Source organism: Trichosurus vulpecula, chromosome 5, assembly GCF_011100635.1.
Source record: "Trichosurus vulpecula isolate mTriVul1 chromosome 5, mTriVul1.pri, whole genome shotgun sequence".
Taxonomy (NCBI): Eukaryota; Metazoa; Chordata; class Mammalia; order Diprotodontia; family Phalangeridae; genus Trichosurus; species Trichosurus vulpecula.
The window spans coordinates 213,974,590-214,110,987 of record NC_050577.1 but is presented as its reverse complement, the minus strand read 5'-3'; the positions used below and the strand labels follow the sequence as shown (position 1 = coordinate 214,110,987).

The window sequence follows — 136,398 nt, the reverse complement described above, 5'->3', positions numbered from 1 at the left end:
CATGTGTAGAAGAGTCCTGATAGATATCAGTGGAGGAGATACCCACATTAAGGACATCACAGCTCTCCTCATCAAAAAATGTACAAAAAATGAAATGAGGACCACGTGAGCAAGAGCAAATGTGTGTGTGTGTGTGTGTGTGTGTGTGTGTGTGTGTGTGTGTGTGTGTAAAGACTGGCCTGAATCTGATAGGATGATGCCAGAAAGTCTAAGATCCAAAATTAACTAAGAGTTGTGAAAAAAGTTAAGAACAATAAAATAGGCTCAAACACATGTCTAGACTAAATGGAACAAAGAACCTATAGACTCGTTCTTGGGGGCAGATGGCACAGTATTGGCACATACCAGAAACCAAGCAGACCAATTTAATCATTAGCAAATGGATCCTTTCATTTCCTATACCAAGAATAATAATCTCCAAACCAGAAAGAGGAGGATGAATATGGTTGGGAGATAATTGAAACCCAAAATAAAGGCAATGAGGATGAGAGCACTTAGCTTGTTTAAATGAGTTCAGATATCTCGACTCAGAAGAATGTAATTTGGATTTACTGAAAGTTTGTAAAGAATTTGTAAATATGATGACATGGCTATTGGATCCTCTTTAAGAAATCAGGGAGACAACCAGAAGACTGAAAGTGAATTCTGGGAAATGTTAATGACCAAGCCTGCCCATGAGAAAGAAAAGCTATAAGAAGGCATCTTCCCTGTCCCCACCTTCAGTTTTTTGCAAAAGTGGGGGGCTATGGCTACGCAACTCAGCAATATGCTAAGTAATTTTGCTGAATATTTTTTTATTTTTCTTTTTTTGGCTTTCTGGGAAGGTGGGAAGGAGACATATTTTGTTTTGACATCATCTTCACTTCCCAACACATCCTTCTCCTTCCCCTATACAGAAAGCCGGCCTCTAAAAAAAAGAATAAAAAAGGGAGAAAAATACATTAGCCAGTGAAGGCCCCTCAAATCTGTAAATGAGGAAAGGAGGTGAAGTCTCATATCTCAATAATTCATTTTAAATGAAATCATCTAATGATCACTGATTCCCAGAATCACAGATTTTTAGGAGGAGCCAAGTCTTATAATTTTACAGATAAGAACATGAGGCCCAATGAGGCTAAATAACTCTTGTGGGTCATAGAGCTAGTAAATGTCTGAGTGGCATTTGAACCCTAGACTTCAAGTCCAACAATCCCATTTTGCAATCTTTTCTAGAATTTTTCTAAGGATTGGTATCAGGTTAATGCCCATTTACTTGATCTTGTTCAATAATAAGAATCAGGCACTGGTGAACTCACGCTCACCCAGGTAGTCATATGATCTATATTAGAGGGTTCTCTAGGGAAGTGCCAAGCTTTCTGTGACTCCAAAACAGCTGGCTACCTCTAACCCCTAGCTCCAATGCTGTCATGCCTCTCCCCCTCTCTAATCCATCCTTTATACATGTACCAAAATCATCTTCCTAAGGTACAGATCTGAGAATGTTGCTCCCTTCCTCCAGAATCTTCAGTGGCTCTTTATTACCCCAAACATAAAATACAAACTCTTCCCCCTTAGTATTTAATGTCTACCATAATCTGGCTTCAATTTCTTTTCTTGCCAGACTAGAATACTAGCTCTTCCTTAATCTCATCTTTCTTTTCCCTTCTCTGTGATTCCCATAACCTTTCCATGCCTGGAATACATTTTCTCCTCCAGTCTGTCTTTCAGAACTCATGTCTTGGAGGGCTGGGCCAAGACGATGGAGAAAAGACAGCAACTCACTTGAGCTCCCCTTAAAACTCCTCAGAACTACTTTAAATAATGCCATAAAACAATTCTTGGGGCAGCAGAACCCACAAAAGGATGGGGTGAAATAATTTTCCAGCCAAAGACAACTTAGAAGGAAAAGTCTATTGTGCCAGGGTGAGAGTGGAGCATAGTCTAGTGCTGGCTGTGCCAGCACAGAAAAAGCCCCAACAAACCAGGAGCAGGTCTTAGGAGCCACTGAATCAGCTGTGGCAGCAGCTACTTCCAGAGCTCTCAACCCACAGTTAGAGGGTCAAACAGCTAGTCAGAAGGAGATTACAGGAGTCCCTGTGCTACCACTGAGGCAGGATTCTGTTGCTTTGCCCATGCTCATATCTGGGTCACAGTCCTATGTGGCATTCCCAGGGCAAGGAGGAGCACTAGCACACCAGAGCTTATGGCTACAGTGGAGCAGGGACCCTTTTCACAGTTCCAGGGCACAAAAGAGTGCTTGTGGTCACTCACACAGTGACAGACCACAGGCTAGGAGAGTAGTAAACACCTCTCCCTAGATCATACCACCTTGGAAGAACTGAAAACTTACAGGTCCCTAGAAGTATCTCTGAAAAAAAAGCTGCACAAAAACCCTGAAGCTTAGGACAGTGCACCCTCCACCCTGGAAGCAGAGCTCTACTTTAACGAAGAGTTAAAAGTCAAGTAATAGGCTGGGAAAATGAGCAAGCAACAGAAAAAATTTTGACCATAGAAAGCTACTATGGTGACAAGACCAAAAGACATACTCAGAAGAAGATTTGTAGTCAAAGATCCTATATCCAAAGCCTCTAAGAAAAATATGAATTGATCTCAGGCCATGGAAGAGCTCGAAAACGTTTTGAAAATCAAGTAAGGGAGGTAGAGGAAAAACTGGGAAAAGAAATGAGAGGGATGCAAGAAAATCATGAAAAAAGAGTCAGCAACTTGGTATAGAAGGAAAAAATCCTGAAGAAAATAACACCTTAAAAAGCAGACTAGGTCAAATGGTAAAAGAGGTTCAAAAAGCCAATGAGGAGAAGAATGCCTTAAAAAAGCAGAATTGGCCAAATGGAAAAAGAGGCACAGAAATTCACCAAAGAAAAAAACTCTTTAAAAAATAGAACTGGCCAAATGGAAAAGGAGGCACAAAAGCTCGCTGAAGAAAATAATTCTTTAAAAAATTAGAATTGAGCAAATGGAAGCTAATGACTTCTAGCGAAATCAAAAAACAACAAAAACCAAAAGAATGAAAAAAAATAGAAGACAATGTGAAATATCTCATTGGAAAAACAAACTGACCTGGAAAATAGATACAGGAGAGATAATTTAAAAATTATTACCTGAAAGCCATGATCAAAAAAAAAGAACCTTAACGTTATCTTTCAAGAAATTATCAATGAAAACTGCTCTGATACTCTAGAACGGAAGGGTAAACTAGAAATCAAAAAAAATCCACTGACTAACTCCTGAAAGAGATCCCAAAATGAAAACTCCCAGGAATGTTATAGCCAGATTCCAGAGCTCCCAGGTCAAGGATGAAATATGACAAGCAGCCAGAAACAAGCAATTCAAGTGTCATGGAGCCACAGTCGCAAAAGACTTAGCAGCTTCTGCATTAAAGGATCAGAGAACTTAGAATATGATATTCCAGGGGGCAAAGGAGCTAGGATTACAAGCAAGAAGCACCTACCCAGCAAAATTGAGTATAATCTTTCAGAGGGGAAAATGGACATTCAATGAAATAGAAGACTTTCAAGCATTCTTGATGAAAAGACCAGAGCTGAATAGAAAATTTGACTTTCAAATAAAAGACTCAAGAGAAGTATAAGAATTTAAACAGGAAAGGGAAGTCAGAAAGGACTTAATAAGGTCAAATTGCTTGCATTCCTACATGGGAAGATGATACTTGTAACTCATAAGAACTTTCTCATTATTAGGGCAGTTAGAAGGAGTATATATCAACAGATGTCACAGTTGTGAATTGAATATGAAGGGATGATATCTAAAACAAATTAAGGGATGAGAGAGGAACATACTGGAAGAAAGGGAAAGGGAGAAGTAGAATGGGGTAAATTATCTCACACAAAAGAGTCAAGAAAAAAGCTTTTACAGTGGAGGGAGGGAAGTGAGGGGAAGTGAGTGAACCTTACTCTAATCAGAATTGGCTCAACGAGGAAATAGCATATGCACTCAATTGGGTATAAAAATCTATCTTACCTTACAGGAAAGTAGGTGGTAAAGAGACAAGAGAAGGGCAAGGGGTGATAGAAGGGAGGGCAGAATGAGGGGGTAGTCAGAAACAAAACACTTTTGAGGAGTGATGGGGTGAAAGGAGAGAGAAAATAGAATAAAGAGGGGGGAAATAGGATGGAGGGAAATACAATTGGCAATAGTAACTGTGAAAAAAATTGAAACTAGTTTCTCTGATAAAGGCCTCATTTCTCAAACATATAGAGAACTGAGTCAAATTTATAAAAAGAGCCATTACCCAATTGATAAGTGATCAAAAGATATGAACAGTTTTCAGATGAAGCAATAAAAACTATCTATAGCCATATGAAAAAAAGCTCTAACTTACTATTGATTAGAGAAATGCAAATTAAAAACAATTCCAAGGTACTACGTCATACCTATTTAGATTGGCTAATAGGACAGAAAAGGAAAATGACAAATGTTGGAGGGGATGTGGGAAAAATGAGACATTAATGTAGTGCTGGTAGAGTTGTGAACTGATTCAACCATTCTGCAGAGCAATTTGGAACTATGCCTAAAGGGCTATAAAAACCACGCATACCCTTTGACCTACCAATACCACTACCAGGTCTGTATTCCAAAAGAAATTTAAAAAACAAAAAGGAAAAGGATCTATATGTACAAAAATATTTATAGCAGCTGTTTTCTGATGGCAAAGAATTGGAAACTGAGGGCATATCCATCAATTGGGAAAAGGCTGAACAAATTGTGGTATGTGATTATGATGGAATTCTACTGCACTCTAAGAAATGATGAGCAGGATGCCCTCAGAAAAACCTGGGAAGACTTATATGAGCTGATGCAAAATTAAATGTACTATGTACAAAGTAACAACAATATTGTAAGATGATCAGCTGTGAATAATTTAGCTATTCTCAGCAATGCAATGATCCAAGACAACTCTGAAGGATTTAGGATGAAAAATGCCATCTATCCTCAGAGAAAGAACTAATGGTGTCTGAAAAAAGATTGAAGCACACTTTTTTTACTCTATTTTTCTTGAGGATTTTTTTGGTTTGTTTTCTTTCACAATGTGACTATTATGAAAATAAACTATATCAAATTGCTTGCTTTCTCAATGGGGGAGAAAAGAGTGGGGAGGAGTTAGAATCAATAGGACTCATCAACTGCTCAGATATGAGGGGCTAGAAAGATGAGTCTAAACTATAGCCAAAGTTATGAACATGGAAAACATGGAGAAGAATGGTGTTTCAGACAGGAAGAAGAAAGGAAGTCAGAAGGGGAGAAATAGGACCTAGAGGAAGAAATGACAGATGAGGAAACTGACACCCAGCAGAGAAGTTAAATGACTTTCCCAAGGAGCTATAGATAGCAAATGACATTTATTAAATACTTCTAAAGTTTTCAAAGCACTTTACATACATTATCTCACTTGAGTTTATCAACAAGCACATCAAATAATTCCTAGAGCTATTATTGTCCCACTTTTACAGATGAATAAACTGAGGTTGAGGGTCCAAAAACTAGTGTGTATCTGAGAAAGGATTTGAACACAGGTCTTTCAGATATTGGTTCTACAATGCTCTGGAACTCTGAGGGTCTTCCCCTCCCAGATTGATTCTTTGGTGAAGGCAAACTAGGCCATCTTTTGCCTCCATTCTTCACACAAAATAAGACCTGGGAAAGACCTTAGCTTTAAAAAGCCAAAGTCTCCCACTACATCCAGGGCCACCAGTCGTCCTGACCTATGTCTTGCCAGTGGACTCCGAGGACTCCAGAGGAAAAAGTGAGGCTAACGACTTTGGACAGCCCTGCTTCACCTAAATCCAACTCACTTACACGTCAATACATAACCTTCTTGATGTCATTGGTCCTCTTCAAGAATGAAGGACCAACGACAACCACGTCAACAATCTACAATGCTCTTTCTACTATGCTAGGCTAGCTTTCTAGGTGATGGCAGCACCAAGTTTTAAGCCAAGACCCTTGTGACTCCCAAGCCAGTGTTGTTTCCCTTGGCTCAGTAATGACATGCTGAGCATGAGGCACCACTGGGCATCTAGGTCAAAATGTCCTATAGGAAACTAGGGATACAGGTCTGGAGCTAAGAGAAGTCAAGGCTAGATATACAGAGTTAAGAGTCTTCTGCATAGAAATGATAGCTGCAACTATGGGGAAGAATGGGATGGCCAAGGACAAGAAAGTAGAGGGAGAAGAGGGCCAATGACAGAACCTTAGGCAGCAAAGAGACTGGAAAAGAATGAGGAGAAAGTAAAGGAGAAAGAGAAAGACTGATTGCAAGCATGGGAAATGAACCAAGAAATCATGGTAGCTCCGAATCAGTCAATCAACAAGAATTTAATGTGATAGCCCAAAGTGTACCAGGGAGGCAAGGACAAAAGTGAAACACTGACTGCCCTCAAGGAGCTTACATTCTAATGTGAGGGCACAATATTACATATGCAAGTATATGCATAATAGATAAAAAATAAATATAGAGAGTGGGGGAGTGGGGCTAGCAACTGAGGAAATAAGAAAGATCTTGCGTAGAAGGTGTCAAATGTTATGAGTTCTGAAGGAAATCAGAGGATTCCAAGAGGCAAAGATGAAGAGTGAGTGCATTCTAGCCATAAGGGATATCTGATGGTGAAGACACAGAATGGGACTTGGCATAGAAAGTGAAAGGAATAATTTGGTTTTATCATAGAGTTCTTGAGGGGAATGATGCATGACAAGGTTATAAAAGTGGATTAGGGCCTAGTTTTGATCAACTTTAAACACCAAAAAGTTAAGTGATATATTTGATCATAGAGGCAACAAGGAACCACAGGAATTTCCTGGGTGAGGAAGAATATGCTGATAGAAGGAGGAGCTCATGGCATCATTTGCTACAGAGAGGTCAAGAAGTATAAGGCCATTGGATCTGGCAATTAGGAAGTGAGTGATGACCTTTCACAAACCCACAGAATTAAGAGTTGGGAGGACTCTCGGTAACTATCTAGTCCAACCCACAGCTAGGGAAGGAATCCCTACAAATCCCTACTCCACAGGTGGTCATCCAACCTCTTCTTAGAGACATCCATGGAGGGGGAGCTCAAAACTTACTTCCATTTTACAGAAGTCATTAGATAGTTGGGGACAAAAGGCAACTTACACAGTACTGACAAAGGAGTGGAAGTAATGGGAATCAATAGACAACTTCAAGAAATTTGTAATTGACAGAGAGGTAAAAATGGTACAGTAATTGTATGAGAATAAGGGCGAAAGGAAGGTTTCATGAAGATTGGGGTGACCTGAGCACATTTAATAGAACAAGAGAATCCAGAACAAGAATATCCCAGCACAGGCCAAAGATGATCACAAGAACAAACTTGGCCCCAAAGTAGAGAATAAGATTATACCTCCCCACTTCTTTGAAGAGGTGGGGGTTCAAGGCTGTGGAATATTTCACATATTACCAAATTCTTTCAATGTGTCAGTTGATCTTGTTGAATTTTTTTCTGTTTTTCCTCTTTTTCTTTTTAAAAAACTTTTTTATTGAAAGGATGGGTCACTGGGAGGAAAGGATGGGATAAAAATCAAAGATAGCAATAAAAATCTACTTTTAAAAAGTTATTTAAAATGGCCGAGTTCTTGAAAGATTCTTCTCACTGGAAGTAGCCAAGGAGAAGCTGGATGACCTCCCTTGGTGCATACTGAAGGAGGGATATATCAGAGATTGAGTTGGGCTAGATGGCCTCTCAGGACCTTTCTACCAGTAAGACTCCAAGATTCCACAATCGGCTTCCCAGACTGAAGTTCATTCCCACTACATGAGGCAGATGATTAATTCCCAGGGCCACATTCTTGGTAATTAGATTCTTCAGAAATGGAGAGCCAGGTGTTTTTCCTGAAATCTGGAATGACTTCGCCTGAGTATAAGCTCCCAGGTCTGTTCTATGTTACTGTGCTGAGACTGAGCTCACTTGGGTAATTAAATGACCACAACCTCGGCTGACCTACTTCCTCAAACACTGTTGCTACCGTTGTGTAATAGCTCCAGGCTTCTCAAACCCCTCTTTGGAAAATGCACTGTCACAGACACATACTTCAGCTCCCAGTCATGTGGCTCTTGCACACTTAATTGGTACAAGGCAATCAACAGTATCTTTGGAAAAGTCCTACATTGGCTAGCTTTTCCAAGAATACCCAGGGGAATTAGCAACAAGGGAAAGCTGGTATTTAGCCAAAATAAATTGAAGAAGTGGAGAAAAATTAAATGAATAGCCAGCAATAAAGATGAAGATGAAGGTCATTTAAAAATAAATAGGTTCCTAATTTAACTTATTTGTGATTTAATATCTCCAAGCAATTAAAAATAAGAATCATACAGAAGGCTATGGAGAAGGACATGGGGGGCAGGAGTACAACTTATAAGCAAGGAATATAACCAATGGGGGAATTTATATTATTTAACCATATCTATTTGTTAGAGTTTTCAAAGTTTTAAAAACAGATGTTCAAAAAAAAGTTTTTGCATGCAACTAGGAAATAGGATACACAGGCAATGGGGCATGGAAATTTATCTTGCCCTAAAAGAAAGTAAGGGAAAAGGGGATGGGAGAGGAATGGGGTGACAGAAGGGAAGGCTGACTGGGAAATGGGGCAACCAGAATATATGCCATCTTGGAGTGGGTGGGAGGGTAGAAATGGGGAGAAAATTTGTAATTCAAACTCTTGTGAAAATCAATGCTGAAAACTATATATATTAAATAAATTAAATTTTAAAAAACAAAAGAAAAAGAAAAGAGTTTTGTTTTTCTTTGGGAGAAGAGGCAGAGGGGAGATGTCATTTTGTTATTTTAAAAATTAAATTAAATTTTAAAATAGGCTCAAAAATACATATATATATACATATACACCCAAAGAGGAACTTCAAAGAGAAGGATCACATCAAGGAAGTGCATGAACAAAAAAGGGTCAGGTCAACACATGGATATGGCGTAAGGGAAAATGCTCCACACTTGGCAAGGTGCCACAAATACCATCCTTGAAATGGCAGGAGAAATCTAAATGAACTTCTAGCATCTTGGATGGATCCTCTGGAAAAGTTATGGAAGAACATGGATGAGTCAGGCAGGATAGGCAGCCAAGGATGAGCTGTAATCTGTATCACTGAAGGGAATGAGCTCACAGATCCACTGGAGCATTTTGAATGAATAATAATAATTCACATTTCCTCAGCTGCTCGTAGGATCATAGATTTAGAGAAAGAATCCTCGAGATCATCTGATATAAGAAACGGGATGCTATAACAAGAGGCAGTTTGGTATCACAGGTGGGACACTGGATTTGGACTCAGGAAAGCCTGGGATCAGATTCTACCTCAAACACTAGCCATGTGGTTCTGACTCTAAGTGGTCCTGGTCCAAGTCCCTAGGCCTCAGAGGGTGGCCTCTAGGGTTCCTTCCCACTCTGAAGCTATGGTTCTAAGCTCAATCCTTACGTATCAGATGAGGAAACCGAGGCACAGAGAGATTAAGTAATTTGCCCAGGGTTCAAACAGCTAATAAGTATTTGAGGCAATATTCAAACCCAAGTCTTACTGATGCCAGATCCAACACTATATTGACTGCACCAAGCTGCCTCCAAATATGGAGTTTAAGATGGCTGAGTGCTTTCCTCCCAGCAACCCTACAGAGCAGGTAATTGGCGTACTGTTTGACAGATAAGAAAACTGAAGAAGTAAGATGACTTGCCTGAGGTCACCTAGCCATTAAATACCAAAGATAGGACTCAAATCCAGGTCTCTGATAACTCTTGGTCCAAGTGTTTTCCATTCTCCCCATGCCACCTCTCATTTCTAACTTAGAAGCACAGACCTAGAGCTTTCAGAGGCCTTAGAGATTACTAATCTAAGGATTCCCAAAGAGCCAGGGGACAGATTTCAGGGAGATAGATTAAATGGGGAGGGGAGGGAATTACATATTTATTTTCACTCACCTCTAACTGAAAGCTAGCATTTTCTTTGGTTATTTAAAACCATTATTCTTCAGATGCTTCATTAGAGTACCAGAGGAGACCATTTCAAAAAAAATGTTAAAAACCCTTGATCTAATCTAACTCATTGAGGGAGTTTGGGGAAACAGATGACCAGGGGTTAAGTGAATTAGGATCACATGATCTAGAATGACCTGAGATATCATCTAGCCCAAACCCTCATTTTACAAATAAACATAGAATTCTGGAATGAGGAGGGACCGCCTTGACTGACACTCTCATTTTGTTGCTGTTCAGTTCTTTTCAGTTATATCTGACACTTTGTGACCCCATTCTGGGGTTTTCTTGGCAAAAGTACTAGAGTATTTGCCATTTCCTCCTCCAGGTCATTATACAGATGAGGAAACTGAGGCAAAAAGAGTTAAGTGATTTGCCCAGGGTCACACAGTTAATAAGTGTCCTCTTGACTCCAGGGCCCAGCACTCTGTCCATTTTGCCACCTAGCTGCCTCTCATTTTACAGATGAAAAAATTGAGATCCACTGAGGGAAAGTTCCTAGAATGAAGTAATAAAGCCAAGATTAGAACCCAGGTCTCCAGATGCCCAATCTAGTGTCATTTTCATTGTGCCACATATATGACCCAGCTCACAAATGAAAGGCCTCATCTGTTTGATAAGTTATACTGAGACACACAAACTTCAAAGTCTTGTGCAAATTACATTTCATGAGTAATTAGATTTGATTCATCAGAAAAAAATGAACCAATTTTCTATTACCCTATAACTAAATTCCTCTAAAAGTGAGCCATTTGTTAAAGTGATAATAGAATGATGAGAATTACATGCCATTTTTGAGTTTTCATCTTGTCCCCAGAAATACCTACTTCCAAGCCTGCCTTTCCATAGTGAGTTTTCTCAAGGGCAGAGCATCAAATTTTGTATAAAAGAGATCAAAATCAAAATCAGAAAGAACTGAGGAGGAAAGGAATTTTTTTTCACAATTCCTTTTTAGGAGTTTTTCTTTATAACTGGCTTGTTTGGGGTATTTTTTTGAGGAATAAAAAAAAACTCTACCACTTATGACAAAGCCATATTTTTCCAAACCAAAGAAATCATTTTCAAGTCAAACACACTATTTTATTTTTCAAATTTGCCTTACATTTAGTGTGTAATGATCATCAAGGACTGGGTGTGCTTATTTCAAAAACTGACCATCCTTAGCATCATAAATTGAGAACTAGAGGGAACATTAAAGGAGATCTAATCCAACCTCCTCCTCCAGCCCTTCCTTTTCTCAAAGCAGTGAAATTGGGGGGAGGGATATTTTCAATTGCCTCCAAAAATCATGACCCATATACCCCAAGGATATCCAAGGCAGAGAGCCAGCTTCCACAGATGGCACCAAATTCATAGCAGCAAAAACTTGAAACAAAGATAGTGTTTATTGACTGGGAGAAAACTGAACAAATTATAACATACAATGTAATAGGACAGTATAGGGCAATATGAAAAAGCCAAAAGTAAGGAACTCAAGGAAATTCAGAAAGATATCTTGCATTGATGCAGTTAAGTAAGCAGAACCATGAGAATAATATATTCAATGACTGCAGTAGTGTAAAAGAAAGGAATTCAGCTTATGCCTTTTACTTCAGAGAAATATGAGAAGATTTGTTTGAAGTATTCTAGAGTGAAGTAAGAAGAACCAAGAGAACCTCATACACACTGGCCACAATAATGTAAAGGAAAAATTTCAGGTAAACGCCATAACTAATCCGATCTCCGGAGGGCTAAGGATGAAACCTATCTCTCAACTTGTGGTAGGTGCACTACAGGTATGGAAAGAGGAATATGTCATTAGGCACAGTGAACAGATTGATTTGTCTTGCTAAATTGTACTTAGTTATAAGGAAAAGTTGGGGACTTGAGGGGTACTGGAAATTAATGGCAATTTTTAGAAGAGCGTCCATAAGACTTTTTAAAACAACAAAAAAGAATTATCACAAATATGCCTACTGTAAAGCATCATTCATCACAGTAAAATTAAGTTCCTACTGTATGCAAAGCATTAATAAAGTCTTAATCAGGTCTTTCTTTGTCCTTGTCCCCTCTTCACTTGTCTCTATTGTGCCCTTACCCCTGCCCTGGGAATCAGTTATTATCAAAGTCCATGGCCATGATCCTATCTATTACTGCCTATAAACTCAGATGAGAGGGCTGGTTTTACCTCTCATCAGGTACATATAAACAGGCCACTATTATGGCTGGAGACAAGTAGAAGTATATGCTACATATAAAAACTGTGCCTGCCTAAGAACATTCACTGGACTTGTAACAAGATAGAAATATCTGAGGGGTTTATGACTCTCCCACTCATACTTAACAGCGAAATTGTGTCATTTACAAAGATGTCCAGGAACCACCAGCTCTTTGTAAAACTACATGGAAATACCCCGTGATTATTCTGTACATTGAATTTTAATTAAGTCTTACTGTCACAAAGAAATTTGGTCCCTCCCCTCTTTTTTTGTTTTGCTATATCCATTTGATTTTTTTAAATCATTCAATCAAGAGTAAATTTTTTAGTGCCTAGTATGTGCTAGACACTGTGCTAAGTGCTAGGGATACAAAGAAAGACAAAAGATAGTCTCTACCCTCCAAGAGCTTATAGTCTAATGAAGAACTATGTACAAACAAGATACAGACTCAATAAACTTAAGATAATCTCAGAGGAAGGCACTAGCTTTAGTAACATATTTCATTCTAGTGAGACCTATGATTTCATTAGTATGGGAAACTATCCATACCAATGAAGAACACAGCCTATCACTTTAGCAGATAAATCTTCAACAGTTGCTGGAAGCTCAGAGAGGTTCAGTGATTTACCCAAGGTCACACAGCAAGTAAAAGTCAGAGATCAAATCTAAATCCTGGTCCTCCTGACTCTGAGCAAAGTATTCTTCATACTACACCATCCTGCCCCTCCTTTCTGGTAGAAATATACACATAGGAAAGCATTTTCATTTTTCTCCCACATGCAAGCAATTAGAAACTTATCTGCACTGACCACTATGACAGAAGTAAACTTTAGCTAAGAATAGCCAAGCAATTTGTACCAAGCACCTGCTGGGAGCCAACAAAGAAGTTTTAAGAACATATTTTTCTTCTAAATGAAGTACAGTGCCTATAACATGGTTGGGGTGGCAAATACACACACACACACATATAGAGAGAGAGATACACATATGTGTATACACACACACACACACACATATATATATAGAGAGAGAGAGGGGGGGGGAGGGAGGGAGGGAGAGAGAGAATAAATGAAGTAGATGGGCCTTTAAAAGAATAAATCATTAGGTTACTGAATGCCACATATGTCCACCCTAGATCTAGAGATGGAAGGGACCCTAAAGGCCATGTAATCCAAGCCCTGTATCTTACAGATGAGAAAGGTAGAGCCCAGACTCCCATAACAACTCACCCAAGGGCAACTATGTGCCTCAGTGGATGGAGTGTTGGGCCTGGAGACAGGAAGACCTCATACTTACTAACTGTGTGACAATGGGCAAGTCACTTAACCTCTGTGAGCCTCAGCTTCCTCAAGTGGAAAATGGGGATAATAACAGCACCAACCTTGAAGAGTTGCTGTGAGGACCAAATGAGATAATATTTGTAAATCACAGAGCCTTGAATGTAGTAGGTGGTATAGAAATGCTTATTCCCTTCCCTTTCTCAAGGTCACCCAGGTAGCAAGTGACAAACTTGGGATTTGAACCCAGGTGTTCTGACTCCAGAATTCGGTACTCTGTGCCACACCATGCTGCCTCTTGCTTTCTTGACTCTGACCCAGTACTCGGTATTTCCCTGCTTCAAGTCCGATCAGCCTCTTCCCCATAAATACATTTGCCCACTAGTTCAACTCCTATTGAGTCCATCATTTCTAAATTATGCTACCCCATCCTACTTCTAGCTGCATCCAGACCCTCACAATCTTTTTCAGAAGTAATGCAAGAATATCCGTCTCCTGCACTAAGTCTACGTCAAATGCCTCTACAATCTGCTGCCTTTGGTCTTCTCCTCCAAACCCGGATTCTTTCAGTTGAATACATATTTGTAATAACTGAGTTGCACTCAGCTGTGTCCAGAAAAGGCAAAGCCTCCTGGCTGCCTAACCTGCTCCATCAAGTTTCACACACTCTCAGGACCAGTGACATCTCTTGCCAAGGTTCACTTTCTTCCTTTTGTGGAATCGTGACCCAGAGCCCAGCTCACGCCTCCCGCAAGTGGGGAGAGCAGCCCCGGGCTGAGGCTTTTGCCAAGGAAGTGCAAGCGTGCGACTCCCTGTCAATTTCATTTAAATGGGAGGGAATGGGAGGGGGAGCCTAGGCTAGAAACAGCTACTATAATAAGCACGATTTATGGAAATACCCAAGAAAAGCACCCTAATTCTTATCCAGCGATGCCATAAAGATGCAAGACTTCTGCACACTGCATCCCGGGGGGGGGGGGGTGGTTTGGGGGGTGGGGTTGGAGTAGCAACCGATGCACAGATGAGAGGAACATTTAAAATTTCTCCGAGTATCTAAGAGATACATTTACCTGGAAGACAAACATAGATCTCCCCTCCTCCCATCCAAACACATCCTGTTTTAAGAAAACACTCTGGAAGCTACCAAGCACAAGGAGCAACAGAAGGGTGATTATTTATCCCACGGCATAATGTTGAGTGAGGTCGGGGGAGTTGGGAGAGAAGGGGAGGGAAGGGGGCACGTCCTTACCTTAGCAGGCTGGAGAGTGGCAGAGCCCCGGAACCACTGCCTAGGATCCCTCCTCTCCTCCCAGACAGGAGTTTCTCCACCAGAGCCACATTTCCAGTTCGAGCCGCTTCCAATAGCTCCTGGTCCTTCCCCATAATCATTCACACCGCACCGGGAAGGGGGGTGGGGTGGGAGTCCTTTCCCCACCTTATGCTCCTACTTCCCGCCCCGCCCCTCCCCCCAAAAAAATCCAGCGCCCCTCCCCACCCCACCCTAGAAATAAGGAGAAAGCTTGTCAAGGAGAGATTCCTGCAGCCAGACGGGAGAGCCACCAGCACCTCTCTACCTTCTCCTCCTCCTCCTCTTCCTCCTCTTCCTCTTCAGGGCGCAGCTTTTACTGAGGGGAATTCAACCATCTCTGAGGAGGGGGGCTGTGCTAGCTCAGAGGAGGAAGAACCACCACTCCCTGCCTAAAACCCTGGGGCCTTTTTCTTTTCCTGTGGGGTGGTAGGGGGACAGGTTGCTTTTTAGAGATGGGGGTGGGGGAGATAGGTAAGGATCAGGGAGAGGTGGGCAGTGAGGAAGCGAGAAGGAAGCGAGAAGGAAGCGAGAGCCAGAGAGTCTTTGCTGGCGTCGGGAGAGAGCAGAGAGCGAATGACCAGGGAAGGAGGCAGGGATGCCGCCCCAGGCCCGTTGCTGGGAGACCAGAGCTAGCATCGGAGGTGCTGGACAGCTCCGAGCTCTCTGGAGCTTGGGCAGCCCTTCGCTGCTCCTCCCTGCTCCCAGTCCCAGGCCGAGCTCTCTCGCTTGCTTGCACGCTGCCCGGCGGCAGCGACGGCGGCCTGGGCTGGGGATGCAGCTGTATGGAAGCGGGGCTGCTGCTGTTGCTGCTGCTGCTGCTGCTGTTGCTGCTGCTGGTGATGCTGGTGATGCTGGCGGTGGTGGCCGGATTGCAGCCGGGGCCGCTGCTCCGCTTAAGGAAGGTTGGGGGAGATGAGGCGCTGCGCGTGCAGCAGGGAGGGAAGGGGGGGTGGGGGGTTGTGGTGGGGGCGGGGATCTGGGGTGGGGCAGGGAGGGATTTGGGGGAGGCGGGGAGCTGGGAAAGGAGGGCGGGGAGATGTAGGTGGCTCCAATTCTCTCTCACCGGAGAGCAGGTTGAGACGGAGGGGACACAGTTTTGCTTTCCTAGAGCTGAGCCCAGCAGGCTGCCAGGGGAGCAAAGCATTGTGTAGCCAGGGGCAGGTATCTCCCAGTCAGGTCTGTCCGGAATTGGGGGTGGGGGGGAGGGGAACTCGAAGAGAGGAGACGAAGGAAAGGAGGTGGGGAGGGGAAGAGGGCATAATCTTGGGATTCAGGGGCAGGGAGCCTTTTTCCAGTCTCCTTGGGAGGCGATTTAACTGGGTGAGGACAGGAACCGTCCTTCCTTGCCCGTGTGGATGCTGCCGGAGCTCCTGCTCGAGCTCTGGCCCATAAGGATGCTGAGGAGCCTCCTTCAACATGACGATAGGCATGGGGATGGGGACGAAGGTGAACATGGAGATGGGGATGAAGGTGAAAATGGGGATGGGGACGAAGGTGAAGATGAGGATGAAGAGAGAGATGAGGAAAGAGATGGAGATGAGACTCAATATTTGTCTTCCAACTGTGTTCAGGCAATCAGATCAATGACTTCTCTCAGCCACTCTGACTCTCTGAGGTGTATGTGCGCTCTATTCACCCGTGGTCTTAGAATTCCTAGTTTCCTAAACTCAATTCAAGCACCACTTACCACATTTTCCTCATTCTACAGATGATAGAGCCTACGGCCTGCCACAACCAAATTGCCTGATATTTATTTTGTATGTACTTATATGTGCAGATGTTCTCTTGATAGAATACAAGCTCTTTCAGGGCAGCTCTCATGTTTGTCTTTGTATCCTTAGCGTCGATTACAGCGCCTGAAAATCGTGTTTAATAAATGCTTGTTGAATGCTCGATTGGGCTGAGGCAGGAATGCCTGCATAAAGCATGGTTTTATGTCCTTCCCGTGTCATTGGTCACAGTTTGAGACCTCTTTTTTTAATTTTCAAGGGTCATCAAATAGCTATAGTTTTGTTTTGTTTGCATATCTGCTAAAATAAATCAGGGTCAGGGGACTTGCTGAATATAAAATACAATGTCAGTGACAGATATACTTGATTTTCTGTTACATGCGTAGTGCAGGACAAAGAGCATGTTTTGGGCAAGAGTAAGACCACCATGATTTCTGACTTTGGGCAAGCAATTTACTTTTTTTCTCAGGTGTTTCCTCATTGGCAAAATGGAGTTAAAATAATCATAGCTAGAAGAAACCTCATAAGTTATCTGGGCCAACTTCCTCATATTACAGAGAAGAAAACTGAGAACCAAGAAAATGAAGTGACTTACCCAAGGTCACATACACATCAAGTGGCAGAGTTGGGATTCAAACCAAGATCATATGATTCCAGTTCCATCTCTCTACCGAACTACCGTTCTCACCCAGATTACTACAATGACCTCCTAAATGGCCTCTCTGTATCAGGTGTCTCCCCACTCCAATTCCTCCTACACACTGCTGCCAAGATAATTTTCTTTATGCACAGATCTGTGTCATTTCATACTCAATCCAAATGGTACCCTAATGCCTCTAAGAGTAATATAAATTCTGCTTAGCTTTCGAAGCCCTTCCCAACCTTGCCCAACCTACCTGTCCAGCCTCATGGTATCTTACTCCCTCTCCCACACACCATTCTGTGATCTTCTCTCTGTTCTTCACACACAGTGAACTCTTCTATCTCCTCCATTCCTTTGCACTGGCCATTCTCCACATCTGGAATGCTTTCCCTCCTTACCCACCCATTCCTCCAGCCCCCGCCCCCACTTCATAGAATTCCTCTCTTCCATCAAGATAAAACTGGAGCATTTTTGTGATCTTGCATTTCTTTTTTATTAAACTCTTTATATTTATTCTGTATATACTTACATGCCTATGATATCTCTGTTGATAGAATGTTAACGCCTTAAGAGTAATGATTGTTTCACAATTCTCCTTTATATCCCTACTGCCTAGCACAGTGCCTAGCACATATAGGTGCTGAATAAACGCTGGCTTACTTGAATGGTTGACTTCCATTGTATCAAGCTGTGGTGCCTCAGAGGGCTGTAAGGGAGGTTACTTACAGGTATGTGAAAGCATTTTGCAAATTGTAAAACACTGTGCATACATAAGTATATGATTATGGAGGGTCATGAAGGGCAGGCAGAATAACATTATTATTGACAGATACGTAGAGATGAAGGGTCTAAAGAGATTTAATGTTTTGCCAAAGGTCACACAGATAGCAATCATCACAACTGGAATTTGAACCCAGGTCCCCTGACTCTTTGTACCACACTACCTAGAACCAGGCCATCTCCCTTGGTAGCTGCTTCAAGAACATTTGTTCTTTGTACTTATATCCTCAGCACCTAGCATAGCTCTCATCATGTTACCATGATTCTTGTTGCATAGTTTAGGGATGGATGTGATTTTTGCTATTGCAGTAGTTGAAATTGTTTAAACTCATCTATGTTTCAGGCTATGAATATTATTTCCTTTGCAATAATGATTGATATTTATATATTGCTGTACACAATTGAGCTCATCTGGGCCTCACAATCACCCTGTGGGTACTATTATTCCCATTTTACAGAAATGAAAGCTGAGACTAAGAAATTGACTGAAATGTCCATGGGTACACAGCTTGGAAATACCAGAAAAGCATTTCCCCTGACTCTAGGACTTATACATTCTCCATGAAACCTATCAACTTCCTGTGCTTTGTGCACAATACAGGTTTAATCAGGATTAATTTCCTAATAGTGTGGTATGAAAATTTAAGATAGGAATAGAAATTGCAATCAATTTCTCCTCTTCTTCATCTTTCAACTCCCTTGTATGTATTATCTTTTCCAATGAGAATGTAACTCCTTGAGGACAAGACTTGTCTTTTTTTTTGCTTATATTTGTATCCCCAGCACTTAGCACAGTGCCTGGCACATCCTGAGCACTTAATAAATGCTTGTTGACTGACTGCTTTTTTTGGTACAGGGAATTCCTGAATAAGTAGACTTCATACTAGTGTGAACTGGTACCTTCTCTACAATTTATAATATTCCAGAGTTGACACTGAAAAGTCAGGTGACTTGACCACGTCACAGAATCAGTACAAGGCAGAACTAAGTCTTGAACCCACTCTCTTCCTGACCCCAAGGCCAGATCCATATCCACTAAACCACCGTCTCTCCTGGAGAACAAGGGGGATAAACATAAATTGTAAATCGATTGGATTGTAAAGTTAAATAATACATGTGTTCTAAAATGTATAAAGAAGTGAAGGTCAGTTGGATGCATTTTACGATATAGAAAAGTAGATAAATTTGTGTTAACATTAGGAGAGATGGATTTTGAGCTAAAAGCAATGTTAGGAATCATATAAAATCACCTGATGACATACCATCTTCCAACCCAGCACCTTTGCAGTGAGGTCTCCATGCCTGAAATGCTCCTTTCTCAACTCCACCTCTTGGAAATCCTAGTCCCTTCCAAGGCTTACCTCAAGGACTACCTCATACAAGAGGCCTTTCCTGATTCCCCCTGATATTAGCTCCTTGTACCACTCCCCATTCCCCTCCCCAGTTGCTTTGTATTCACATTTTAACCTAGTTTGTATTCATTTGTTTGTGTATATGTTGTTTCCTTCTTGGCAGAACATAAGCTCCTGGAGGGCAGGATCCAACTCACATTTGTCTTTGTGTCTCCAGTACCTACCACAGTGCCTGGCCTATAGAAGGCTCTTAGCAAAGGCTTGTTCAACTGAATTTCATTGAATGTATCCCTGACAAACCGGTCCCATCAGATCAGTAAGTAGATGGAAGGTGAGGAGATGGCAAATTCAATTTGAAAATGACATGAGGCAATCCATTCACCAGTTGAACAAGATGTCCCTCTCTCAGAAAGAACCACCAAGCAAATGTTCTAGTGGCCTCGTCTGAAAATTGAACCCAGTCACCACGCCCCACAAGCTATTGACGGCAAGTATTAGTCATCAGTGAGCTAAGGGGAGATCCAGTGACCTGGGGCCCCTGAGTCATCGGCATTATCATCCAAGCCACCCAACTGCTAATGGGAAAGACATTAGTAAGGTTTTATCCCTAGAGTCAGTTCCTGGCACTCTGGTGTCCATTTCTTTAATGATATTTTCATATCCATCAAAATTTCTAGTTGTCAAGTGGACTTCGTAGAAGTTAACTTACAGATGAAAAGGAAAAAAAGTTTTGTTTTGCTAGCCTGTCTGTGATTTACCATTGTTACACTGACTCATACGAAGGTAGCCCAGGGGCCCATTAGTCCATATCCTTTATTTTACAGAGATGGAAACTGAGACCCTGATAGGCTAAGTGAAGTGACAAAGTCGCATAAGTAGTAACTGTCAGAGGTGGGATTTGAATGCAGGTCCAGGGGCTCTAGAGCCAGTACTTCTCATCAATGTTGGGGAACTCCTGGCATGGAAATTCCCTCCACTGATGCAGATTGGTGACTCATCTGTAATTCTATCTGCCTGGATATCCAAGAGATCAAGTGATGTGTCAGAGGCAGGCTTGAATACAAGTCTTCCCAACTTCCTGACTTCAAGAAAAGAGTGTGTTCCTCACTATACCACACAGGAATGCTACATTTATGAAAATATAAAAGATCTATATTTTTGTTGGTGTGAGAACCTCTTCCAGCTCTGCAGACTATAGTCCATCTAGGGTTGCCTGAGGCTCAGAGAGCTTATATTTGCCAGGGTCAAACAGCTATTAAATGTCAGAGGTAGGATTTGAACCTGACTCTAAGTCTAGAACTTTATTCATAAAACCAGTGATATCAAGCTCAAATAGAAACAGAGGCCACTAAGCCACACATAAGGATCCCTGTGGGTCACGTATTGGCTTTAGAAAATCACAGATTAACATTGTCTATGTTTTGTTGTATTTTTACTTGTTTTATTAAGTCTTTCTCAATTACATTTGAATGCAGTTCAACAGTAGTCATTCAAGTGTTGTGGACTGCATGTGGCTAGACTTCTCAACCCACAAATGCCACAGACAACAGAGCAGGTCAGTGGAAAATACTTCTGAGACAGAGTGAAAGGAGTTCGAGGTAGGCCACCGCCCTGGGGTGGCGAGGGGGGGGGAGGGGCCATGGCAGTAGAGGTGGTACAGCTCTGAGGCTGCTTCCAGAGCTACAGCTGCAGTTGCTTCCAATCCCAGGCCCACCTGGTGGGAGGAAATAAGTGGCAGATCTGAGCAGGAGTGCAGAGCCTGCTTTGCCCTTCGTGGATCTGGGCTGCAATGCTGGTTGGCAGTTCTTGGGGGAGAAGGAGCGCTGGTGTGGCAGAGCTTGCTGTGTAGAAGTAGCTCTGAAAACAGCATCGCAGCCCCTCAAGCTTGGGACAAAGTACTTTCTACTCTACAAGCAGTCATACCCCAACAAAAAGCTCAAGGGTCAAGTAGTTGGCTGGGAACATGAACAGGCAGCAAAAAATGGACTCAGATTCAGACTCAGATTTTGGAAACTTTTTTTGGTAACAAAGAAGACCAAAACATACAGCCAGAAGAGGTCAACAAAGTCAAAGAGCCTACATCAAAAGCCTCTAAGAAAAATACGAATTGGTCTCAGGCCATGGAAGAGCTCAAAAAGAATTTGGAAAAGCAAGTAAAAGAAGTAGAGGAAAAATTGGGAAGAGAAATGAGAGTGATGAGGGAAAACCATGAAAAACAAGTCAATGACTTGCTAAAGGAGACCCAAAAAAATACTGAAGAAAATAATACCTTAAAAAAATAAATTCAAATGGTAAAAGAGCTCCAAAAAGCCAATGAGGAGAAGAATGCCTTGAAGGGCAGAATTACCCAAATGGAAAAGGAGGTCTAAAAGACCACTGAAGAAAATACTACCTTAAAAGTTAGATTGGAGCAAGTGGAAGCTAGCGACTTTATGAGAAATTAAGATATTATAAAACAGAACCAAAGGAATGAAAAAATGGAAGACAATGTGAAATATCTTGTTGGAAAAACCACTGACCTGGAAAATAGGTCCAGGACAGATAATTTAAAAATTATTGGACTGCATGTGGCTTTTGGGTCACCATGTCTGACACTCCTGCATTAAACAATGCTGCCTCATAAATGCCACATAACCAAATGAAAAATGGAAACCCAACACTTGGATGTTTTCCAGGATTGGGTTCACATTCCAGTTCAGATACTTATGGGCTGTGTGAGCCTCGGTGAATCAGTTAAAGCCTCTGAATTTGAGATCTGTAAAATGGGCTTTAAAAATAGCTCTTATCTCGAAGGTTTTTGGGAGTACCAAATGTGAACATATATCTTAAGGTGGTATGCTGTCTAAATTATGTTTAAAAATCAAAATATTTTGAGGTAATAAGAAATGACAAAGGTGAGGGATTCAGAGAAAAATGGGAAGATTTCTCTGAACTTATGTAGAGTTGAGTGAGCAGATTCGCTACTTTTTTATTTACATGTCAGCTATTGTGATTGTTTTTGTTGTTCTTGTTATTTAGACTCAAACGTAATGCAGAAAGTTTACATTCTGAATCTAAACATAAACATGAAGGTTCAAGGTTTGTTTGAGCTAAATCATGGTTCAATTTTGAATTAAGATGATAAAAAACTGTCCCTGTTCTCTAGGCTTGTAAAAATGATTCCACTACCATATAAATCCATCTTCCGTATTCTAAACAGGAGGCAGGATGGTGTATTAGAAAATACACTAGAGTGAGAGCCAGGAAACATAGGCTCTGATCCCAGTTCTCCACAAACTAGCCAAGTGGCCTTGGGCAGCCTCTCTGGGCCTCAGCTTCCTCATCTCTAAAACAAGTAGGTTGAACTGTACACATTAGGCCCCCTCCAGTTCTAAAATTCTATGAGTCCAAGGAAAAGCAGTGACCAATGAGATTCAAAGTAAATTTGGAAACATTGTACTTAGTAATGTGATTCTAAAGCATGAAACCTTTAAAAAGTATTTTAACCTTATGGAGCAGAATATATTATTTTATTAATGCCCTAGATTTCCATGACATTGGAGAACATGTCCTGAACTTTTTCTCAATCATTTGTGACCTTTTCTCTCTGAATCAAATCTTTTGTTTGTATTTAGTTGTTCACTTCACCTCCTTCATCACACCGTGAGTTCCTTGAAAAAAGGGATTGTCTTTTGCTTTTCTTGTATTCCCAGAGTTTACCACAGTGTCTGGCACACAGTAGGTGCCAAATAAATGCTTCTTCATCAACTGACTTTTAGAGTGCTCACTTCAAGGCAGGTGGAAAGAGCCATTAATTAGCATCTCTTCACCATTGGGCCATCATTTTGGGAGAAAAATGTCTAGTGAAGAGCTGGGTATCTTTTGACTACTTTTAAAAATACTCTTCCTTTTAATCTCACCCAACTTGTTTTTCAAGAAAAGGAAGGGATTCAATTAAAATTGCTAATACAGCCAGGAAATTTTGAGAATATCTTGAGTATTGTTAATAGTTCTATTGTATAGACCAATTAGGCCAAAATGGGATATCATCTCTCAGAAGCAGGTCCCTGACATCTCCCACATGACTGCCTTTATCTTGGGTGATCTGGACAAGCACCAAGGACTCATTATACTCTCTAGAATATGCATTTTAATATTCCTATTTGTATTACATCAAGTATATACCATAGCATATACAGAGTGCTACATCTGATATTTTAATAAATGCATACATAAGTGGGTCTAGTTTCCTTAGAAGATGGTGCTTATTCCAATATTCCATCATTGCTTAAAACACTTTTTAAATTTATCCTCTGGAATTGCTTTGAAGCATGTGGGACATTTCCATGAAAACATGGCATAGCTTTCTTTTTGACAAAGTTAAAGAAAATTAAAGTTGAATGTGCTGGATTTAGAGTCCAGAGGCCTGGGTTTGAATCTCAGTTCTGCCATTTACTAGCTGTATGGCTTTGAAGGTCATATTCGACCTCTCTGAACGTTAGCTTTCTCCTTTGTAAAATGAGGGGGTTGGATTCAATCATCTTTAAGGTCTCTTCCAGTTCTAAATCTAGTTTTAACACTTGGGTTAGAAAAAAGTCAGCTTCCGAAACACAAGATCAAAGGTTGGACATTTTCTAAAAAAGATCTGGGTGTCTGAGTGGACTGCAAGCTCAATATGAGTCAGCATAACAGTGCCAAGAAAGCAAATGAGATGTCTCTGAACAAATAAATGGAAATCTTGTTCTACTCCGCCATGATTAGCCCACATCTGAGGAGCTATGTTGATTTTGTTCAGTTGTTTTCAGTCATGTCAGATTTCTTTATTACCCATTTGGAATTTTCTTGGAAAAAAATACTGGAGTAGTTTGTCATTTCCTTCTCCATCTCAGTTTTCAGATGAAGAAACTGAGGCAAACAGGATTAAGTGACTTGCCCAGGGTCACACAGTTACTAAGTGTCTGAGGCTAGATTTTAATCCGGGCAGATGAGTCTTCCTGAATCCAGGCCACATACTCTATCCCATGGCGTGCCACCTAGTGGCTATGTTGGTTAAAGGGCATCAAATTTTAGGAAGGACATTGACAAACTAAAGAGTATCTAGAAGATGGCAGCTGGGATGGCAAAAGGCTTGGAGAACCTGGCACATGAGAATCCCTTAAAATGGAGACATTAGGGGAGAAATGATTGCTGTCTTCAAGTATTTGAAAGACTCTCATGTGGAAAAAAAGATTTAATTTGTTCTTCTTGACTCAAGAGGGAAGAACAGGGAATAATGGGTAGATATGGGAGAGAGACAGATTTAGACTAGATGTTCGAAGAAAAACTTTTTAACGATTCAATCTATCCAAAAAATGAAATGGAGTGCCTAAGAGGTAGTGAGTTCCCTCTTACTCAAAATCATTAAGTGAAGGCTAAAGAGCAAATGACCAGAGATGTAACAGAAAGGATTTTTGTTCAGTAGTGCCTGGCACATAGTAAGTCCTTAATAAATACTTGCTTGTTGATTGGCTACTGAAAATCATGAGCTATATAATGTGAAAAAGCAATAATCATTTATTAAGCACTTACTGTTTGTCAGGCATTGGGTTAGGACTCAGAGGTGGGGAACCTGCATGTGACCTCAAGGCCACAGATTCTCCAGCCCTGGCTAGGTTCTAGAGATGAAAATACAAGTTAAATAGCCCCTGTCCGCAAAGTGTTTATATTCTACTAAGGTGAAACAATCTATACCAGTAAACATTGAATAAATACAAAATAAATATACCTGTACTAGGGGAAAAAACAAGTAATTTTAAGAATTGCTTTCTTTGCTCATGAATTCTCATTGGGGTTAATAAGATGTCAGTTATGTATCAATCTCTGCTAAATAAGAGAGTTAAAAGAGAAGAAATTATGTTAAAATGAAAGGGAAAAAGGAGCCAGAGTATATAGACTCTTTGGCATTAGACTTATCTTGTGACTTAGCATCATGCCATGCTCTATTTGCTGGTGGTTTGGGATGAAAACTCACCAGAGGTAAGTATTATAGGATTTAAAAAGAAACTCACTGTGACTCTGATGAAAAAACTCTTCCCTTGCTGTTAGTGGAAACTGTCCATAATACTATATATCCAAAATAAATCTTTGTGATATTGTACAATGGGATTCTAGAAGGAATTGCTCCCATGGGGGGAGGGCACTAGGGCAATGAACCATCAAAATGAGACCTAGAGACAGAGCCATAATTGGAAATTGTCCTATGCGGAGCAAGGAGAGCTTCATGCAAGTTCAAATAAACTCCACTGAAGGGAGATCTAGAGGACACCCCTGGGGTAGGGGAAGGGGGGATTTCCACTTAGGGAAGAGCAGGGCACAATGAGGATTTCATCTATTATAAAAAAAATTATACTCGCATTTTCAGTGCCGTGTGTAATAGAATCCTTAGTCCTGCCCTAAATATAGTCCTGCCTCAGGGTATCATAGGATTGTAGAGTAAGATCTTGAAAAACTTTATGAGATCATCAAACCCATCTTCATTTGTCAGATCAAGAGACTGAAGCAAACAGAGATGAACTAATTTGTCTGATTGCTGAGTTAATAAGTCAGAGGAACCACATTTGAATATAGGTCCTCTGACTGGGAAGTGGAAGGGAAAGGGGAAAGGGAAAGAGGAAGAGGGGAAGAGAAGGGAATAAAAGGGGAGGGGAAGGAAAGAGGAAGGGAAGGGAATAAGAGAAGAAAGGAGGGAAGGAAAGGGGAGAGAAGAAGGGAAAGGCAGAGAAGAAAGGAAGGGAATGAGACAGGGAAGAGAAGGGAAGAGGAGGGATGGAGGGAAAGAGAGGGAAGAAGGGGGGAGGGGAGGGGAGAAGACAGAAAGGAAGAGAAGAAGCAAGCCATATAAGTTCTTCAGGATTCAATTTATATTGTGACAGTGTGACATGCTCAATTTACTTGTGGTTAGCTGGGAAAATCTGTGGAGTTTTCAATTCCAACCAGGGTTTCTGTTCTAGGAGATAGAGAGTTCATCCCTCATCTCATCCTACAACGCTAAAGGGGAGGCAGTTATGTCAGACTAGGACAGATAATGAGTAGAACTAATAAGGTGAGCTGAGCAAAGTGTTATCATTTATTGGGTCCACCATATGCTTCTTATCTCAGTTCAACAAATAGAGTGAGCGCTGGATCAGGCAGAAGTCCAGCTCAGAGGAGTTGATTTGTATCCTGAAGCATCAGTCCAGAGGTAAGAACTAGAACCAATAAACATGAATTGCAAAGAGGCAAAGTTGGGCTTCATACAAAAAAAAGAAACTTCCTAACAATATGAGTTATCCCAGAGCAGAATATATTGCCTTGAGAAGCAGAAGGTCCCCCTGCATCAGAGGTCTCTGGGCAGAGGCTTGATGACCTACCCTCTTCTGAGTATGTTTTAATAGGAACTCTTATTCCGATATGGGTTGGCCCTAGGTGGACTCTGGGGTCCCTCTCAACTGTCAGATTCTATGATTCTGTGAAAAAGAAAATTGTTTCTAGGTCCAACAGAGTCTGGAGCTGGGAAAGAAAACCATTTTGCTTTTGGGACCCTTCAGTGAGGTCATGTTTAAGGCTAGTAGATGATCATGTAGACCAGGTACCAATTGGTGGTGACTGGGAAAAGTGTGTATGTATGTATGTACATATATATTGATATGGATGTACACACACATATACATACACACATTCAACTGTCAGATTCTATGATTCTGCTAAGTGTCAGGCTCAAGAACTAAAGTTGTTGACACCTCTCAAATTAGTGTGAGAGTAGAGGTGGTTTCTCCCCCAACGCAATCACTGGAGTGAGTCATTGAGTCCAACCCTGCCCCGTCCTATGCTACTTTAATTCTGATACTTTACTTAGGTGAGATCGCTTGATCCTTACAAGAGGTAGCAGGTAGGTGCTATTACTTTTCCTATTTTACAGCTGAGGAAACTGAAGCTGATGGAGATCAGGTGACTTTTCCAAGGTCACACAACTAGTAAATGTCTAAGGCCATGTTTGAACTCAAGATTTCCAGGATCCAGGCCCAGTGCCCTATCCAATGCATCACCTAGCCGCCTTCTCAATTTTTTATGGGAGGTCAAACAGGAAGACCTCTGAGGCCTCTTCTAATGCTACCATTTATTCTTGAATTCTATCCTACGAATCTTTGATAGGCATAGCAATACCAATTATATAACTCGGGACACATGCATGTCTATTATTCATTTTTCAATTCCTAAAAACGGGTGTGTGGCCAAAGCCTCTGGACGTAGGAGAGGAAATATTTTAATAACCACCCCAAACAGACTCAAAGCTGGAGCCAACTCAGCAGAAAATAATAGCAAGGAACTATTTGACTTCTTCCTGAATGCAGAAAAATAGCAGGCCTATTAAAGTTGCATAGGAAAACAGCCCAGTGCTTACCAGGGAACAATTGAGCCTGCAGACTCATCAAATAAATGTTGACAGACAAAATGTAAAGTCTATCTCTCTCCCTTTTTTTGTCAAGATAGGTGATTTCATTTCATCTGTGAGGACTTTAATAGTCCTGGCAATTTTCCAAATTCACTGATGTTCAGACAGGTAATGGGAACTTGACCACTCCTTGGGGTGGGGTCATCTAAAAATTACAGCATCATGGCACAATTTATAGATCAAGTCTCCCCACCACCACCACCACCAAGTCAGCATCAAGCCCCCTAAAAATGTACATCTGCAAAGGTTGTGAAACTAGAGTCTGAAAGTTACCTGCAATACTTGAAGGTTAAGTGACTCACCCAAGACCACACATTCAATGTATATCAGAGATGGGGGCTTGCTAGCCCTATCTACTATTATGCAAAAGAAATAATAGCAACAGCAACAACAGCTAGCATTTATATAGCACTTTGAGGCTTTCAAAAAGGTTTACAAATATTGTAATACATATCCTTTGATCACCACAATCCTGGGAGGTAGGTGCTATCATTCTCCCATTTTACAGATGAAGAAAGAGGCAGGCAGAGGTTAAGCAACTTGTCCAGGGTTCCATAGCTAGTAAGTGTCTAAGACCAGATTTGAATTTAGGATAAATTGGAGATAATCAGAAAGGGAAGGCACTAGCAAAAGTTTCTGCTAGAAAGGGGAATTTTTTTTCTACAGGGGGAACAAATGCATACATAAATTAGTGCATGCAAAATGAATGCAAAGCATATTTCTCAACACTTGCAATTTTCTTTGTCATTTGAGTATTGTTCTAGACATAATGACTGTACTTCTAAGTAAACTTGAATCTATTTTTTTTCACCAATATATGATGTACTTGAGTCTGGATTGGCAGATTGCTCATTGACAGGCAGGCTGAGCTTAGCCCCAAAGGAGAGATGAGAAGATGTAGCCCCTTCCTTTTACTGGAGAGGCGGGGACCTGTTGTACTGTCAGATTCAGTTGATATGTTGGTTAATTTTGTTGAATTGCTTTTTCTCCCCTTCCCATCTTCCTCATTGTTACCAAAGGTGGCTCTTTGGGAAGGGGTTTGGAAAGAGATATATTTGGAAATGAAGTTGATGTAAAAATAAAATATATCAATAAAAATGTATTTAAAGAAAAAGAAAGGTAGGCTTGAACCTGTGTTTGGGGTTACTGTGCCTGTCTATTTAAACTCTGGACATTGTTCTTATATTCTGTGTAAGCCACTTGGTAAGCACTTATGGTGTAAAAGGGTCTGGAGCTGAAGGTTGAAATGGAAGAATTGGCTGATATCACATTCTCAAAACCTTTATCCTTGCTGCTGTTGCTTCACAGTTTAGCCAGTCAAAAATCTTTTTCCTATACATGTTTATTTCTTAAAATATTAGAATAAGTAAGGAATCTAAACTATGAGGAATTCAAATAAATAGGGGAAGATTCGTATGAATTGATGCAGTGAGCAGGAGAATATACACAATGACTACAACAGCGTATATGGAGTCACAACAACAAAACCATCTAAACAGAATTATGATGACTAAGTTTGATTCCAAACAGATATGAGAAATCATCTCCCCATGGCTTCTTTGCAGTGATGGCGGAATATGGGCACGGAAGTTTGCATGTAATAGAGGACTTTGATATGTTGGTTGATTTAGCTGTACTGTTTTCCCCCTCTTTTTAATCTGTTGCTAAAAGGCAGTCGTTCTCAGAGTATGGTCCCTGGATCCCTGGGAGTCTCCAAGACTCTTTTAGGGTGCCAGAGAGATCAAAACTGTTTTCAAAATAACACAAAAACATTATTTGTCTATTAAAATACTCCTCCTTTTCAACCTACATATCCATGTGAGGCTGACTTTGCTTCAAATACGTAAATCAAAACAACATATTGCAACTGACTACAGAAACAGATATGAGAATCTGTCTTCGATTAAGCTAGACATTCAATTTACAAAAATATATAAAACAATGTCATTCTCACTAATTTTTTGTTTTGGAAAAGATATTTTTAAAAATAGTTAATATAACATAATGAGATACGTTATATTAAGATGTCAGGTTTATTATTATTTTAATGAAATACTTTAAATATATCTATTTTATATAGTAAATATTTTATATATTTTCTATTTACATATTTTATTTTTCATATTTATTTTAGTTTCTAATATGCTATATATCAATAGACATGAACAAAATCTCTTTGAGGTCTTCAATAATTTTAAATTAAGAATGTAAAGGGGTCCTTGGTCCAAAAAATTTGAGGACTGCTGTTGTAACAGATGGCTCTCTGGGAAGGAAGGAGAAGAGATACATTAGAAATTTTAGATGATGTAAAAACAAGATACATCATTGAAAATTTATTTCTTAAAAATATAGACACAAATTCAGAGAACTATGGGAAGATTTGTATAAACTGATACAGAGTGAAGTAAACAGGAGCACAATTTATATGATAACAGAGAGCAGAATGGTATACATATCAATTAATCAATTAACATCCACTTATTAAATTCCTACTTTTTGTCTGACAAGTTCACTATGGATGCAAAGACAAAAATGAACGATTCCTTGCCCTCAAGGAGTTTACATTCTAGCTGGAAAAACATACAGCTACCATCTTAGTCCAGGTTCTCATCACCTCTTGCCTAGGTTAATGCCTTCTACTCAGACTCCTTGCCTCAAGTCTCTCAAACACTGTGGTCCACCCTACTCACTGCTGCCAAAGTCATTTTCCTCACTCTCTCATCTGACCCTGTGACTCTCCTAGTCAAATTTTAACTCTAGTGGAGTCCTATTGCCTCTAGAAGAAACCATAAACTCCTCTGTTTCACTTTTAAACCCCATACAATTTGGTCCCAATTTACCTTTCCAGCTTTACTGGGTGTTAATCTTCCTCCCACCCTCTACAATCCAGTCAAACTGGCCTTTCTTGCTGTTCCTTATGCACAACCCTTCACTTCCTGTCTCTCATGTCTGGAATTCACTCACTCCTTATCTTGGTTCAGTGCCTCTCTTGCTTTAAAACTCAGCTCAAGTAATACTTTCTGCAAGAAGCCTCTGCTAATTCCCCCCACCTGCTAGTTCCATCCCTCCCAAACTATCCTGTGTTTAACTACTTTATGTTTATGTTTGTTCACTTTATACTGTATATATTTGTATATGTACTTCTTGACTCCCATCTCTTTTTCTTATGTTTCCTTCCCAACTAGGTGACAGAGCAACCACTTTGAGATAGACAAGTCTAGGTACCTTTGTGAGTTTCAAAAGGTCAGGAGGTCCTGGAAGGCCAATGAGGCAGCAGCTAGAGGATTCACTGGAGCCACTGACTTTCGGTCATGGTTCTGATTGTGCAGGTAGCAGCAGAAGTTGGCTGATGGCAAGGGAAGAGCCAGGAAGGAAGCCGTAAATCAGGTTTGACTGTTGATTCTGGCAATGCCCAATTCCAAGGTGGACTGTGAAGTGCCTAATTAGCGGGACTGCACATCTGCTGTATATTCTGGTAAGGCTTAAGATATTGGCCTCTGAACAGATTGTAATATAGCAATAAGGTAAAAGACTGAACCCTGTTTAAATCATTCTGTTCATGCACGCTGTGATTCTCTTGTGCATTTCATTACTTTCTGTATGGCAGTAAAACCAGATGTCCCATACCCAATTCATATGGTACATTTGTGTATCTCTTTCACTTTCCCCATTTTAGGGAAATCCTAAATCAGAGCCAAAATTAGTAATTTTCCCTGGAGTAGCCAGGGCTGGGGGTGATGAACCCAGCATCGTAACAACAAAAAGTTACATCCTCTGTGGTCTGGCTTTTCCTGGCCTGGGACCCAATACAAGATCAAATCTCTGGGTACAAAATGGAGAATGACAAGTCCCCTGGGCCCCCATGAATCGCAGTACCCGTTACCTCTTGTTAGACACGACATCAGACACTGTGCTACATTGCCTCTCAACAAAAACGGAACACAAACAGATCCAAGCCACCATGCTCCAGCACACTTGCAGGAAGGCTTGGAATAGCACTTGATCAGTGTTTCTGAATATTCTACTTATTTGACCCTACAGCTTTGGACTTGGAATCAGGAGACCCGTTTCCAATCCCACCTCAGTCAGGCACTGGCTTATACCGTGAGCTGGGTCATTTCTCTCAGCACCTGTTTTCTCATCTATAAAATGGAAATACACTTTTTACAAAATCTATCTCATGGGGTGGTTGGGAGGAAAGTACTTGGCAGACCCTATACTACTCTTTGTAATTATTGCCACATTGCTACACATTATTACTACACAATATTAATTGTGTACATTGCTACACATTATTAATACGCAATATTGCTACACATTGTCATTATTATTATTGTCAAAATATATATTCATTAATAGACATCGTCCATGGAGATATCCATGTACACACAACTTTGGCTACATGTAGTCCACCACACTCCCTGGCTTGTCCTGACCCAGATGAAAATGTAATTGGGAAATTTTAATGAAATAAATAAAAATACTAACAAACACAGATAATGTTAATCAGTGGCTTTCTAAGTCAATATCTTGCTGCAGGGAGCCTTGTGTACAGTTAAGTGGCCTCCTTTCTATTTGAGTTTGACACACTTGGTGGACTAGATAGAAGCCTTGGAGACAGGAGTTCTCCCTCTGACATACACTGGCTGTGTGACCCTGGGCATTTAACTTCTTGGTGTCTCAGGCTATCAGTTACACACAAGTAGCATCAGTGGAGGAAATTTCTATATAGGAAGTTCCCTACCCCCCCCACATCCCCCATCACAATATCTAAGCAAAAAAAATCCATAAAAGGTATCCCTATCTACAGATTTTTCCTATGTGCTTTATTATTGGAACTTAGTTCAAAGTATTCTCTCAATACTGTTCTGTTTACTTTTTACCAATGCCCATATAGGTTCTTGCTCTGATCATGCCATATATGCAGTCTGGTTTTAGTAGCATCAATTGTAAAGAAAGACAGACTTCCATAGGAACTCTTCATATTGTATTTATCCTTATCCTACAAGGGCATTTACTCTCTCTTTTTAGCTTATAGGAAGTTTTATTTGGGCACTTCTTCCCATCTTCCTAACTCCTCATCAAAAACAAAAACAAAACAAAACTCTTTAAATCTGGAGCCCTTCTCTGTCTAATTCCTCTATGGACTGATTGCAAGAGAAAGGTTAATCACTTCCTTCTTTTCCCCTAGTCACCATTACTCTCAAATATTTCTTCTCATAAATGTGGAGGTGAAATATAAGTCAAGTGAATGAGAAAAAATGTATTCACCACTGACACAGTACAGCATGGCTTGTAGAGAGCTAATAAGTAGCATTCTGCATTTCTAAATGGCAATGAACATGCTGAAAATACAAACTAATTCAAAAAGAAGTACCCTGCCATTTTGTCTAAGTGGTCTCTTCCCCCTCTCTCTTCCCCTTCCCCCCCCGCCCCTGCAAAATCAAGATGACTACTCTTGATGACTCAAAACATACCTGTTTTTCACCTGGGGCTAAGAAAACTCTTGCTCATATTTTGCAGGAAATTTAAATGGAAATGAAATAGACATTCTGTTGTTTTCATCATCATTAAATTCTTGCTCTAAAGAAAAGTTTCCAAATCCTCCAATTAGTTATACCACCTGACACCATTATTCTGGAAATGCCAATACCTATATTGGTAGAGTGAATCAAGGACCTGCGATTTCATTAATATGAGAACTCCCAGAGTGGGACACCCTCGATACAGGCAGACTCATCTATAACTTAACATCTCAACTGCCCAAGACCCCAACAGGTTAAGAGACTTTCCCACCATCACATAGCTAGTAGGTGTCAGAACTAAATTCTGAACCCAGATCTTCCTGATGCCACGTCTATCAGTTAGTCAAGAAGCATTAATTGGAAATTGAGGAGATGCCCATCAATTGGGGAATGGCTGAACAAGTTGTGGTATATGAATGTAATGGAATACTATATTGAGCTATAAGAAATGATGAGCAGGTGGACTTTGGGAAAACCTCAAAAGACTTGTATGAACTGATGCTGAGTGAAGTGAGTAGAACCAGGAGAACATTGTACACAGTAACAGCCACAGTGTGCAGGGACTGATTTTGATAGACTTAGCCCTTCTCAGCAATGCAAGCACCTAAAACTTTTCCAAAGGACTAATGATGAAAAATGTCATCCACATCGAGAAAAAGAACTATGGAGTCGGAATGCAGAGTGAAGCAGATGCTTTTCTCTTTTGTTTTGTTTTCTTTCTTGTGGTTTCTCTCATTCATTATAATTCTTCTATGCAACATGACTAATGTGAAAATGTGTTTAATAGGAATGAATGTGTGTGTAGAGCCTATATCAGATTGCATGCCTTCTTGGGGAGACAGGGAAAAGGGAGGGGGAGAAAATTTAAAACTTATGGAAATGAATGCTGAAAACTGAAAATAACTATTTAAAAAGAAGCGTTTATTAAGCACCTACTACGTGTCAGGTATTGCACTAAGTGCTAGATCAATTATGCCTGGCTCACAGTAGTATTTAATAAGTGTAGATCAATTGATTTATGTCAAACTACTGAAACAAATAAATTAAGCTACACAGTCCACACATAATACTAACACATCCACATCATGCGTTTACAGCTTTGTTCTTTGTACTTACATCCCCAGCACCTAGAACAGCGCCAGGCACGCAGAAGTACTTAATAAATGCTGATTGATTGATGAAATCATACAATGCTTGTATCAGAAACTTCATATAAACTATTCTGCTTGCCCAAGAGCATAGTCTATCCCTAGTCAACATTTAATAAATGTTCTCTCAATGTGGTGAGCAGTTAGCAGAGCCTTAATTAGAAACATTTGCCCCTGGAGGAAACGGCACAAAATGAGCTCAGTGCAACAATCAGGTTTCAGGACCTCGAATCAACCTTTTAAGACAAATTTAGTTGAGAGGGTAAAAGGGGGAGCTTATGATGCTTGCCCCATGGTGGCTCCACTGAGACACCAAGACACTTCTGGCTGCTGGGTGTGCCACAAAAGGGGGAGAGCAAAGAAGGAAGCAAATGGCAAGCAGCCCACTTGGGATACAGCTGCTAGTGGGGAAGAACAATTGTGCCACCTGGTACCTTTCTATTTTAACCAATTATTCTCACCAGCTAAAGGCTAAACTCAACTAGTTCTATTGCCGAAGGGCTGTGAAGGCTATCAATTCTAAATTTCAGCGCCCTGGGACAAAGCCCTAGTTACCCCTCCTAGTTATGACTCTAATAATTATTGTGTTACTTTCATTTTCTCATAGAAATAAATGCTAAAAGTCTACCTATATAATTAAATGATTTGTCCACTCTCTTATATTAAGTCAATTAAATAGGAATCATGTATAAGAGAGACCATCATCCTGTCTTTCCAGGTTTTCAGCTTTTTCAAGATATCTAACTTCTCTTGTTCTTCTTTGGGCAACAAACAATATAATGGGGAAAGCATCTGAGAAAACAAATACTTGTTAATAGAAAAAAAATTAAATTTTAGAAAAAAATGCTTTTAAAGAGCACCAACTTACAATTCAAAAGGTCTAAGTTCTAATTCTGACTCCATGACTTGGTAGATGTGCGGCCTTGGGCACATCACTTAATCCCAGAGCCTGATTTTCCTTCTCTGTAAAATAGAGTTGACGCTACCTACCAGAAGAATGTTGGGGACTTGGAGCTGGGAAGACCCAAGTTCAAATGCTGCCATAGGGACCTACAGTCTATGTGACAAGTAAGTCCCGCAACCTCTTTGAGTGTTTTCTCTTCTCTAAAGTGAAGATAATTTCACTTACTCCCATGCATTTGTTTTGAGGACGAAATGAGATAATATATATAAAGCACTATATAGTTACGTGGTAGCTATTGTAATTACCTAGCAGGATTATTGCGAGGATCCCATCGAACAATAAGGCAGCTAGGTGGCGCCATAATGTGCAGAGCACCGAGAATAGAATCAGAGATTCATCTTCACAAGTTCAAATCTAGCCTCAGGCGCTGACTAGCTGTGGGACCCTGGGCAAGTCACTTAACCTTCTTTGCCTCAGTTTCCTCATCTGTGAAATGAGCTGAAGAAGGAAATGGCAAAACACTCCAAGATCTTTGCCAAGAAAACCCGAAATGGGCTCATAAAGAGTGGGGACACGACTGAAAACAACAATCAAATAATTGATGTGATTTTTGTAAATTATAGAGGATTGAGGGCTGAGCTGAGAGAAAGACCTGGATTCGAATCCCGCCTCTAAAACTTAGTAGTTGTTTGACCACAATGGGCAAGTCACAACTTTGCCAAGCCTCAGATTCTTCATCAGGAAAATGAAGATGATGATACCTTTAGTATCTAACAGCCAGGGTTGTTATGAGGCTTAAATGAGAAATGGAGTGTTAGGAAGCTACTTGTTATAAAAACAATTAAAAGGAAGTATAAAATCTACTACAAGATTTACTTTTGATCGCTTCTCAAGGAACTGACTAAAATGAGATTAGCTTACATTTCAAGATGCCACCTATAACCAAAGGGGGAAATAGTACCTGGAGAATCAGTTTCCCAAACAGGAATTATTTCGACATCCATTGTCAGGACTCATTTCTATTCTGTTTAGCCAATACAACTAGCAGATCCTGACAGCCACAACACAATATGTTACTCTCAATGCCAGATGACACTCTGGCATGGTGGCAACACAATGAGGCGACTTGCTAATCTATTTTCTGACGGCTTATGAGCCACCGTTTATGAGCCACACGTTTCTGAATACAGAAACATGCTGTTTTCATGCTTCTCTAGAGTAGGTAAGCGCTAGCTTCTTTGCTTCTCTTCCTCTGGCCCCTAACACAGAACTGTAGTTGGAAGTGAAGGGGGACCTTTGAATGCCCTGATCCTAGAAACATTACCCCCAAGGTATCAAAAGAGGAGGAGAGGAGGCATCAGAGACTGCTCATCTACAACCAAGGATAGGAGCAAGGATAGGGACCGAGAAGGTCTCAGTGCTTCCAGCCAGGAAGCAGAGCTCAGAAGAGTTTAGAAACCAGTGATGGAGAAAGCCTCGGTGCAAAGGGCAGATGTGGTTTCATGAGTAATCGACAGGATGAGCAAAGCCTAGGGTCCAAGGCTGAAACCTCTATAACCCTAATTTTACAGATGAAGAAATTGGCTCAGAAGTGACTTTCCCATAGTCATAACCAGGATGTGGTGTGTGCTTATCATATGACATTTATCTGAGGTAAAAAGGGTCTTATAGAAAATGATAATAGTAAGTTTCAAGTAATTAAGGGAGTCTTGAATGCTATCCAGGATATAGTAGATGGTTTGCAAGTTCCCTAAAGAACTAGTTAACATTTCCTTCAGGGGCCCTATTTGCCCAGTGTGGTTCTCTCTCAGGCCCCAGAACCTCTTACTTCCCAGTGGACTCAAAAGGAGAATGGTGATGTTTTCACCTAAAATAGCGGTTTCCAATGTTTTCTTGTTCTGTGAACCCTGTTCAAACAGCAACAAAAAAGTGTTGTGAACCTCTAGAATAATTTGACATGCTACTTATAACATTCTACAATTATTTGTTGCTTACAGCGCCATTAAGGAATTAACATCCCTGGGACCACCGTAGCAAATCCCCAGGAAGGTTCGTGAACCACTAAGTGAGAACTGCTAGCCTAGAACATCCTTCTGCCCAGTTTGGCTCTGTATGCTCATTCACCTACAGTATAAATCCAGCTTATCCAAAGGCCTTGTGATCAATGATGGGTTTTTCATTGTCCAATCATACCTTTCCACTTAACCTCTAACTAGGTAATGGTATTTCTTCCCCAGGGGAGTGTATCACCAGACCCAGTATTCAAAAATCACTGTAGATACAGTTAATAAAACTCCTAAGTACCAGGGTAGCTAGGTGGCATAGTGGATATAGCAGCATGCCTGGAGTCAAGAAGACCTGAGTTCAAATCTGACCTTGGACACTTTCAGACCCTGGCCTAGTGATCTAGCCTCTGTTGCCTCAGTTTCCTCATTTGTAAAATGGAAATTACAGCACTTACCTCCCAGAGCTATTGTAAGGCTAAATATGAGATAATACTTGTAAAGTGCTTAGCATTCTTATCATAGTAGGTGCTACTTAAGTTAAATATTATTACTTTTACTATTAAGTACAGACAACCCCCCCCAAAAAAAGTCTAAAACATCCCTTTCAGTCACAGGAAAACATGCTCAAACGATGCCCAGTATCTAGCACAATGACTGGCAAATGGTAGCTGCGTAGTAAGGACATGTTGAAGTGAATTAAAATGTGCTGCTTATATCATAAGGTAATATGTGAGGTGAGTGTTATACAAATGGATACATACATAGATATAGAGTATATATACACACATAGATTATAGAGCTACATATACATACATACTGTGCACACAATATATATATAAACATACATGCATATATACTGATTCAACATGTGTATATATGTTTACATATATATACATACATACATATATTGATACACGTGTGGATATATATGGATATACATAGAAAACCTGATCTATGCACACATACATATATGCATATATACTGTGCACACACTGATGTATAAACATACATACATATACACTGATTCAACATATGCATATATTTATATTTATATATACCTATATACATTGATACATGTGTGTGTATGGATATGCATACACATACATACACATACACATACACATACATGAGTGAGGGCAGCAAGGTGGTGCAGTGGACAAAGCACCAGGCCTGGAGAGAGGAAGTCCTGAGTATAAATCTAGGCTTGCACACTTCCTAGTTGTGTGACCCTGGGCAAGTCACTTAACTCTCTTTGCCTCAGCTTCCTCATCTATAAAATTAGCTGGAGAAAGAAATGGCAAACTAATTCATTATCTTTGCCAAGAACACCTTAAATGGGGTCACAAAGACTCAAATATGACTGAAATGACTGATTGGTAAATATATAGATATGTAGAATTGTTTGTATATTTATACACACATATTGATACACGTGTACGTATATGTACACATATATGAATACATGCTAATGGATACATATGTAAAGATACACATATCATATTCATTTACAAATGGATACATGTGTGTACATGTCTACACACACATAAAATGTGCTTATGTGCAGATACACATATAAGAACTGGTATATGTGTGTACATAAATTGGTACACAGGAGAAAATGCATACGCTTATGTACATATTTAAGTGGATATGTATATATTGATACATATATAAGCATACATGACTACATATAAACTGATATATGAATATATGATTCATATATACATATGCGTATGTATGTATACATATATGAAAGATGTGGGCTTCAGAGCACTTTTAACTTTTTCACATTTCTTTCACATGGATCAACTCATTTTACTTCTGATCCTAAGGAAGACAGGGAAAGTCCGCCACCCCTCCAAATGATGCTGTGCAGACAATAGAAAGCAGGGAAAAACAGGAAGCTGATTTACTGAGAGAAGGGCGTGAAAGATAAGAACAGTTCTCTAAAAGAATCTCAAACCATCAACAACCATGGAGAAAAAAATACTCCAGATGCCTAATGGAAAGAGAGACACAAACACAACTCTGAGGTTTCATCTCAAACCTGTCTAACAGAAAAGATAATTTAAAAAACCCTAACAAACAGAAAGTTGGTATCTGAGGGGCTGTGGGACGATATGCACATTGATGCACTGTTGGTGGGGCTGTGACTTGGTCTACCTGCTCTGGAAAACAATTTGAAATTACATTAGAAAAGTTAGTGAATGTTTATAATCTTTTGTTATGTTATCCCAGGGAACTCAGAGAAAGATTCCATATATATACATACATACATGATATACATGCACGCACACAAACACACACATAGGAAAATATTCATGGGCATCCATCCACTTAAAGGAAGCCAAAACTTGGAAACAAAGTTGGTACTTATCAAATGGGGAAGGACTGAACAAATTGTAGTTTGTAGAAGGAAAAGAATGTAACTGCTCCCCATAAGAAATGATGAAAAGGACTAATTCTGAGAAATATAGGAAGACATATGAATTGACATAAAGAGAAGAAAGAAGAAATGTAACAAGAGTGATACAAATTAAAATAAAGGCAGATGAATTCTGATTAAATGCCATGACTAATTTTGAGGTGAAGGACTATGGATACCACATGTTGCACAAGCCATCAGAAACATCATTGTGACTGTTACTCATGCTTTACTGTTGTCTTTATGACAAAGGAGGGTGATAATAGGGACGATGGAGCGAAACGTGATATCAGAAAACATCCATCATGTAAAAACAAATACATCAATAAGCATTTTAAAAAAGATTTCTTTCTGGAATACTGCCCCCAAAATTAAGGAATTGAGATATTCTGAAACAAAACTGGAAAAATCTGGTTTTTGTCTTTAAGGTAGAATGACCATTGGGTCATATCTATATACACTGGCCTATTCCCTGCCTGAATCTTTGCTTATCATCTAAATATACTCAGAGTAAAATTATATTTTACTCCAGTTCCCCAAATTCAGTGATCTCTTGAAGATCTTATTTATAGAAGATGAAAACAAGGAAGGAAAAAGATACCAAAGACCACTTTTGGAGGCAGATGAGTTAAAAGTCAAAGTGATTATCAGATCTTTCCAATCACTAGGGACTTTGAATGAAGAAAATTTCAAATTAAAAAAAAAAAAAGACATTTGGAGTTAATTCTAAATTTTCTTCGTAAAACTGATCATTAGAGATTTATTGTGCTATTTGTTATACTGATCAAATATTTTAGGTCTGTGCTGATATACACACACACACACATATGCTGATACATACATATACATTTATATACATATAAACTGATATTATATATAGTGTATATATGTACTTACATTATACATATAAATATGCATACATATATGAATCTATATACATGAATTTATACTGATGTATAACTATAAATACATATACATGTAGAAACTTATATGTTTACATATACCACTTATGTGTTGTATATATACATACATATATACATATAAAAGAAGTGTGTGTGTATATGAGAAATGTGAACTTTGCTGCATTTTTAACTTAACTTCGCCATATCACAGAGTTTGTACATACCCACACCTTTGAAGGGGTTTGAATGCATTCATATATTCCTGGCCTTCTCCAGACAAATGTTAGTGCTGTTCCACACGTCGAGACTAGACATCACCAACATCGGACCTAGACAAAGGCATCCTGCACTAAAGTCCTCCTCTAGTGGCTCTGGATTGAGATGGACCCTAGAGACTGAAGGCCATGCCACCAGACCTGGCTGGTTCCACCAAGCTGAGCAGGCTTTGAGCAGGGGCCCACAAAATAATATAAAACTTAAAAAGGGACAAATGTCAAGTTCCACACTTTAGGTACAGAAAATCAATTACCCGGACATAGAATGGTAGAAAACAGTTGACAAGGGAAGATGATCTGGGAATCTGAGTGCACTGCAAGGTCAATAGGAATGAAGATTATTACAGCACAGTCTAAAAAACTGATGCAACCTTAGACTACACTAACATGAACAGCATTCAGAAGCAGGAAGATAGAAATACCAGTGTATCTCCCCCTGCTTAAACTGCATCTGGAGTATCACGTTGCGCTCTTGTTGGTACAACTCAAGGACAGCAACAAAGCTGGAGCCCACTGAGACATGCCACATCAGACATCAGGCATAGGGGCCGTGGGTGTTTGGACAAAAGACTTAGCTGTAACATAACAGCTGTATTTGAAGGTCTGTCTTGCAGAAAATGGATGAAAGTGGCAGGAAGAACTGGGAGTGATGGGTAGACATGACAGAGAGGTAGGTAGATTATAGCTCAATTTAAGAAAAAAACAAAACAAAAGTTCCCTAACCATTTTCCAAGACTGACATGGGGGCTGCCTCCAAAGCCAATGAGCTCTTTGTGACTGAAGCCTTCAGGCAGGGGCTGGGTGACCACTCCACTGGGATGGCTTGGGGGAAGATAGGACAAGATGGCCCCTACATTGCTTCCAGCTCTGATTCTTTGAAAGGAAGATCCTAGGATGACAGACCAAGCTGGAAATGACTTCACGAACCCCTTTTCACAGGAGGCCCTGAGAAGCAGACTAACCCTGGCCAAGATGGCATGAGTAGGTAATGAGCAGAAGCAGCATTTGTAGCTAGGTCATGAGGACCAGAAATTCAATTACCTCACTAGATCTCTAAGTAGAGAAATCCTATTCTACTCATGAGAAGGGCTCTTACACAATTATTTGACGAGGAAAACCTGAAGAGGTCGAACAATTTTTTTTTTCCCCCAACCGGATACTATGAGAATCACATCTGGTCAAAAGGAAAATGCATAAGGCTTACACACAGCCAGATTACTGCTCCCTACTGGTTATGAATTTAAAAGGGTCAGCTGAAGTAAAGGCTCATGGCTTAATGGACAGAGAGCCAGCCCTGGCATCAGGACAACCGGGGCTGAGTCCCACCTCTGACACATGTGCGTGGGCGTGGTGACCCTGGGCAAGGCCCTGAATCTCTCACACACTAAGCAGTTCTCTAAGAATGCATAACGGTCTTTTTTGGTTGAGTAATGGTCAATATCTCATATAGTATAGCACCTGTAAAAATACAGAAAGCCTTCCTGAAATGATCATTGTTTTGTTTGTTAGTTGGTTGAGACCGAGTTTCCCTATCTTGTCCAGACTAGAAGTAACATGGCCATTCGTGGTGGGATCTCTGACCTGCTCCATTTCTGGCCTGGGCCAGTTTACCCCTTCTCCTTGGTCAGTCTGGTATCCCTCTGGTCCTCTCTCCTGTGAGCTTGCCATTCTGGGCCCAGGCTTGGTGAGAATACCCAAATGCAGCTCTGAACCCCCAGACTCAAGTCATCCACCAGCCTTAGCTTCCTCAGCAAGGACCACAGGTGTGGGCCACTCACGACTGCCTTAGAGTTAAGGAGAAAAGATAAGCATGGCCCTCCTGAAAAGTATTGTGGATTATGGGTTGCATTTGGTTTTATATAGGTCAGTTTGGGGGGAAAATGTGCTGCCAATATAAGAAACAATATAAAATTTGAACGACACTAAACTGGAACTCTACTCCAGATGCATTTAAAATTCATTTTGAACTATGAAAATCAAAGCATAAGAAGGCTGAATTCCAGCAATGACCCCACCCAACCCTCGCCCAACTTTTTCATAATAGAGATTGTGCTTCTGTTGAGTCTAAGCCTATAGCTCAAAAATGCTCTGCTGGAGATACCAATTCCAAGGTTAATGACTAAATTATCAAGTGCTTGGCTTGAAGGACAACTGAACTCTATTTGGTGAGGGTGCATCCTGTACAGCAAGAAGGTGCTCGATTCTGGAGGCTATGCCATTCACCAGTTACTGGCGGCCAGCTGTGTTCCGAGCTCTCAGGGAAGTCTCTGGCATTTCTGAAGTACAGTCGTCCTTACTGTTTCTCCAGTATGCATAAACCTGAACCACAGTAGAGCTATTATTAGAAAAGCAAAGAGCCTTTCAATTTGCTTTTTAATTCCAAAGCTAGACATACCTACCCAGTATCTGATGCACACACCACCCGATATTTGACCTTTGGCATCTAAGAGAGGAACTGTAGCTTAGGACACTCATGTTTGAATGCCAGTTTGGCTACTTACCCTTGTGTGACTTCAGACAATCCGAGGGCCCTCATCTATAAAACAAGGATGTCAGCATACAGGTGACCTCCAAGTTCACTTCCCAGCTCTGGGGCCCTTGAGTCTACGCTACTTAGTGAAACCCAGTTGTTATTTTACTTTTTTTTCCCCAGAAAGTGAGTTTCAAACCCCCCACCGCTCACTTAAAACCACCTATCCCTGACCTCCACATTTTGAAGGTTTTTGGTGCTGCTCAGGTGGCCCCCTCCCGTGGACAATGACAACAACATCCGGCCAGTTATGCTCATCACAGCCAAGGGACATATTCCACATAAAGTTTTAATCAAAATCAACTTTATAAATTCAGAACGTGTAAACACCCACCTAATCGGGCATCAAAGAAACAATTGTGCAAAATTATCTTCTGTGTGTAAAACAAAACTCTTCCAATAAGCTTGGGGGCCAGGAGGGAAGGAAGCACAGAGCGAGGATTTGTTAAAACATGTCGCGGCAAGCACTGACTGCCAAATCTAACAAGATACATTCAGTTATTTACTTCGACTAATCAAGTTTCATAGGAATGTACAGGTTGATTTTGAAATCATTTGGCAGCATCCGCTAAGATTTCACTAGTTTGTACAACTTTGTGCTTGTTTATTTATACATTTGTACCATATCTTTGTGTTGAAAGTGATTGCTCGGTTACACAGCTCACCCATGACCAATGGTTCCCTTCACATTTTCATGTGATTTCACAAGATCAGCAGGGGAAATGATTTTCCAAGGTTTATAAACAGTAATATTATACAATGCATCGATCTTATTGGTCTTTTTTTTACATTAGCAGTTCTAGATTTAAATACATTATTTTATGAACAGTGAAAAAGAAAGCTCCCTCTCCTTATTTTACATCCACACTAAAATATTTGAATTTTTGTAAATAACAGCACTGTTAACAAATAGTACAGGGAAACAAATTTAGCAACCCATGTTAACAGAATACATATTCAAGTTGTTCTTTTTAAAAAATATTTCCTACAATATTAAAACTAGGAGATGATTTTTTTCATTAAGTATGCAAGTATTTTACAATATGTACTGAATTCCCTGGATCACATCAGTGTAAAAGGGAGCTAAGCAACAGTAAACAAAATGAAAACAATTTCAATGTTCATACCTAATCCCTTGTAAAAATGGTTTGGAAACAATCACCCCATTATACCTTCTCTGTACTTTTCATGAAAAAGCCAGAGCCCTCCAAAAACCAGGAGACCCCACCTCACAGCTGCATACTCCCTGATTCCAGGGCAGTCAACCAAGGGTTCCCTCCCTCACCCTCTCACTGGCTCCCTCCTTCCCCTGCTCACTGGCTCTCTCCCTGCCTCCCTCCCACCACCCCCGCCCCTTGCTGGCTTGCTCATTACTCGCTCACTCCTGGGGCTCGGTGGCCTTCTTCTTGAGATGATGCAGCAGGGCGTCTTTTTCCATGAGAGCCTCCGCAAGAGCCATTTTAGCTTTAGCCAGTTCCTGCTTGAGACATTCGTTTTCTTCCATGAGCTGAAATAAGGAATTTGGAAAATGTGGGCATGCAGTCCTTGTCCTAAAGCCTTCCTGGAGTATTCCCCAAGTTTCAACATGTTGGATAATTACAAATACACACCAAAGCTAATGCCCCAGTTACTTACTGAATCCAGTTTTCTAAAACAGAACACCATTTCTTTAGGTTTCCCATTACCTTTCTGCTACTAGGGTCTAGAGCACGCTCAGGCACTTCTGGCCACGTCTGAGTCGCTTGAGAGACGGCCTGCAATTTCCTCAGTCCATGATCTCCAACACTTTGATGCACTGGGTCTTTCAACACACTTCTGGTGTTCAACATTCCAGAATCTAATTAAGAAAAAAAAAAATACACAAATCTTGGAGAAGCTGAGTGAATTCCCAGCTGCTGGAGAAGTCTAAGACTTGGCCCGTCTATCAGATTGCTTCCCAACTGCTCAATACAAAGGGCACATTTTAGGCTGGCAGGGCTAGGAAGCATCAGATGCCCTTTCACACATGCCTGGTTTCATTTCGCTGTTTCTTCCATCACATTTGTCAGGTACGATTTGGGTGCTGTAACACACACACACACACACACACCCCACCAGCAAATCTGCTCAGGATCTAATGTTCAAGTGTGTGTGTGGTGGGGGAGGGGCCATGGGGGAAGAGGTAGTTAGGTTTTTTGCTTTGTTTTTGGCAAACATTTATCACACACCTAGGATACGCCAACACTGTGCTGGGGTGTCGGGCACACTAAGACAAAAATAAAGCTGTCCCTGACTTCAGGAACTTATATTTGATCAGGGAAGATGGCATGTACTCATAAAAAATATGCAAAATACCCAGAAAGCAGAAGGGAGGCACAGCTGGGGAGATCAAAAAGGTCTCATGCAGAAGATGGCACCTTGGGAGTGGAAGAGGTGGGGATAAGGGAGTGCATTCCAGACATGGGGGAAGAGCCAGGGCAAAGGCAAAGAGGAGATGGAGTGTTTCCTCTGAAGAATGAGAAGACTGGCCTGGCCAGACCACAGACTACAGCGAGGGCAGACCGGTGCAACAAGGCTCAGAGGTAGGCTAGAACCGATCTGCGAAAGGCTTTCAAAAACAGAGGCTTGTACGAGACCCCAGAGAGGTAATGAGGGTTACTAGGATTTGTTGCCTGGGGGTGCCATAGGTCAGGGTTGTGACCTCTATTTTAGGAAATTCATATTTGTAGAAGATGGCCTAGAGAGGAGAGCAGAGACTTGAGGCAGGGAGACCAACCAGAAGCTATCGTGGTAAGTTCAAGCAAAAGGTGGTAAGGACTTGTTGTCCATGTGAATGGAAAAAAAGGAAATATGTGAGGGAACCTGGGAACTGGAAGATCAGAAAAAAGGAAGTTTAGAAAAAGGACGGGTTTGGGAGGAAAGGTCTGTGAGACACCAAGTTCTAGATTTACAAGAGGCAGCCAGAGGTTCAGAACAGGCTCAGAGGAAAGACCAAGGCTGGACACATAGCTCTGGGTCATCTGCCCAGAGATGACAATCAATGTGAGCTAATATGGTGACCCACTGGAACATACAGCTCAATAGCCATTTGTGTGTGTCCTCCCCGTCAATCCTCCACGTAGGATCCAGCAGAATCTCAACTCACTGGTTGCCTGTCAAGGCTTTCACTTTAAAGAACAAAGAGTTAAATTAATATCTACAGTGATCAAAAAAAACCCAGGTGATTCTTAGCACCCACTACCTCCTTTTCTTTGCTGATCAGCTGCTACCATCACTGCAGAAAGGAAACACAGCTTGGGGCTTCTGTGGTATTTTTCATTGTTTCTTGTGCTGCTATGACCAAAGGATCCAACCCAGGGTGGTCAGGAGATAATGCTCAGGCTGGCCCTCGATCTGCTGATGCAAACTCCAAGCCTTTCAAAAGGAACAGAACCTGCCAGAGACTTTGGGGGCCAGGGTCACCTCTGTCTGCTCCACCGAGGTCACAGTTTAGGAGGTATAACAGCTCTTGTAGCTTTCGCACCTGGAATATGCCTTGGTATAGGCTAGCCCTCCTCCCAATGAGGAGTTCCTCCTGAGACCTCCATTTTGGGGAGCGGGCCAGAATGACCTTCATTTCCCAACCTGCTATGCTTCTGACTTCAGGACTCCAACACCATACCACCACCACCTTTACCACCACTGCCACTAACACCCCCCCCCACACACACACACATTCTAATGCCCTTTTATGGGTTGTCTTCATTTCTTAATGCCTCCTTGAGGCAGGGCTTGTATTTGTAACCGCAGTGTTCAGCACAGTGTATGGCATCTAGTAAGGGCTTAATACCTGCTTGTCACCTTGCCTTGTCTCCCCCACAACATAATGAGGCACTGCACAAAAAGACCACAAGACAGATTATAATCTGTACCCCTGGAGGGGGCTTCCACCCTCACATTCATCAACACAGAAGGTTGAAGATTTATTCTGTGTTTGATTTATTGCTGTTTATAGTGAATGTTGGGTTGCTAGTAATGAATTTCAAAAAGTCCAGAGACTCAGAAACTCACAAAAATAATCTTGCTTTGAGTAAGTGCTCAACACTATCACTCCTGAGAACTGCCACCGAGTCAGATACCATCAAGGAATGATTTGTTCTTATAAAAAAATAAGGCAGTTTTACCCCCACTCCCTTGCTGACTTTATTTCCAAGAACGCATTACAGGGAGACACTGAGCTGGCCTGTGTAAACCAAAGCCTCCGCATCTTCATGTCTGCACAAACCGAATAGCAGCCTCTGCCCAGTGCTGACAGGAAAGGGTCTCACAGCAACATGACTTGGGTTTCTACAGGATCTTCCTTCTAAAGAACACAGTGTTCGTTCCCACCTATTATCAGACTCACTCTTCCAGCATCCAGGACAAGCTGAAGAGGCAGGGTCACTGTCTCCACATTACAAAGGCAGAAGCTAAAGATTTTGCCCAAGACACAGAGTTATGGAGGTGGCGAGATGAACATCCAAACCTTGTGGCTCCTACCTTTTCCTTATCTAGGAGATGGCACCACTCTTTCCTTTAGAATTCCACTGCCTTGGGACCCAAAAATATACGATGTGGCTAAAAAAACTATACAACTAAAATATAGTTTACCACATATAAAGAAGTGGAAAAGGAGAGCATTTAGCCTTTAAAATGCTTTAAAATCCTTAAAAAGATCCTGCTTCCACTTTAAAGGGCAGCTAAGAGACATAGTGGATGAAGTGCAGGGCCTGGAATCAGGAGGACCTAAGTTCAAATCCAGCCTCAGGCACTTAGCAGCTTGGTGACCCTGGGCAAGTCACTTCACCCTGCTTGCCTCATCTCATCTGTAAGATGGGCTAGAGAAGGAAATGGCAAACTGCTCCATTATCTCAGCCAACAAAACCCCAAATGGGATCATGAAGACTGGGACAAGACTAAAGAACTACAGAACACCAACTCCACTTTAAAAGACATAAGAAAATGATGTACATGACATACGTGATAAGACAGAACTGGAGAATCATCCTTCCTTACTGTGGCTAGAGTTGTTATCTAGCTGGGGAGTAAGAAAAGTCAACCATCATTAAAGATAAATGAAGTCTGGATTTCCATATGGAAATGCCATATTCCCCATGGGTGTTCATGCAAATCTACACAGTGCAGGAGAGATTTATTTTTGCCTTGAGCTAGGTTCCTTTCCGAGGCACTTCCTACCAACTAGTTAAGCAGCCTTTCACCTACTGCACTGTGGAATGCAGATAAGAAATAGAAGGGAAAACTACTGAAGAAACAATCCCATCATTATACTTTTCTAAATAAATCTCTCTTGGCCCCTTTCCAATCATACCCAGCTACCTTATAACAATGTACAGAGCCATCTCCACCCTCTGGGTGTCTCCCAAGTCTTTTTGTTTGTTTGTTTGTTGTTTTTTAAGATCTTGTTTTTCTTTCATTCCTAAAATCCTATCATTTCAATTAGTCTTTTAATCAACTAGATCACAGTATTTATTGAGCACCGGGAGAAACAGGGTGGTTGGAGAGACAGGTTCCTGCCTCTCGTCAAGGATCTTGCCAAGCAGCAGCTGGGGCAAGACACAGACACAGGGGCAACGTCAATCAGCAAACCAAAAATATGTAAAGGACACAGAAGTTTTGAGGAGGAAACGCTCCCTGTGGCCTAGAGTGGCCTAGAGAGGCTTCCTGGAGGAGGATTTGAGCTTGGTCCTGAAGGGTTTGTGAACAGAAAGGCATGAGATGTTGGGGGAAGAGCAAGTAGATCCCTCTAGAGGAAATGCACAGGAAACAGGAATGAACAGCTGACCCGGGGAATCATAGGAAAGTCAGACTAGGGCAGGCTCAGAATGAATGCCGCCCACACTTGTTATCTGTAGGTAACAGATGTCAAGGGTAGATAACCTGTCTGTGGACTGGAAAAGACCTGTCTACATTTGTATGTAGACAGAGACGGACAGACAGATAGGGAGACGGATGCAGCTGCTTCTATTGAGACATCTTAGTAACCACGTGTTCAGCCGCTACTGTCCCAGGCACCACCAGGCTCCAGCCACACAGAGGCAAAGGGAATAGGGCTCTATTCTCAGAGAGCTTCTCCTGAGGTCAACCACCTTCACAGAGTGAAGTAATGAGAAAGTAGCTTCAGGGCAGGAGGAATGCTAACAAAACTTGGGGACATAGGCCAAGTACAGGCCTTGGGTAGCAGATGGCTCCTGACCTTGAATGAGCTGGACCCTCTGACAGGCAGGGGTGAGGAGGGACAGCGTGCCAGGCCTGGGGGATGGAGAGCCTGTGAGAAAACACGGATGTGGGAGGAGGAACGTCACAGATGGGAAAGGCGAAGAGGCCAGTGTGGTTGAACGTTAGGAAACTGGAAAGCGAGGACGGAGCCGAACAGAGAGGAGCTCAAAATGCCCCAGAAGAGCCTCCATTTTATTCTAGAGGTAAGTGGAAGCCAACAGAGCTTACAAAGTGGCAGAGTGACATGGTCAGACTGATGTTTTAGGAAAATCAATTTGTCAGCTTTGGATATGGATGGATGGGCTGGAGATGAGAGTCTGGAGGCTCCTGCAATAAACAGTCCATGAAAAAAGGTGCTCAGGGCCTGAACAACAGCTGAAACCCTATGAGTGGAGAGAAGGGAACAGGGAGCGAGTGACAGGATTTGGCAAATTACTACATGTCGGAGCAAAGGGTCCAAGATGACTTTTAGGTTGTGAGTCTAGATGAGAACAGAAAAGTCAGTGCCCTTGGAAAGAAATGGAAAAATGTGAAGGAAGGATGAATTTAGGGTAAAGATAATGAGTTGGTTTTGGACACGTATCTGAGATGCATAAGGGACATTCAGAACTAGAGTTCAGAAAAGAGATGAAGAATGGGTATGTAAATGTGGGAATCTGTAGAGAGGTGATCATTGACCTGAAGTGAGTTGATGTAATAACCGAGAGAGAGGTTAAAAGCAAAAGAAGGCCCATGTCAGAGCTCTTGAACACAAACAGAAAGGACATGAACGGCAATTCATCAAACAAATCTAAGAAGGAAAAGTGAGACAGTAGAAAGAGAACCAGGAAAGTAGAGTGTCAGAGAAACTCAGGGAGGACAGAGTATCAGAGAGGCTACCAGACTGGCAGCCAAATGCTACAAAGCAGTCAAGACAGATAAGCCCTTGGAGAAAAGGTCTGCTTGATTTAGCAATTAAGAGATCACTGGTAATCTTGAAAAAAAAAGCTTCAGTTGAGGGGTGGGATTGGAAAGCAGAGAAACTTTGTTATACTGGCCCCTAACCAAGACAGCCCCTACCACCTCCTAATGCAGCACACACACACAACATAGACACAGACAGACAAACACACACACACGACAGTGCTTTGTACAACTTGCCCTCCCCGAAGCTCCCTACTCACCTGGGTTTTCCTACCTACCTCTGATATGAAAAGAGCCATCATCCTGCCTCTCGACCACCAGGTGATCGATATGGAGCACCACGGGAGCGGGGCCGGGGGCTACGGAGTCACTGTGGGGGCTGTCATCCTATGGACAGGAAAAAGAAAAGTCATTCTGCTGCTGCTACTAGCTCAGAGAATGGTAAAAAGAGGGCCCTTTTAATAAATATTTCCATCAAATAAGGAAACTGAGATGTAACTGCTTACATTTTGTTTCCCAAGAGGTTAAAAATTCTATTCACCCCAGGACTTCACCAGAAAGAGCCAGGAAAAACCAAAGTCAAAGTCAGAAAAACATACATTTCTCCAAGGATTGCTGTAACTTTGGGGAAGGGTTTGGACCAGGGATTTCCCTGATGTAGGGACCTGTGGTGAGGAAACATCCTCCGCCAAGACAAAGCCTCCTCCAAGCACTCAGAGGCTCAGTCTTCAGAGCAGCCTGGGGCATATCAAAGTTGAGGACCTGCCTGGGCTCCTACAGCCTGTACAGGGCAGAGGCAGGAAGGCTGGAACCCAGGTACTCCTGACTCTAGACCACAACACTGAAAAGAGAAAAATAATTTGTTCAACATACTTTTAAATTTATCTTTGTATTGGAAACTTGTATCTTCATGGGCATAACTGTTCCAACAGTCTCATCTTCCAGAAAATGTTGAATATTCATAAGAGAAGAGACTAAAAACTCAGTGCTGAAATTTTCTATGTGACACTGCAGAAATCCATTTTTTGCAGCTAGCAAGGAGTGTACGACAGCACTAGGACCACTTTCAAACCTCAGCGTAATCTCAGGTGAGGCCTTGGCAGGTATAGCCATAGCTTTATGCTCTGAACCTAGTGAAAGGAAATGCAGGTGAAGATTAAATATGTTTTCAGCATCGAAAAGATCTCCAGTTCTCTGAGATGAAAAACTCATTGCTGCGCTTCCTCTGATCATTTATAGGTATAAGAAGTTTTATTTCCCATTTCCCTCCCTCTCTTGCTCACCCCCTCACCTTCCCCACCCCCCCCAACCCCAGTAATCTAAGGGCTAATACTCAGACACCAAGATATTGCCCACACACACACACAGAGCCCTTTATATCTAACTCTTCATAGGCAACTTTCTATCATGATCTCCACTCCTCCCTGCACCAATTACTTCACTGAATCATTTCTACTTTAAAGACATAGAATATATTAATAACACAATGTAATAAAAGATGAATTTAACTAAGTTACCCCTGAAAAACATCCCACAAACTATTGCTAATGTTTAGGTGTGTGAATGTGTTTATATGTCTGGGATGCACAGTGGATGGCCATAATAATGTCTACCATAAGCCACAGGAAAGTCAAAGTCAGTTCATAAATGAGCTTCCAAAGAGTCCCCAGAAGCCTATGGACTACCCCATTCGGCCTGACAGCGAGAGGAATGTAATGCTGGTGTTAGAGGCCAAGGCACTGTACTGACAGAGACTCCCTGTCTGTCACTGTCTACACTACTGAAGCATGATGGGAAACTCGTCATTACTAAATCCATGCTACTGAGGAATTTGCTCTATTTTCTTTCAGCAGGAAGAAAGAAATGAAAGTAGAGAATGGAATGTTGGGAATTTTGTATAATTCCCAGTAAAGGCGCTGAGTACTCAGGAAGAGGAATAGGAGAAATTAAGGTGCTTCCATTTATACCCTAAAACCTGATAGTCAAACTCACGGCAGAGCAAAGAACAGTAAAAACAAACTGGGCAATTCAGAAAGTAGTTGCGCCTGAGTTCATGCCGGTACTGCTCAAATTTCTAAGACAGTAAATAAATAATACTGAAAGAAAAGAAATTATAGAGTTTGGGGTTTGGTGGGGGGGGGGGTTGTTCTTAAGCTTCCTTTGGGGGAGAGGAAAGGAGGAGTCTTTTAAAAACAGAAAGACTAGACAATGTGAAAAGGCTAGAGTGTAAATACATGATGCTTCCTGAATCAAGGATACAGGAAATGTCAAGTTACATATCTCTAACAACATAAGATCGATTCATATCAAACATAACGTTTCACCATAATTTAATTCAGCTTGCTAGTACCTAAGGAAGTACAGGCTTTGAAGTTCAAAGTCAGAAATACTTTTAGCAACCAAAATAATATTCACTTTTAAACAGAGAAAAAGCATTTCCATTATTCCAAGTTTTTCTTTTTTCCCTTAAAGTTAGGTATAATGGAGCCCGGCTACAATTCATCCACAGATATTTATACTGATTATCTCTTACCTGCCTACACCATTAATGTAGCTGCATTATATATAAAGGACTTCTCTTCATTCTGGTGACTGAATTGCCTCAGCCCACAATGACTCACATTTCACCAGACTTTGTAATGATGCTGCTCTGGTGGACTGAGACACACTAGGGCTTCAAACCCTCGAGTTGCCAATAAGGCCCTGTCAGTTTTTTGGAGACTGGCAAACTACTTTACTGCAAATTATATTTTTACACTCAAAGAATCACCTGAGAATACAGACTTATTGCTCACTGGAGTAACTCAGTAAGCATTCACCATATAACTCATGCAACAAGGTATCCAGGAATATTTCTTTCTTTAAATAATTTATAGCAAAAGAGAAAGTTTTGATGGGCCCGGGTAGGGAAGATGATGCAACCTACAGACTCAGGAAATCTAGGGACCTGTAAATAACACATCTTGATGTGACTACAACATGGGTTCCAGTAGGAGAGGAAAGATTTCAGATCCCTACATCCCCCCTTTTTCGGTTTTACTACCACAACATGTTTCTCAGCTCTCACTTAACTTGGCTCTCAGTGATTTCCCTGTTTCAATGGATCCCTCCAGTCTGGGCTTGGCTTCCCTAATTCCATGAGGTCTGGAGCAAAAGCACTCTCATCTGCACTGCCTAGGCAAAAGAAAAGCTGGCAGCAGACTCAATGCGCGCCATCTCTTGGATGCAGTCTTACAGACAAATGGCTCATTTACCTGAACTTCCCAGAATGAGTGGTGAGAACATATTTATTTGATATCATGCAGGGCTGAATTTAGTTCAACCTGTAATGTACCAGATATAGCAGTCTGTGTATATAGCAAAGAAAAAGATTGCAACTCAGTGCATTTTTAAAAGATAATGGAAAATAATGAACATTGTCATTTTCAATCTCTAGACTTCCAACTTAATGAGCACTTTCTCCAAGTGAGCCAAATAAAGCACTACATGAGATCTAAGCTTATATTAGCTCTGGAAAGGGCATATTATAACCTGGTTTCATACTCACAGGCTTTATTTCCTTTGTTGCTTCAATCTAAGCTGTGTCAGTTGCAACTCTCCAAATTGAGCACGTTCAGCATAAAAGAGAAGCACCATGAGGGCGGGGAACATGCATTTTTCCACCCCTACCCACCAATAGCCTATACACTGGGCACTTGATCAAGGGAGCAGCAAACACAAGCTTGTATTACAAGATAATGAGAATTCAAATCTCAATATTAAACATTAAGTTTTCCCTTTTCGAACCAAGGGGGAATTGCTCTCCTCTCACAGAAGTGACCCATCAGACCAAAGGATTTGAAGTCTAAATAGAAAAAAAGACTGTGAAGTTCTCAACACATGAGATATGACAATCACACATAAGAGGAAATGAATCAACTGTAAGTTATGTTTCCTTACTTATCCTACAAAAATTCTCCTAACTCAGTCTTTACAGAAGTAGCAATCAATCTGAACTGACTAAACATGTTTTGGTCTTACTAGAAATGAAAGTCAATATTCTATTAGTACTTCTACTATGAGACCAGTAGAAAAGTTTTTCTTGAATCTAATCAAAGAAGGACACTCTACTGAGCCATAATGTAGAAGCCAAGCAATGCAATTTCTCCCAAGCTATCTGTCATCTGTGAAAAGAACTGAAGATCACAGGTACTCTTACCTACTGGACGATTACAGAGATATTGCCGAATGCTGACATTGCCTAGCTGGCTGGGAGACACTTGGTTCACCTGAAGGCAGATTTCAGTGTCTTCTCCTCGGATGTCAATTTCCCCATTAACACCAGTGATTTTAAACACCACAACTGACATCTGTTAGCAAGTATGATTAAAATCAGAACAAAGGACAAAACTTAAAATAAATTGGTTTGGAAGAGCTGAGTAATTGTTTTCTATACATACAGAAACATAGAGGAAAGCAGCATTTCATTAATTTAAAATGTGTAAATATGAAGCATATTGTGGTACTGTAATATTCTAGTGCTTAATTCTCAGAGAAAAACCAGAGGCACTCTGAGATCACATGGGTCAGGGGTTTTGTCTTTAACTTTTTTAGTGATGTACTTCCTTGCTTCATGAGGGGCTCTGTCCTCCTGAGACCTGGTTTGTGACATTGTTGAAATGTGGTGAGAGAACTCTGTCCTTAGTCAAGAGAGCTCCCAAATTGGATCAATGTATTCTTTTTTCCACAAACCACTATCACCTCTCATTTACAAACCCAGTAAGCCTCCCATGCACAGACCTCCTACCTCTATCCTTTTTTTTTCTTGGAGGCAATTGGGGTCAAGTGACTTGCCCAGGGTCACATAGCTAATAAGTGTCTGAGGCTGGATTTGAATTCAGGTCCTCCTGACTCCAGGGCCCATTTGCTCTTTCCACCATGAAACCTAACTGCCCCACCTCTACCCTTTTTCAAATTTTATTTGGACTCAGCTAAAGGAAATGTAAGAAATTAAAAGCAAAGGCAGCAGAGAAGAACGGACAAGAAAACAAAAAGAAAGACAAGAAGAAATGTTTCCAATCCACCCAGGGATGAACAACGTGGTAAAACGGCAGGAAGTTCATTCCAACAAGAGCAAGCACTAAAGCCTGGGAGGCTGCAGACTGAACTGCCCTGCTGCACCACATTCCTCAGTGATTATACAGCCAGAGGAGTGTGCTTGCCCTACCCGCCCCCAGCCCCTTCCCCACCTCTCCTCGCCCTCTCTCCCCATCCCCCAACCCCCAATGGGGAGGAGGTTCAAGTTTCTGGAATGTCCGTGCTAAGATGAGTTGGTAGCACATTTGCCTCCAAAGAATCTCCTCAAACCCTTACCATTTCTTCATGATTTTCTTGAGCACTCTCTGAATTTGTACTGACGGCATCTGGAGAGGACTCCGCACAATTCTGAATCTTTGCACCAACACTGGTATTTTCTAACGGACTCTGGTAATTCATATGTGAGATATCTTCAATACCTATCATAAGAGAATTGAACGAATATTTCATAAAGTCCACTTTCCATACAAGCAACATCACATTTATCTAACAGCAGCTATATTAAAATGAAAAAAAATCATTCCTGTATTCTGACAATAAAAATACCCTAACTTTCCATACCTTCAATGTTATCCCAAGCATTCTTATGCCAAAAATCAAATCAAATCAAAGACTGGTAAATGAACACAGAATGAGTCAGAGTTCCTTCCATTAATATTTGCCCAAAACATTACACAAAAAGACGCTGAGCTCTCAAACTTCTGAGTACAGTAAAATTCACCCATTTCTGATAGGTCTATGCTCTGACTACTCTCAAAATGCCTAATTCCAGGAACCACTTTCACCTTTACATCATTCTAACCTCTCCTATCTGAAAGAGCAAGGATCCTCTTCTTCAAGGAGCATACTTTCCATTTCACTGTCTTTTTAAGGATTCCACAATGATTCCTGGCAATGCTTTTGTTAAGGCTCCAGCCTCATTACCTGCCTTGCCACCAGGGGCAAATCTTTATTCTTTCCTCTCAAAACTAACTCTCTCTTTGTCTCTGTCTCTCTCCAGTTCTGGAAACACAATCAAATCAACTTTCCCACTGTTCCTAGAAGGAATGTATCGTTCTACTCCCTAGTGGCCCTCCTCCCCATTCCTGTAACTTTCCTGACCAAAGTACCCCTTCCTGGGCATCAATTCACTACCTGTGCTATCTCTCTCCATTAAAGTGTAAGCTCTTTAAGGGCAGGGATGGTCTTTGCTTTTGTATTTATATCCCTGAAGTGCTTGGAATATAGTGAAGAGCTTAATAAATGCTTTTTTCATTCATTCATTCATTCCATCACAGCTTGAGCCATCATGGGCCCCATATCACACCAAATGTTATCACAGAATTATTCTCTCATCTTCACAGTCCCCCAAGAAGTAAAAAAGGAAGTATTGTTTCCAAATCATAGATAAAAAAACTGAGCCACAAGGAGGTCAAAAACCCAAATCAAACAGCTAGTCCTCTCTATCTGCCTCAGAACTTTGACTATACTCACCACCAGAGTTTTTAAAAAGTAATTCTATGTTAACATATATTTTCTACAATGAAAATTATATAATGAAATTCTATCTGGCCATTCTATGGAACATGAAATTGTACCAAAGATTTTTTTTTAACTTTAGTAACAAAGATGTTTCCATTTCCTCAATGGTGTGTAACTGAAGTTCATTAATCTCCCTTTACCACGTCTAAGCATCTCTCTCCTTCGTGCTCTATTATAACCCAGGAGCTCTGTGGAGTTGTTTTAGATGTTTGCAGTTTGGAGAAATAACCACAAAATTTAATCCAGGCTGGAAAAACGATGGAGGAACACCTACCAAGTGCTTTAAAGGAAAACTAAAACAAGACTCACTCCAATGCTTAAGACAAGTGTCTTACCTTTTTCCAAAAATATATGGCTATCATTTTCTAAAAGCTGTTCTTCCAGCATCATGCTGTCAATTGAAATGGCATCCAGTGAGACTTGGGATGGACTTCTCTTCATGTTCTTATAAGAAACAGAGAATGCAGGAGGAGGGGGCAGGCAGCGTTCCTTAGACTTTCCACTTTTTAAACATGTAAAAATATTAGGGAATTGGTATGAGAAGGGCAATTCGATTATAGCATTATTTTCTTCCAACTAAATAAAATAAAATCCTATAAACTACTCTGAGACATTAAAAATGAGCTATTTTAAGAAAAAAATGAACTTTCAAAAAATATGTGAAAAACATTGATAACAAACATTTTAGTCATAATCCAGGAATCCATTAAGTTAAGATGCTAGTATTTCAATGAGGGGTGGGGAAGAAGAGGAGGTGGGAGAAAGAGAAAATGAATACTTATTAACTGAAAAAAGCAAACTAAAATCAAAGCCACATTTTAAAAATGTTTATTCCTCACCTTAGTGATGGACAATTCTCTGACGCTTTTTCCCAAAGAAAGTTAAAAAATCAGATACCTTTTTATGCCAATACTCCAAAACTATCTTTGACATATCATTTCTGATTTTTATTTACAAACTTTCACTTTTAAGAGTTAATTTTCATTTTGGTATTAACTATTATAAACTGAAAGAATCCACCATGCAACTTCATATTTGTAGACTGACTTTAAATATGCGATACCTAAGTGCTAACTGATCATCTATAGTAATGACAGATTTACATACTGAAAACATTTTCCTTAATTTTTAAAAAAATGAAATTCAACAGTGAATAATTACCTTAAAGAGGATCTACCTGTGGATGCCTGATCTTTATTTATCTCTTGTTCCTGAGAGAGTAAAGCAGTTTCTGGGATCAAAGAGTCTGCAGTTCCATTTGCTTTATCCATTAAACTATTTGGAAACATATTTTGTTCATCATCTTTATCAGTTAACAAAGTTCTAGAATCTTCTCTGACATGTAAGACATGAGGTGAATCTGTGGAAGATGAGCTGCTTTTATCCCTAATTTCCATAAAAACTTCTTCTGTCCCACTTTTGCAAACTTGCCCAGTACTTTCGTCTTCAGTTATTTTCCCCAAGCTTTTATCTGATGAATCCAAAAACGACATCCCTTTTTGCAGATTTGTATCACTGGCTGATTTAAAAAGGCATGGATCCATGGAGGGGACGTGGCTAAGGTCAACACTCATGGACCTATTGTCTGCCATCAAATTAACACCTGAACTCCTCATGGGATCCACTGCGCCAGTTACAGATTTCCTTTTGGATTTCAGAGTTTCTCTAGCGTCCACAGGTGAATCTTCGGGGATCACTGGACCTTGGCCTTCAGAGAGGGGAGACTTAAATGAATGGGCTTGATCTAATGGATGGAGCAGCAGAGCAACTTCTGCACTTTTCAGTAAAATGCCCACACAGATGGATGCCTCTGTGGCAGGTTTGCCCGTCACCGCTTCCACATCTTTCCTTAAGTTCTCAGAAAGCAGAATAAGGGACTCGTGGAGAAAAAGCAGGAATAGATATTGGTAGTGATTGATCTGCATACTGACGTGTTTCTGAATGTGAACCAAGACATGAAAGTCAGCATTTGGGGAAGCCATGGCAGGAAGGGAAGTCATGAAAGTTTCAGATGGAGGCACGCTCTGAGCACCATCTGTCACAGGCACAGACTCGGTGCTGTAATACTCCTTGAGGAGCTTCTTGCGTTTTAGGCGACTGGCCAGATCACTAGAGTCACTTTTTGAAATGTTTAAAGGTGTCATATTACAAGACTGGAACTCTTTTTGGGACTCTGCAAATCGGGTGGGCTGGCAAATCCAGAGGGAAAGGGGAAAGGAGTCGACAAAGTTCACGGGCCGTCCCTTCCCACTTCTCATTCCTTCATAGTCTATCCAGAACTGGGCAAAGTGCACAGCCCAGACATCAGTGGCTGCTGATGTCTTAAGAGTATATTTATTTAACTTGGGAGTGACATAGCCTTTGTAAACATCATGCATCTTGGTATCTTGTTCATGAGCATGTCTCTGGAAGATTGGATGTAGGAGATCAAAATTATCACAAGATTTGGGAAAGCTGGTATATGTTTTACTAAAAAAACTGCAATCTTTGAAGTCCTGGAACAAAGCTTCTAAATCAGAATGCCTGCAGTTTGGAGAATGCCTTGTATTTGTGGCAATCATTTCAGAACTCTGAACAGAAACTGCACGTGGTTGATCTTGATGGCATTCTGATTTCTTTTCAGAAGGAATGACAAGCTAGAAGAAAAAAAAACATTTTATCTAGTCAAAGCTATAAGTACCTAAATCTATTTTCATTTATCAAAGGAAAGACTTAGCTCAGAAGGGATTTTCCTAAAAGTTTCACGCAAAAATCAGTTAAATGCTTTACTATTTGAACATAAAATGTTAATTTGGTCACATTGCTTATGTGAGAGACAGCTAGATGGTGCCACAGTGCACAGAGTGCTGAGCCTGGAGTCAGGAAGACCAGAGTTCAAATCCTACCTCAAGCCCTTTCCACTTGTGTGACCCTGAGCAAGTTACCTTATCTCTGTCTGCTTGTTTCGTCATCTGTAAAATGGGGATAATAATAGCATCTTCCTTGCAGGGCTGTTTTGAGGATGAGTTAACATTTGTAAAGCCTGTTGCAAACCTTAAAACACTATATAAATGTTAGCTATTGCTATTATGGCCATTATATGATCTTATACAATGTAAAGGATATTTTCTTATAAATTTTGGAATTGTGTAGTGTTTCATAGATGATATGTGACAGAACGAAAAAATATAACATGAAAAAATGTCAGATGCTGGGAACCTCTTTATGATGTGTATTTATTCAGATTTTTTAAATTCTCTGGCCCAAGTTTTTGGTATGTTCTCTATAAAAGACTTAGAAAACAGGAGAAAAAGTAAATGAATCAACTCGAGAGACTGATTTCTTTTAATATTCATTGTAAATGCTCATACACTAAAACCTTAACAGATAAGTGCACAACAATACAAGAGTACCAACACAGGGTCTGTAGTCAAAGGACCTGGAATGGATTCCGACGTCCACTACTTATTAGCCCCATAGGCCTCAGGTCCCTCATCTGTAAAATAAGGGCATTACTTAGACTCTCCTCTCTCTCACAAGTGTGTGTATACATACTATATAACATCTTAGATCATGTTATATTACATATAATCTCAAAGTTCTCTTATAACTTTAAGTCCTATGATCCCAAGATCGAATTCAGTATCTTAAATGACATTTTGAAAACTTTTAAATATTGAACACCTATATGGAATTTTCTTTATGAGAAGTTCAAAAGTCTTAATCCCAGGAATGATAATCTTCAATTTACTGATCATGTACTAGAGGAAGGCAGCATGGAGACTCAGATAAGAAAGGGACCGACTGCCAGCAGGATGGCAAGTATAGCCATCAGCTACCCTCAGGAGAGAAAAGTCATTTAAATCTCAGTTTCGTTGGCCATAAAAGAAGGAGGTTGGATTAGATGATCTTGAAAACAGATGATCTCTATGACCAGACAGATGATCTCTAAGGCTTCTTCTAGATTCAGAATTTAAGATATTGATCCTCTCTGTCATGAGAGAAATACGGATTTTTGTGAAGTCCACATCTCCTCACTCTTCACTACATGACACCATTTCTCTGGGTCCTCTCTCTGGAATGTGCCTGCTGTTAACATTTTAGTATTAGTTCAAATATTATGATATTCAGGGGGATAGGTTGCCAAATCCCATAATCATAGACTTTGGTTTCATACATATGTGTCTATGTACAGACACATATGTATGTGTATATAGACACACGTGTCTGTATATACACATATATATGCATAATACACACATATATTTTTAAAATCTCTTCCTTAGTCATAGAAATTGGACATGAGGGAAAGAAACCTTGAGCTAATTTTAAAACTTCAACTTAAGAACTCACCTCCAGCCAGAACATTTAAATCAGATTTAGTGAGCAGTAAAACTAATTATAGTTTCACATATTTCTTGCTTACCTCTGAGTGAGCCAAATGAGGAAATGGAAGTCAGAAAATGAAACAAAGGGACGGAGGCAACTATAAATTGAATAATCAATTTCTTTATGATGAATGAAAACTTAAAGTTTAAAAATAAAGTTGCTAAATGAAAATCAGCATCACAGCTGAGAAAATTTACACCATCAAAGGCAACTGAAATTCTGGAAATCATAATGCTAAGCATGGAACCTGTTCCTGCTCATGATGTCAAAGTAACTTTGTTCTAGGATCATGGGATTTAGAGCTGGAAAAGGCCTCAGAGGCTTAGAACTCAGTCTCTCTCTGACTCTATGGAGGAGGAAATGGAAGCCTCCAGAGTTTATGTTACAAAAGGCTGCAAAGGTACTAAATTAGGAGCAGAGTTAGGGTTCAAATCTCCGTGTTCCCCAGATCTAACCCCCAAACAAGGAAGGTTGAGGAGACTGGACCTTGCCCTCACTGGACCTTCTCTGTTGTTCTGGGCACCACATTTCAAGAGGGATATCTGCAATCTTCTCACCAGTGGTCATACAGTACCTTAAGCATTAATCCATCAATTCGAATATCAACGTGCTCATCAGACTTTGAATTGTCATTCAACTTGTACATGGTCATGAACTGATTGAGGCTTTGTTTTAAATCCAACACAAACTGATTTAACCAGAGAAGACTTCTCTCATCCAGAGTAAACTGTAGTGCATTCAGTTGTACATAAAGGTTGGGACATGGAACTGGGCAGAAGAAAAATAAACACAAATGTGATTTTTATAGCTCTAAAGCATAAATAATCTTCACTAAAAACAGAAAACACAAGCACTGGGGTAGTCAGGCAGCGAGAGGGCACTGTGGACAGAGCACTAGGCTTGGAGTCAGTAAGCCCTGAGTTCAAATCCAGCCCCCAACACTCACTAGCTGTGTGACCTTGGGCAAGTCATTTAACCTCTATCTGCTCCATCAGTTTCCTCATCTATAACAAGCAAACTGAAGGCACTATATAAATGTTAGCTATTACTATTAGCAACAGCCAAGGACGACAAACTCTAAAGGCATCTCTGCTCAGTAATCTATCAGCAAATACTCTGGAAGTTGCTCTCAACCCTCCCCTGTAGAGATAGGGACCAGAACTATGGTTTCCCCTGTAAGAAAGGACTCCCAGTTGAGGAAACTCCCTCTACCAAAGCAGGTTAGTCCTTTCTTTGCAACTCTGAGTCAGGGGGTTGCCTATGGTACCAAGAGGTGACTGTCCACAGTCACACAGCCACTACTAATGTGTCAGAGGTGGGATTGAACTCGAGTCTTCCTGCCTTCAAGTCAATCTCTCTGTCCAGCTGTCTCTCCTTCCTTGGAAGAATGCTCAATCGAGAATCTAACCATCCAACTCCAAATGAAGCCAAGAATGGACATGAGAAAGAATTCCTAAGGGGTGCCTCCACATCACATACGATTCTTCATAGCATTTCTCAAAAAATGTTTCTGTGCCCACTTCAAATGAACGAAACATGAACCAGGTGCTCATTTCTACCATGCCCTGCATTTCCCTTTGCTTGACGACAGAAGATCACTTCTTCTCAGTTCTACTTCATGAGGAATGAATATGAGCTTTCTTAAAAACAGTCATGCCTGAGAATCCTTTTAAGTCAACCTTGTGCACTGTCCAGAAGATTTTTAAGAATCCTGCTCTGACTTCCACACGGTTGACATAAATGATGCTCACTAGAGTTAACGCCAGGCTTGGTAACATACAAGAAAAATGACTCCCTGTACAACATGCCCTAACATGGTGGTTCCTGGAGGTGATGAGATAAAGAAGGGAGCTTTCTGTCCAATGACAAAAGGGATAGAAAAACCTACATACAACAGAAAATCAACACAAATGTGACCCTTGATTCCAGCAAATACAAATATGCATCAAAAAAGATGGTGGAATGTAAAGGAATTTATGCTGCATTAAACCAAAACGAGCCGAATGGTTTTGGGGTGAAGAGTTTTCATCTTAAAGAGGATCTTAATTTTCTGAAGGTTTTTAGACATTCTGAACATTTTCTCAATGAAAATGGTTTAAATGAATGCCTTAAACAACATCCCTTGGTTTCACTTAATTGTTAACATGACAAATATTGTTACCCAAACTGAAGAGAAAGGTTTAATTTAGCACAAGGTTTTTTAAGCAAACTCGAAGGTTTACCCACCAACATCCTTCTAGCCCAGATCCTGATTACATCTGTAACCTTGTGCCTGGATTATGGCAAACCCCAGGCTGGCCTTCTTACTCTCAATCTCTCCTACCTTAATTCATCCAACATACCTGCTAATTAACTGCAGCTATTAAGTCTGCAACATCAAATTAGTCTTCCTTAAGCACTACTTTAGTCATTTCCATCCTTCTCTTCTGATGCCTAAGTTTCCCAGCCCCCCTAATACTGCCTCCAGCCAACATTCCCATAGTGCTTTACCATAAATTTGCACACATGATCTCATTTGGCCCTCACAATTAATCTGTGAGGTAGAGAGGACAGGCAATCACATTTTACAGATGAGGAAACAAAAACTCAGACGAACTAGTCAATCCATTAGGTATTTGTTAATGGGCTTCTTAAACTGTGGGTTAAGATGCCAAATGAGGTCTCAATCCAGAGTTTAAGAAGTACTGATAGGGGTCTCAAGTGGAAAAGATTTAAGAAGCACTGTAAGTAACTAAGGTCACAAGGTGAGTAAGGGTCAGAATGATGCCTACAGTTCCACGGTGCCATGTTTGTCCCTCTGGCCCCATGCTCTGTTCGGTCTTATTTTGCCAAACTCTTCACTCACCTTTGTAATTAGGCTGGTCTCTTCAACACCCCATGAATACACCATGCTCATTCCCACTTCCATCTCCACATCCTTCTCTCAGCTTCCCCCATTCTAGTCATCCCAAACCCTTTTGATAAGGTCCAGTTCAAGGACCATCTTTTCAGTGAAAACTCTTGACTATTTCAGCCCTCAGGGAAACCCTACATGACTTTAATATATTACAAAATTCAGCACCTAATCATATACTATTATTTTGGACACAGCTTGTTTCATGAGACTTGGGTTCTACTCCCAAATCACTAGCTAGGAAATTATCCTCAAAAATCCCTCACTAGACCCTGCCATTCCCTCAAACTATCATCCAAGATCATTCTTCCCTTTCTCCATCAAACTACCGGAAAAAGCTACTCTCTACCTCATCTCCTCTCACTCACTTTTCAACCATTTGTGATCTAGCTTATGATGGCACTTCTCAACTGAACCTGCCCTCTCCAAATAAACTTAGAGGTTAACATTAACTGACTGTCAGCCTAGAAGGAGATCTCTTATTTACCTATCTCCAGCATCCATTCTTTTCTTCCATTCCTGGCAGATCTCCCATTTTGAGCACTCCTCGCCTCTTGCTTGGACAGATACAACACCTTCTTCGCTGCTCTCCCTTCTTAGGTTTCTACTCCATTCTACTGTACAACCCATTACTAGTGTCATCTTCTTGAAGTACCACTAGGACTTTAAACTATCTTGCTCAGAAAATTTCAAAAGCTCATCACTGTCCATCTTATGGATGCAAATGAGCATGGGCTTTCAAGGCCCTCCTGAATCTGACTCCAACTTATCGTTTCAGCTTCATCTAACACTAAGTCTCTCCTAGGCCTTCTGTATTGCAGCTCCATAAGATCATCACCATTCTCTAAATTTGTCCTGGCCCTTCCCTCTCTGCATTTCCCCATGACACCTCCCATGCCTGGAACACTTCCCTCCATTTCCTCCTGTTCAAACATCTTTTAAGGTGCAGCTCAAGTACTGTTCCTTCATAAGCCTTCCCTGATGCCCAACAGGGGACGACTTCTCCCAGCACTATACTCACAACTTTTCCATCTATTAATCAAACTTAATTCCTGTTATCTCAAAGGTGCTCCTCTCTTATGATCACCTATTATACTGTAACTTCCTTGAGGGTACCTCTCCAGGGTCTTCTTTATCTCTGTATTACACCACCCTGCATACAACCAGGCCATGACAAATCTATGTCACTGCATCAGTTCATTGATTAATGTGGCTAAGCTTTGTCTTATCTGTACAACCAGAGTTTAAATTCTTAGAAGATAGGGACCATGTTGTCAGGCATACAGACACATGCTGACTAATTAAAAATGACATTTAGAAAATAAAACTATTTACAGGGAAGGAATAGTATTCTAAGGAGTCTTTCCTGAGAAATTCCCAAAAATAAAAGTCTGGGTAGGTCCACTTCAAAGTGCACAAAAACCAGAAGTTTTTCATACTGAAAAATGATTTATTTCTACATTAATGAAATGAATGTAAAAACCACATACATGTTCTTTTGAAAACCACTTGCATGAGTACGAACAGCAAACCACGACAGTAGTGAAAAGCTACTTTGGACATTGCTCTCTTAACCATCTTTCTTGGTGTCTTTTGCTGATTTATGTTTCCTCTCACCCCACAAAGGTGGTCATTCTTCAAAACACTGCTCTCAACCCTCTTCTTCTCTCTTTCTATACTCTTCTTTGGCCACCTCATTCACAACCATGGCTTTCATTCTCATCTCTATAGACTCAATTCCCCCACCACTCTCTCTCCCTACCTTCCCATCTCTTTCTCTCTCCCCCTATATCTGCCCTCCCATATCTTTCCCCCACCTCCCTCTCCTTCTCTCTCCCTCCCTCCTTCTCTCTCTCTCTCTCTCTCTCTCTCTCTCTCCCCCCCTCCCTCCCATCTCAATCTCCCCCCATCCCTCTCTCCCCAACATCTCTCTGTCTTCCTTATTGAACCTCTGGGATCACTGTCATTTTTCTTATATATTCAATCATCATCTATTCTTTCTTAAAAGTTATTTATGAAGATACTTCATTCCATCCTCCTAAAGGGCTCTTACCATCAAAAGGATCATAATCTCATTTTTCATCTTTGTAGCCTCACTGCCTACCACAGAGTCATGAGTGTGGTATGTATTTAATAAATGTTTATTAAACTGAATGCTGAATTTAACAGAAAAATGGTTTTAGTTAATTGGAATCATTGGACACAAAGCTCAGGGCTTTTTAAACAAAAAGTGGGGTAAACGAAAAGGGAGGCAAATTCCTTGTGTATTCATTTATAGAATTAGTGGAAAGAGAACCAAGGCCAAGCTAGGAGACAAGAGTTCTAGTTCCAGCTCTTTAAATAATCAGCTAGGCAATCTTGGGCCAGGCATATAACCATAATCCCTGTTTCTATTTCCTCATTTGTTCAATGGCGATAACAGCTCTTTTCCTACCTACTTCTAAAGGTCATAGTGAACATCAAATGAAATGTCCATGAAAACCCCTGAAGAGATATGTATAGTACACAAATGTACTATGATTAAGGCAATGAGGTGCTAGATTACAAAAGGCTCGAGCTGGGGGAAAGGGGGGAGCAAAGATCTAACTATCAAGAGCTGGGAATGGATAACTACCTAAAGTAAATTCCTGTGTTGCTTCGATTTGTCCAAGTTCACATCCCTCCTAGTATATTTTTTAATTGTTACTGTTTAGTCATATCCAACTTTTCAGGACTCCATTTGGGGTTTTCCTGGCAAAGATACAGGAGTGTTTTTGCCATTTCCTTTTCCAGCTCATTTTACAGATGAGAAAACTGAGGCAAACATGGTTAAGTGACTTCCCCAGGGTCACACAGCTAGTAAGTGTCTGAGGCCTGATTTGAATTCAGGAAAATGAGTCTTCCTGACTCTCCTGGCACTCTATCCACTGTGCCACCTGGCTGCCTCTCCTTGTATATGTTTTTTCTAAATAGATCTGTACAGCAGAAGTCCATTTATAAACTAAAATAAGAAGCAGCAGTCTACATTATCATTTTTGTTCTCAGATTTATAGAGCACTTCATGGTTGCCAAAGTGCTCTGTGTAGGTCATCTCGTTTGATCCTCATAACAATTATCCCCATTTTTTAGATGAAGACACTCAGATCAGGAGAGGCTACTTAACTGTCCAGGGCCTAAGGCAAAAGCTGATCTCAGGTGTCCCTGACTCACGTCAATTGCTCTAACCACTATACCACCTAGCCTTCCTAAGTACACCCAAGTACACCACCTACACATCTGAGTAGTTAAGTGCAGTGCTTTAGAAGGAGAGCTAGGTCCACATCCATCCTCAAGTCATTAATAAGACACTGACAGATGCATGACATTATTGATGAGAACACTCCCCCACCACTTCTTATCACACCCTTCCTATCTGGCGCGATTCTTACCCAGAAATCTTTCACTGATGAGGAGAATACAAAAATGGTTTTCCATAAACTATTTTTCCCAACAAGTCTTCATTTTAATATTGTCTACTATGACATGGGGAGCGGTGTCCCCAATAAACATGAGAAAGTCCTATAAAGCATCACTTCTGGAATATTTAGCTTGAAAGAGCCATATATGCAATGAATTAGCAGCTTAACTCTGAATCTTAAAATTGCCTTCATAGAATAAACTTGGCTTTAAAAAAACAACCCAATAGTTTATTATTAGCTCTTAATATTTGGTATTTCAAATGTGTTACTATGATAAAAATTTGCCTACCATAAATTTGTTATTTGGTTTGAAAGTAACACTAAAAATTAGTTATTTGTTACATTCCACATTCATCCTGAATGATGATTTTTTTTCACTAGCTAAAATTAAGTTCAATTTTACAAAAGAAAAATTAAAGCTTTCAATTTATTCTGGAAATACAATTTTGATACTTCAAATTTTCACATTTTCATCAGATAATCATTAGAAGCTTAATAACTGTGCCAAATAAATCATGAAACAGAAAAAAATATATCTTACTGGGAAAATCCTTGCCATCTGGATAGTAGTATTCTGTGAATTCTATATAAACAGCTGACATTTCTTGTGGAAGATAGAGGGATTTTTTATTGCAGGAAATCATAGTTTTGGGGGAAGATCGATACTGGTCAGCTGTAGAGACCTGCAAAAGAATCCAGATGCTTAAATGGTATTATTTTTTTAAAATCAAGAATAAAATACTTTCTAATGGAATCTGTAAACTCAAAGCACTTGAACAACAAAGTGTTTGATTAAAAAAAAAAATCTCCCTGCAGCCAACTTTCAAAAGATCTATTCATGATTTTAAAGATGGATTTTATTTCTCTCAGAATCCAAAGGATAAGTGTCAAAAGGAATCATGATTCAACTTTAAACTTAATCTTTTGGAAAAACACTTCAGATGATACTGAAATGACAAGGTAACATTGACCGTTCACCAAATCATCTGACAAAAGTAGTCACTGAAGATTAAATCCAATAAATTCCAAGAGAATAATATGTAAAAATCAAGATTAAGCAATAGACATGTGAAAGAGAAAAATCCATATCTTAAGTCTGCCATGTAAGCTTTCCTCCCTCTGTTTCACCTAAAAAAGAGAAATACAAAATGGCTCTTAGTCTTGTGAATCCCCCCTTTCTGTTTCTGCAGTGACCACAGAGAACTATCAGAAAAGGTAAAGGAGACGCAAATAATCACATTATATTCAGGCTATCTACAAAGTTTAATTGGGTCATTAATACTCCAAACATTGAGATCCTTAACTCATAACAAGCAAGAAGATATGCTACCAGAGGGACTGAATTTTATCAGTCTTGACCTTTTTGTTATAAAAGAAAAACCAAAAGAAAGAAGGAAGCTGCAATTAAACAGCTCATAGTTTCTCTAGAGGAGGCGAACAAAAGAAATGATAGAGCTGGTTTTATTGAGTGCACAGAGGTGACAAGAAAGAGCCTTTCATGGGGCGTTTGGTCATCTGATATGAACAACAAAAAGGAAAGGATAAGCCATTTCAGGCAAATATGAAAAAAAGTTGGAAGAAAGGGAGCCTAAAAGTTACAAACCTCAAACTATACAGAGTGACAAAAATCAACATTTTAAAAGTCAATCAGTGGAACAAATTAGGTATAGAGCATACTGAAGCAATAGAACAAAATATCAAAATGTTTATTAAACTTGAAGACCTGAACAAGGAGGGTAAAAACTCACTCTACAACAAAAATTCACCAGAAAAACTAGAAAGCAGGCTGGCAGAGATAAGGTTTAGACTAACATATCCCACCATATACACTAAGATATGCTCTAAATGGATACATGACCTAGCTATAAAATATCACATCATAAACAAATATAAGGAGCAGGGAAGGAAGCAACTTCAGCAACTATGTACAGAAAAAGAGTTCATTATTTAACAAGGAATAGAGAGGATCACACCAGATAAAATGGGAAATTTTCATTGTAAAAAATAGAAAGGTTTTTTTACAGGAACAAAAACAATGCTGATAAAATGGAGGAGAGAGCCAAAAGTGAGGGGAAAAACCTTTGCAGCAGTCTTCTGCCACAAAGGTCTGATGATCCAAGATACAAAATGAACTAATTAAAATATATAAGAACAAAAGTCATTCCCCCATAGAGAAGTGGTCACAGGATATGAAAAGGCAATTATCAAGGAGAGAGGATTCTGGGAAGATGGTGGAGTAGGTCAGAAAATTCCAACCTCTCAAGATTTTCCCCCATAAAAGAGTTAAAATAGCACCTTAGGGCGAACAAAGTGTGGGTGGAGACAAAGAAGAACAGCAGCACAACTAGGATCTTCCTGGGACAGTTCAAAAAGATCTGAAGAAAAATCCCAGTACCAGATTTGGTCCCCACAAGGAGTAAACACCTCCAGGCTTGGTTCCATTTTAACAGCAAGCCGCAAGCCACTTAAACAACTAGCTGCAAGTCCTGGGATTACTTGGTCTGAGAGGCTGCCTCTGCCCCAGCCACTGGAACTGTGTACCCTGGGATAGTGAGGGGAATTGGGTGTTTGAGCCCAGGAAGACTGAGGGAACCTCTGCTGACGAAGAATAACAGACCCAGCTGTGCTTCGAGGAGCAAGAAGGAACCAGCACACACCTGGTGAGTGTGGAAGCAGTAGGGCAGAAAGCTCCTGGCTGTAGGCACTTACAAGAGGTTGGAAGTTTGGCTTTGGTTCCAGGCTGGAAGGGAGAACTGAAGATCTGGGGCAAGAGGCACCATTTTCCATACCCCAGGGCTAGAGGTGATTACAAAAATCAAGTTATTACCACAAAAAAAAAATGCACAGGCAAACGAAAAAGAATCCAACCATAGAAACCTATTCTGGGAATAGAGATGACTGGGGTTTATCTTCAGAGGAGGACACTGAAGTAAAGAAATCCACAAAGAGCAACATCAAATGGTCACTTGCCCAAAAAGAATTTATAGAAGATCTTAAAAAAGACTTTAAAAATCAAATGACAGAGATGGAGGAAAAATTTTTAAAAATAAAATAAAAATAATCCAAGAAAAACAAAAAGGTTATGAAAGGAAAGTCAACCAATTGGAAAAGGAGATCCAAAATCTCAAGGAGGAAAATGACACCTTGAAAATTAGAATTGGGCAAAGTGAAGCCAGTGAAATTATAAGATATCAAGAAATAATTAAACAAAACATGAATAATGAAAAAAACAGAAGAGAAAGTGAAACATCTTATAAGAAAAACAACAGATTTGGAGAATAGGTCAAGAAGAGAAAATATAAAAATAATTGGACTAACTGAAAGTCATGATCAAAAAAAGAATCTTGATACAATAATACAAGAAATAATTAAAGAAAATTGTCCTGAAGCACTAGAACAAGGCAAGGAATTAGAAATAGAGAGAATCCATTGAACGCCACTTAGAAGAGATCCTATGAGGAAAACTCATAGGAATATCATAGTCAAATTCCGGAACCCGCAGCTCAAGGATAAAATATTAAAAGCCTGAAGATTAAAACAATTTAAATATGATGATACCACAATTATAATTACACAAGATCTAGCAGCAGAGATATTAAAGGACCGCAGGTCTTGGAACACAATGTATCAAAGAGCAAAAGACCTGGGGCTCCAGCCAAAAATATCATACCCTTCAAATTTCAGTATTATCTTGAATGAAAAAAAAAATCAACATTTGGCAAACCCTCAGACTTTTAAGACTTTGTAAAAAAAAAATCCTCAACTTAATAGAAGATTCAACATACAAGAACCAAGAGAAACATAAGGTACACACCAAAGACTGACTATAAAGGATTCATAAGGACAAACTGTTTACCTTTTATATAACATAAAATGTAAAATGTCTGAGATTCTTATTAATAATTGTCAAGCTCATAAGAAAGAGTGGGATAACCCTGGCTATGATATGAATTTAATAAGTAAAACCATTTAGAAACAGCTAAAAAAGAGTAACTTTTATACAAAAGAGGTGCAAGAGGAAGAAAAGATATAGAGGATTTAGATGGGGAAGGAGGGCTAGTAGTTCTGGTAACCTACTTTCATTGGGAATGGGTTTAAGAGGGAACAATACATACATACTTAGAAGTGTATAAAAGTCTTCTAAATTTAGAAGAAATAAAATGGTAGGGGTATAGTGAGGGGGGGAAGAGGACAAGGGAGGGATCAGGATAAGGGAGGGATTTTTAGAGGGGAGAATGAGTGAATAGTTAAAGGGAGTTCAGATTAATGGGAATGGGAGGTTAGGGGACGGATCCTTAGAGGGGTGAAGGCAAGTAATAGGAGGGCAGGGTGGTTGGAGGAGGGGGATAGGCAAGAAATAAGAGGGTGAAGCAGCAGGTAGAAGTAAAGTAGAGGAGGCAGGAGGGATAGGAAACAAAAGATATGTACAAACATAAAAAAGAAAGATCAGGAGTAGAGTATGCTTGGGAAAGTATATGTTGTATATGTCTATATACGCATGTATATATGTATACGCGTATGTATATATCTGTATGTGTATGTATGTATCAAGAAACATATCTAAATTATATTATAGCCTTCTGGGGGGGTGAGGGAAGGGGAAAAAAGAACAAAGTTAAAAAGCGCACAGCAGAGAACAAAAGAAAACTACAAGGAAGCAACGAAAAGATGGACAATTCTCAACATAAGGTGTATTATTTATCATACGGGCTTTCTTGAAAGGAAAATTTATTGTTACATATTTTGAATCTTCTCCTATGTTCTGCTATGTACATGACACGCTTTTTTTCTTTCTTACTTTATATTTAAGTTTCAATATTTAAGTTTATGATATGTTTTTGTTTCTTTTCTCTATTTTGTATTTGTGTTCTGGTATAATAAAATAAAAAACTTAAAAAAAAAAAGCAATTATCAAAGGAAGAAATCTAAGCGTTCAATAGCCGTACAAAATGCTCCAAATCACTAGCAATTGGAGAAATGAAAATTAAAACAATTCCGAGGTTCTACTGCATACCTATCAGGGCATCAAAAATAATTTTAAAAAAAGAAGATGGGAGCTGCTGGAAGGGCCTGTGTAAAGACAGGTACATTAGCACACTGTTGGGAAAACAGTGCAGTGATCCAGACATTCTGGAAAGCAACTGGGTGCTATGCCCCAAAAGTCACTAAATTATGTGCATCCATTGACCCAACGTTACCACTACTAACTGTATACTCCAGAAAGTATAGAAGGAAAAGATCCACATGTACAAAAAGTATTCACAGCAGCCCTTTATCTTATAGAAAAAAAAAAAAAAAAGGAAACAGAAGAGGTGATCTTCCATTAGGGAATGAATGGCTGAACAAATTGTGATATAAGGATGTAATGAGATATTATACACTGTGAGAAAACCGTAGGAAATCTGCATGAATTGAAGAAGGGCGAAGTGAAGCAGAAACCAGGGAACACTTTATACAAGTACAAAATTGTCAGGAAAAATAATCCTAAAAACTCAAGGATTCAATGCAATGACCAACCATAATCTGAGAGAGCTGTGATATATAAGCAGCTTGGGGCCAAATGGTTGGAGAGAATTATGCTGACTAAATTAAATTCAGCCATGTCAGGCAGACCTAGCCAAAACACTTCATTTTAAATAAAATGGTGGCATTCATCAGCTTCCCAGAGCTACTCATAAGAACTACTAAAATTTCTCACAAGTGACATCGAAAGGACATAGAACTTACTTGGTATATATTGAAATCTGCAAGTCTAACCACCACAGAACTGGACATTAGTTTAACTTTTGATTGTTCAGATGACGTAGAAGGAGTTCTAGAAATCCCTTTCGGCACTGATTCTTTCCCTATAAGAAACAAAAATTTTAAAAAGGTATTGCAAAAGCATTTTCACACTCAATAGCATGGCCTTTTGTTATTAATAGAACTATTAAAAGTCTGCAGTAGAAAGCATTTATAGTTTAAATGATCCCATCCCTTTTAAACAAGAAGGCTGTAGACACAAAAATGCCCAAGATAATGTCTTCCAAGGCTTTAGGCTATGACTACATCTTCTACAACCCCTGCTTCAAAAGATTCCACAGAACTGCAAAAGGTGCTGAAAAATCCTACATGAGATTTTATACACATTAAATTTTAATTTTTTTACATGCCTTAGTCTCTAGCCCAAGATTTTTAGAGTACAGATCTTCAGAAATTAAGCAAACAGAACAAAGAAAAGGCCAATGTGACTATACATATAACAATGTAGTAATGGAACCCTGTGACACTGTTTGAGGAAACATACCTGTTTGGACATGCTGAGGGGGAGCATGTGTTGGGGATTTGGGAGGAGAATCGACATTATGATCTTTCACAGCCTGTTTAAGCATTTCAACGTTGGAGCTGAACTCGTCTAACAATTCTTTGGCCCATCCATTTTTGGTCTTGGTGGCATCGCTATAATACATCCAGTGACTACAGCTGTCTCCTGCAAATACCAAGAGACAAATTTAATTTCTTCTCCTTAGTTCAAGCTTTTAAATAAGCAAGATTTCACGAAAGATAGAGAGGCAATGTGGTAGTGGATAAAGAGGTGGTCTTGAAGTCTCCAAGTCCTGACATATTCTGGCTGGGTGGTCCCAAGCAAATCATTTAACTTCAGTGCTCTGGGCAAATCTCCAAAGAAAGAATCGAAGGAGCTTCTTCATCCAAGAGGTCCCTGGACCAATGTGATCTCAGGCCCAGGCCCTACTCTGAGTCACAAGGGTGCTTTAATTTCCTAATTAATCTACTACCTTTTGTGAAATAAGTAGAACCGGGATACATACACACACACACACACACACACACACAAAATAACAACAAAATGGAAAAGACCACTAACAGCTGCTGGGACAAAGCTGGGCTCCAAACAAGAATCAAAGAGGACATGTGGCCCCTTCCTTTCTTGGGAGGGCCGGAGCACCATGGACATGGGGTAAGGTATATCATATCAGTCTTAGTTTACCTGTTCCTTGGTTTTGCTGAGCTCTTTTTCTCTTTTTATTCTCAGCCATGAGAGATAGTTCTTTGGCATGGAGAGGAAGCTGACATACATTAGAGGCTGTGAGGTGACACAGTGGATGGAACACCAGGTCTGGAGTCAGGAAGATCTGGGTTCAAATCAAGCCTCAGACACTTACCAACTGCTTGATCCTGGGCAAACCACTTAGCTGCTATTTGCCTCAGTTTCCTTATCAGTAAAATGGGGATAGTTATAGCACCTTGCCTCCCAAGGCTATTGTGAGGATCAAATGAGATATTTGTAAAGCACTTAGCACAGTGTCTGACACATAGTAAGCATAATATAAATGTTAGCTATTATTATTATATTGGGAAATGTGGGTGATGTGAAAACAAAAGATACTTTTCTAAAAATTTACTCTCTTTTCAAATTCACCTGCCACCTATTTTGGTTTCCTAGAGATCTAAAAATGGGCAAAATCTGATCCCATATAGGCAGAACCAGCTTGAAGCTAATTATCTGTCAGGGCTTTTGTCAAGAAACCACTCCTGCAGGCTGTCAAATGACTCATCCTCAATGCCAAGCTCAGCTGTACGATGGTGTCAACCACGTTCGGCACCTTTCAGTGGCCAGAATCTCAGTTCTATAATTAGGGAAAGAAGTCCTGACAGTGAGTTCAACACCAGCATGGGAGAGCCCTCTATCAAAGAGGATTTCAACTCAGTGGGTCACTTGATCCTAATCCTCCAGGGAAATGTTAAAATAGCCAAATTCTGATCAAGACAAATGCCCCAAGTAGATCATATATCTGTTAAGAGGAATACACTGAAAACTCTTAAAATAAAAATAGTTTACTGCTTGGAGGCATAAGGAAGTAGATCAATAACAATGATATAAATGCACATCAAAACTTTCTTTAGAAGCTTCAAAATCGGAATTTAGCCTAGTAAAATGAGTGAAGAAAATGGAAACATGCTCTCTATCATGATATTACCCTGTTACACTATGAACGGTTTTCAAATAGCTTAAGAATCTGGAAGATAAGGAAGGATAGGTATGCTGACTCTTTAACTTTCTAACACGACATCAAATATTTCAACAATATGTTAAAAAAATTGCTAAAACAAAATTTCATTTACAAAACTGTCAAATTCTGGCCTAACAATAAGAAGTCTAAATAATCCAGCTATCATAAATTATGCCTCTTGGAAGGAAAATCCATATATGTATTTTTTAAATATCTCCTACAAAAAATGTTACATTTTCTATTGTCTTGTACATGTGAGGGGAAAATGCTCCCCTCCAATGTAGAGAACAGCATGAAATCAAATTCACTTAGTTTGGCTTCTGATGTTCTGAAATGTTTCTATCTTGTGTGATTTTTGTAAAGCTTACCAAAATCTCTTACCTAAGGCCTGCTAATTCAATATGATTTACTTTTAAATCAGCATTATCTTAGTTGAGTGGAAATTTTTATCTACAAAAGGCAAAATATTTCTAATTTGCATAGACTCTAGCTTCAATATCCCATGTCTTCTACAAGTTAACAATTGTTTAGCTAGAAGTACTGATGGAAAAAAAACAAGCACCATATAAAATGAGGCAGAAAAAAACAACATCCTTTTGAGAAAAAAATTCCAATGAGAATCATAGTGTAGGAGCGTTCTGAAAAATTAATACTTCAATGATCTATTCTCATGTCCAAAACATTTTTTGCTAGATCTATAGAATTTAGAATCCTTTCTAAAAGGAAATTTAGCATTATTTTAAGGAAAGAGAATTTCATAATATGTAAAGTATATTAGACATAATCTAACTCAGAGCATTTAGGGTCACATCTGGGGTTTTTGTTTTACATACCTGCTTTGTGATAAGGATAATAATCTACAGTTAGGTGACTAAAAGAGAGTTGCATGGCTCCTCCAGTGATACGTCTACTAGACTCTGCAAAAGAATAAACAATTAAGTGTAACATGGACTTAATTTGTCATTTAGAAAATAACATACCTAGGCATTTAATAATGACTTGTTATTCATTCTTTTTTTTTTAGTTATGTCCCATTTGTCATCATCCCATTTGGGGTTTTCTTGGCAAAGGTATTGGAGTGTTTTGCCAGTTCCTTCTCCAGCACATTTTACAGGTGAGGAAACTGAGGCAAACAGAGCTAAGTGACTTACCCCAATATCACACAGGTAGTGTCTGAGGCTGGATTTGGACTCGGGAAGATGAGTTTTCCTGACTCCAGGCCTGACACTCTATCCACTGTGCAACCTGGCTACCCCAAAATATGGCTAATAATCCTCATTTAAGTAAATTACACTTGTTTACAAGTTTCAGGCTAAAAATTCAAAAAATGCAAACAAGTCTATTTAAGGAAGATAACACAAAAGACAACACAGTTATGTGAACAACACTGACCAATCAAAATAACCAGTGTTGAGAAGAGAATTAACTAGAGTGAGGGAGATCATGTGGGCATGTAGAAAAGAAGCTAAGTGGCCCAGAGTGGGATCCTAGAGTCTTAAAACATCGTGTTCTAACCAGACAACCTATTTTGTGTAGACAGTGGTAGTGGTGGGAATTCTTTTCTCCAGCAGGTAGGACACCAGAGCATGCCACTGGCACTAGGGAAGCTTTTTTTGGGTCTTTGATTGACATAAGACTGACTCCTAAAGAGCTGCCCAGGATCTCTGAGGCTTAGTGTAAACAGGGCAATAGTAGGCTATTCAAGGAGACTACCTGACAAATACTGGGCTGTGTGGGTAAGATGAAGCAGAGGAAGCCTAGAACCCAAATGGGAGGTAGTAATTTGTTCAGACACCTGTGAATAATCCATGTGGACATCATTAGAAATGTACCAGAGACTGAATTTCTTTACAAAGACAAGCCCAAAGTTGCATAAAAGATAGATATAGGGATGGGCCCTCACATTGCCTTAACTCTTCAAGTGTTAGCATCTCAATCAGAGGCTCATTCGCCAATCTTTTTACCTAACAGTTAAAGATAGGCCTAGTAAACAAAACCATCTGCATCATCGCTGTCACCATAGTTCTTTTAAAACAGAGTATAAGAACCAATCTAGTTTTGTGATCCATTAGAGAATCATCTAAAATGGACTCCAATGTGCCGGCTTTATTACCTTTTTCTTTAGCGTGAATGTCATCACATATGTGCAGATCTAGGTGAGAAATTACTAAGTGATGGGAGGTTTCTTTAACATCGAAATCACTGAAGAGTTTTGCAATGGTGTCATTGAGGTCAGGCACAGCTGATGTTTGAGGTGTCTTCACTTGCTGAGAACTCGGAGCCGGAGTAGAGCTCTGAAAAGATTAGAACCCACCATCATGACTACCAGTCCTCTACAATGGATTTGTGGGACCATGTGAACGAGGATTGTACAAGGTGAGAAAGGATGTAGGCATTACTATCTTCACAGGAAAGGGAAGATGCACATTGATGAGATCATAGAGCAAGTGAAGAATCAAAGTACAGCTCTGAGTTAGTATTTAAAACTTCATTTACCAGGAAACTTAAATATCTGCAGTAGTCAAGTTAATGAAAATCAGGGTACATCTTAAAAAATAACCCCGAAAAAAACCAATTAACTCAGACTGCTTAAAACTGTTGTTCAAACATGGTCAGAGAGACTTTTAGCAGCGAATAGAGTACTTGGGGCCATGAGAGTGTTACTCGGCACAACTGAGGCTTTTTCTCTTCCTACAAGGGAACAGGGACCCTTCTGGATTCTGTCATCTGCAGCATCTAGTTGGATGCCGGGAAAGAAACAGTATCAAATGACAGGAAGGACAAGAGAGTATTTACAGGAATAAATGTACCTCTGTTAGCTTCAAAGTGTTCATTTAAGAGGATGGCCAGTGGTAGGACCTAAGTATAAATCACAGAACTGCATATTTCAATTCAATTCAAACATTAGGTACTTAATATGTACAGGCCAGCCAAAGTGCTAGGTGATAAGGATATGAACACAGAAACAGCTCTGCTATCAAAGAGCTTAAATTCTACTTCAACAATTACTTAAGAGAGAACCAAAATGGAGGCCAAATTTTCCCTCTTTAAAAGACAAAGCCAAACAGAATAACCACAGAGAAAGCTGCTACAGACTGTTTTGGGAACTTGGGGCTCCCATCAGCTTCCTCTCCTCTGGTGCCCATCCCAATCGTCTTGGGCTGGGTCTTCACTACATACTATGGACACAAAAATCCAATCACTTATGGCTAAGACTTTGGCAATGGGCCTCTCCTGATTTGGTTTGGACCTAACCTAAGACAGCAATGGTTGCCACATAGTGGGTCTGTCCAGTCTAGCTAAGAATAAGAAAAAACTCTGGAAGGCAACAAATGTTGCCTCCTATTGTTCTGTATTTCCTCCATTTGTGCTCATTATAAGGCCCTGAATGAAATAATTAAAGAAAGGTATTGGGTTTTTTTTCCTAAACCAACAGAAATAATGGTTTTTTTTTCTTAACCGAAGACCTAATTTTGAATGTTACTTGTCAATTAACCATTTTGCTTTTCTTTTTTCTTTTTAAACTATTCCGAGAAAGGAAACTCATCTGTGAACCGAGCAGCATACCTGGGTAGGCTCCGAAGCCATGCTCTTCCTCTGCTCTGTCGATTTTTCTATAGCTTCACTAAGAGACTTTGCATACTGTACCATTGCCTTCAACTGGGAATCCGTTAAGACCCACAACAGATCATCCAATATTAGCACCAACTTTGTTGCTATGACATTGCAGTCCTTTAACTGTTGAACAAAATCAATTTATGGAATCAAATCTTGATGTAAGCATTTTGAAATTTTTAATGGCATTCAACGTAGATGTTTTCTCCATAAAAAACTATAGCCCTGTTTCCTCTGACACCTTAGGTATTATCTTTCTAGAATAAAAACTGAAAAAAGGAAGAAAATGACAACTTCTAATATAGTTCTCAGAAATGATTGAGTATCTTCCAAAGTAAAAGACACAAATGGCATTGAACAATTTAGCATTCAGACTGTATAAATGTTAGTGTGTTGTTTAGTCATTTCAGTTGTTTCCAACTCTTTATGACGCCCATTTGGGGGTTTTCTTGGCAAAGACATTGAAGTGGTTCACCATTTTCTTCTCCAGCTCATTTTACAGATGAGGAAACTGAGGCAAGCAGGGTTAAGTGACTCATCCAGGGTCACACAACTAGTAAGTATCTGTGGCCAGATTTGAACTCAGGTCTTCCTGACTCCAGGCCCAGCACTCTATCCACTGATGTTAGTGTACTATGAGCAATATGGTTATATTATGATAGCATCTTATCTAGATACACTTGAATACATCAAGGATTCAAAATTTCTTTGCTTTCAGTACTTCCTCCAGCTACACAGAGGGCAAATGTGCTATGCCTCAGCAGAGGATTTTCATGAACTTCCATGCCTGAAAAAAAAAATAATGCTGAAGTGGCTAACAATGAAGTAATAAGCCTCTCCAAAATTACCTTAGACTGGTCGTCAGACAACAGATAGGATCCGTGACTGGACCCATACTCAAGGCATTGCCAACACAATTGGAACAGTTAGTGTTCATATTTTGTTAAGGATTTAAGAACCCACAGTCACTTCCACGCAATGATGAACCAGAACAGAAATCTACTGGAGGATTATTATGCTCTATGAATATATTTCTATTGCCTCTTGCAATCCAAAAACCACTAACAGAATTCAATCTGAACTTTGAGAGTAAAAAGCTACGTACAAAAGCTACTGACAAAGATGGTAGCACTGCACACGTAGAGAATAACTCATTTTCGATTTTATCACTCAATTATGAACGAGTTAAACGAGAACAATTCCAACATATCTTCTTTAACAAATCAAATCCTAAATCATAATGGGCTATAAACCTGCCACATTCCCCAAGGCATGGGCCTTGGCTACAAAATCAGCTGCTTCCCTAATGCCCTCAACTCTAGATTCCTCTCTAACCACCACTAGTGTAATGGATGCACCATTTTTGCTCAGTGAAATCTGGAAGAAATTTAGACCCTAGTGCAATGCTGAATTAACCTATTTCTCCACCAAACCAGTTAAAAATGTTTGTATTGTGTTCTGCCAGTGCTCCACCAGATCATCAGGGTCTCTTTCTTCCAGCTTCCACAAGCCAGTAGTCCAGTCAGTAGGCTTATTTTTAAGCTCACTGCTATTTAGTGACTAACAATGAGGAGAGAGGGCATAAAAATAGAGCAGTCATAACCTCACAGACTTACTCTTCTTTTAAGTGTGACTCTGATTTTTGATTGGTTAGTTATCAGCCGAACTGGAGCGCTCATGATTTCAAGGTGAGAACTCTGGATAGCGTCTGCTTCTATTCGGATCATCTGCCAAGTAATTTCTTTAAATGTCAAAATCTAAAAAAACACATACACAGTCTTTAAATGTTTGTACAAATGGAATACAGAACGCATAATTAAAGGTGGGAGAAAGAAATTAATACACAATAGCAGAGAAAAAGTTTAACTCCTATTTACTTATATAATAAAGGCTTCTCATTTTAGCAAGACATTTTTTGATATATTAATTTTCCTTTCTATTATCTTTAAGAATTCTTTTTTCTTACAAATTCGGTAAGATTCCATCATATCATATAACTCAGATAGCAACCTAAATTTTAGGTAAACATTCTCTTGTTGAAAGTAGGTACAAACTGCAACCAATCATGATGACCAATATAAATTTAATCAACATATTCAATTTCTTAATTTTTTATATTAAAGAGAAAAAGAGGTTCACTAATCCATTAATCTTTAACAACAACAGAACAATCAAAATGAAAGCATTTAATGCACAATTACCCTTAACAAACTTTATGTGTGATGGAAACAGATACAGCCTAAAAGACAGATGAACAAAGCAAATGACATGTGTGTCAGAAGCACTAGATCTAGAAGAAGAGCTTACTCTAAATTTTCCCTGCTACTCACTTGTGGCCAAAAAGGTCCATTTAAAGAAAATCGTTGGCCTTACCTCTCCACGCTGCACATCCTGAATTCGAGTGCACCGTAAGTCTCCATGTTGCCAGTTTGTATTTACACTATAGATTCTTAGCTGGGAAAGCTCAAATGAAGCATTGAATGCTTTTGCACCAATTCGGATGATAATAGAATTTACAGAAACAGTAATCCCCTCCACTACTTTTTCTGCAAAACCATATTCACTGGAAAAAACAAAACAAAATGTCATCTCAATGCTAAAGAATAGGTTTACTAAAAGGAAAAAAGTCACCTTGAACACCTTCACTTAAGTACAAAAAGAAAAATGATCAGATATATAAGCAAAAAATCTAAAATTGTACATTATAACATCAACACTATTATCTTTGGATGAAATATACAAATTCTAGCTAAGCTATAACAGATATCACTATCTGCATGACAATTATGAGAAGCAGGATTATTGGTAAAGACAAGTAGCTGCTAAGTGGAATGTGGGATTAACTATTTACAGGGAGTGTGAAAATCCTCCTAAAAAGTGCCCCTCATCGTCTTTAATAAATTAGTTTATTATTAATAAAATTAAACATCTACTCTTAAGTGAATTCTTTAGACCACTAGCCTCTTTTTACAAAGTGGTCTGGACTAATACAAAGCACATTCACATTATCCCTCTACTATATGTCAGGATATAAAACATGCTAGTAAGTAGACATTAAGCCTTGGCAGAAATCCTTATTAATGCTACAAAAAATCTGCTAAATCTTACCATACATTGACTAAAATAGGAAGGATGTTATGAAAAGCATTTGGCAACGCAGACACATGGCTCAATTGCCATCAGGTTACAAAATCACCCACTCTAACTACCCCACCATCTGCCTGATCAAATGGCTCAGAAAGGTTTTTCTCACTACTCCTCTCCTAATTCAAGTTCCACAGTGTTTATCCACTGTGTCCACTTTCTCTCCCTCAATTCCAACTTTCGTTAAATCTGAAGATCAACCCCCTCAATCTGATATTATCCAAAGTCAATTCGCAATGCAGACTCATGGGTGAGGAGTATCACTACTAGCTGGCTATGAAAAGGTACAATACTCCTAACAGGTTCAATGACTAGGAGCAGGTCACATTTGTAGCTGCTTGCTACCTCATCTCCCTCTACACCAGGGTAACTTGATTACTGGCCTGCAGTCTAGGTGTAGGCAGGCTATAGATGTGACAAACTGACCTGCAGTCAATAGACTTCAGATTCTCATTCTCAAAGTCCCAATGTGGAAAGTCCCTTGAGGGCCGGGGAAATCCAAAATACCTCCCCCAATTCCTGATAACACAAACATAATTCAACCATAAGGTTGACTGTATTTGTCCTCAAGACCATCTTTGTTTATTGTTCTATACGATATCTAGCACACTATGAACACAATGGAAATATGGGTGATAAATAAAAAACAACACAATCCAGAAATGGGCACAATGAGAATACAAACAATAAATAAAAAATAACAATCCATAAATGTAAAAAACAAATAAATCTAAAGAATTTTAATAACTACAGGTTTACCTCACCTTAAAAAACCTCGACATAAAAATCCAAAGAATATGAGGAATAATTAGGCACTTTTCAGAAAGATTATTCACATTCCTTTACACTCAGCACCTGATTCTTTACCAATGTAACTTGCAAAGAGTTGTAGCAGAAAATAATTCAGTGATCTGACAATCTTTTATTTAAAAAGCAACATGGCAATCGTCTTTTTGTAGGTTATCAGTTTTTCTCTCGAGAGTCACTTGACATTTCACTAATATATCATAAAGCTATGCCAAGTCAACTCCTGGCTATTCCCAAGCTGATAAACCAGTTTATTATCCTGTGGGCCATGTATACTTAGCACCCTGGCCAGAGGACAGAAAGGCAACTAAAACCTGCAAATCAACTCTGACAATTCTAAGGGTCGGCAATTCAACAGGAAAATGTTTAAAGGGAAAGTTGGCAGAAATTTTCTTGTGAAACAAGGGTTGGAGATGACCAGGCTTCAATGTATTAACAGTACTTTGCTCCACTGCTGTAGATAATGAAGAGCTGGCTACACCTAACAATGCAAATAATGGAAATTGGGACCAATTCGCCTAATAACTGACCTCTGTCCTGAAGCAGTTGCAATAGGTGATGGGCCATTAGGGAGCCTGGGTTCTTCACATGTGCTCATTTCCATTATTACTTTATCCAGGGACTAATGAAAACACCAAACACATACAAATTGGCAATATGCATCTCCTAATGAAATATCTGTATTATTATTATCATTATTAAGATTTTACTTTTTGCATGTTCAACTCCTGGGAGAACCACAGTTTAGACAGAAAAGGACCATCCCTAGTGGGTGCTCCAACAAGGGGCTTTAGCACAAACACAAATCAGTAGATACAAAATATCACGGGCAAAATACACAGGAGATAGGGCTCTAGGAGATAAAAAAATGAGCAAAAGAGATAAATGACCAAGTTTGGAAATAAATTCAAAAATGTTTAAGGCATTACTATTTACTCCTTTGTTGCCCCCAGGTGACGGTTAAGATTAAACGGGAGGAAGTGGTTTGAAAGGGGCCCCTCAGAAAGATCCTACTTAGGTCACATCTCTGCCCAGTGCCATCAGCCAATACAGCAGATGTAAAGGGCTAATATTTCCTACTTAAAAACAAAGCAACCTGCTAAAAAGATTGGGATCGGAGGAAGGGAGGGAGGAAGAGCACAGATAATAGCTGTCTCTGGGAATATGAATGACTGTCCAGTACTTTAAGCTAGGCCTCCAGAGAATAACTAAGAACAATGGATGGAATCTGCAAAGACACAGATTTACAGAAAACAAAGAACAACTTCCTAACAATTAGAGGCATGGAAAAGAAGCAGGGCCACCTCAGAACTGTAGGGTGTAGGGCGTTCTCCCTGACTTGAAGTCATCAGGCAAAGCTTAAACTCTTCTTAGAGTCTTCAGGTTGAATGGGGTCAGGGCTTCTTACCCTGGGCTCCATGAACTAGTTTTTTTTTTAATTTATTAAATATTCTGCTATTTATATTTCCACGTAACTGATTTCTCTTGTAATTCTGTGTGTTTTAGTTTTTGTAGGTAAAAAACAAGTCTGAAAAGGGATCCAGAGGATTCAACGCCTGCCAAAGGTGTCCAGGACACAAAAAAGCTTAACAACCTGTGGTCCCTTCCAAGCCTGTGATCCTAGGATTTCAACTCAATGTAACAAACATTTATGAGGCATCTACTATGTGCAAGGTATGTTGCTAAGTGCCAGGGATAAAATGGCAGAGCTCCAGGGTCTCAAGCAGCTTACATTCTACTAGGTGGAAGTGTAGGGAAAGGAAGAAGTATTTATAAAGCACCTACTACATGTGGGCACTGTGCTAAGTGCTTTACAATTATTATCTCATTTTATTTTCACAACAACCCTGATTATTCCCATTTTACAGATGAAAAAATCAGGGCAGAAAGAGTTTAAGTGATTTGCCCAAGGTCACATAGATAGTAAGCATCTGAGGTGCAATTAGAACTCAGGGCCACCTGACTCCAGGTCTAGTGTTGTAATCACTGTGCTACCTGGCTGGAAATAACAAATAATTTGAAAAGAGAGAGAGAGAACATTACTAACTGGGAGTATCAGGGTTGGCTTCACAAAACAGGTGGACTTGTCTGGCATCTTAAGATAAAGACTTGAGGCAGAAGTAAAGAGGAAATCTATTCTGGGCACGAGAGAGACAGTTTGTGCAAATGCCCTGAACTATGCAAGGCTGAGTTTAGGAAACAAGGAATCCAGTTTGACTAGACTGGAGAGGCCATAAAAGGGAAGAACATGAAACATGGCTACAAAGTCAGGATAGAGCCAGATTGTTGAGGGATTGGAAATGGCAGTGGGACTTTAGACCAGGCTTTAAAGGGTGTTCTGCCAGCAGGAGGGAGGCACTGAAAGCTTGGCCAGATCTAGATACTCCTCTTTAATCCCTAACCCTTTTACACCACGGTCTGATGAACCCAAAGTTGCTATTTAAACAAAACCCACCCTTAAAAAAACTTCCTCAACAACTTTTACTTAGAGCCTACTACAGGCATTGTGCTCAATGCGGGGGATACAAGGACAAGGAATGAAATAATCCCTATTTTGAAAGAATTCACAACACTGGAATGGGAGAGACAAGAAGTCTATATAAAAATATATACAGCACAAATATCAAGTGAATAAACACAAAAATACGCAAAGCAGTTCAATCCAAGTTAGTTAGGGAGAGAGAGTGCAATCTAGAATGGCTTCAGGCAGAAATGGTGCCCATGCTGTTAGGCACAAGGAGGGAACAAATTTCAGGCATGAAAGATGGCCAGTGCAAAGGTGTGGCAAAGAGAAATAAAGAAAGCCAGTCCATATGCTGATTCACACAGTATGAGAGGGAGAGTAATGTACCTCGAGACTGGAAAAATGGGCTAGGGACAAGTTGTATAGAGCTGCAAAAGCTAACCAGGAAAGCTGATATGTCCTGCAAGCAATAGGAAGCCACTGGAGTCCACTAAATTGGGACTTAAGAAAAATGACTTTGGCTCCAACAGGGAGGATGGATTGGGTGGGAAGACACCTGAGGCAGGGGGACAATCAGGAGGCTGTCCCAATAATCTAGGCGACAGGTGATGAGTGTCTACTCCAAGGGGGTGGCTACATGAGTCAGGGTCAGATTCGAGCAACTTTGTGAAGGTAGAAATGGCAAGACTTGACAACTGACTGCATATGTGGGATATGGAAAAGTAAGTTTTGAAGAGATAACACTTCAATATGAAAGTCAATGAAATATACCACCTTTAAGACTCTTTAAGATATCAAACAAAAACCTTTCTTTCAGGGGAAGCCTCCATCCTGAGGAAGAGTCTTTCAGCTTTATGTCACTATGGTAAAAAGTAAATATGTTAGGGATTCCAACACTTATTTCATTATTTAGTTTAACCGAATATGTATTAGGTGCCTCTGCAAAAATCACTGTAGCAAGCCCTAAGGATACCCAGATGGAATCAACAAAGACTCTGCTCTTGATGAGCTCATATCCAAAGAGTGGGGTGACAGATGACCACAGACAAGAGAAGAGGAAAGGAAATCTGTACAAAGGAAGGGACATGGCAAAGTGCTACATGTGAGAAATTAGAAGAGGAAGAAACCAAGTTTACCTGTGAGGGAATAGAAGACCACTCTCAGGGAAGGCTTCTAGGAGTGAGTAGCACCACCTTATTTAGGCCTGGAAGGTATGGAGGGACTTCAACGGAAGGAGATGAACACTTAGTCTATTCTAGCTGCCAAGGGCAGGAAGAGAACAGGGATGGAGAATAGTTCCATGTTTCAGCTTGACTGAAATGAACAAGACTTGAATGCCTCCATGTTTTTATGTTTTATTCAGCAGACAAAAGTCACTTTTCAAAGTTTTTTAATAAAGGCCTGGCACAATCAGAGATATATATTAGGAAGATTACTAGGGCAACAGTATGAAGAATGGATTCAGATGGGATAGACTAGAAATGAGAACCCCATTTTGGAAACTACTGAAATAGTCCAAGATTTTAACTAGGATAGTCAGAGTGAACCCAGTACTAAAAATAAATAAGTATGGCTCAAGGGCAGGTCAAGGAAAGAAGCTCAGGATCAGACAGTAAAATTTAAATATTTTGTCGTTGTTATCGTAGCTAAAGCAGGGCTGGGGTGTTTTTTTTTTAAAAGTTTATTATTTATTTTAAGCATTCGTTTTTATTTTGAGTTCCAGATTCTCTCCTTCCTTCCAACCCCTCCTCACTCATTGAGAAGGCAGGCAATATGATATCAAATATACATGTGAAATCATGCAAAACATATTTTTATGTTAGCCATGTCGAAAAAAAAAGCAAGAAAAAATGAAGTGAAAAAATATATACTTCAGTTTGCTCTCAGGGTTATTAACCAGTTCTCTCACTGGAAGTGGACAGCATTTTTCAGCATGGGTCCCTTGGAATTGTCTTGGATCACTGTCATTACAATCAGAGTAGCTAAGTATTTCGCAGTTCATCATTACAATATTGCTTTTACTGTGTGCTCACTTCATGCTGATATCAGTTCATGTGACTCTTCCCAAGTTTTTCTGAAACCACCCCCCTGTTATTTCTTATGGCATAATAGTATTCCATCACAATCATATACATAACTTGTTCAGCCATTTCAGTTGATAGGCATCCCCTCAATTTCCAATTCTTTGCCACCACAAAAAGAGCTGCTATAAATATTTTTGTACAAAAAGGTCCTTTTTCTTTGATCTCTTTGGGATATAGACCTAATAGTGGCATTGCTGGGTCAAAGGGTACAGAGCTTTTTAGCCCTTTGGATGTAGTCCCAAATTGCTTTCCAGAATGGCTGGACTAGTTCAGAAGTACACCAACAGGGCATTGGTGTGCCCATTTTTCCACGTCTTCTACAGCATGTGTCATTTTCTTTTTCTGTCAAGCTAGCCAATGGGACAAGGTTTTAATTTGCATTTCTCTAATCAATAGTTGATTTAGAGCATTTTTTTCATGTGATTATAGACAGCTTTGACTTCTTTTTCTGAAAACTGCCCGCGCATACCCTTTGACCATTTATCAATTGGACAAAAACTCTTTTTTTTTTATAAATTTGATTCAGTTCCCTATATATTTGAGAAATGAGGCCACTATAAGAAACACTTGCTGCAAAAAATTTTCCCCAGTTCCCTGCCTTCCTTCTAATTTTGGCACCACTGGGTTTAGAGATTTAAATAACATTAGGAAAGACTAGAACCTGGGATTCCAGAGGTGAAAGGGACTTCAGAAGAAGTTTTGTACAATCCCCTCATTTTACACATGGAGAAATTAAGCCCAAGAAAGGTTAAAGGACCTTCCCATGTTTGCCCAGTTGGTTCATAGCAGAGTCAGGAAAACTTGTTTTTTTTTTTTTTCTACTTATTTAATTTACATTTCTATAGTACTTTAACACAATCATTCTCATTAGATCTTCCAAACATCCCTTTGAGGGAAGTAAAAATACAGATGATAAAATGAGAGCCAAGTGTTAAATGATTTAAGCCATCATCACAAATCTGGCCTAGAGACAAGCTGGGAGAACAGGTTTTGTGTGTTGTTGTTGATCTGAAATAGGAGCCTAATTTTAATACACTACCTAAATCTACTTATATAAATTCTCATTTCTGAGATGCCTTCAGAACTTACCAAGCATATTGGGTGTGCTTTCAATTTCGTCCAAGGAATCTGAAAAAAGGAAAAAAGTATATATCACTTCAAAGCAAATCCTTAAACCTTTTAAGAAAAATACCACATTAGGGTAAATTCATTTTTATACTTGCAGGAAAAAAAAATTATAGCAGATAGATTTTTTTCTTTATATTACATATTAAAATAACAAAATTAAGGCATTAGTTCATATTTTGAAATTAAAGATACTATTTTAAATTTGTGTAGGGAAAATAATATTGCCACATCCTCTCTGGGATATCATAAGCACTCATTTTTGGTCTTCTATCGCTAAAACCCATCTCTGGATTATAGCAAGAATTAGAATCACACAACTTGCCTGACAGGCCTCATCTCTGAATGCAGACTTTGGAAATGAAACCAAACCCACATGATTATAGTTTATATATGAAAAAGGTGACCTATATGGATACAAGCAAAGCTCGAGGATCCCCTCTACTAAAAGAAGAACTAAAAAAAATGGAAAAACCTTCTCACATAAAAACTACTTATTTTCCAATAAAAGTATAGAAGGCTTCTTTTAAAGTTTTTACTTCAAAGCCCAGAATTTCATCTCATGAGTCGAGAAAGCCAACATTTCACCTCCCTAGACTGTACCTAAATTTGGTCCTTTGGGTTGCAGAGATGGCCGTAAGCATAACATACGACTTATTCTATTTTCTCCCTTGATCTCAACAGGAAGAATCAAAGATTCCCAAAATGGTGACCAACAATTCTCCAAGTAAGAGAGATCTGTAAACTAAAGAGAGGACGAAGGGCAAAAACAAATGACAAAAAAAGGAGGAAAAAGCTACTTTAAAATTTGAGAGAAATCTGAAAATAAACACGTTTCATTGATGAGAATTATATGGACTCAGAACAAAGCTGAAAAGTATCCTGACAGATCATTTAGCTCCACCTCCTCACTTTAGTGGAAAGAAAAGGGAAGGTCAGGGAAGTGATTTGTCTGAGTTCATTCACAAAAGACCTCTCTCCCAATGTCTCAGTGAAGCACAAAGGTAACCGTGAGCTATGGAAACTCAAGCTTTGGTAAGCATTATCAAACTAGAATAGCTCACAATGGGTCAGGCCACAAACTGCATGTCTGTTGTTCTTGGCTGAACCTAAGTAAGCTGGAGAGGTTCCCACCAGAGCAATGGCCACCAAGTGGCCCTGTGGCCACCCCATGGGGATTTTTTTTAAAGCAACAACACACAAAAAAGCCTAAGGTATAAAAAAGTTGTGATGTGGAACTATGAAAAGCAATATGCCCAAAGGGATGATATCACAAGCCTTTTGTGCACTGAAGAAATTTCAATTCTCACATACTTGTATGAAATAAACCCTTCTCATTAGAAACTTTAAACTGTTATCTTTTAATATTACTTATCAATAAGACAAACAAACATCAATTTTTACCATGTACTTAGTTTAACATTAGTTTTCTAGTACATTGATAAAGCACACATACTTTCAAATAGTCATTCAGACCAAGGGATAATTGTTTTCTAACTACCTTCCATACCATATAAAAAACATTTTTCCTTACAAGAAAGCTAAATTAGAAGTCTAATTGAAAGGCAGGAAAAATGAAAGCCCCTCCGCCCCAAGAACCCAAAGAAAATGCTCACCCTAATGGATGCTTTATTACAAAAGACTTTGTTGATAGCAAGCCAGGTTGGCAGATCCAACATATTTTGGAGAACTTCTTCATCTAGCTCTAAGTTTGTCAGCTGACCTTCTCCCTTTAGAGTACTGAGATTTATCTTATCAGGAGACAAATTTTTGGTAAACCTGAAAAAGAAAAGGTATTGATCTGTAAGTTCAACATCAAGCAACTGCATGTGAAAATGGGCTTAGACTGACCATGCCTTCATTACCTGGTAGAAAGGATTTGTCTTTTTTTCTTTCTCAGTAGGGATGGGGTGGGGGTGGGGGTACACAGAGGGAGTTTGAAAGAGAGAAAAAAAGAAATGACTGTTAAGACTACTAATTGAAAAAATATCTGTTTTTTCTTTGTTTGAGACTGGGTCTCCTCATCTTGCCCAGGCTAAAAGGCATTAAGAAGCCTTGTTCCACCAGTGATCAGCAGGATAACTTTGACCTGCTCATTTATGACATGGGGTAGTACACCCCTCCTCAGAAAGGCTTATGATGCTGGTGATAGACTGAATGCTGGCACTTGATTGGCTTTAGGCCACAACAGCTTAGAATTCCCAAATTCAAGGGATTCAGCCTCAATTCAATTAGTATCTGAGATTACAGGCATCACCACCATACCCAGCCAAAATAAAAATTTAAGCAGTTACTCCAAGTCATGGCTGCAAATGTAATGAACATTAATTATTTACAGGGCAGTTCTCTCTGTCTCCACCTCCATCACCATCACTCTTTCTCTTCCCAAAGTTCTGCAGAAACATGTTGTAAGCATCCACTCGGTATGTACACCCAGATTCAGTCTTACTACTGCCTATGACCTAATCTGCCTATCCCTGACATTTACCAGGTCACTACTGAAGTATTGGCTGTGTGCCTTCTCTGTTACCAATCTAGAAAAGAAGGGAAGAAAGAAAAGAAAACGAGGAGAGGGAGAGGAAGGGATGCAGTAAAGGAGGAAGGAAGGAAAAGGGGAAAGAAGGAAGGAAGGAAGGAAGGAAAGAAGGAAAGGAAAGGAAAGGAAAGGAAAGGAAAGGAAAGGAAAGGAAAGGAAAGGAAAGGAAAGGAAAGGAGGGAGGGAGAAAAGGAGGGAGGCAGGCAGGCAGAACTTGGTGTGGCGGCTGCTCCCTGTACCCCAATGGCATACCCCTCTGGGACACAGCCTCATCCTCCTCTAGAACTTACCAAAGATCTCCTGCTTCAAAAACACCAACCCAAATCATCTCAGGTAAACCATACCTGCTCAAGTGTGAAAACACTGAGGGAAGGGAGAGGGCAGGAATCTCTAACTTTCTGACAAAACGTTTCATTGCTTTTCATTTTCAACCCAGCTGCTGAATCTCTCCTAACATGCTTTGAGTTAGCTCTACAAGTATTTATCCCTCCAGTAGGAGTCAGAAGAATCAAAGTAAGAAGTAAGGAGAACCTATCAAATTAGCCAGAGGCTTCAAGAACTCCAGAGGACAAGACCTCCATTGAATACCTAGAGTTTATCTCCTGAGTAATCCAATACCTCGGAAAAAGCAATACAGTATCACAGAGCTCAGACTGGAGTTCAATTCCTCTCTCTGACACTGATCAGCTGCGTGACCCTGATTGTCAATTAACCTCTCAGTGCTCTAAGTAACTGCCTAAGACAAGAGTTCTTAGCCTAGGGTCTGTGACCTTGCTTGTTCGCCTTAAAGTTATGCTATCTGTACTTGAATAGAACTGGTTTCCTTAGAAATCTTATGCATTTAAAACTTGATACTGAGAAGAGGTCCACAGGCTATATCTGACTGGCAAAGGTGCTCCTGACTCCAAAATGCCCTTGCTCTAAGAAGGTTATTTCTACAGAAGGGGAAGGGAATAACATTTATATAGAACCTACTAAGCACTGAAATCTTATCTCATTAGATCCTCACAACAACTCTGGAGAATAAGTGTCATTATTCTCATTTTTCAGTTGTGCCCAGGTCACACAGCTAGTAAATGTCTAAGGCCACATGTGAACTCAGATCTTGACTCCAGGTCCAGTGCTCTACCTACTGGGCCACCAGCTGCCTCTGGGAAGATTATCCGCATTGATGGACAGAGTCTTTTTCATCCAAGAGTTCTCTATTACAACAAAATCACAGGTCCAACCCCTGCCCACCTCTCAGCTTAACATTATCTTACTTACATGTGTAGTATTGGGTTGTTTTTTTTTTTTTGCCAAAACACTTTTCATTCACATTATCTCAAAAATTTACTAACCTCATCCAACATACATGATACATATTTTTTCCCTTTTGGATTATACATTTCTAGCTTCTCCTGACATATTCTGCTCTGTTTAGAGCTCACATGTCCTTTTTCCCAATCAGATTAAATCACTGAGTGTTCCCAGGGCTGAATCTTCTGTGCCCCATTTTCATCCTTTATCTTTGCCACTCCCCATTCATTAGACATCAGACATCCACGTCTTCCATTTAGACGCAGCTTAGACTGTGCCTTTTCCAGGAGGTTTTAACCTTGAGTTCACAAAAGAGACAATGTATGTTTGCCTACATCAAGTACATGCCTGTTTATCCAAGAACAGTAAGCTTCTATTCCTTGAATGGTTTGGGAATGGAGAGTTCTATTAATTGTGTAAATGTCTAAGGTTAAGTAACTCTACAAGTAACGCATGGATTATGAGCTACAAAGAATTGTAATATAAGAGAATACACTCAACACTCATATAAAACCAAATTACATTCAGCTTTTCTTTGATCATTTAGAGATTATCTGAAGATTCTGCAGTGCCACAGTTATATTAGAAACTGAATTACAATGCTAACATCATGTAGGTGGGAAAAGATTAAACTGAATCTGTACAAACCAATGACCACTTTGGAAGCAACTTCTAAAAATAAAATAAACCCCTTGTCCCTTTCTCGTAAAAGTGCAGAATATGCAAAAAAAAAAATACATCATTCAAGTGGAATAATTTCTAGATAAACAGAAATTTAGTCTATTACTTTGTAGACGATATACAGGTCGTTCCAAAAACTCTTAGTGAAGTTTCACCTATTAAAGCTTTTAAATTAAACTTTTAAGCTACTGAAGCTTAAAACAGCACAAAGACTTCTAGAACACTCTGCATTAATAATCTCTATTGTGAAGATTAGAGTGTAAGCCTCACAAGGCCTAAGCATCATTTTTCAGCTTTCTCTTCACCCCAAGCAGCCAGGTAGTTTCTGGCCTCTGTGGACACCATAATCAATAATGACTTAGATGTGATTATTTGAGTCCACTAATAAAATTTAGCCTGGTCTAATCTTTGCTATGTAAATATGAAAGCACATAATTTTAAATTTACTTTTCTTCTTTAGCAAGAATAAGGTCTAGGGAGGAAAATCGCAAAAGCTAATACCCAAACTTTTTTTTTACCTAGAAATTTTGGGACAATTTTAATTTCAATGCTTTATTTCAACCAACAAATATTCACAGGAACCTACCATGTGCAAAGCACTGTACTAGGTGTTAGAAATAAAAGGTAAAATGAAAATCTGTTCCTGCTCTCAAGGAAGGGATACAAAATATGAATACAAAAATATTAATATACAATTTTTAAAGGAGGAAGAGAACTAGTACTTAGGGCAATCAGGAAGGGCTTTGGGTAGGAAGTGGCATATAGTTGAACTTTGAAAGAAGGGAGGGCTTAGAAGAGGCTGAGGTGTTGACAGAGTATATTCAATGAACTGGGGGAGGGGAGGAGGGTTTCACCTGTAAAAAGACACAGAGAAAGGAAATGGAATCTCAATTTGGGGGAACAGCAAGCAGACCTACTTGGCAGGAATGTACCATGTACAAAAAGGAATAATGTGAAATAAGCCTCAAAAGAATGATAGACTGAAACCACCCTGTTGGGAGAGTCAATTCCCCACTAAGGTATTTTATGCTAAAGGTAAATAAAGATACCGAAGTTCTTAAACAAGGGGATACATGGTCAGAATTGTGCTCTAGGAAAATTTCGGTAGCCAGGCAGTAAAATGGAAAACTGTGAGACAAAGTCAGGAGTCCAATTAGGAGACTACTCAACAGTCTACATGAGAGATAATCAGGGTCTGACCTAGGTTAATGGCCATGTGAATGGAAATAATGAAACAGATTCAAAAGATATTATGGAGGTAGAATTTTGAAGACTTGGCAACAGATCTGATGTGTGGATGAAGGAAAGGAAGGAGTCAAGAATGACTCTCAAGAATCAATAGGATTGTGGCATCCTTATTAGAAACTGGGGAAAAGAGGGATGGATTTGAACATTTAAGATTTTGGACATGTTGAGTTTGAACTGCCTATGGAATATCCAGTTGGCAGCTGGTGAAGAAACTGAGAAGACGGATTACTGGGAAGTACACAGATCCAGGAGTTAGCTGCATAAAGACAATAACTGAACTCCTAAGACCTAATGAGATCATTAAAAGAAGCTGTAGGGAGAAAATGGAGAAGGATCCAGTACAGAGTTTTGGTGGACACCTATGGTTAGAGGGCTGGTTGTTAAGAAGATCAAACAAAGCTGTCTGTGGAGTGGGGAAACAGGAAGAGAACAAGGACAAAGCAAAGTCATGAAAACCAAGAGACAAACCAGAAAATAGAGGTTCAACAGAGAAATCAGGAGAAAAAAAGGATCTAGAGGAAGATAGTCAACGGTGTCAAATACCATGGAGGGTTCAAGAGGGATCAGGACAGAGAAAAATAATTCAAAGATTACCCCTAACCTTGGAATAAGTGGAGTCAGTTGAGAGTTAAGATCAGAAAACAAACCGGAGGGGGTTGAGGAATGAGTAGGAAGAGAGTATGTGCAGGCAAGAAGAGCCAATGACTTCCTCTACCTGTCTCAATGTGAGAGACAGGAGATTTAGGGCAACGTTTTGATGAAATGGCAGGGTTTTATTTGAGAATTGGGAAGGCCTAACTAAGCATCTTTGTAAGCAGCTTTGAAAGAGACAGCATATAAGGAAAAAGTCAAGATAAAGAGGCAGGAACCATCAATGGAATGAGCTTTCAGAGGAGATTCATGGAATAGGACCAATCACATACGTAGACGGACTGGCCTTGTATTGGAGACTGGGTTAACGAAGAAAATAATGGAGTATCTTGTTGACATCTGGGAAAAGAAAGGGAAGAAAGAGCTTGCAACAAGTGAGGTTCTGCATTTTTAGTCTTTACTTCAGGGCTCAACATACATATGTGGTACTGGAAAATCAATTACTGCTAAGGAGACCCCTGAGAAAACCCCTAGCCTCTGACAACACCCCCAGAAAGAATGGACTCAGACCTCTTCGGCATTTAGCAAATGTCCCTGGGGCCCCGTGACTCCTCCAAGGAATGTCAATAGATAAGATCATCCCACTGAACGATAACCTGTCAAAATCCTTGATCTGTCCCTGTGCCCCCGGACCACCTTGTGACCTGGTCTGTAAAAATTCCCAGAGATGATTCACCACTGTACCCTGTATTTTCTATTTAAGCTACTCCTCCACCCCAACTTGGGGCCATTTTGATTTGGGTAAAAGACCCTGAATAGTCACCGGCTAATAAATTCTCCATTTAAAACTTATACTCTGTGGCGTGTCTCACTCGCCTTTGGTGCAACACATAAACAGAAGGAGAAACTGAATATAAATCTAGAATATCATTCACTTTCACCTCTGATTCCTTACTGTAACCCACAACTGCAACTAGAGCTCCATAAAAAAAAAACTTTAAAAGTTTATCCATCTGGGCTTTATAAATGGCAAGACAGGAGGCTGAATCTGAGCAAGTTTTTCAATATTGTTATTTTTATGAAGTACTCTAAATATAAAAGATACAGTGATAACCTCCACAATCACACCTCCCAGAAAGCTGCCTCTACATACAAAGTATCAAGTCCCTATATCAACAACTATTTAGTTTCTTTGAATATTAAGACTAGTACTTGAACTGCATAAATATACTTTTATGCATATTTATACTGCTTATCCAAATAACATTCTCTCCTTGATGGTCCTCCTGAAAGAACATGCTCCTATCACCTCATCTATCTCAGACAGGTTTGAGAGAACACAAGTGTTTATTGACCGGATTTAGGTAAGATAAACAGCGCTAAGCAAGCCCTGGCTAGCTTGGCTTTTCTACTTGTGGCTGCAGTCTTTGTGGTCTCAGTTTCTACTTGAAGAAACGAGATTAACAAGAGTAATTAACTGAACATCATCACATACTGGACTTGATCCCAAGAGAGACAAAAAGCTCTCAGGGTTAACTGATTTTGGCCAAAGTATCATTTAATGTAGAAGATGATGTATGGTCCAGAAGATAAATCAGAAAATTATCATTCATTTGAGGGAAGGGAAAAAAATGTATGAAGTCTATGTAGAAAACAGATGGCATATACTGAGGAAACAAGAGCTAAATGCAGATAAAAAGGAAAGGAAGTTAATGTAAAGTTACAGCATACAATTACATTCACAAACAACACCAAAGCACAGACTTCAAACCTACAAAAAAGAAAACAACAACAAAAACACAGCTTTGTGATACACCAAAAAGGTAATGTTTGACACTCAAGAAACTTAAAAAGTATTTACAAAATGTGTTAGCCATTGATACAAATAGTACTATGCACCAAATTGCAAGAATGCTTCAAATATACTTTATAATCATTCAATGAAACACGCAAATATCTATTGTATATCTCTGCTCTATCTGATTTAAATATGATTGATTTGCCTTGGCCTCAAAGAGCTTAAGTATAATATATTAAAAATTTAAACAATAAAGAGAAATAAATAACAAGGCAAAATTAGGAGATGTCATAAGTCAAAATATGATCCTGAATTAGCAGGATTCCATTTCATTCCTTTCCATATAAAAATTTTTAAAGTGCAGTAGTGTTTTTTAATTGTTCTAAGTAACTCAAAAATTAACTCAAGCTCTATTTGTGATGGTACATACTATTCAACTTAATGCCATGATTTGTATTAATTTTGAATGGATTTTGCAACTATCTCAGAATAGTGAAGCAGATCATTTATTTGAATCTGACAGTGCTAGACGAAACATACAGGTTCACAATGTTTTCAGACTAACTGTAAATATTAACTTATCAGGTGCTACTTTAAATTTGAACAACCAGTCCAGGAACCAACTCTGGCAAGGAACGAGCCACCTCAATAACAACAGTTCTGTGATAAAATCAGAAGACAAAAGGAAAGCTGCCTGTATGGATGGCTCATGGATTCTTCTTGGAGAGGTAAAAAAAAAAAAGGGGGGCAGCCAGAGAGAGGCAGAAGTAGTAAAGGTGCTTGATTAGGTACTTAAAGGCAATATTAGAAACAGTATTTCATGGCTATCTGGTCGTCTCATAGTATAGAACTCATGACGAGCCTCTATAAAAAGACCACCCGGAAGATAATTACAACAGAGGAAGACTGGAAAAAATTCTATAAACTTCAAAAAAAAAACCCTCAATATTCAGTGACTTTGATACAAAGGCGTACCTAGGAGAAAACTACAAAAAAAATCAGAAAGTATGCTTTGGAGTACAATGAGGAGAGAGTAAACGCTTTTAGATTATCACAAGTCTCATACCTATTTGTCATAAATGCTTTCTGCAAGAAGAGAGTCAAAGAAACATGGTAAACACCAAGTAACTCGCAAAAAATGAAGACAGTTCTATCAAGAGGAACCAACCATAGGAGTCATTTCCTAACCAGCTGTCTGTATACAGATTATCAAGCATCTTACAAAAGAGAGGAAAATTAATACTAAATTAGAAAACTAAAAATAAGACCCAGATTGTCACTGAGTTAACTCGTTTAAATCTATGGCCTAGTTAAACTACTGCTGACTCCAAAAAATGGTAAGCCAATGAACAAACATCATCAACACTGATTATCTCTAAATTTTCTTAGGAGCTTTAACTGACAAAAGAGAAAACCAAAAAAAAAAGCCTAAAAACTGCCTCACAGTTACTACATACTCCATAATATCCAGACAAAGAGAGATATCGCAGTCAAGAGCAATAATGGTTTAGAATCTATGCATTCAAAAAGCATTTATCAAGCACCTACTGAGTTCTAGTCATAGTACTGGGTGAAGAGGCTGCCAAGAAAAAAAAACAAAAAGTCCTGCTCTCAAGGAGCTTACATTACTCAGGGGATTAAAAAAGAAGAGAGATACAAAGACAGCACAAAGTAATGGGGGAGAAAGAAGCACTATGAGATTGGGGAAGGATGGGAGAAGTTCCCCCGTAGAAGGTAGCACCTGAGCTGAGCCTTCAAAGGCACTAGTGATTCCAAGAGGAGGCAATGAAAGAGGAGAGGAAATATTCATGGAACATGAAACAGAGAACATGTGAAGAATCTTATGGATCAAGAGGGGAGCGGATCATGAGCAAATATCACCCTGTAAAACAATAAGAAGTATTGAAGGGAAAAAACAGATTTGTAAAATACTTAGCAAGAAATCCAACTAAACTATATCATCTCAAGAGCATTTAAGACAGAACCTGGAAAAACAACAAACAGAAAAAAGGAAAAAATCTGTGAAGGGTTTTCTAGCAAGTGCTTTTCTCTATCAACAACTGAGCTAAGACACAGGGAACAAAAGAGTTCCCAGTGTGCTACATGAGGAAGTGGAGAAATCACTAAAGAAGACAAAGATGGGAAAGTGCTGGACTAGCCCAAGCACAGAGAGAAGTCCATGCTGGGGCAGGGATAGGGTGCAAGCATAATTTCAAGGTGGGTGTCATGTATTGGGACCAAGGGATAACTGATGGACAGTCACAGCCTGTATGCTCTAATGGTGTCTACACAATGTTGATACATCTACAAGAAGATCCAGAGCAAATAAGGAAGGACATTCCTCCTCACATGGACAGGTGTCACATAGAGTCACACAGGATAAAGAGGTATGGCTAGGTAGAGATATGTAGTCTAGAACAACTACCCATATATCAGTGAGATCACAGATTCATCCAAGTATCAAAGTAACTAAAGCATATATTTGTGAAATAGTTGGGAGGTGCAACATAAAGTCAAGGACCAAGGATCATGGAGAACACTGTCACCTTCAAATCCTTTAGGGGAGGGAGACAGGAGGGCTGGTCAAAAAAAAAGAGCTAACTTTCTTCAAGGATCCCTTAAATTTTACTTAAAGAATTCTACAGGAGGGGCAGCTAGGTGGCACAGTGAGCAGAGCACCGGCCCTGGAGTCAGGAATACCTGAGTTCAAATCCGGCCTTAGACACTTGACACATTTACTAGCCGTGTGACCTTGGGCAAGTCACTTAACCCCAATTGCCCTGCCTTCCCCCCTACCAAAAAAAAAAGTAAAAAAAAAAAAAAAGAATTCTACAGGAAAAAGAATACTAGATTTGTGGTGAGAAGAAATGGAGTGAAATCCCAACTTTACTATTAACAAACAGCAAACACCTCACGAAGTATTGAAGCCAAGTGCACTGCATCAAAGACGGTAATTGTTTAACAAGCACTGAAGGGGTGCTTCCATTGGAGTGGAAAAAGTTTAAGATGCCTTGGTTTAGAGCTGGAGTCTAAGGGTTCAAGAGTAAAATACTACCCACCCACTTTTAAGATTAGAAGAATATATGAACCAAAGATATAATAACTTTCAATTTATAGTAGTTCGTCATAGGCTGAAGGAATGAATAAAGAACTGGAATTGTTTTTTGATGGTGATGGTTAGGCATTTATCAGTCATGGCCAACTCTTCAAGACCCCACGTGAGGTTTTCTTGACAAAGATAGTGGTGTAGGTTGCCATTTCCTTCTCCAGCTCATTTTACAGAAGAGGAAACAAGAGGCAAACAGGGTTAAGTGACTTTCCTGTGGTCACATGGCTAGTAAGTGTCTGAGGCTGGATTTGAACTCAGGAAGATAAGTCTTCCTGACTCCAGGCCTGGTACTCTACCCTCTGTGCCACCTAGCTGCCCCATCTAGCATTAAGCAATGGAGAAAAATGGATGTACTGGCCTCAGAGAAGAGACTGAACAATTTTATAAGAAGAAATTCCTCATTAGGGTTGAGTTGTTTAAAATCGATCATTGATATTGTCCTAGCCAATACTGGCTTAGCAATAACATAAGAGATACATTTATATCTACAGGTAATAGAGATTGTTGACATGTTATGCTTTTGTGGTGAGTACCAGTAAATAACATTGATGATCCTCATGGGTTCCTATGATTTAGATTTGGAGAGGCCTTACTAACCATCTAACAGAATCTCCTCATTTTGAGGCATTCAGTCATGACAGCCATGCCTGACCCTTCGTGACCACATGTGGTGTTTTCTTGGCAAAGATACTGGAGTAGTTTGCCATTTCCTTCTCTAGTGGATTCATTTTGTCAGGCAGTCAGATGTTAAGTGACTTGCCCAGGATCTCATAGCTACAAATGTCTGAGGCTGGATTTGAATTCAAGTCTTCCTGACTCCAGGCTGGGTACTTTATCCATTGAGCCACCAGCTGCCCCTCATTTTAGAGATGAAGAGACTCAAGCGCAGAAAGGGATGGTGATTTACACAATGTCACAAAGGAAGCAGGAAGCCAAGACAAAACTCAAACCAGTTAAAGAACTGCATCTGTTGAGCCTGATGGAAGGAAAGATCCAGAGACACAGGACAGTTTCTTCCAGTACATGAAGGGCAGTCACACGGAGGAGGGATGAGACATGTTCTGCAGCATCAGGAACAAAGGTGCAAAGAGGACAACTGAGGCCCAATGTCAGAAAAGACTTCATCACAATCAGAGCAGCCCCAAAGTGGAACGAGCTTCCTTGAGAGGTAGGGAGTTTTTCCTCTTTGAGGTCTTCATGTGCTAAAGTGGGGACACTCTGCAAGCATCAGATAGAGTAAGAGGTTCCTGAGGCCCCTTCCAATTTTCAGACTCTGAGATCCTGTGACCCCAGCTCTCCTGACTCCAAACCCAAGGCTCCTTCCCCACCACCACCATGGGTCTCAATGAGAAGAAGCTTGAGTATACACACACATACACATACATACATACACACATACACACACACACACACACACACACACACACACACACACACACACAATTAATGAGGTAAGCCCTAATCTGTTGCTTGCTTTGGTGGAAAGAGCTGGGCTGGGAGTCAAGAGACCTCACCTCTAATACTAGTTACCTGGGTGACCTTGGGGAAGTCACAGACCCTCCACAGACTTCATTCTCCTTATTTATAAAAATAAGTCTGTCCTTTCCAATTCTAAATTTCATCTCTATTTCACAGATAATTTAATATCACAAAGGTAAGCATGAAGGAGTGAAGGGAAAGAGAACCCAACATACATGATTATAGGATAGGCTCTAGAAAGTTAACATCTTGCATTCAACAATCTAAACAAAGCAACAAGAGAACTACCTTGCAGGGCCCAGTCAGAGTTAGAACATCTCTGAGAGCTAAGGGCTCAGGGTCAATCCCAAGGATACACCGGGAGTTCCAGGTCAAACCACAAGACCTACTCTTAGAGCTTAGACCTAGGTAAATATAAGCTCCTGGAGGGCAAGGACTGGATTACTTTTGTATTCATATCCCCAACACCTGGCATACAACAAGGGCTTAATAAATGCCTGCTGACTGTGTGAGGCCAGAGCAGCCACATACCTATCCTGAAAAGCACCTGGTCTCCTCTGGGTTACCCATCATAAGAGCCATGGCATGACCCCCTGAATTAGAGTCCTCATCTCTATTCAATTCAATAAAATGTTACGAAGCACCTACTAAGTACAAAGCACTAGGCTACAGTCGAATTTTCTTGAGCTTCCTAGGTCATCAAAGCCCCAAGGCCACAGGAAAATCAAAATATATTCCAATCCAAGAAAATAGGCTGTGTACCTCAGTCACTGAAGCCAAGCTCTACAACACCTTCTCTCCCCCCACCCTCCAGCTCAGTGATGATCATTTCCAACTGAGGACCAAATCACCAGGTTACTCCTATCCAGCTCTTCCTGAGGGGAGAAATGTCATCAATGGATCTAGCACCATATGGGGGAGCAACATCCTAGCATCATCAATGAAGAGACTGGCCTAACTTTCAGCTTTTTCTTAACAACCAGTCCCATTTTTTTCCCTCTCTTGGAATAGCCCAGGCTCACTATTTTCTATGAGAGTCATTTCAGTCACTTTCACGTAGTTGTGGTTTACACTGAACACGTGAATATTAAAGCCCTAAGTTTTTGGTGATGAATGAAAGTATAGAATAAAGTTTCCGAAATACTTTACAAATGAAGGCTGACTAGGAAGCCTTCACTTAACCACTCTGGCAAGCCATGGGGATTGGGCCTTCATAGACCTGAAAGCACTAGCAAACAGCTGGCCAGGGTGTCACTTTGTGACTTAACAAAGCCAGGAAGAACCCGTCTAAACTTTTAAGAGGCCAGCAAAAGGTTTCTATGGATAAGAAAACCCCTAAAAAGCATTCTAACCAGGAACGGTAGAACCTGAGTCTGCATATTAAGGAAAATGAATGATACCAATCTCAGCTACATATCAAATGCTATCTCAAGGAAAGGTACTGCTCCTAAAGTGTCTCTGTGGGGAAAAATGATCATCAGCATTTCTCTTCTTTAAATTTTTAAAAAAATCATTTGGAAAGGGGAATATTACCTGAGGGCAGGGAATTCAGACAAAATGCCCCTACTCCTGATGAAAGCAAGTGGTCAGTTGCCAGGGTTTCTTAGATTCCTCTGGTTCTCATGAGTGGGAAATGCACAGCAAACAGATCTCCACCACAGCCAGCAGGGGTCGCTGCAGGGAATGGGGACACGGGGGACACACAAAGGAGCAAGTTTAAAGGGAAGGGAGAAGAGGAATGATACAAGGATAAAAAAAAATTTTAGCTGTGTGTACTAAACACAATTACAGTCATATTCATTGCTTTTTATTAAGTAGAACAGAAATCTTCTGGAAAACTTAAGGTGCACAAAGTCCTGTGCTGACTTCCAAGTGGTCACCAACAACACACAAGCCTCACCTGCTGGTAAATATGATTGCAAAAGTCCAGACAGAGGAGAGAAAACATGACGTTTCCCCGACTGGGGCTTTCAAACTTGAATCTTAGAGCAGATCCCAACTATAATTTACCCAAAGTCTTATTTTACTGAAAAGGTGAAGGAGAAAGAGAAGGTGATTTTTGAAAAATAATCCAGAAGCCACTACAGAAACAGGGAATGTCAGATCCCTTCTGAGGCTGTTTTAGGGGCTCATCATCTGAACCAGAATCCTCTGGCCAACTAATCTCCCAGCAGAGACAGGAGCTCTCCCAAGGCAGCCTGCTGGAGAGCTTACCTGGTAGGAAATGTTTCCTTCCCTAAGCCTCAGTGGGCCTCCCTGCCAGTTTCACCCATTCACTGCTCTACTCAGAGTAAGTTAAATCACTAAAAGAATCAGAAGTATCAGATAAGGACAGAAACTGGGTTTGAACCTGGGATTTCAACATATGGAGAGGGAATGCGCTCTACCAGCGCAGAGCAACACCTTCTCTACAACTGAGTCTCTGGGGGCCACCTAGATCACCGAAAGCCCAAGGGATCTGTCAACAGATGACCCAGCCAGGATATGCCAGAATAGGGGCTTAAACCCAATGTTTCTGGTTGAGAGACTAGCTCTACAGCACAAAGCCACACTGCCCCTTCCAAATCATTCTGAAATCCCATTTTCACTTCAAATATCGGGACAGCTAAGGCAAAAGTTTATTTTTTTTAATTCAGTAAAACCAAAATATATCATGCCCACCACTGCACTGTATCTCCACTAGCAGCTTGCACAGATCCTTGTATACAGGCATACAAGTGGAGCCTTGACTTTCTTGCCTTTTGCTCTTTTAACTCCCTGCAATTTGGCTCTCAACCTCATCATTCCATGGGAATAGTTCTCTCCAGTTACCGTTGACATGCACTCTAAGGCAGGAGGGCCAAAAATACAGCCATTAAGTGGAGCTTGGGCAGGGACCTATTGTGGAGGAAGGGAGGGAGGGAGGGAGGGAGGGAGGAAAGAGGGAGGGAGGGAGGGAAGGAAGGAGGGAAGGAAGATGTCAAAGAGTTATTTCTAAAGCATGTCACACATATCCCCCATTCGAACTGGAGTGGATCCCTATCACCTCCAACATCCTCTGTGCAGCATTTGAAGCCCTGCATAACCTGCCCTCACCTCCCTCTTTCCAGTTTTCTTACACCTTTACACCGTTCCTTCCCACATATTCTGAGATTCAGTGACACCAGGCTTCTTGTTGTTCCTCAAAAGAGACACTAAATCTCTAGACATTTTCGCTAGCTGCCCCCATGCCTGAAATTCGTTCCCTCCTCACCTCCACTTCTCAGCTTCCTTCAAGTCCCAGCAAAAATCCCACTTTGCACAGAAAGCCTTTCCCAACTCTCCCCTCCTTCCTTCCTTCTGGTGAATATCTTCCATTAATTCTACAAAGATCTTGTTTATACATGCATATTTGCACACAGACAGTGAGTTCCTTGAGATCAAGAGCTGTCTTTTGTCTTTCTTTGTATTCCCAGAATTTAACACAGTGCTTCTCATGTAGTAGATGCCTGCTTACTTTTACACACACACACACACACACACACACACACACACACACACACACACACGTTTATTGACTGACACAGGTGCTTAAGTGACATGGATTTCTAACCCTTCATCAAAAATCACCAAATCAACATAATGCAATTTTTATCACCCTGGAGAAACTCTCTATCTGGCACATCTCTTGAGCTCAGGAGTGCTAAGTTTCAGTGAGCTAAAGTGATCAGGCTTCTACACAAAGTTTGGAATTAATAGAGTAAGCCCCTGGGAACAGAAGTACAACAGCCCATTGCCTAAAGAGGAACAAACCGGCCCAAGTAGGAAGCAGTATATCAAAGTTTTCATGCTAATCAAAGGGGGATTGGACTGCAAGTGGCCCCTGTATGTCTAGCCTGGGTGAGATAGGGAGAATCAATCTTTACAAAAAAAATTAAGCTGTGATTTCATATAGCAAAAGGAAAGCAGCATTTCATTTACGGAAACGCGCTGCCCATTTTGATGAAATGGATCTATTCCATAATTAGACGATGTCAGTATAAGGAAACTCTTATTGTTAGTGTTAAATGGAGGTTAGTTATTTTCACAAAAGAAAAATAATATGAAAATGGCCATTGCATATATAAATCCCAAGTCTAGATAAATAACTGGTGTGAAAACCTTCAGTACCAAATACTAAAACCACCTGTCATTTTATCCAAAGGAACTTGAAAAATAAAAAGCATGAAACTACAGGAGCCAATTTGGTATTACTACAATCTGTAGTACAACAGTTACATTCATCTTTCTCTACCTAGTCTAACCTTAAAGGTTCACATACACACGCGCGCGCGCGCACACACACACTGGAGAAAGCCTGACGGTGATAATAATAATAGCTCGTAATTATAAAGTCTTTCCAGGTTTACAAAGCTCTTTCTTCACAACAGCCGTGTGAAGTAAGTGGTTTCAATTATATTGTTATTATTATTTTATATCTATTTTAAAGATGATAAAACTGAAGATAAGTACCTTGGCCAGTGTCACAAAGCTGAGTGTCAGAAACGGGATGCTAAACTGACTCTTAGCCTAGTACTGCTCCCACTCAACCAAACTAGCTCCTGCTTAGTCCCTAGTAATCTATTGAACAAATTCAACAAACTCATAGACAGATAACAAAAGTGGGCAGGGGGGAATGGAGGAGGGGAAAGAGATGAAGTCTTTGCCTTCAATCTAGCAGGGACAGCATGTAGGAGATGTCAAAAGAGAAAATCAAGGTGAGAGGGAGGATCACTTCTTGCTAGAGGAGAAAGAAGGGAGACAGTAAAGAAGGTCACCTGAGCTAAACCTTGGGGAAAAAAAAGGAAAAATTTCAACCACTGTGAATCAAGGAGGAATCCATTCCAAACATGGAGGACAACATGTGCAAGCAGATAGGTAAGGTCGGCAGGATGTGATCTTTTGCACCAAACAGCTCAATGGCAAAATTGAGCTCCAATGTTTTTTATCAGAGATAAAGACCACATATATAGAGGTCTTAGAGATCATCTAATCTAAATTCCTCATTTTAGAAATGAGGAAACTGAGCCACACAGAATATAAGTGACTTGCCCATAATTTGAATTCAGGTCCTCTAACTCAAAATCCAGTACTACACTGATTTCAAAATCCTCTGTGAGCTTTAAGGGAAAATGTGAGTTGCAAAAATTCCATGAGAAGCTGTATGGGAATGAGATTGAGATATATTTTTTGACACTCTCAAGGCAGTATGTTGTCAACAGAAGGCAGCCTTGGACTGAGGAAGCCCTGAGTTAAAGTCCTGCCTCTGACACACCAGTTATCTGCCCCACATCACTAGACCTCAGTGCCCCAGATAGATAGGTAGGGCTAGAAAATGCAGAGAAGTTGCCTTTCTGCATCGATGGAAGTTTCCACATCAGGAGATGCATAACTCAATGAAATCCTAGGGCTAAAGATCCACTACTCAAAAAAAAGAAAAGAAAGAAAAAAAAAGATTAAAGTCCGGATTTAACCTACATGCTTGCTAATTCAGGTAGCAAGACAAATGAAACATTTCTTAAGTGCTTACTATGGATGAGGACAATACCAAAATGAGACAATCCTTACAATCCTTCAGGAGTTTACATGCAGGTAGATGGTGACACTATGGCTAGACCTTTGGACCTAGAGTTGTCAAAACAAGAATTCAAATCCCACATCAAACACTGGCTGTGTGACATGACCCTCTCTAGTCTACAATGGCTCATCTGTAGGAGGGATCAGTAATGACACCTCCCTCTCAGGGTTGTTTTGAGGATGAAGTGAGACAATATCTGTAAAATGTTTTGAAAATCTTAAAGCTAGAAATATTATCATAGTAATGGGGGAAGACAACACATAAAAGGGAGCTAGAGAACAAGTAAGGAAGGGGATCCTCATAAAGAGGCAATGCAGTTGTGAAGAGGAAAGGTTCAAAAAAGTCAAGGAGTGAGGGAAGAGAAGCATGAGGTGGAGAGAAGAGACAGAAGCACGGCTGGGGCCCCTCTGGAAATAGTGAGTGACACAGGCAGTTATGGAGGAAGAGGAGGAGGGAGGAAGAGAAGATGGAAGAGTCCAAATAGCACAGACCTCTATTTAAGAAAATTCAATATACAAAACAACAAATTGATGATATCAATAAAGTATAGAAGAATCCTCCATTTACACAAGGATTCATCCCAGCAGCCCTTTAAAAAGGACAAGTTTATTAGCAAGGAATTGGTTGTGATGGAATATTATTGTGCTACAAGAAATGATGAGCAGGAGGATTTCAGAAAAACCTGGGAAGACTTATATGAACTGATGCAAAGTGAAGTGAGCAGAACCAGGAAAACACTGTACACAGTAACAGCAATACTGTACAATGATCAACTGTGAATGACTTAGCTATTCTCAGCAATATAATAATATGAGGCAATTTTGAAGGACTTGATGAAAAATGCTATCCACTTCCAAATAGAAAACTGATGGGCTCTAATTGTACATGGAAACGTGTTTTGTATGATTTCATATGTACAATGGGTATCACATTTCTTGCCTTCTCAATGAGTGGGGGAGGAGCAGGAGGGAGGGAAAGAATTTGGAATCAAAAATATAAAAAGATAGATACAAATATAAACACAGTTTTTAAAAAAGTGTATTTAAAACATGAATGGATTTATACAGCATCTACTGGATTAAGTAAATCACACCTAGACTTGGTATTTTCAAAAGAATGTCATTAATTCTTTAGTGATTCTCTGACATTATAAAAAGAAAATTAGTATCTATTAATAACTTTTCATTAAAAAGAAATATTCTCAATAAGCCACAGTTCCTTTTTTTAATGTCCTCAAAAACTGTAGCAAAACTATCATGACTGTAATTTCTGGTTATACCATTTAGTATTTTTAAGTTAATTATAAAAATTGCTTTTAATATAGTATGATACACACAGTGGCATAAAAACAATGCTCATGAACAAATTTCAGTATTTCACATATTAATAATTACCACATAAAGCATGACAAAGTAATATACTGTTGAAAAGCACCTGCTCTTTTGCCCAAACCATTTACTCAGCTGCTTTTTAATATGATTTCTATATAAATTATATACAGAACACAGTTCCTGACATTAAGAGATTTACCTTGGTAAGATGGCTTGCATATGTAAGCAAGTATATATACTTTACATCAGAAGTCAGCAATAATTCAGAAGGTGTATATACCCTGCCAAATCTTCATTTATTTGCTTTGAAACTTTTGTGGGTTCAATCAATATACATACGTGTGGGGGGGGGAGGCAGAGGGGAGGAGAAGGGAGAAGAAAGGTGAGAGAGAGAACTCTTTGTAAACTTTGAAGTGCTACATAAAAGTTATATAATACATCTTAGATGATCATATACAAATATATGGCTAAACTATTCTTCATTCAAGCTAATTACATTTTTAACTGTTCAGAATGCTTCATTTAAAATTACAATGGAGCTTATCCCAGTTTAACACGACCTGTTTTCCATTATCTGGAATGTATACATGTATACACACACGCATACAAGCACGCATGCACGTAAATGCTCAGACTGGGCACACCTCAGTCATTACAACAGTGAGGGTATTCCCAAGAATGCTAAGGCCCCAGCTGACTCAGTCTGGGCCTTGGGGAGGTAGAGGACTCTAATGTCCAAAGTCCTTCTCAGTAACCTCTGGGGATGAGTCCAGATTCACTGGTCTCTGCCCTGACCTCTGGACCTACCTTGACATTACACTTCCTGGTTCCCTGTCTATCATCTCACTCCTTGCCACCAGATAGGACACATATACATATAACGTGATCAGGCTGAGTTCGATTCTCTGGGCATCGTTTCTCCATAAGAGCAGGGCCTGTTTTTATATCTCCAGAAATAAGCATGGTGCCTGGCAAACAGTTATCACTTGATAAATTCTCATGGACTAATTGCTCAAACATGAGTATAGAGGTGAGAAAGATTCAATTCAAAAAACAATGACTATGTCCTTACCATGTGCAAGGGTGGCAAAGATTAGTTTGGCAGCAATTACACACCTACTATGTGCTAGAAAAAAAAAATAACAGAATCCAGTCCTCAAGGATTTCCAGTCTAGGAGGATGACGAGATGGCTCCACAAATAATCTGAATACAAGCTAAGTTAGAATGACAGAGGCAATGAAGTATGTGGATGAAGTATGTGGATGAAGAGCCAGTCTTAGAGGTAAGAAGGATTCAATTTCCGCCTCTGTGTCTGCTGGGTGACACCAGACAGGTCATTTAACCTCTCAATACCTAGACCATTCTAAGACACTAAGCTGTAGAACAGGAGCCAATCTACATGGGAGAGGGAGTTTTCTCACCATAGGTTACCTATACCTATGAATATACAGGTCCAGTACCCAAAAAAGAAAAAGTTAGAATGAGATAGAATAGCACAGAAGACATAAAAAAAAAAGATTCATGGAGGGAGAAATCACTTCTGACTGGAGGCAGGGCACACCACATAAGGGAAAGCTCAAGGAAGAGGTCAGAGCTGAGATAGGTCTTGATAGAATCACAAGATTTCTACAAAAGATTAAGAGGAAGCCTGCTCCATACCTGGGACAGACTGTGCAAACATATGGAGGTGAGAGAACACAGGATGAGACTGGGGAGAAAGAAGGCTAGTTAAAACTTCACGGAGGAAGGAAGCTTATGAATAAGCCTCAAAACGTAGACTGGAAGCAGACCATGGAGGAGCCTGAATGCCATAAAGAGCTTAGTAATTAGAGCCACTGGACTTTTTTTTTTAATTAGGACAGCAGCTTAATCAGACAATCTTCCTCTTCTTCCTCCACCTCCTCTTCATTTGTTAAAAAGACTACTTGGGCAATACTGTGAAAGATGGTTTGGAGATCTCAGAAACTAGAAGCACAAAGAGAAAACTCTTACAACATTCCAGACAAGTAGCAAAAATGTTAATAAGGTTTTGAAGCATTAAGGTGTTAGTGAGAGCAGAAAGATGGTAATAGATTCAAAATATATTTATAGTGTTGTACAAACTGATTTAAACAAAGTAATTAAATGCCTTATGCAATAAATCTCATAACTTGTTAAAAAAAACTCAACATCTAATATCCTTTTGCTGCAATCACTTCCTTTAAACATGATTCAACCCTGAGTTCACCACATTTTGACACATATCTTTTAATTCCACACTGTGAAATTGCCACTTGATAACACTGGCTATTAAGCATATCTCTGACTTACCATCCTTTTTCCCAAGTCCCACCATTGTTCTAGCCTATAGGTTTTCAGTGGGTTTAAATCAGATGAGTTCCCAGACCACTGAGGTACATTTATCTCTCTCCTGGACAAAATTCTTAACCTCTTCTGACATGTGGCATGGCACCAAGGTGGGGCTGCCATACTCCATCTCCCTTTGGGGATTTCTGAAATTACAGATGCCCCAAATGGAGACAAGACTTGCAGGTCCAATAAAAGTAAAACATCCTCCAAAATCTTAAGCGGACATTTTTTCAGTCCGATCAAGATCCCTAGATCTTTGAGGATCACCTGGACTTCTTTTGACAATGGTTTCTATATACACTTGAATGAAAAAGTGATTTCCATTAGCCTAAATTATCTTTTTGCTCCAGTCTTTGTACTGTCTTGCCTGACACAAGTGTTTCTTCCCTGGGCTTCAGTTAGCTCATCTATTTAAAAAAAAAAAAAAAGGCTTGGACTAGGACAGAGTGCAGGAAATTCTGGACCCTGGGTAAATCAGTTAACCTTCTCTGCTTCAATTTCTTCATGAATAAAATGGGCGTTCTGATAGTACCAACTTCCCAGGAATAAATGAGATAATCTACATAAGGCACTTTGCAGAACTTAGAGGCCTAAATAAATGTTAGCTGGCATTATTATCTTATGACATGTGAGGGCAAGAATGTTTTCATTTGTCTCTGTATCCCTAGCATGCAGGTGTTTAATACTTGATGATCTGGGCCTCCTCTGGTGATCACTGAAGCTATGGGAATGGATGAGGTGACCCGGTTGGTAAAAAAGTTGCCCTAAGTGCCTGGAGAGGTATCATCTTCAAAGACTTCATGATGCCCCTCCCATCAAACCCTCAGGGGAAATGTCTTCACATCCCTACTAATTCAGTGGGGCTCCCCTAGTGTCTAGCAGGCCAAGGCAGCTAGTGGTGCAGGGGACAGAGAGCTGGGCCTGGCGGGGGGAAAACTAGAGTTCAAATCTAGACTTCGACACTGATTAGCTGCAGGACCCTGGAGAAACTCACTTCACTTCAGTTTGCCTCAGTTTCCACTACTGTAAAATGGAGATGATAGCACCTACTTCACAGGGTTGCTGTGTGGGTCAAATGAGATCCTATTTGTCAAGTCCTTAGCACAGTGCCCAGCACATAGTAGGCGCTATATACATGCTTACAACCTTTCCTTTTTCCTTTCTGTCAGGAGATGCCTTGGTATTGGGGTGGATGTGAAGAGGCCTAGTTGTCTGGGGCAGGATGCTGACATTGGGGTTATTACCATATTCATATGCTTCATAGGCTCCTCATCAACCCCAAGTTTCAGGAGTCTAATGATGGTAATAACAACCAGCACTGATACATTAATATAGTGCTTTGAGGCTGACAAAGTCAACGAGTCAAACACATTTCTTAAGTACTGTCTACGCTCCAGGCAATGGGCTAAATGCTGGAAATCCAGGTTTAAGAGGAAAGACTCTCCTGCCTTCAAGGAGCTCCTATTCCAATGAGGGAAGAAGACAGATAAAAGGAAATGACGTTGGGGGCATAAGAAGAGAGGAAAGGGGTACCCAGGTGGGGACACAGTAGAGAAGGCATAGAGAGTAAGGACTGCAGCCTGGAGAGGAATGAAGACTATACATCTGATCCTTACAACAACCCTGTGAGATAGGGGTTATCATCATCCTCGTTTTGCAGATGAGGAAATTAAGGCTGAGAGAAGTCAAAGCCCTTCCTCAAGACCATACAGCAAGCATCAGTCAGGGTTTAAACTCAGGTCTTCTTGAAGTCCAGTCCCACACTGTGCCCCCTAGCTGCTCACAAGGCTGTCACAGGCCAGGGCATCAGGGACCTCTTCCACCCTCCCCAGAGGGCCTGTTTGAAACAAAAGCCCTCTGACCAGACAGTTCAGATCTCACACTCAAATTTCACCAGTTAATCTTCCTACAGCTTTATGGTGTTGTGGAGAAGAAGCCTATAGCTAAGGCCTGAGGCCATTTCAGAGGCCAAAAAGTGAGATCTAATTGCCACCCAAAATAGACTAGTTATAGCGCATGCCAAGTCATGGGGGGTGGGGAGGGAGGTGGGTGATAGATCCAGTATGCCATACTCAATTCTTTTAAAAATTTCAGCTACAGAGAAACATAACTAAACTTTATTGTAGCCTTGGGGGAAGGGGGTGGCGGGGGTGGGGGGAGAGGGAGGGAGGGAAAAAAAGAACAAAGTAAAAAAGTACACAGTGGAGAACAAAGGAAAACTCACAAGGAAGAGAAGAAAAGCTGGACAGCTCTCAACACAACATATATTATGTATCATACAAGCTTTCTTGAAATGAAAATTTGTTGTTACATATTTTGAATTCTCTCTGATGTTGTGCTATGTACACGATGCGCTTTTTTTCTTTCTTATTTTGTACTTAAGTTTCAATGATTAAAAGTAAAATAAAAAAAATGCAAAAAAAATTTCCCCCCTTTCCTTGCAGAAGCCCATCACAGAACTTCATATTTTATATCCCCCATCTTAGCTACTACCTAAAAAGGGACAAGGGACAATCCTCATCTTCAGCCTCTGATTTAACTGGCTTTGAAAAAGTCACTGGCAAGCTCTCCAAAGTGACTCCACTGGACCACACCCTCAACAACAATCATTCTGCCAGCTGGTTTACACTTCTCCTAAAACCTCTCCAGCACCTAGGTGGTGAGAGGCTTTAGCCCTCAGTGAAAGAAATCCCTCTGGGGGTGATGCAGATGTAGTAACAGGGTGAAGCTTTCTTACTGCAGGGGATGACTCCTGATTCGTACTCTCACTTCCACTGCCAAGCCCCTTCCCTACAAGGCTGATCTCAGCAGGATTCAACACATCCTGCAGCTAAGCCTCTGAGTTTTATTTCCTATCCCCATCGGCACTATCTGCCTTTAACTTGTGCAGTGACTCTGGGTTCGGGAAACAATCCCTAAAAACCAAGTGCTCTGTGGAGAGCTACTGAATGCACTGCATGAGTTAATTTCCATTTTCCTAATGTCAGCAATCCAGCTTTCCCAAGACCCTTAATGACAGTCAAGGCAGTTTCCCCTAAAGCAGAGCGCCCAAACTTAGTTTGCCTACCACCTTTTATTTAAAAAAAAATTGCTCAGCGCCCCCTCCCTGGAAATCTTACAAACTAGGAAAGAAGTCTCAGATTAAGTGTACAATTGCACCCGAGACAACTACAGCCCTCCTGGACTGTTCTAGAGCCCCCGCCCCAGGGGGTGTTATTGCCCACTTTGGGAAGCACGGCGCCTCAAGCAACCTCTGGGTCAGTTAAGGCCCCTTCTCTGTCCCAATGAGAGGGCTGACTCACAATAGCTGAAGGGTGCCATGTTGCCCCATCAGGCCATGCTTTCACCTCTCCCCCATTTCTACCATGAGAACTATGAAGTCACCCCAATCCAAAAGCCAACACATAAGCAGAGGAGAAACCTATCAAGAGGAGGAAGATGGAATAAAGGAGATGGAATCGAGGACACAGCTCCTTGCCTCTAAGATGCAATGGATACAATAGCAGTGGGCCCACCAGGGCAGTTTGGTGACTTCTTCCAACAACCAGCTCTTGAGCACAAATTGGATATTGAAAGATAATCTAAGTTGGGAACTAGCAGGGCAGAGATTGAGAGAATCAAGGATGGAAGAGAGCAAGCCAGATGGCAAGCTAAGCCACTAGGGAGTATAGTGGATTTGAAAGAAGCACATTTTTTCTTTAGTACTTTTCATGTTGCTCTGACAAAACAGACTGTGCCCCAGAGAAGTTACCAAACAACAGGCTCCCCTGAGTTCTCATCCCCATTTGCTAGGCAATCCTCTATTGCCACTGCCCAAAGGAAGTGGGTGCATCTGTCTTTAATCACCTCACCTCACCTCTGTCAGTGGAGAGCAGAAGGGTGCTCAGGTGGGAAAGGCACTGGATTTGGAGCCGGCTTCCAGCATTCAAATCCTGGCTCAGTCACATTGTGTTACCTTGGGCAAGCAGGGCTAAGAAGGCTCCTGCAGCTTCAGTTTCCTGATAGGGAAAAAGAGGGGACTGGATTAAATGATCTCAGGTCTGTTCTAGATCTAGATCGAAAATCCTAAGAAGTATTTTCACTTGGAAATTATGGCATCTTCGGGTACAAATTATACATAGCTCAAGTAAATTAAGAGGGCCACTGTTTCATGTTACTTAATTAGCTTGGCACAGATTGAAAATATTAATTGGGCACTGACTCTTTCAGCCTTCTCCCAAGTGACACAGCTTCTCCTCCAACCCCAACCAATATGGTCACTGTTCCTCAGTGCCAGTTTACCCAACTGCTACCTGAAGCCCAAGCTGATCTCAGCCTCTCTCTCCACTCCCTTAGTCCTCAGAGTAGGATCTTTTTTCTATATGGGCCTCCAGACTACACCTTACTTCTAGGAGCGACTGCTCCTTAACTCAGGTCTGCAATCATTTCGTGTGTCATCTTTGGTATGTGTGCTTCATCCCTGCTCTGTAGAGATGGTAAACATATTTGTATTCCTTGAAGGTCTTAGTCTTTCTTGGTAAACTGTCTTCTGAACCACTAGATTAACATCATGACTGATTCATTAAATCAATCATTAAATGAGCTGAACTAAAGCAAGGGTTCTTAACCTGGTGTCTGTGAATAGATTTCAGAGGGTCTGGGAGCTTAGATGGGAAAAATATTACATCTTTATTTCAACCTAACTGCTTTCCTCAGAAGTCCTCTTTATTTTGTCATTGGTGTTTAAAAGCATTAGTCTAAGAAGGAGACCATGAGCTTCACTAGCCTTCCAAAGGGGTCCATGATACCAAAAAATAAGGTCGTCTAGATTATCTTTCACTTCCTTTACACTTCTCAACTTCTGTGAATCTAACAATTATAATAATCATAATAACAACTGTAATAATAGCTGGCATTTATTCAGCACTTTAATATTTGCAAAGCACTTTAGAGATGTTATCTCATTTCATCCTGGCAATGGTCCCCTGGGGTTGGGTGCAATTATTAGCCCCAGTTTACCCATGAGGCATAGAGAGGTTAAGTGATTTACCTAGGATCATATAGCTAATAAGTGTCTGAAGCAGGATTTGAACTCAAGTCTTTCAGTCCAGGGCAAACAGGTGATATAGTGGATAGAGCACCAGGCCTGGAGTCAGGAAGACCTGAGTTCAAATCCAGCCCCAGACATTTACTAGCTATATGACCCTGGACCAGTCACTTAACCCTGTTTGCCTCAGCTCCTCATCTGTAAAATAAGCTAGAGAAGGACATGGCAAACCACTCTAGTGTCTCTGCTGAGAAAAGCCCAAATGGGGTCACAAAGACTCAGACATGACTGAAATGACTCAAAACAACTTTAAGTCCAGCACTCTCATTCACTGGGCCACTCAGGTGCCACTTCAATGTTTATTATCAAACCAGACCAGCCTAATTCTTCCTACTGTAGGTACATACAGACAACAGGTAACAGAAGGTAGCCAACATTTGGTAGGAATGACGATGGGGCCAATGAATCAATGTACAAGGGCTTAAATGACTGAACATTTTCAGTTTCAGAAACTCATTATGAATCATGACAGAACTGTTAGAGATCACATAAGTTAAAAAGTAACCTTGGGGCTCAATCCTGAACACGTGGCTATTGCCTTAGTTTGCCAAAAACAACTGCTACCTTTGTCTTGGAATGTGTGGCAGGAATACTGATTTAAATCAGAACTTATCTAAGCATCAAATCAAAAGAAAAACAAAACCTCAGTTTAGTAATGGTTACCTTCTTTTCAGCAAGGAATTCTGAAATGGCTTCTGGACTACTTACACCTTTTTAAAATGTATAATACTCTCACTAGGAGTGGAGAACCTGCAGCCTCAAGGCCACATGTGGCCCTCTAGGTCCTCAAGTGCAGCCTTTGACTGAAGCCAAACTTCACAGAACAAATCCAGAAGGGTCCCCACTTCTGCAAGTCAAACCTCACGTTATAAAGAAACGTATTTTTCCATATAAAGCCATCACATATTCATTTTGTGAGTACCATACTATACTGTCTTATTGATTCTGCACTGGATTAAAAGATCTTTGTCTTCTATAGCTGTTCCAGCTCTCCCTTTAAAGCCTTCAAAACTTTGCTCATTTTACAGACTTAGGAATTTAAAATTCTTTTAAAGCTGCTAGCAGTGCAGCTCACTCAAGCTGAATTATAGTTCAAACTTTTGTTATATGTATACATGCTTATATTTGTCTTCATGTAAGATTAATTTGAATGATGGGCTTGATAGATTTAAATTTGAAGGATTAATGTGTCAGTGGATAAAAGGAAAAAGTAGCATGAGGCTTGCTCTAATAAAACTCAATGAGTGACTTCTGAGTCACTACTTGGAACAAAGTTATTCAGCACTCCTCTCTGTGATTTAAGAGACAAATATGGGGAAGCTAAGCAAGAAACAAATTGCCGGCTTGCCTGAGTCATTCTTGACTACGACCACATTATGAAATAGAAAGAATGGCAACTCTTAGCTTTATCACCACACAGGCCAATATGCAGAATTTAGGGTCCGGGCCTTTAGAAACTCCTTCTTACATGGAAATGAATCCAAAATCAGGGGCATTTTGGTGTCTCTGCTTATTTATTTACCTACCACAAAACTGGTTGTGGAAATAAGCACACTCATTAATGAATGCACGCTTTGGAAAAGTGAACCTTAACAAGGAGTTTGGTTAGTTAACAGCAACAGTAACATCTGACCAAGAAAACATTCCAAGCTATTGCTTACAGGAAATTACTGCCTCATCTCCAAGAGACTGTAATTAAGTGAACCCTTTTCAAAGGGGGCAGAGAACACAATGTGGTAGATATAGTGAAGAGTCTTCACCAAACCAAAGCAACTCACGTCACCTGGAAAATCAAAAGTCAGTGGCACAAGGTCATTGATCACAGGATTTAGAAGTGAAAAAAGGAGCTCGGCAGTCCCCTAGTTCAGCCTGCCTTTTCAGAAGAGAAAACTGAGGCCTAAAGCAGGGAACTGATTTGCCCGAGAGCACATGAGTAGTAGACAGCAAAGTGCCGATTCAAACTCAAAGAAACACAGTTTCCAAGTTGAAGAGGATGGCAATAGCCACTTAGCACAAAGAATACCTAAAAAACAATTCCCTTTACAGGATCCTCATCCTAGACAAGTGGTCAGCATGCCAGTTACTTGAAGAGGTTTGATAAGAGAAAAGCCACTTTGGCTCTGCAACAGCATCTCCCTTTTGAACAGTTCTAACAGTCAGCCAGTTTTTTCCCTAAGAAGCCAAGGCTCTGTCTCTCTTTAGCTGCCACCACTGCCCCTAGTTCTATCCCCTGAGGTCATGCAGGACAAGTCTAATCCTTCCATAGGACAGAGCCGGTTATCAAGTCCTGTCTAAACATTCCCAGTTCCTTCAACTGACCATCACAGGGCATGACATGGCTAAACTGGCCAAGCTGCAGTTCCCCCACTGAAGTCCTTTATCTGTCCCCCATGCCTGGACAGCACTCCCTGCTCTATCCCCTACTTCCTTTAAAAGCTCCAGTGCCAAGGCCTAGCCCAGTCTCCTCAGTAGCTAATGTCCCCCTGCCCCCACATTTTTTAGAGAAATGTATTGTACATAAGTGTCTGAGTTTCAAGTGTTATCCACTCCCCCTTTCCTCCTTGTTTGTATAGACTTCTACTTGTGGACCCCAATCATGTGGGATAATTTTCCCCATACTTGCTCTCCCTTCTCCCCCACCTCCCACTGTATTGCTCTTCCCCTTCCTTTCTGTTCTTCTCTTAAGAGTATCAAAACCTAAGAGAACCACTCCCAGGCTCTCTAATGAGACTCCTGTAAGATTCCTGATGATGGAGTTCTGAGGGGATACAGTATTTATAGCATTTATTTATATGTGTCTATGTTGCTTCCCAGAAAAAAAAAATATGATTCCCTTCCTTAACCTGGCATGCAGTAAGTGCTTAATAAATGTTTACTGATTGCTTACTTTTTACTGAAAGGAAAGACTATATAAGATTTAGAGCTGACCACCTAGTCCAGCCCCTTCATTTTATAGCTGAGGAATCTGAGAGGTTAAATGACTTCTGGAAGGTCACACAGCTAGCAAATGTCTAAAGAAGGATAGGAAACTCGGCTAGTGACCCAAAGAAGGTCGTTAATAAATACCTGGTGCCTGATTCATTGATTTCTGACTGCCAGTCAGGGGCCCTAGCCATCAAAGTCCCAGAGGAGGTGGGAGAGGAATCCGCCTGAGAGCACAGAGGCAGCATATTAGTTAGCCTCGGGAAGGAGGACAAACCCTTCTTCCTCCCAGAACGGGCCGGAGGAGAGGAAGGGCTGAAGGAGCCCTCAGAGGTCATCTTCGTTAGGTGGGGTAGAAGCTCAGTCGCGAAAAGGTTGAGTGACTGGACAAGGTGCTGGATGTCAGAGGCAGGGACTGAAGCGGGTCTTCCCAAGGCAAGGCCAGCAGTCTCCCCCAACCCCCCCACGGACTCGGGGACCGGGTCTTTGAGGGGCCAGCTCCTAGCATGCACCTGGACCCCGCAGGCGCCTGGGGAAGGTCTGCTGATTAACTGCAGGCTGCAATGAATGAATGAATGAGTGAGTGCTCGCTCCCAAGGCCCTTCACCCCCGCTCTCTTTGGGGCTCATCTCCGTCTTCCCTAAGAATGTGTCACCCAGAACCGATAACAAGATACCCGCGGCCGTCGCTCACTGCTTTACAATCTCCACCACCCCCCATCTTCTGCCGCCGCCCCCCAACAGAAGCAAATGGGGGGGGCCGGTCTGACATCAGCGCCGGGAAGGTGGGGGTGCTTAGGGGGGCTCCTTGTTCAGAGGCCAGGGTATCTGGCCCCGGGGTGGGGGTGGGGGGAGGCCCTTACTCCAAGGCCATGGTCACTAACTGGGAAGTGTAGCTGGGCTGCAGCCCCCCGCAGCGGGGTGGAGGGGAGGGGTGGTGAGGAAGGAGCATGGCGCCCCCAAACCCCCACGGGCCCCTCCCGGCCTCGCCCAGCACTGACCTGGAGAGGTGCTTGAGGATCTGCTTCTTGATGAGCCCGGCCATGGCGAGGTGGAGGGGGGGAGAGCCGCCGCCGCCGCCGCTCTCCTTCTCGCACCCGCGCTCGCTCCCTCGTCGTGCCTCCGGCCGTCCGGAGCGCCCTCCGAGGGAGAGCAGCGACGGGCCTAAGACGAGCCCCAAGGCCCCGGCCCCAGCCCCGGCGGCCCCAGCGACCGCTGCCGTCGCTGCCTCCGCCGCCGCCGCCAAGGAGCGGACTGGCTCATCCCAGTTCAGGCCGCCGCCTCCGCCGCCGCCAGCGCCATCTTGACTGCACCATCACCTGAGACGCTTGGGGGAGGAGCGGCCTCTCGGGGGCGGGACTTCGAGTAGGGGAGGGGCTGCGTGAGACGCAGGGAAAGGATAGGTCGTTCCAGCGAAAGGGGTGGGGATAAAGGATGAGGGGCGGGGCTACACAGAGGGGCGCGGCTGCGGGAGACCGAGAGAAAAGACAGGCAGTTCCACGGGGAAGGTGGGGCCTCGGGAGGAGGGGTGTGGTTACAGGAAGGAGGGGCGGGGCTACAGAAAGGTAATGAGTTTCTGGAGATAAGGGCAGGACTACTGAGAGTGGGGCGAGGCTAGAAAGACCGTAGGATACAGTCGGGGAGAAGGGGAGGGATTATAGGAGAGTAGAGTGGGGTTACAGGAGACACAGGCAGCTTCTCCAGGCTACAGGAGGGAGGGGAAGAGCTACAGGAGGATGTCTGGGCTACTGGAGAGCCCAGGAAGGTCCCTGGGGGCGGGGTAAGGAGTGATGGGCTATGAAAGGAAAAGGCGGGGCTACAGGAAAGAAGGGCGTGGCTTTGAGACGCAGGGAGAGGAGAGGGAGATGAGGGACGGGACTCTGAGTAAGAGGGGCGGGGGCTCTGAAGTGGAGGGGCGGGGCTCTGAGATATCCACAGGAGTGGGAGGCCTCATCCATTTAGGGGAGGGGCTTTGGAGGAGGTGGGGCTCAGAGGCTCCGGGTAAGGAAGGGGCGTGGTTACTAGGAAAGGGGCGGAGCTTAAGGCCGTCTCTCCAAGGAGATGGGGCTGGCGAAGGGGAGGGGAAAGGGGCGGAGCTTAGGAGGGCGCCTGCAGCTTAAATAGAAGGAGAGGCTAAGAGGAAGGTGGGATTCCCGTGTGGAGGCATGGGGAGACGGAAAAAATACCCGGTTTGAGGAAGAAGGGAGTCTGTGGCTGCTAGAGGGGGTGAGAGGGAAGGGGTCTGGGGAAGCGGGGAGGGTAGGGAGAGAAGGGACAAAACAGAAGAAAGGAAACTTGCCTTGGGAAGGACTGGATGTACACACGCTTTGCGTATTTGCCAGCCCTATACCTCATGATCTCTGGGCACTGACTTGCTGAATATCTTATCTTTAGAAGTGGGAGCAGGAGTGGGCAGGTAAATTTTTTAACAATCAGCCCCCTAGGAGGGAAAAGTATGCAGGACACTTTTAAATTGTCTGCACTATTGACATTTTCTCCATCACTTTCTTAAGTGTAGACAATCTACAGAACAATAAACTAAGCCTTGATTAGGGTGGGTTTGTGGGTTTTGTGGGTTTCCAGGTTTAAATGCTCACAACGAATATTTAACAATTGACTTGGAATTAGGGTAATGAACTGGCTTATTGAGCAAGTCAATAAGCATTTATTTAGCACCTATTTATTTCGTGCTAGGCACAATGCCAAATGCTGGGAATACAAGGAAGAGCAAAATCTGCACCTGCCTTATAGACGAAAATAAGGAACCTGGAGGGGGGGGGGGGGCAGTAAAGTTTTAGTCAAGACACCAGAATTGGGACATGAATGTCCTCTAACCCGCCACCAACCTCAACTTCCCCTTCCGAAACCCTCACTGGCCTTGCCTCCTGAATCACTAACAGTCTCGCTACCCTCAGATTTGGAGTCTGAATGCACCTTGCAAGTGGTCCGCGCTGACTACTTTCGCCTCCATTTTACAGGCTGGGAAACTGACGCAATTGAGTTGTCTTTTTTTTTCATTATATTAGTCTCCTCTTTTGTATTTTATTTGTTTTCCTTCAACTTAAATGTTTTGCCTACCCCTAAAGTGGGTCTGTCTCCCCCTCTGCTCAATCCTTTTTTTTTCCTAGCTTTTCCTTCACCTCTAGGGCAAGAGTTGCGATATTTTCCTTTTCAAAAAAAAAAAAAAACCTTTTAAAGAAATTTTTCAATTTAACAAGCATTTCTCTCCCTCTCATCCTTTCTTCCAATTTAAAACAAAAAAGAAAAAACCTTTTTAGCAAACATGCATAGTTGGACAAAAGCAAATTCCTGTATTATCTATGTCCAAAATGTATATCCCCACCCCTGCATCCTGAGTCCGTCACCTGTCAGGAGGTAGATAACACAGTTTGTCATTTGTCCTCTGGAATCATGGATTTCTAACCTTTTTCAGTGGCCCTAAGCCCTTGACTTTCTGTGAACTTCAATCCTGATTCAAACTGAAAGGAAATAAATCTTAAAGTGTACTATGCATATGCACGTAAGAAATAAAATGAAAAGGTTAATTATTCTTCAGAACTCCCTTGGGGGTATGCATACACCAGGTTGGGAACCCCCATTCTAGGAGAGAATCCTGCTCTTTCCTGACTAAACTTCCTATCTCTCCTTTTGGGGGTCTCTCCAGTCCTAACCGGGTGGGGATAGTGGTGTAGAAGAGCTAGAAAGGACAGATTTAGAAGAGGGTGGTGTGTCTTCAGGCTGGGAAGGACAGCCAGAGAAAGTCAAATGACGAAGGGAGTTGTAGCCTTGGCCATGCCCAAGAGGGCAAATCAGACTGAGAAGTTTCCTTCCCTTCTCTCATCAAAATTTTTATTCAGGTGAAGTTAGGGTAAATGCCTCCTATCTGGTAGATATCATAGGGGTAAAGAAGTCACAGAAGAGTAACAAACAGCCTTAGAGTTGTTTGTGGAAAGAATATGAGTCAATACTGCCAGCTTCCCCATGATCTGAATGGGCATGCTACTATCTGGTTATGTGATGAGTTATATGTACTGTAGTGGATAACTGTCATTAACAATGAAAATGACCACTTCTATAACTGTTTAAAGTATACATCACCAGAAGATTGTCTAGCCAGTTGATGCATCTATTTTTATGGTTATGAGAAAGAAAGAAAGAAAGAAAGAAAGAAAGAAAGAAAGAAAGAAAGAAAGGAAGGAAGAAAGAAGGAAAGAAAAAAAGAAAGAAAGAGAAAGAAAAGAAAGAGAGAGAGAGGAAGGAAGGAAGGAAGAATAACCAGTGGCTGAAGCAAGATTTAAACTATCTTCCTTAATCCAGGTTCTATCCATTGAGACAATGACAAAGGTTATTTTTTACTGTTAATAGTTCAATTTGTTTCTCTTGATTCTTATATTTGAAAGTCAAATTTTCTATTCAGCTCTGGTCTTTTCACTGAGAAAGCTTGAAAGTCCTCTATTTTATTGAAAATCAATATTTTGCCTTGGAGCATGATACTCAGTTTTGCTGGAGAGGTGATTCTTGCTTTTAATCCTAGCTCCATTGACCTCCGGAATATCGTATTCTAAGCCCTTCAATCTCTTAATGCAGAAGCTGCCAGATCTTTGGTTATTCTGATTATGTTTCCACAGTACTCAAATTGTTTCTTTCTGGCTGCCTGCAATATTTTCTCCTTGATCTGGGAGCTCTGGAATTTGGCGACAATATTCCTAGGAGATTTCTTTTTGGGATCTATTTGAGGAGGTGATCGATGAAAAGGTAATCAAGAAAAAGAACAAGAAAAAGAAATTGCAAGGGACTTACTAAAGTTGAACTGTTTTGTTTACATTCCTACATGGAAACATGATGTGTATGATTCATGAGACCTCAGTATTAGGGTAGCTGAAGGGAATATGCATATATATATATATATATGTATAAATGTGTATGTATGTATCTATGGAGAGAGAGAGAGAGAGAGAGAAAGAGAGAGAGAGAGAGAGAGAATGAGAGAGCGGGCACAGGGTGAGTTGAAGATGAAGGGATGATATCTAAAAGAAATAAAATCAAATTAAGGGATGAGAGAGCAATATTTTGAGAGAGGGAGATAGGGAGAGATAGAATGGGGTAAATTATCTCGCATAAAAGTGGCAAGAAAAAGCAGTTCTGTAGGAAGAGAAGAGAAGGCAGGTGAGGGGGGAATGAGTGAATCTTGCTCTCATCAGATTTGACCTGAGGAGGGAATACCATACATACTCAATTGGGTATCTTACCCCACAGAAAAGAAGGAAGAAGATAAAAAAAAAAAAGGGGGATGATAAAAGGGAGGGCATATGGGGGTGGAGGTAATCAAAAACAAACACTTTCGAAAGGGGACAGGGTCAAGGGAGAAAATTCAATAAAGGGGGATAGGTTAGGAAGGAGCAAAATATCGTTAGTCTTTCACAACATGAATATTGTGGAAGGGTTATACATAATGATACACATGTGGCCTATGTTGAATTGCTTGACTTCTTAGGGAGGGTGGATGGGAAGGGAAGAGGGGAGAGAATTTGGAACTCAAAGTTTTAAAAACAGATGTTCAAAAACAAAAAAAAAAGTTTTTGCATGCAACTAGAAAATAAGATACACAGGCAATGGGGCATAGAAATTTATCGTGCCCTACAAGAAAGGGAGGGAAAAGGGGATGGGAGAGGAGTGGGGTGACAGAAGGGAGGGCTGACTGGGGAACAGGGCAACCAGAATATACGCCATCTTGGAGTTGAGGGGAGGGTAGAAATGGGGAGAAAATTTGTAATTCAAACTTGTGAAAATCAATGTTGAAAACTAAATATATTAAATAAAAAAAAAGATAATGATATCCAAAAAAAAAAAGTTCAATTTGTTCATGAACCAGTGAATTGATACCCTACTGGGGCAATTCGACAACACCCATATTTAGAGTCCCACTGTCCAGAAACTAGAAAACTTAGAGAATTTACAAATAAATTGAAGGTTCACAAGTTCTTTTTGGTGAAGCAAATAAAAAAGAAATTGTGTTGGTCTCATCAAATTCCCGAGATGGGATTTGAACCAAGATGCTCTTGTTGCTAAGTCCAGTCCCTTATTCACTGTGACAGAAGGATGGAGGAAAATAATTTCCTGTGAATGCAATTACAGCAGTTGTGACCCTTTTTGCTTAAAAAAAGAAAAAGTTGCTGATTCTGGGGGAAAAAACTGAGATATAGATAACAGTAAAGAAATTGAAATTATCCCCATCTTTTAGAGCTGAATTAATGCAAAACCTTTCCCATAAGGAGGCACAACCATCCCCTCAAATCTCCTTAACCAACACTTAACTTCCTTAGGAAGGAGGGATGGCAGGCAGCAACACTAGATTTTAGGTCCAATTCATTTGGGGGACCATTGCTAAGGCTCCTCATAGAAGACCGCAAACAGCATCACATCCCAAAGCAGGAAAAAGCAAATGAGGAGCAAAGAAACCTGAAGAGAGTTTGGCATGAGATATAGCTAAGCCAGATTCTCCAAAGAACATTTATGATATTTATAGATGAAACCTAAAGAACAAAAAACATTTGATGTGAAACATGCATGTGTGTGTGTATGTGTGTGTGTGTATGTGTAATATAAATCTATCCTCACTGTCAATGATAGTGGGGCATTTGGACTGTACCCTCTGTATTTGCATGATGAAATCACAAATGGACTCAAGATGAAACTAGTAAAGACAGTTGGATCTGAAAAAATGCTTAGAGAACGAATCTGAGCTAGACATAATTAAAATACCGACAGTTCCACTTTTAATCAGTCTCAAAAAGATACCAACAAAATGGGAAAAACCATGGACTGTACCTATACCAAAAAGAAACACCCGAAGAAATGTTATCAACTACCAACTAACTGCCTTTTTTTTTCCTCCTTCAATACTTTCCAAAGACCCAGGGTCTTATTTACACAATGGTGAATTGAGCCCTGGTCCTGACTTTGAATTCACTTGAATTCAGACACTTACATGCCTGGTGACCCTGGGTAAATCACTAATCTCTATGTGCCTCAGTTTCCTCATTTGTAAAATGTAGATAATATTTGCACCTACCACCCAAGGTGATTGTTGGGAAGCTCAAATAAGGTAATATTTGTAAAGCTCTTAGCACAGTGCTTGACACACTGTGTGTGCTTGATAAATGTTCATTTCCTTCCCCTTTCCCTTCACCCTCATTGGCATTCAATCAGGAAGCTCGCTAACCATCTGCGCCTTCTCATGCAGTGCAACTCTTGCCCATTTCCCCCCAGCTCCTTCATAGCAGCTGTATCTAGGGAGCTAGAAGCTGTATCATTGTCTTTAAACATTCTGTGGATACTCATGTAGTATTGGGGCAATCTATCTGTTATCCCTTACTCTTAATACAGGACTACCTCCTCCCTTTTTATCGGGACTCTATGATCACAAAGGAAGAGTTAACAGAGACCTGAGAAGTCATCCAAGGTCATAGCAACAAAGATTTAGAGCCGTCAGGGACTTAGAGGTCAAGTAGGGTCACATCATTCTAGATTTAGAGCTGGAAGAGACCTTAGCATAGGGTCTCAGAAGCAAACAGCTAAAGCTGGAAGAGACCAAGCTCAGTCCCAGCATCACAGCTTCAGGAAAGGTCTTCAGAGGTCATTCAGGGTCACAGGAGCATAGATTCAGAGCTGGTCAAACCCAACCCATTCATTCTACATCTAAGGAAACTGAAGCCCAGAGAAGTTGTCATTTGCCCTGTGGCACACAGGTAGTCAGTGGTTGAGTCGAAATTCCCAAGGAGACCCAGGGACTGTGAGTTCAGTATTCTTTTCATTCTACTGTGGTACCTCTCCATTTTTTCCCCATCGGACATTTCCCAGATCATCTCTTTTGCACGACTTCTCAATGTAAGCAGTGAGGCGGTGAGGCTCGTATGAGAGAATGGGTGTAAGGCACTCTTCAAGCTTGCCATCATCATTATTGGCCTCCAGTCTGGTGATGACGTCACCCCCTGAGCCTGTCTGTACTCCTGTTGAGCTCACGCAGTTCCGATAGAGCAATAAAGAGATGTGCTGGTGAATGTTTAACAACCATGTGTGCACACACACACACTTTTATGTTTAATCTGCATTCATTAACGCTTTCTTAAATCCAGACAACCAAACAATAAATCAAGTCCTGATGTGTCCACCGTCAATTTCTGGGGCATAAACAATCACCACACAGAAAACTGAACAGTGCACTCTTATCAGCTGGTCTGAAGTGGCTCCAACATACACTTTTGTTAGCATACTACAGGCTGCTTATGCCCACCATACTGAGATCACAGATCTCAGAATGAGAGCTAGCAGCAACCTTAGTGGTCATACAGCTGTACTCTCTCCTTATATAGATGAGGAAACTGAGGATCAGAGAGAAAAATGTGAAGTGGACTATCCTAGGTCACATTGGTAGAATGTGTCAGAGCCCGGGTTCTCTATTTCCAAAGCTGGTGATCTTTCCTCTCCACTGTTGTCTTTGCAATTTTGAATCTTGGGTGATTGTAGTGATTGCCAATGAAACACCATCTCCAGAAGAATACTGAAGTTGGAAATAGCGTGGTTTGTTTCGGAGAGCAGCTTGGGATTGCTGAAAGTGCTATTGTGTTTCTCAAAAGTAATCTGTTGTCTTCCTCCTATCCAATTCTGGACACACGTCTACAATGCCTGCATGTGTATGGAAGGAATAACTCTGTGGGGGGTCTATTCAGCTGCAAATCATAGTCTTCATAATAGGCATCTTTCATCCACTTGTCTTTTCCTGTGTGGATTGTCAGAGCAAACTCTTTGGAGTGATTGTGGGTCTCATTAAGAAGGCTTTGTGACATTCTGAAGCTTGATGCAACCAACACATAAGAATCTGCTTTTTCATCTCTATAAAATTTGATGAGAGCTTTCAAGGCATGCAATGTAAGAGCGTCCTCAGTGAGAACATGAGAAGGGAGCAAGTGGGGTCTTGAAGATGATTTCCAAACTATGTCTCTAAAATCACACAGTTGACATAGGCATGAAGCGAATGAGGTATTCTGCTGTGTTTAGTGATTTTGAAATAGGATTTTATTTGTAGAACAAAAGGTAACATTGAAGGCTGTCTTCAAACACAGAGTATCCTAGGCATATATCAAAATGATAAAAGCCTCTATTTGATTATAGAGACAACTGAGTTCTATTAGCCATTTGTTACTGAGATCAAGTAAAAAAAATAGAACTCATCCAAGGTGTTTGCTAAGGTCAGAGGATATTTTGTGCAAGGTCCAAACAAAACAAAGACTCCTTATCATTGCAAAAGTCCTTCAAATGCTCTTGTTCAAACCGGGCATTGCATTAACTGTATAATTCCCAGGGAACGTTTACAATGCTGCATCAGTGAAATCCATGGCAGTGTCAGAGCTCAGTGTAATCGTCCACAATTGGATCGTATATTCTCTCCATTTTTCAGTTAACTGTGAGATAATAAAGATGTGCTTCGTTGATGAATTTCATTTATGGAAGCCGCCTTGCTCCCTATTAATACTCCTGTGGAAAAAGACCTCAATTCATCTATAGAAGACTCTCATAATGATTTGGTATAGATGGGAGAAGAAATATAGAAGTTGGCAGTTGTTAATGTCATGTCAGTTCAACAAACATCTTAATTCATCAAACATTTCTTAAGCGACTACAGTGTACAAAGCAAATAGCTAGGCACTGGTTACAGAAACAAAACCAAAACAAGTTAATTCTTCCCCTCAAGACACTTAACGTTTTGAAGATAAGTGAATTTTGAAGTGGATAAAAGGGAAGTGGGGGGACCTCAGAGTCCAGCACTGATTCTAGTTCCTCTAAGTCAAAGACTGTTTTTATTTTTGATCTGTGTATTCGCACTACCCGGCACATAGTAAATGCTTACTAAGTACTTAGCGATCACTTGACCAATTGTTCATAAGGCTACGCTACAAGTATGCAATATGCCGTCAAAGGCAAACAAGAGAGACTGGACAAGTCGTGGAAGGACAGGGTTTCCGTTTTCTAAGGGTGAATGGTATGCTCAAGGCACGGCCAGTGTTAGAGACTGAAAGTCTTGGATTCAAGTCTCACTTTGTCACTCATCAAATACCAGTAGGACCTTGGCAAGAGATTTCACTTCTCTAGTTCTCAGTTACATTGTTTATGAAACGAGGGAATAGCTTCCAAGGTTCCTTCCATCTTGAGACTTAGTGGCACAGTGGATAGAGCATCAACCCTGGACTCAGGAAGACTGGGAATAAATTTGGCCACAGATACCCACTAGCTGTATGACCCTCGGCAGGTCAATTCACCTCTGTTTGCATCAGTTTCCTCACCTGAATAATAGAATAATAATAGCACCTACCTCCCAGGATTGTTGTAAGGAACAAATGAGATACTAATTTTTGGCGTAATGCTTGACACATAGTAAATTACATGCACACACACGCGTGCGTGTGTATATATATATATATATATATATATATATATATACATACATATGTTTATTAAAATTATCTCTAGCCAACTCTCTAAACTAGAGATTCTTAACCCAGGGTCTATGAACTTTTTTTAAATTTAGATAACTATTTCAAAATAATTTTTTTCTTTGATGATCCTATGTATTTTATGTTATGAACTTAAAAATTTATTCTAAGAAGGATTTTCAAAATGAGGCTTCTTCCATACATGGGTTTCCCCAGACTGCCAAAGGGATCCATGACACACAAACAGGCAAACCTAGCTCCGAGGGCTATAAATTATACAGATGTTGCTGATGTGCATTGATGTAGCGTGGGGAGTTTGCAGGATATCTCCACACTGATAAAATCACAGGTCTAAGCAACAAAATGAATCACATATGTTCATAACCTGAATATGTAATATATGTAAATATATAAATAGTTGTGTGTTATGGAGGGAGGGGAGGGACAGCCAGCTCCTGATGGAGTACAGGTGGTCAGTCCATAGCTACTTCTAAGTCTTGAAGGAATGTCTCAGAAGGTTCACACAAGAACAACCCTTGTAGGCTGCTGCTCTTGCTAGGTTCCTCAGTACCATGTGTTAGCCCTTATACAGGGTGATTGAATGCTGAATGCTGACCTGTTGACAGACACTCTGTCCTTTGGGTAGTTGTGATTTTGAAAAACATCTTTTTTAACCGATTTCAATAACCTTCCACATTCCCACGTTATCACAGTCCCCCCCTCAGGCCGGAGCACAGATCCCTCTGTAATTTAAATTCTCCTCGGTGAATTGGTCCAGTTGTTCTTAGTCCAATATTGCAATGTGGATCATGCACGAAAAGTTACTGACTTTTCACCCAGTGATCCCATTACTGAATATAGGTTCCAACGAGGTCAGGGATAGAAAAAAAGGATACCATAGAAAACAAAATCTTAATAGCAACAATTCTTAAGGTAGAAAAAAAAGAAGAGGATAGTGGCTATACCTGTGATGTCCCTGGCATATGGAACCCTCTCTGTCAACGAATGGTGGCAGCTCCTCTGCATCTTATAGTCTGAGAAGATCCAGCAAAGGGGACTGGGGAGTGCTCAGAAAAGTAGGAGAACTAGAACACTCTGGGTTCATGCCAACCTAGAGAAAAGTATCAGGGACAGGAAGGTAATTCTACAGTGTTCAAAGGAGGACATGACCCCTGAGGCTCTGTCTTGGCCCTCTTCTCTTTTCTCTTTGTATTGTTTCACCTGGTGATCTCATTGGTTCCCATGGATTCCATCATCATTTCTATGCAGATGTGTACATACACATACATACATGTGTACACACATGTTCATATATACATATGAAAAAATGCATTGCACATACATATATCTTGTTTGTGCTTAATTGTTTGCATATTTGTCTCCCCCATTCAAATGTGGGCTCATTGAGGGCAGGGATCTTTTTAATGTTTTTTCCTCTTTTTGTATGCATTATACCTAACACACAACAAGCACTTAATAAATGCTTGTACACCAACCGAGTGAACTTGACTTTGCAACTTCCTCTGCCTGTCTGAGGAGCATTCAAAGGGCAGACGGTGGTGTTTTTCAGGCTTAGGCCATCGCTGAAGGGCAAAGAAGCTATCTTAAAAATGCTGACCATGACTGAATGAGCGAACAAGCCTTTATTAAACTCTTACTGTATTCCAAGCATTATACTGAGCACTGGAGATACAAATACAAAAGAGATGATAGTCCTTGTCCTCAAGGTGCTTGTATTTTAGTAGGGGGAGACTGAACATAGAGAAGTGGTGTCCGGGGCTGAGTATTTTGGTTTGGAAAGTTCTAGCGATGGTGAGTGGAGCGGTAGGGGAGGAGATAGACACACCCTTTCCAATAGCAATGGCCGTATTAATTTGATTATGGCTCCAGGCCTGGAAAACAATATGTGGAAGATATTTGAGCCAGGGCAAGGGTAGCAAAGAAATAGCCAGAAATAAAATAAAGCCTGGCTAGAGCCTGCATAAATACAGCTAGGTCACCTGAGGCCCTGATCAATCAGAGAAGCAGGCACTGTGATACAATCTGTGGAAGAGAAAGGGTGTCTAAGCTCAGTAGGAAGACAAATTAAGGCAGAAAAGAGATGATGGATTAGGTGAAGGGGCTGGGCAGCCAGGTGGCCCAATGGGTAGAATGCTGGGCCTGAAGGCAGGAAGATCTGAGTTCAAATCTGGCCTCAGACATTTACTAGTTATATGACCTTGGACAAGATACAACCTCTGCCTCAGTTTGCTTGGCTATAAAATGGGCACCTACCAAGCAAGGCATATTTGTGAAGTGCTTGGCCCAGTGCCTAGCACAGAGTAGGGGATGTATAAATGCTGATTCATTTCTCTCCATTCTCTTTGAGATGAGAGAATGAGAGAGATTCATAGATTTCAAGCTGTAAGGGAGCCTAGAGGCCATCTCATCCGACCCTCTCATTTTATAGATGACAAAACAGGCTCAGGGAGGTTGTCACTGATTTGTTCTGTGAAGCCTGGATTCAGTCAAAGGGCCACACTTGGGGACCTAGAAGGCCACAGGTGGCCTGGAGGCTGCAGGTTCCCCCTGATCCTAGTGCCTGCCAGAGCCAAGACTTGATCCCAGGTGGTGGGACACCAAAATCAGGGCTCATCCCAGGGGACCAAACTCCTCAGATGTTTTATAGGGAAGAGAGCGGCCCCAGTCAATCAATCAACCAGTATTTATTATGTGCTTATTCCTGACAACCACTGGGTCCATAAAAATACCTGGAGATAAAAGGAAAGGTACTAATACTTCCTATCCACAAGGCTCCTACATTCTAGATTTCCAATCCCTGATCTAATAAGGAGGGAAACACCAATTAGTTAGGAAACTGCAAGATTCAAACCTAGAAACTTCTTGAGATAGGTCCAGATATTGAGAAAGGGATTTGCCCTCTAAGGAGGCAAAGTACAAGTTAAAGTTTACCAAGCAAGAGAAGGGGCATGGCTAGGAAACAGAGAGCTTGTTGGACAGGGAAAGATTAGGCCACAAAAGTTTTTTTTTTTTTTTTCCAGACTACAATAATCTTGAACTTATCCTATGAGACTACTAAAAACAGCAACAGGGATCAGGAGCATGCCAAGCCTTCTGTCTCCTGGCAGGGAATGGTAGGAGTGACCTCTAACTATAAAGACTTCCAAGAAAGTGGTGTCCTTAGGAGAAACCCAGATTTCATCCGAGCTGGACGTAAGAAGAGTGCTCAGGGGCTTCTTGGAACAGAAGTTTCCAGAGCACAGTGGAATCAAGTAAAGACTTGAACAGAGCTTGAATGAGCCTAAAGAGGATGAGGGCTAAGCTTATAGGATGAGACAGCAGGATGGGAGAGAAGAGCGTTTTTGGCTAAGGATAGTGCTGCTGAATAATGAGATTCAAAAAGGCGGGATTGGAGAGGTCGAAGGTGGGGATGTGAGTAAATTTAAGTGATCATAATGGAAGAGTTGGCAGGGAAAAAAAAGGAAGCCCCAAAGTTCCTAGTGGAATAATTTAAACCTAAGAAAATGTTCCTCCTCAAATGTTAGATTAAATATCATCAGAATGTGTTGCCTTAGCAGGATCTTGTTATCATTTGGATAGGCATGGGGACTGGGCCAATGATTTCATAGGCCAATGGAACTCCCATGTGAGAAAACTCTCTCTACCAATGCAGGTTTTCTCCTTCTCTGCAACGAAATTTGCCTAGAACACTGCAAGGCTAAATTATTTTCCCAGCACCACATAGCCAGTCAGGATGTGTTACGTGTGGGACTTGAACCCAGATCTTTATGACCTTGAGGCCAGTTCTCCATTCACTATGACATTGTGCTTTTCAGACTACAGCCAAAGTGGGTGGCCAGTGATTGAGGACTGACTGACTCCAGGTCTTCCTGGCTCCAAGTACGGCTCTGTATCCTCAGCATTTCCTGAGTCCAAATCAGGTCATCATCCGACCTCTCTATTAACCTCTAAAGCCACTGCTTTTTCTAATACATCTCACTGGCTGCCTAGGAGAATATAATTTCTCCCTTTTTGGAATCAAGAACCAGTTAGAGGTCTAGGGGACTTGTCTTTTTGAGTTGACATAATTTCCCCATACACTGGACCCGGAGTATGCAGGAAGCCCTGAATGTATGAAAGACAAAGCCTCTAACCGTGAGGTTTTGTTGTTTGCGCCCTGAGCTGGACTCTATGTGTGTCCTTGGGAGTCGAGACAAGTGCCAGTCAGTCTGCATCAGACTGAGAAACTGTTCCTGCTGCTGGGACCCTTGTAGATAAAGACCTCCTGTCTTCATGGTCTAGTAGTTCCCAAGGGAAAAGAATGCTGCTTTTGCCATTTCACTTATTCATCATTTCTCCTCCCCTTCAGGAGGGAATCTGTCATTTCCCCTCTCCTATGACTTCCCCTTTTCCTTATAACTTAAATACCAGCACTTTTCCTGCATCCCTGGGCCCCTTGGCATAGGGAGTTCCCATATATATGTGCCTTTCTTTTAGTAAATCAGGTTGTGACACGTGTCATGGACATGTCATATTGTTTTTGGTGAACAGAAGTGTAGTGAACAAGGTCTTTGGATAACAGTTGTGGTGTCTTGTGCAAAGATGAACACTCCTTCCCCCAGAGCCGAAGTTTTCAAAGTGTGGCCCAAGGACCTTGGGCGGGGGCAGGGCAGGGAGGGACAAGGTTAAAACTATTTTCATAGAGAACCACTCGTCTAGGACACATTTTCTCCTGTTATTTATTTTGAGGGTTACCAATTTTGACCCTGTCCTCAGAACAAGTCCTCAGGTGGTTATTGTCCTTCCAATAAGCCTTCTCAGAAGATGAGATATTTTGGCGTTTCTCTCTTTCTCTCTCTCACTTGAATCAATAATCATAATCATAATCACCGGCATTTAAATGGCACTTTACAAATGTAGCCTGGGCTTCTGGGCATGACTAGTTCAAACATGGAGCCTGCTGTGTCCTCTGCTATGTAGGTTAAGGGATGTTTCCTTTAATTGGCTGCCCACCTCCATGCCCAGGATAATGCAAAAGTTATCCCATCTGATCCTCACAACAACCGTAGGAGGTAGGTGCTATTATTATCCCCATTTCAGATGAGGAAACTGAGGCTGATAGAGGTTAAAGGATTTGGCCAAGGTCACACTGCTAGTATGGGAATGGATTTGAACTCAAGTTTTCCTGACTCCACTTCCAGCACTCTGTTCCCTATTGTGCCCCTTAGCTCCTTCGGAGACCAACTTTTATCTCTACTACACTTGTGGTTACAATATGGTCAGGTCTCCTTCTCCCAAAAATTAAGCAAAATACCTGCACTTGATCCAACTACCTTAATTTATTGCATTCTTTTTGACTTTACTGATGACTTCTTGGAATGGCAAAACATCGAGTGTTGTGCCAAGCCCTGTGCTAAGTGCTGGGGGTACTCTTAGAAAAGCAAGTCGGTCTCAAGCTCTTATATTCTAATTAGGAGAGACAACACATACAGGACCATGCTATTCATGAAAGAACGGTCCACACCAGTGGTGTCCAACTTAAGTAGGAAAGGGGGCCACTAAGCCATCCATAAGGATCCCTGCAGCTGCATACTGACTTAGAAAACCACACACTAATCCTATCTGTGTTTTAACGTATTTCTCTTTATTTGTTAGATATTTCCCTGTGGTTTGGGCAGCACTTGGGGATGCTGACAACCAGGATGAGAGTTTGATGTCTCTGGTCTACACTGATTGGCCCCATTTCATCATCTAGTCACTTAGTCACCCCCCAAACCCTTCCCATATCACTTTTCATGGCTGCTAGTCCACTGAAACTGTTTTCTTCCAATCTATATATAATTCTCCTACTCAATCTCCCATATTCCCTCCCTGTGTCACTACAAAGGAGGAGACAGTTGAGAGGCAGGGAGCAGGAGAGAGAGTGTCTTCAGGATGTTCATGTAAGTCAGGCTGAGGGGGTACAACAAAGGATGAAGACCAGAGAGAGGAGAAGTCGGGGTGGAATTTTTCAAACAAAAAGGACGCAGGATGGTCACTGGCATGGAAGCAAACTATTTCCATCTTTCCCCCTCTGATATCCCCAAACCAATTTCCTGTGATAAAACTTCGATATCAGGATATGACCAGGTTTGGGGATAAGGAATGGAGAATGTATACAGCCACAAAAAGCATGAAGCATGGCCAGAGCAAACCAATCAGCTGCCATGGCATCTGGCAAAGACAGTTTCCCAGAGGAGGAAATAGCATCTAATTCAATTTTCAGTGGAGTAGAGGCCTTGAGATACTCTTGAGATGGAGACAGAGACCAGTCAGGATACCTACAATTCCAGAATCACCCCAGCTTACTGGACATTGATGTTCTGGGAGATTTGATAGTGTATGGAACATGGGTGGAGATGGGACTGAGTTCTGGGTTTGGGCATGCTTGGAGATAATTAGTTTCTTTGGGTGGCCAAGTCTGGGGTGTGGCCAAAGATGCTCAGCCTGCACCAAGTACTTTAATGTATTTTTTTTTGTTCCAGAGAAAGCTCGGAATCACACCACAGTGCCCTCTGATATTGAGGGAAACCCAATGACTGGGAATGACTGGTGGACTGACACTTGGTTCCTATCACCAAACAGGATCAGGCAAATGTTCAACAGTGCCCTCTGGTGGCTATATACAAGAGCAATAAATTTTATCAGTTCTTATCCTCTGGAAGCATCTGGTATTATCAACCTCTATGAGATTATAAACTCCAAGGGGATAAGGACCAAG

The 136,398-nt window shown here is 40.7% G+C and overlaps 1 protein-coding gene across 3 annotated transcripts; it reads right to left on the bottom strand.

The window, feature by feature from the left end:
* Positions 1-43,732: 43,732 nt before the first annotated feature.
* Positions 43,733-120,512, bottom strand: UHRF1BP1L (UHRF1 binding protein 1 like). 3 transcript variants are annotated; one of them, XM_036759618.1, is made up of 22 exons: positions 120,150-120,478; positions 103,419-103,559; positions 90,761-90,923; positions 89,109-89,147; positions 84,002-84,093; positions 81,894-82,083; positions 81,137-81,277; positions 79,473-79,643; positions 78,019-78,199; positions 76,739-76,822; positions 74,180-74,362; positions 73,621-73,739; positions 68,435-68,576; positions 62,138-62,331; positions 58,357-59,831; positions 57,531-57,697; positions 55,951-56,093; positions 54,797-54,947; positions 51,472-51,728; positions 50,877-50,985; positions 45,147-45,298; positions 43,748-44,968 (listed from the first exon to the last, which is right to left on the bottom strand). In XM_036759618.1, exons 3-22 carry the CDS (start codon positions 90,821-90,823, stop codon positions 44,840-44,842), a joined length of 4,182 nt encoding a protein of 1,393 aa, XP_036615513.1. In that variant the 5' UTR covers positions 90,824-90,923; positions 103,419-103,559; positions 120,150-120,478; the 3' UTR covers positions 43,748-44,839. The 3 variants fall into 3 exon arrangements, with proteins under 3 accessions (XP_036615512.1, XP_036615513.1, XP_036615515.1); XM_036759617.1 differs by lacking the exon at positions 103,419-103,559 and having other exon boundaries at positions 43,733-44,968; positions 120,150-120,512; XM_036759620.1 differs by lacking the exons at positions 43,748-44,968; positions 45,147-45,298; positions 50,877-50,985; ... (4 more) ...; positions 62,138-62,331; positions 103,419-103,559 and having other exon boundaries at positions 59,738-59,831; positions 120,150-120,453.
* Positions 120,513-136,398: the final 15,886 nt, after the last annotated feature.

What these genes read in the sequence shown, in the direction of transcription:
- UHRF1BP1L (XM_036759617.1), bottom strand. Translation starts at nt 120,193, where the DNA reads ATGGCCGGGCTCATCAAGAAGCAGATCCTCAAGCACCTCTCCAG. An exon ending in ACAGGTAGATCCTCTTTAAG is followed by an intron (nt 57,698 to 58,356) that starts GTAATTATTCAC and finishes ATGTTTAAAAAG; the next exon opens with TGGAAAGTCTAAGGAACGCT. An exon ending in ATACAAAGATAAATTTAAAA is followed by an intron (nt 50,986 to 51,471) that starts GTATGTTGAACA and finishes TCCTGTCCATAG; the next exon opens with GATGACAGCCCCCACAGTGA.